Source organism: Drosophila subpulchrella, chromosome X, assembly GCF_014743375.2.
Source record: "Drosophila subpulchrella strain 33 F10 #4 breed RU33 chromosome X, RU_Dsub_v1.1 Primary Assembly, whole genome shotgun sequence".
Lineage (NCBI taxonomy): Eukaryota > Metazoa > Arthropoda > Insecta > Diptera > Drosophilidae > Drosophila > Drosophila subpulchrella.
In genome coordinates, this window is record NC_050613.1 from 1,711,024 (window position 1) to 1,849,871 (window position 138,848).

The 138,848-nt window shown below is 38.9% G+C and overlaps 7 protein-coding genes across 34 annotated transcripts; 4 read left to right on the forward strand and 3 right to left on the reverse strand.

The window, feature by feature from the left end:
- Positions 1–1,463: 1,463 nt before the first annotated feature.
- Positions 1,464–2,086, reverse strand: LOC119556921 (chromatin accessibility complex 16kD protein-like). The gene has a single exon (XM_037869408.1). It carries the CDS (start codon positions 1,983–1,985, stop codon positions 1,596–1,598), a length of 390 nt encoding a protein of 129 aa, XP_037725336.1. The 5' UTR covers positions 1,986–2,086; the 3' UTR covers positions 1,464–1,595.
- A 918-nt stretch (positions 2,087–3,004) lies between these two features.
- On the forward strand, positions 3,005–68,880 carry LOC119556210 (inositol hexakisphosphate and diphosphoinositol-pentakisphosphate kinase). 23 transcript variants are annotated; one of them, XM_037868176.1, is made up of 15 exons: positions 3,005–3,113; positions 3,483–3,621; positions 20,245–20,677; positions 20,828–21,070; positions 22,661–23,159; positions 23,225–23,731; positions 34,635–34,832; positions 38,680–39,700; positions 42,200–42,509; positions 47,884–49,770; positions 51,798–52,181; positions 60,880–60,955; positions 61,030–61,261; positions 66,420–66,987; positions 68,350–68,880. In XM_037868176.1, exons 2-15 carry the CDS (start codon positions 3,499–3,501, stop codon positions 68,682–68,684), a joined length of 6,816 nt encoding a protein of 2,271 aa, XP_037724104.1. In that variant the 5' UTR covers positions 3,005–3,113; positions 3,483–3,498; the 3' UTR covers positions 68,685–68,880. The 23 variants fall into 23 exon arrangements, 22 of the variants coding, with proteins under 22 accessions (XP_037724104.1, XP_037724106.1, XP_037724119.1 ...); XM_037868178.1 differs by having other exon boundaries at positions 3,029–3,621; positions 22,673–23,159; positions 23,225–23,496; positions 23,551–23,731; XM_037868175.1 differs by having other exon boundaries at positions 3,041–3,113; positions 3,328–3,621.
- Positions 68,881–101,824: 32,944 nt separating this feature from the next.
- On the forward strand, positions 101,825–102,589 carry LOC119557507. The gene has a single exon (XM_037870280.1). The coding sequence runs from the start codon at positions 101,896–101,898 to the stop codon at positions 102,538–102,540; it is 645 nt and encodes a 214-aa protein (XP_037726208.1). The 5' UTR covers positions 101,825–101,895; the 3' UTR covers positions 102,541–102,589.
- Positions 102,590–109,023: 6,434 nt separating this feature from the next.
- LOC119557541 lies at positions 109,024–114,176 on the reverse strand. 4 transcript variants are annotated; one of them, XM_037870312.1, is made up of 5 exons: positions 114,039–114,176; positions 113,781–113,964; positions 112,301–113,716; positions 111,387–111,620; positions 109,024–109,300 (listed from the first exon to the last, which is right to left on the reverse strand). In XM_037870312.1, the coding sequence occupies exons 1-5, from the start codon at positions 114,050–114,052 to the stop codon at positions 109,178–109,180; spliced, it is 1,971 nt and encodes a 656-aa protein (XP_037726240.1). In that variant the 5' UTR covers positions 114,053–114,176; the 3' UTR covers positions 109,024–109,177. The 4 variants fall into 4 exon arrangements, with proteins under 4 accessions (XP_037726240.1, XP_037726241.1, XP_037726243.1 ...); XM_037870313.1 differs by having other exon boundaries at positions 113,781–113,961; positions 114,039–114,164; XM_037870315.1 differs by lacking the exon at positions 109,024–109,300 and having other exon boundaries at positions 111,478–111,785.
- A 2,490-nt stretch (positions 114,177–116,666) lies between these two features.
- LOC119556282 lies at positions 116,667–127,585 on the forward strand. 3 transcript variants are annotated; one of them, XM_037868334.1, is made up of 4 exons: positions 116,667–116,822; positions 117,876–118,232; positions 122,121–122,425; positions 125,896–127,585. In XM_037868334.1, the coding sequence occupies exons 2-4, from the start codon at positions 118,150–118,152 to the stop codon at positions 126,621–126,623; spliced, it is 1,116 nt and encodes a 371-aa protein (XP_037724262.1). In that variant the 5' UTR covers positions 116,667–116,822; positions 117,876–118,149; the 3' UTR covers positions 126,624–127,585. The 3 variants fall into 3 exon arrangements, with proteins under 3 accessions (XP_037724262.1, XP_037724263.1, XP_037724264.1); XM_037868335.1 differs by having other exon boundaries at positions 116,723–116,858; XM_037868336.1 differs by lacking the exon at positions 116,667–116,822 and adding an exon at positions 117,374–117,509.
- LOC119556284 (tRNA methyltransferase 10 homolog A) lies at positions 127,383–130,249 on the reverse strand. Its single transcript, XM_037868337.1, has 2 exons — positions 129,454–130,249; positions 127,383–127,827 (listed from the first exon to the last, which is right to left on the reverse strand). Exons 1-2 carry the CDS (start codon positions 130,187–130,189, stop codon positions 127,604–127,606), a joined length of 960 nt encoding a protein of 319 aa, XP_037724265.1. The 5' UTR covers positions 130,190–130,249; the 3' UTR covers positions 127,383–127,603.
- Positions 130,250–131,493: 1,244 nt separating this feature from the next.
- LOC119557743 (uncharacterized protein C18orf19 homolog A) lies at positions 131,494–135,820 on the forward strand. The gene is made up of 3 exons (XM_037870629.1): positions 131,494–132,198; positions 132,253–132,398; positions 135,061–135,820. The coding sequence occupies exons 1-3, from the start codon at positions 131,774–131,776 to the stop codon at positions 135,210–135,212; spliced, it is 723 nt and encodes a 240-aa protein (XP_037726557.1). The 5' UTR covers positions 131,494–131,773; the 3' UTR covers positions 135,213–135,820.
- Positions 135,821–138,848: the final 3,028 nt, after the last annotated feature.

Consider the following 138,848-nt stretch of genomic DNA (forward strand, 5'->3'; position numbering starts at 1 on the left):
TATGAACGTGGATATCTATCTATTAAAGATAGAGAATTGGGATCTCAGATTTAGATTCCGTAGCCTTGTACGCAGCGCAAGTTTGTCACGCGAATATGTCACGCCCACTCTAACGCCCACTCACAGCCCAAGCCTGTGGAGCCCACAATTTTCATGCTAGATACAAATTTTAATTGTTTTGTTTGGTCCCTTTAGCTGAGTAACGGGTATCTGATAGTCGAGGTGTTCGACTATAGCGTTCTTCCTTGTTTTACGTATGTATACATTGGAAAAAAAACCTCTAGTGGTCCTTAGCACTGTAAGAATTCCCCTTATTCCCTTTCCTTGAAATGCAGCTTTACTATCAAGAAACGCAGGCCAAGTGTTCGGGTGCAGCGGCCGTTAAACATTATTTTAAATTTTCAGTTGTAATGCATAACGTCAGTTTCTATGCTATTAGTGCTGGGCAAGCTAAAAAGTATGCGATTGCAGTTACGAGGAAATCATTTTCATATATTTTTAGCAAGGAAACTCACGTTATGCATTACAACTTGCACCAAGTTCTTACGTTTCCCAACACTGAAAATTTAAAATAATGTTTAATGGCCGCTGCACCCGAATACTGAACTTGGGTATATACCTTTAAGAATCTGTAAAAAATCGATTTACCAACGGATTGTCGTGATCAATGGCGCATATTCTCCGTTAAGGTTCAGCCTTCAAGAAAACAACACAAAACTAATTTAGCCATTTATGCCAGCGTTTTTGCATTTTTTTCAACTTTTTCAACTTTGACGAATTTCAGCTTATAAACTAATGAATGGATCTCAATGATGTGTACAAGAAAGTTAAAGGGCATTCTATTACCTGTAAAATGAGTCTTTGATGACCAAATTCGGTTTATCAGCACTCGAGTTAGAAAATAAAAAAGTGCGAAAAACGTTTTTTACATTTAAAAAAAAATTGGTACCATAGAAAAAATTTTAAGTGCCCTTTTATTAATCAGGGAGATGTACCTTACCGGAAAACAAAGGTTTCCTTCAAGGCGTATTTCATCAATTTTTTTTTGTAAACTGGTGTAATTGACAACAAGCAACTTTGAACAAAAAAGGAAGCTAGCCTCGGCAAGGCAAAGTTTCTATTCCCTTGCAGGTCGTTCCCGTGGGAGCATTGTATGTACAGAGGATTCATATTTTTAGAAAACTAAAAACAAATTACAGAAATTTAAAGATAATGTTCCATTTTATTTTGCTACCGTATATGTTTACCTAAAACGAAATATAATGGTATTTGTATTATTTTGACAATTATCTGATAGTTCCTGTCGCAGCTTTATGATAAGTCGTCCGATTTTTTTTAATTTTATTCGAAATTCTGAAATATTGTAAGAATGATATACCCAAGAGTAGAAGTTAATATGTAAAAAAAAACCTAAGTTATATGCTTTTTACAGACACACTCTCTGTAATCATCTCGCGATGTGGTCATTTGAAGGACACCGTATGCTTTATTTATCAGGAGGTATACGCAATCGTTTACTTATCTAGTGGGCTGGCCTTAACTAAGAGATACGGGGCGTTGAAATTAGTCGGAGTCGATGGGTTGTACATGTCCAGTCACTCATCCGACTCTGAGCCGGATTCGGAATCGTCGTCACTGCCGGCGAAGCGATTCAATAGCAGCATCTCCTGGAACTTGTGCACCCGGATCTTCTCCGGCACGATCTTCACCAAAAACTCGAGGTTCTTGCTTTTGTTGACCAGCTGCGATAGGTGCTCATACTCCAGCGTTTCGCTGGATTTTTGCCGGGATGCCTCTACATATAACTTTCCCGCCAAATACCGGACGAAAAGCTCGGTGCACTTGGTCATAAGAAAGAGCACTTCGTTGGTAATCAGCCCTTTGTCCATGGAGCTCTTCATGATGGTCCGCACCCTGCTGAGGGGCAGTACGGTCTCGTCGTTAGGGGCGTGTTCCACGGGCGATTGGATCTTGGGTTCCCCCATTGTATTAATATTCGTTGGTTTGGCTTGGGTTTTGGATCCAACCTATCGCTATCGATAATACCGGCGGCACGGCAAGGCATTGATAACAATCAAGACAAACAAGCGTCAGAGTGCCCGCCGCTTTGGATGCCAACAATACCGACAATAGTCGAAACTGTAACCTTATTTTGTATCCTTCAAGTTACCGTCGTCCAGTTATAGCGTCTTCCCACAGAGATCCATCCACCATGTACCATCCGTTGAACGGATGCCGTTTTGCCGTTCCGAAAATTTCCCACTTAGTTCCCCATCCAAATTTGACGGACTCTTTTATGCGATAGTAAGGCGATGTTTGTTCGGTGCAACTCTGAGCTCTTCTTCTTGACAGTAGAAATTAAAACATTCACCACGAAAACGTAAACAATAAAGACAGGGAACAGTCGAAAATGGAAGGCGCAGAAGCAACAGGCTTGGTTCGATTAGCCAAATCAGCTATTATCGAATGGTAGATAGTGGATGTGCTCTTTGGGGAATCGGAGTTTCACATTTGAAAATGGGAGGGGCAGAAGCAACAGGTTTGGTTTGAGTAGCCACAGGTCTTCAGATCAGCTGTTATCGGATGGTAGATGGTGGATGTGCCCTGTGGGAATCGGAGTTTCACATTTTTCAAAAATCCCGACCGTTTCGAACGGATGGACTCTATGGGAAGGGGATATAACTCTTCTATCCCTGATTTTTTGTCCTTCCAGCATATACTGTTTTTTTCCTGCTTTATGAAAAAAAAAAATGGACTTTTTCCCATTGTACGCCGTTAGAAAAACGTATTTTAACAATTTTTGTTTAAAAAAAAGTGGTAACATATAGAGCAATGAGCAAGATTATATATCGGCAATCCGATTACAGAAAAATTATTCTGTAGGTTGGTGCATCGGCTGTCAGAAGGGCGTCTCCGCTACGTCAGGAAGGTGTATCGGATGTCACGATAATTTACGGGCTTTCGGTGTGACCAATCCAGGAGCACTACCAAAATTCCACAAATTTCCGCTCTTTATGCGGTGGCAAACCTCGATGTCAACAAATCGATGGAAAAGTTTATTTTACGAAACTTTTTCTGCGGGTAGACGCGTGTGCACATCTTGGCTCTAAAACGTAATAGGAATAACAATTGAGGGAAACCTAACTTAATAATAAATACCTTAACCGCAGCAGTAGACCAAACACCCCGACCACCCCCTCACTTCTTCCCACTGCCAGCGTGCTTCCCTCGCTTATTTTCTTTCTCCCGCCTACGATTTCATCGCTCTCTCCCTATTTTCTCACCAAATCATAATTATTATAAAAATAAATATAAATAAATCCAAAGCCAAAATCAGATTTCGTAACTCGTAAAATCGAAAGACACTGAGAATTTTTGTAAAAACTATAAACTTTTTCTTACGTTCGAAAAAAATTGTGTGTGCGTGCATGATAATGTGAAACATTACAAAAACATTGCTCCTCTCTGTTTGGAAAACATAGCCCGCACTGGACAACCATGTCCTATACCGAGTTGGAATCTGGCTATCAGGATATATCCCAGCAGCAACAGCAAAATCCGCAACAAAATAACCCACAGCAGCAGCGCGTTGGTTTCTATTTGGGATTACAGGATGGCAACGTACGTGCTTCACTGTTTTTTACCACTAAAACCCATTATGAATTTTGTAGTTGTACTCATTTACTAGAAGAGTGACATATCTCAAAAATAGTATTTCGAGATAAAGGCGCCTTTCAGCAATGCGAAAAATACGCGCTATATTATTAAAGATCGGATGATAACATTTTAACACATCATTCATAGATTATTACACAATGAACAGTTATGCATCATTAACTAAAAAATCGTGTTTTTCGACCTTATGTCACTCTTCTAGTAAATAAGCTATATGTACATTAGGGCGGGTCGATTTGTATTGGGCCGAAACAGCTGAAATGTCGTATGCGGGGAACGTAATAGTTAAAGGTTTCTGACCAATATTGGCTAACAAAGTAACGGTCAAACGTCTTTTTAGAGGATAAGTTTGTTTGTCAACATTGCTTAGAATCCTTTAAAGATTACGTGCCTTTTAAACGATTTTAGGCACCAAAATCGGCCCACCCTAATGTATGTACATACATGCTTACATACACAAGAACGCTATTGTGTGCTTAAAGCGGAGGTCCCAATAATAGCAATGAACGGGGATGATTAATTTAACGGTCTTGAATGTTCTTTTAAATTTAAAAGTACAACTAAAAAAAATGTCATGACATTTTAGTTTTAAATGTTTTCGACAAACTTAATATTTAAGCAAAAATCGATATGAAATACATAACGAATATACCAAATGAAATATAAAATAAAATTGGTTCCTAAACATTTTAATTAGGAAACAACTCACTTTTAGTTTCATACATATGTAATGAAAGAGTCAGGTTAACTAAACTTCCTATAGTCCGTGTGCTATTATTATGCTGACCCCCACTGTAGAATTTTGCATGCGGGGGCTGATCCTGACATTCTTGCTGGTTTCTTGCAGGTGCAGCTTCGCTTTCTCTTCTACTTTCTCGTCTTCTTTCCCCATTCATCAGCTCGTTCCCTCCAACGGCTGACTTTTCAATGTCAATTCCAAAAGCTTCCGCTCTCCTTAGGACCCTTTCTTTCTGACATGTTTGTTAGTGCGTTTTTCAAATGAACATAATTTGGAGTATATGTGTTCTTTTAGCCAAAAGAAAATAGCTAATGTTATACTCAAAACGAGCAACATTTAAGATAAGATTGCAAAGAGCCAAAAAAAAATTTATTTTTGTAAATTAGTGCTATCTAAGCATAATATATATATATTTTTGATGTTTACGCATATTTACTTGTGCAAAAACATAAACTACAATCTTTGTCCATGATCTGCGCAACATTCTCCTAGGTTCGCTATTTGGGTTCGCAATTTTAACGAGCCGTTTAGCAGCTAGGGTCACAAACTATCCTTACCCCACTGTTCCCTATATAAGTCGGGTCGAGCCATCCGATCCGGCATAGTGACGAACGATTTGTTTTTTGACTGCCACTTATCCAAAAATTAATAATTTTTAAAGGTTTAAAAGCTGAATGTTGCTGACATCTATTAAACACATTCCTGTAAATGTTCGATGGTAAAATTCGAGTGGAATTCAACAAATATAAAAAAAAATAACTCTCCATACCCTATAAAATGTTCGTCACGATACCCTACAACACCCAGAAAAAAAGGACCGAAAATGCCCAAAAATGGCCTAGAATTTAGGTAAAATTGGCCTAAATCTGGAGCTAAGTCCATGTATGGCCTTAAAGTTAGGACTCCATGACCTAAATCTTTATGTGGACAATTTTTGGCCTAGATTTTAGGTAATTGGCTGCCTAAAAATATAAGAAAATCCTGAAGCTTACATTTTAGGCATTTTACGGCCTAAAAATTGGTGCAGTTTTTGGCATTTATTTTGGGCAAGCCCAATGCCTAAATTTTAGGCATCTTACGGCCTAAGAGTTGGGCCAGCATTGACCTAAAACTTTTACCCCACATTTTGACCCCCAGCCTAATTTCTGTGCCAAAGGTGCCCTAAAAATTAAGTAAAATTTGTAAAAATAAATACAGAGTTCTGTTATTGTCTTTTATTCAATTCAAATCATTTATTTTAAAGTTATAACTTATTAAATTGTATTGGCTTAGCACAGCTTTTATCTTTAAGAGTATACATATGAATAGGAGAGTTAATAATATTCTAAAGATTAAATATTTTATATATTACGTAAGCCTAATGCGCAATACGAACCGCATGGCTTTCCTAATACACACATACATGCACACTTATGCATTTACATATGTGAATGCAAAGACAATTACTTGTGTACATAGATATTTGTAAAATTAACTAAAAGCCAAAATATTACTCATTTTTATGATAGTACTTAACGAATTTTAAGAAAATAAAATTTAAATTATGTGCGCAGTTTCATGTATGTATTTTTCTACATTTGTACGAATGTGTTTAAAAAAGAAAGTTCGGGAAAAAACAGTCTTATTACGTTTTAAAGTACTAATTTCATATAATTGCGAAGCCAGTACGTTTGTATATATTATTAACTATTCTTTTTAACTATGTTATTAAAAGTACTTACCAGTATACTCCTTTGTGCAAGCCGAGAAAAGCTGTATAACTTTTTAACTGAATTTTACCATGTACAAAATATTCTGAGAATGAATATTATTCTGCGCGAGATGGCAAACCATCGATTTTAACGCTATAACGATAGCATAAAAGGTTATTATTTGGCTAGGTCCAACATCAATACGTAACAGACATATTTCGTTTAAATGGTTTTTAGCTGTCAAATATTTTTAGGTAAAATGCTATATTTTTAAGGCCCACGATTGCCTAAAATATAAGGCTGTTCGTGACCTAAAATATGTGGCAAAAAGCACACAATTGTAACTTTTTATGCAGTGTATGACCTAAAAATGAACTTTTAGTCCAGTTTAAAATTTTAAGGTCATGCGTGACCTAAAATTTTGTCCATCTTTTTTCTGGGTGAAGGTACTGTTGGAAATATAATGGTGCTAATTTTATAAGGCGCAAAAGAATAAAACACAAAGTACCAACCTGTTGCTAGGGATCTTGTTAATACTTGTATATATTTATCTGACTTGGTTTTCCTGCCAGTGCACTTTGCTCTGGCAGTGCCGAAACACAAGTAAATTGAATAATTTTTTTTCTTTTTGCTCCATCATTTTAGTCAAAATTATCTCAAATAAATTACGCGAATTCTTTATAATATTATTGTAAATACATTGGCCGCGTTCGGCAGAGCAACATGATACCTGATCACTGATGGAATTCATACGATAGTTCTGCTGAACTACTTGCGCTGCGTACAAGGCTACGAAATCTAAATCTGAAATCCCAATTCTCTATCTTTGATAGTTTCTGAGATATCCGCGTTCATATCTACGATTTTTTAAAGTTTGTGGGCGTTAAAGTGGGCGTTAAGTGGGTCAATCGATAGGTATTGATAAGAACAATACATTTCAGATAAAAATTTTATTCTAGCACCAAAACTGTAGGAGCCACAGTTTTTGGCGGTTTGTGGGCATAGCACTCTGCTGAAACAAACTTGCGCTGCGCAGGAATCTTAGGAATCTGCATGCCTAATCCCAGTATTGTAGCTCTCATAGTTTCCCTTATAGTTTCTCAGCGTTCATACGGACAGACGGACATGGCTAGATCGACTCGGCTAGTGATCCTGATCAAAAATATAAATTCTTTATGGGGTCGGAAACGCTTCCTTCTGCTTGTTACATACTTTCCGACGAATATAGTATACCCTTTTACTCTACGAGTAACGGGTATAATATTTCGACGCTAGGTGGCGTGGTGTTCAACCTTGCACTTCCGGTAGCTGAGTAACGGGTATCTGAAAGTCGAGGCCATCGACTATTGCGTTATATCTTTTTTATTAAAAAATTCGTTAATTTTCGGTTTCTGTTGCGTTTCGATTGTTTGCCTGTTTGGTACGTTTAATTATATTTCAATTTCGACTCCCTGGCTGCATTAATTAATTACCCAGCTATGCCAGTTGTTTGTTCAATTTGTTTGTTTTGGTGTTAGCTTAGGGCCCAGTCTGAAATCTCGGGTGGCCCACTTTCGGGTCCAGGTGGATCTCAAGATCCGCAGTCAGGGTTCAACTTTCATACGGAGCGGTAAAGCCCCGCACTTCTCTTACGGCTGCACTTAAATTTTTTTTGGTGAGCCTTATCGGAATTATTACATTTTATATTGTTGCAGTTTAAAAATAAAGACAGATTTTTAGCAAACTATTCGTGTCTGTATTTATCAAATATTGTTGGGGATTTTATAAAAGCTTATCAAAGTTAATATGGGCTACATAATCATAATTCTGTGCAGTTATTGACCAATTAAATTGTTTGTTAAAAAACAAAAGTACACGTAATGACAAAACGCACCGAGAAAATAAAAATCTGCTGCTGTGGTGCGATCAGGTGTGCATACCAAGAAGTTAGATAAGTGAATGGGTTTGATTGGAGCCTTTGTGACAGAGGGGGCAAAATGTCCCAACATGTCGATTGTATTTTTCTGTCCTTGTTGCCATGGTAACTGACTGATGCGCAATTTGTCAGCACCCGCCAAACCGTTCACTTCATTCTATTTTTTCCTTGCGTGCGTTCTTTTGTGATTGGAAACCTGCAGAGGGCAGACATATGTATACATATATGTATGTAGGTGCAATGTACATACATATGTATGAAAGACGAAATCGTTTAAAAGTGTTATTTAAAATACCGAGTCGGTTAAAGATTCAGGTTTAGTGTTTAGTTTAATTATATTATAATTAAATCTTATTCATTATAATTAAAAATCTTGTTCGGTTCTTTTATTTGGTTAGTTTAATACTACTAAATATATATTAACTTAAAATTAAATTATCTGAAGATTACTTTTTTTTTATTAATTCTTTAGTAACATAAATATGTAGTACCTGTAAAATTCGTATTACAATTTGTATTCCTATTATTTTAAAGGATAAAAAATAAAAAGCAAAACCTAAATTTTAGATAGTATTATCAATGTAGAAAAAAAATGGGAAAGAAAGCCTTAAGATTTCGCAGTTCTGATATCAATAACTTTGTTGATTATTATCGCTCATAATATTTACTCGTCTCGGTTATTGTAATACAACCGCCTCGCTGAAAATATCTTCAAAGGCTCGCAAACGATCCGATTTCGATCTATCGAAAAAAACTTTTGCTGACAGAAAATGAGCGTCCAGTAATTCGTTATTCGTAGAGTGAAATGGTATAATGTGTTCAGGAAGAAGTACATATATGTAACAGGTAGAAGGAAGCGTTTTCGAGCTTATAAAGTATATATGTATGTACAATGTACATATATATTCTTGATCAGGATCACTAGGCGAATCGATCTAGCCTAGTTCGTCTGTTCGTGTGAGAGTCGTGATCTCGCTAGCTAGAGAGTTTGGATTACAGTTTAAGATTTCTTACACGCAAAAAAACACGACAATCACCTTTGTTTTTAGAAAATATCCTATGAATTCGCTTCAATGGCGATTTTCCCTGTATTAAAGAAAGTTTTTTTTTTAAATCAATGGCATTTAAAAAAAAAAAGTATTGCAATTTAGAAATTTTTTTCTACTCTCATAAAAAAAAGTCGCATTGAATATTAGAACATCGCCATACTTTTGGTGCCAGAGGCAGCTAGCCTTAACTTTTAGAAAATATATTTCTGAAAACAACAAAATTTTCTAAACATGTAATAAAAAGAAGAAAATACAAATCTAATTGGGAATCGGAGGGATTTTGGTTGTTTATGTATTATGCGACCCTAGCCGGTGATGTAGATGGTTCGTGTTGGATCTCTTATTTGTCAACTTATTTTACTCTCTTTTACTTAAAAAAATAGATTATGATGTAAACACATTTTTAGTTTCAAATTGGAACTGAAATTATAACTAAAATTAATCTACAAATTACAAATTATAAATAGAAAATCCAATTTACTTACTATTTTGAGAAAAGCTTCTGAGTCGCGCGCGGAGTCAAACACCTTGCCTCAAGCCTTGCAGGCAACCGCTCTAAGAGCTACGCCAATTTTTATAACCGTTACTCGTAGAGTAAAAGGGTATACTAGATTCGTCGGAAAGTATGTAACAGGCAGAAGGAAGCCTTTCCGACCCCATAAAGTATATATATTCTTGATCAGGATCACTAGCCGAGTCGATCTAGCCATGTCCGTCTGTCCGTCTGTCTGTCTGTCCGGATGAACGCTGAGATCTTGGAAACTATGAGAGCTAGGCTATTGAGATTTGGCGTGCAGATTCCTGAGCTTCTTACGCACCGCAAGTTTGTTTCAGTAGAGTGCCACGCCCACTCTAACGCCCACAAGCCGCCCAAAACTGCGGCTCCTACAGTTTTGATGCTAGAATAAAAATTTTAACTGAAATGTATTGTTCTCATCAATACCTATCGATTGATAAAAAAAAAGTTTGCCACGCCCACTTTTACGCCTACAAACTTCAAAAAATCGTACATATGAACGTGGATATCTCGGAAACTATCAAGGATAGAGAATTGGGATCTCAGATTTAGATTCCGTAGCCTTGTGCGCAGCGCAAGTTTATTACGCAAATATGCCACGCCCACTCTAACGCCCACAAACCGCCCAAGCCTGTGGCGCCCACAATTTTCATGCTAGATACAAAATTTTAACTGAAATGTATTGGTCTCGTCAATACCTATCGATTGACCCAAAAAAACTTTGCCACGCCCACTGTAAAGCCCATAACGCTTAAATCTGTCTACCGCCGATAGGTGGCGCATTTCAATCTCGCTTTGCTGCTTGCATATCTCCATTTCCCTTTGGTCCCTTTAGCTGAGTATCGGGTATCTGATAGTTGAGGTACTCGACTATAGCGTTCTTCCTTGTTTTTATCTAAATTTTAAAGCTATTTTTAAGGAGTGACGATTATCAAAAAATTCAAAGCGATATTTGTTTGCAGTAAAAAATGTCTGGAACGCAAAACTTTTTTTTTCTGTTTTTTAGAAAAACAATAGTGCAAATATAAAAAAAATTTCTGTTGTCGTCTTTTTTCCTAAAATTAAAGGTTTTGACATTTGACAATCCTTATACAAATCCTTGACAAATCCTTATATTTAAGGGAAAAAGGCCTTTTCTATATCTTAGAATAAAAATTCTAAGAAATGTCGTTCTATGGTGAATTTTTCAGCAGTTTAATAAATCTTTTCCATATTTTAGATTTTTTTCTTCTGAAACATCATTTTTTTTAATACTTAAGAAAACATTTTTTTTGAGTGTAGATGGGTATTGATACACAAAACATAGTCGCATTTACATTTACAATATCCCGTTTTATTTTACAAGTAACAGGTTTACAAATCCAAATATTTGCTATTCGTCACATGCTGTTTTCGAATGTTTGAAAATGTAGTAGAAAGGAAATTTTTTACTTTTAAGCACGGAAATATTGAAATCTAAAACGGTTTTTATGTTCACAGTGCATAACAAGTACGCTACCAAGGTTCCTTTTCGAAAATATAAGTGTTATCTTTGTTAAATGTTTCCAAGGAAGGAATGAATTGGAGGAAGTTGATTTCTTCAAAAGGGACTTTAAGTTTATAGTTAACAAGAATGAAAGCTTACTTCGGCACGCCGAAGTTTCTGTACCTTTGCAGGTTGTTATCGATATGATATGACATTCCCAAGAAAAAAAAAACAAAGTTATAATCTTGTACATTTAAAAAAATTTTTTTTTCAGTATTCCTATGGAATTGTTCGTTCTGGATTTGAAATCAAAACACGCTATTATTTCCCTGAGTTTACAGTAAATACGATGTTATGGGTAAAAGTTTTTTTTGCGGGTTTCTCAAAATCGATCCCAACAACCAATCATTTTAAGTTCATTAATATATAACCTTTAGGTTTCCCCAACGTTTGACATATTAAAAATTTCCAGGAAAGCCTGCGTTTAAATCGAGCATAGGAAACCGCATCTCTATTCCGTTCAAGGCAATTGCCCTTTCCTGTTTATTCAAATGCTCCGGAAACTATGTAACACCAACCTGGTAAGAAATATGCACCAAAAGAATAGATATTTTCGTAAGGAAGGACATTAAAAATTTAAATATTTATTTAAATATAAATTTAAATTATAATCAACACATTGGAAAAAATTTGTAAAGTTATTGTGTCATACTTTTGTGTCGATAATTTTACGTTAGGATTACTATTTTTGATAGTTACATTTCAAATTCAAATTTCCTCAAATGTGTTGTTTTAAAACTCCCAACTGGATCTAGCGTGTCGTACACCTAGACTCCTCTTAGCTAAGTTACGGGTATTTGATAGTCGATGGCATCGACTATAGCGTTTCTCTTGATTGTGTTGTACTTCTAATATTTAAATCGTTTTTATTTTCATTTTTCCCAATATTATTATAAATGATATTAATTTATTGGAAATTATTTATAGAACTTATATCTCACAATTAGTTGTACTTACTTTTTTGCTTTTCTGTCTGAACTGGGAATCGAACCGGGGCATCAGCGGAAAAGTACCCAAATACCTATGTATGTGTACTTCTTCCACATTTATTAATAACAGTGTATGTATAAAATCAGTATGAAATGCTATTCAAATATTTCTTTCCCTTTGTGCGTTGGGACGGCAGCTTGTGTTTTAACTTTAGTTATAGAGTGATAGAGTCATTTTTGTTGTTCGGGCTAGAACCCGATTAATGTTTTGGGCTCCTGCCCACAACGTTTATGTTTGTCAAATTATGTACATTTATTAAACACTTTAAACTGAAAAACACTTTTTTACTACTCTGCAAAAAACCCACTGCCTCTGTAAGCAAGAAGATGAAATATTTTGCTGAAGCTGATCGGGGACAAATAACCTATTTTTAGTAACAAAATTAGATATACAAATATTTGTATGTTGCACCTCATTAGAAGGTTTTCTTCCTTGATCTTTAAGTACAAACATGTTATATATGTATGTATAATCAATGGGAGAGATCATATCGAATGGCGCTTAACATTTATATACATACATATGTATACATAGCAAGTTTTTACTTGGTCAATTAGCACTCAGGCGAATCTTTGGAAGATCTACGCTACGCTTTGGAAGATCTCGCGCCCTTATCAATGGAACTCTTATCGACTTTATCCACCGCTTGTTACCGGTTATTGCTTTTGGTCGCTCTCTTTCTATCGCTCTCTTTCTGTCGCTCTCGATCTCTCTGTAGTCGCTTCTATTAGCATGCCCGATCGACCGGACGTGTACGCTATGTATGTAAGTTGTGCCGTCAACAAACGAACGCGACGATGATAATAAGTCGCCTTCAGCAGGTCGTAACAATTATACAAAGAGAACGCCTTCTCCCATTTGTTTACTCACTCTCGGCCTCTCCATGCACTACAAATAATAACAAATAAGTGTAAATATTAACTTGTTTCTTTTCTATAATTATATTTACATCGGGTTTACTGCTAAAGCAAAAAATAGATGCACATATAACCCAAAATGTTAAAATATTTTATATTATAAAAACTAATAAACAATCCTGAGAAGTGACTTAACTTTTCCTCCGTTTTTCAGCCAAAGTTAATTTTTCGGTCTTTGTTGGGTTTAATCTATGCGCATTAGTTATGTGCGCATTTAATGCATTAAATCCTAGAAACAAACAAAAGTTGGCATAAACACAAATTACCATAAATGTACTTTAAATTCTAAACAGCTGCTTAATGGCAGTGTTTTATATTTTTCACACTAGTGCTGCAAATAATTCTAAAGGTAAGAATTTACCGGGCTTCATGGTGCAACCACAAAATAATTATTGAGGAAACAAAAATGAAATTAATTTAAAAGACCCGATAATCAACGGAAAAATTCGGAGTGAGTTTTTTGGAAGTTGACAGTTTGAGTAAAGGGAAAAGTTGCAGTTCTTTCGGAACAAGTTTGGGAACTTGGAATCCGCGTGTATCTTTCGGAAGTGAAAACTGGAACGGGTCCGAGTATCTTTTCCGACTAAATTCAAACCGAGAGTCCATTTATCACTCTGAAGTTTTTTTAGTTCTTAGTTTTTAGTTTTTATAGTTAATATATTATTAACTTAAATTAATTTAAAGAAGGTCTATTTTATCTTAAATGAAGTTATAATAAAAAACGATTTCAAGGCGAATTTGTTTTTCAAACCCCTACCTTCCTGCACCAACCTCATTCACACTGACATGCTGCAGTAAACAATAAAAAAAATTCAAAATACACCCTTTACAAAATGCTAGATATTTGAAAAAACGTAAGTCTAGTATTCAGATCGGCTAAGAGTTTCACTAGTCGTTAAATCGTATTATTTGTAGTGTGACCGAAGTTTTCAAAGTTCACCCGCAATGCATGTAGCATGTTCTTACTGTCAAGCAGCTGGGTTTGTTGATTAAACGGAAAACACATCAATTGGTGGAACTTAAAAAAGAAGTGTCCGCTAGTGCACACAGAAATTAAAAAAAAATAAATGAAATGTTTAACAACTGTTTTTATTTATGTAAATTAGTAGTTTGTAGTTTAAAAGCGCAAAGGTGTATTTATATAGTTCTCTCTCACTTTCTTTTTGTTTTTCTCCCTGTTTTATCTGTAGTTGCAGCTAGTCATGACTGGGCTCTCAACTGACTTAGTGATTGGGCGCAAAAACCAAATGGCGTACTCTCTGAAAAAGTCCGACGCGATCCGATTCGATCCCCAGCGAACCCAAGCTAACCGTTTTGTTCAGTTCCGTTACTCAGTTTGCCGCGTTACTCGGAACAGCTGACTTCGTCGGATTGCGTTTTCAGTTTTAATTAGAGTTAGGTCATCTGTTTAAAAGCAATTCGACCTACAAACACGTACTGCTTGGCTTATCGGATTCCCCATCAGTGTTGTTAACTATAGTTCACAAAAGCGTAGCTAAATACAGCTATAAACCCAAACCAAATATGGATCAAATGTAGAAAACCATTGACAGCAATAAATAATTGAAATGTTTATTAATAAGTATAAACATGGATGTCACAGAAATCTCTTCAAAGCTATGTTTCAATCTCGGTGCCACAGAAGGCTTCGAAAAATGTTTCCCAAAATAATAGCAAGTTTTACGGCAAAGAAAATTAGACAATCTTATCTGTTCCGGTCATGTCAACGGAGGCAACGTTCCAAGTAAATTTTTCGGTCAAATTTAACACTGAGTCTAACAACATGCATTGTTTAAATTTAACTTTATTAAACTTAGCATTTCATTCTGAAAACTTATTATTATTTCCTAACAATTTAAATTAATGTTAGTTTTTTCTGACAAACAAGAATCTAAAAGCTTAACATAACATTGAAAAATCGACCTTAAAAAATTAAACCTTATCGACGGACAGACGATTAAATTATTTAAGGGGGTATTCTAGTCTAGAGGCTCTAGTTTCGAGCCTTTTTTAACAATTAATTAAAACTAAACAATTGATACTTTTATTGTCGGGTTTTTTATCATTTGTTTATTTAACTTAGAAGAGTACATAAAATAAAATTTAAAAAAAAAAAACTTTTTTTTCATCGATTTATGCGTCCTTGAAGTAGAGGGGGGAAAAAAAGGCAGTGTCCTCGTCGCCATGATTTCTACCCTTGCGGTCAACTTAAAAATAAAAAAAAAAAGATTCTTAATCAGTACGAATGTCGCTATGTCATGAACCATCAAAACTAAAAAAAAATTTTTTTTTCATAAAATGGCGGGCACTTAAAAAAAAGGTCGAATTTTTTACTATTTTTTTAATTTTATCGAATTTTTTAAAAATATTACAAATTTTAAATTCTTATTTTTTGTTGGTTCATGCGATAGAGAGATATTAAAAGAATATTCATGCCAAATTTTAAGTAAATCGACTGATTAGAACTTGAAATATTATGGCTACCGTATCAGAAAAAGTAGTTTGGAGAAAAACGCGTTTAAAGTTTTACGTTAAATTTCAGGCAGTGTAACTGATAGAATAGCACGTATAACTTACATTCTCTTAATCAGCCATAATTTTAAAAATAATTTGAATTTTGAAAAATCCGTTTAGGGAGATATTTTTGAATATCTAAACTATCGAATTATGAAAAAAAAAAATTTTCGATTTTTTCAAATTTCTAGACTAGAATACCCCCTTAATAACACTTAAATATGTCATGTCCGTCAATCCATCTGTTTCTACAGTCTAATCTAACTAGTCTCTTAGTTCTAAAGCTATCGGTATAAAACTTTTTCAACAAGCTTATTTATATTACAGTTAGTATATGTACATTAGGGCGGTCCACATTTGTATGCAAATTTTTAAGGTCCTAATCTCACCCGCCTATACGGTGCGCTTTAAGGTATTTAATACCAAAATAAATTTTTTGAAAAAAATGCGTTTTAGGGTCTGCGAATTGGTTTCAAAGTTTATAACTCATACGCACTGTTGCCCTTGATCAAATATATTATTTTCATATGGGTGGCCTTGACTTGGTTTTATTTCTCAAATTCGTGTCACCTTTCCGAACTACTATGAAAGCTTTAAAAATTGAAAAAGTTTTCTAGTTGCTAAGACCAGAATTTACATGGTCGTACAAGATCGAATTGGATTTAATTTTTGAAAATATTGACACTAAGATATTAAAATCATCGATTTGCATTATAAGTCATTTAAAACATTTCGCAAATAATTTTATTTATTTTTGAAAATAACCGTTTCATAAATGGACCTTCTCTAAACACTTATATACCCAAATGAGGAAGGACAAAGAAAGCAATACTTAATTATATCTTTTTATTTATGATTCAAAAACTGCCATCAGTTACATTGCCATCACTTTCTTCCGACAAAGCAGATGAAGATGCCATGGCATGGTTGATATTAAAGCGTTCATTTAACATGATTCTAAAACGGCTTTCCCTGTTTCGGTGAAGCTCTCCTATTTAATTAACATTTTTTTTTAGGCAAAAAAAATCTTCGTGAAGCCGCGATATGGATTTAATAATATGATGGTGAGGCCGGACTAGAATTCCCCTCTGACTCCAAATGGTAACTAGCATTTGTGTTACATCTTTGGCGCTTTGTAACAGTGTTTTCCGGAAAATCTAGTCACTAGATAATACGGATCTCTTAGATGGTAAATCCGTTGTGTCAAATTCGGATTTTAGATGTCCAACCAAAAACATTTCGGAATTGTCAATTTTTTACTAATATTGACTGAGTTTAGAATGTTGACAAAGTTGGGGGTGGGAAATCGATTTTTTTGAATAAAGTTCTGGCTGGACCACATGTCGTATGAGTAATTGTAAAGCAAACTTTGAGAACGATTCGCAAGGTCTAAACCTCAACCAATTTTTTTTTTACTTTTGATTACATTTTTTACAGACCTTAATCTACCATGTAAAATGGTGAGAACCAGTTTTCATTTTTTGTACCACCCTAATGTACATATAAGGCGGAACGAGTCGGATCAGGCAACTATATCCATTATCATGGAAATAATCGGAAAAATAATGAAAAAATTAAAAAAAAGAATGTTCCTTCGTGTTTTATAAATATCATCTTCTACTCTTGGGAATATTATTTTTCTAATATTCTAGAATTTCGAGGGGGGTTCAGAAAGTGCTTAAAATTTGACAACGTGGTTTATGGACGGCCCCCATAGAAATTTTACTGTAAAACTGCCCTAAAAACAAAAAAAAACGCTCTAAAACGGGGGTCAATGGCGATTGGGTAACAAAATAAGGGCAACATTTTCTAAAAATGGGTATGGGTTACATTTAGGTCGATTTTTCCTAAATCTAGGGGGAATTTTCTTAAATCTAGGGGAAATTTTCTGTTAATAATAGAAACATTTTTCCTATATTTAGTGTGACTTTTCTTCATTTTAGGGCGATCGAAAAATTTTTTTAAGAGTACATACATTATACATTCAAGGTTTCGGTTTATGGGTTGCATATTGTTTTTTTGAGAGTGGATAGAGATTTTCCCATTATAGATTAGAGATCCTAAAGATTATTTGTTGTTAAAAAGTAACTGAGTTGGCAACACAATGGAGTGGACCTGGTTTAAAGACTGGTGGCGTTTAAAAAAGCTACGATCGCGTCATCAGCGGCATAAAAAAAAACTTGAAGCTGCCGCAACAACCACTGGAACTTCTGTAACCGCTGCAGAGGTTTCAACCGGTTCGGAGTGTGTAGAAAGTGCGTGTTCTAAGGATTCGCACTCCACTCGTCGGAGTCCTGGTCGTGATCGCTTGCGCCGAAGTCGTTTGCTGCAGCGCCAGAGACGGAGTCAAAGTGCCGGAGTGGTCAGTCAACCGGGTACGGAAAATCTGCTCAATAGAAGCCAGAATGACGCCGATGGGGAGTATGGACCCTTCAACGTCAGCGATTATAAGGATTACGGCTCGAGTCATGGCAGCGATGAGGATAGCGACGATTTTTGCTTCTGCGATGTCTGTATGAATGTAGGTCACTTTGGTTAGTTCAAAGGTATTCATCTCTGAGTCATGTTGATTGGGTGGCACCTGAAGTGTAAAAGCTGCAAAAACTGTGATAAACCCTTTATTGTAACCCATTATGTAATCTTTTCGTTGCAAACGATTTCTGATATTCGAAATTGAAAATAGTTTTCTCTTTATAACTCATTATAACCGTATAATTGTCATATTTGTTTGTTTCGATAAGCTGATTGCAATTGAGTAAATTTGTGGACAACCGATCAAAACATATTTATTGGATTTCGTTTAAAACCCGTTTCACATACTAAGGCACGTTTTCTTGTCCTTACTTTTATTTGCAAGACGAAGCATGAGTTTCTTGTCTTGGTGCTTGTGCAGTAACGTTAGGCTACCCGAACATTGGGAGGTGCAAAAAGGCTTAATTCACCAAGGGCTTCAGCATCCATTTTTATATCCGTTACTCGTAGAGCAAAAGTGTATATTGTTGTAGGAGAAAAGTACGTCACAGGTAGAAGGAAGCTTTTCCGACCCCGTAAACTGTATATGTATTCTTGGTCAGGATCACTAGCCAAGTCAATCTAGACATGATCCTCTGTCCATCCGCAAGCTGTTTGTCCGCCCGAATGATCGCTTAGATAGATAGACTCGGCTAGTGATCCTGATCACGAATATATATACCTTATAGGGTCGGAAATTATTCCTTTTACCTTTTACGTACAGATCAACGAATGCACTTCCTCCTCTACTCTACGAGTAATAAGTTAAATGACTTCTTATCCCATTTCATTTAAAGTTAAAAAAATTTTAATCTTCATCGAGATTACTATCAAGTTAGTTGTTAACACCATTATTCAATGGCGTACAGCTAGTAATTATACCCGTTACTGGTATTGTAAGAGGGTATATTAGATTCGTTGAAAAGTATGTAACAGGCAGAAAAAAGCGTTTCCTATGAAGATATATATTCTGTCCTTCTGTCCGATCGTCCGTACACTGATATGTCGTAAACTAGAACTAGCTAGAAAATTGGGATTTTGCAGGCAGATTCTTGAGGTTCTTGGCAGCGCAAGCTTACGTCAGCGGGGAACCACGCCGACTCTAACGCCCACAAATACTCATATCGCTAATAACTGTCTACAGTCCATGTTTTTTTAAATATTTTTAAAAGTCTAAATGAGATTGTTTTGATTACACAGGAACACAAAATTGAACTTTGTAAAATTTATACGAACCATTTCGAGTTTTCCAAGATATTTGGGTGCTCCTGAGCAACAGTCCCATATTTTTTTCACCTACAGGTTCCGCCGTATAGCTAAGAAAACTAAAATCTGATTTTTGCTGTCATTTTGAATTATATGGCCCACAAAATAGGACATATTTTAAATATTTTCGCTGAAACACTATCTCAATACATGACGGCAGTGGTTCAAGATGGGGACTATTTTTTGAAATGCCGTCATCTATTAAGAGAGTGTTTCAGCGAAAATATTTAAGATATGTCCAATTATGTGGGCCATATAATTGAAAGTGTCAGCAAATATCTTTTTTTTTTGTATTCTTAGCTATACCGCGAAACCTGTTTGTAATGAACCACAACTTTGTGTGGGACTTTGGCTCAGGAGGATGCAATTGACATGGAAAATTAGAAATGGTTCGTGAAAAATTTTGGCTGTGTACCTGTGCTATTAATACCCATCTACATGAAAAATATTGTTTAAATCAGACCATTCATTTAAAAAGATACAAGCAAATAAAGCCATCTCGGAAACAGCCGATTTGGTGCATGCATATCTGCATCTTCCTCGCACTCCCTTTAGCTGAGTAACAGGTATCTAATAGTCGACAGCCACCGACTATAGCGTTCTTTCTTGTTTTTATATTCAGGTAATAAGCAAATTTTTTGCAAAATCCGATATATACACATAACTTCATATATTGACTATACTGCAAACGGAGCCCAGCTCTGGGAAGATGCCACTTAGTCACAAAACGGAACGCCATCCATCACAGTTTCGTAGTTATCTATTATAACTCGAGAATTTCAATTTTATTTGCTATTCTATGTGATTGCCCTCCTTTTTTTTTTAGTTTTTTTACATTGTAGTTATCTAACGGGGAAAAATTTCAAGGCGAGACCCGTTATGCTATCTGCCTGCTCAATTTTATATTTAATACGGACTTCTTTCTGTTTTCAAAGGGTGACACTGATTTTGGGGATAGCAATGACGGGATGGACTCCGACACGAGTACTTCGTCGAGCAATAGCAAGCAAGTGGTTGTTGGTATCTGCGCGATGGCCAAAAAGACACAGTCAAAGCCGATGAAGGAGATTCTCACGCGACTCGGAGAATTTGAGTTCATTAAACTGGTGACATTCGAGGAAAACGTGATCCTGCGAGAGCCGGTCCAAAATTGGCCCACCTGCGATTGCCTGGTTTCGTTTCACTCGAAGGGCTTTCCGCTGGAGAAGGCCATCGAGTATGCACAGCTAAGGAATCCATTTGTGCTAAATAATCTGCACATGCAGTATGATATTCAGGATAGGAGGAGGGTGTACGCAATTCTAGAAAAGGAGGGCATTGAGATACCGCGCTATGCAGTCCTCGATCGCGATTCTCCGGATCCCAAACGTAAGTATACACAAATGGTGTTCGAAAACATAGTTTTAAAAACAGATTTTAAATCATGAGTCATCATAACTTTTAATCGCCGAAAAGGGGGCGTCCCTGATATATTAATTCGGTCACATTACGTGCTAATTCTGCATATTTACTTAATAGATCATGAGCTGATCGAGTCAGAGGATCACGTAGAGGTTAATGGTATCACCTTTAACAAACCGTTTGTGGAGAAGCCCGTCTCGGCGGAGGACCACAACATATACATATACTACCCGACATCGGCAGGCGGGGGAAGTCAGCGACTTTTTCGGAAAATCGGCAGCCGGAGCAGCGTATATTCCCCGGAGTCTAGAGTGCGCAAGACGGGATCATTCATCTACGAGGACTTTATGCCCACTGATGGTATGCACTTGCTCACTATGCTTCCATGTTTATGCAGCTGTTGGTACTACCCAAAACTAATCCACTTCCCGTCAATTCCTCACATGTAATGGGAAGTGTCTAGATAGTTGTATCTAGATGCTTGCCTGGGTATATTAAATATACCCGTAACTCGTAGAGTAAAAGAATAAACTTGATTTGTCGGAAAGTATGTAACAGGCAGAAGGAAGCGTCTCCGACCCCATAAAGTACATATATTCTTGATCAGCATCACTAGCCGAGTCGATCTAGCCGTCTGTTCGTGTGAAACGCTGTGATCTCGGAAACTATCTCTTACATAGAGAGTTGAGATTTCAGATTTAGATTCCTTACTTTCGTAAGCAGCGCAAGTTTGTTTCGCGAACATGCCACGCCACTGTTATGCCCACAAGCTTCTCAAAACTGTAGCTCCTACAGTTTTAGCGCTAGAAAAATATTGTAAACTGTACATATTTGTATCATTAATACCCATAGATTGATCTAAAAAAAAAGTTTGCCACGCCGACTCTAACGAACACAAACCGCCCAAAACTGTGGCGCCAACAGATTTCATGCTAGAAACAAATTTAAGTGTAAGTGTAAACGCCCGTAACACTTAAATCTGTCTGCCGCCCACAAATATATATTGAAATCGCGAGTAGGTGGCGACTCCATAAAATATATATATTCTTGATCAGGATCACTAAAACTAGTCTAGCAATTATGGCATAGCAATTATTTTCAGTCGTTCTCTAAAAGGGAAAAAAAGAAGGAAGCTAACTATCAGATATCCGTTACTTTGTTTCAAATAAAATACAATTCCAGTCCCACGGCACCTAGCGGTCGGTGGCTGAACTACTGACCTTGCCAAAGTCTGTTTAACTTAGTTAATCAAAACTTTTAAAATAACAATGCCCTTGGTACGAATCTTAGCACTAGGATAGGTATTGATAAATAAAATCAAATTCAACTTTAACTGAATGAAAATCATTAAAAATGTGAGGCCAGACAGACTTAAGCGTTATGGGCGTTTGTTGGCGATAAAATAAACATGCGCTACGCAGGAATATATAAAATATACATGCTCAATCACAATTTTGTAGCTTTTATAGTTTCCGAGGCATCAGCGTTAATACGGACAGACGGACATGGCAACATCGACTCGGCTAGTGATCCTGATCAAAAATATTTATTTTATTTTTATTTATAGGGTCGAAATCGCTTCCTTCTGCCTGTCGCATACTTTCCGACGAATCTAATATACCCTTTTACTCTACGAGTAACGGGTAAAAAAATAGGTGTACCTTTTTCATCGCAACTCTCACGAAACCCTGCTAATTCACTATGCGCCCTGGCTGCCTTATTGTTATGGCTTTGGCTAGGTCGAATCTTATAGACCCACTAAATCTATTCCTTCAACGAAGCATCACTCATAGTGCCTTGTCCTGCGTTTCGCTACGAACGTTTCGCTTATCGCCAAGCTCACATAACTCTAGTTAATAGATTAAAAAAATAATTAAATAGAAAAACACCGAAACATACCAGTGGCCGCCAGTCGAACGCACTGAATCCAGCATCACCTTTACAACTTAGTATACTTTTCAGGCACGGACGTCAAGGTGTACACCGTGGGACCAGATTACGCCCATGCCGAGGCCCGCAAAAGTCCAGCTTTGGATGGCAAAGTAGAACGCGACAGCGAGGGCAAGGAGATTCGATATCCGGTGATTCTCAATCATTCTGAGAAGCTTATCTCACGTAAGGTGTGCCTGGCCTTCAAGCAAACCGTATGCGGATTCGATCTGCTGCGAGCCAATGGAAAGAGCTACGTCTGCGATGTTAATGGCTTTAGCTTTGTGAAGAACTCGAACAAGTACTATGACGACTGTGCCAAGATACTGGGCAACATGATCCTAAGAGAGCTAACGCCTACGCTGCATATCCCCTGGTCGGTGCCCTTTCAGCTTGACGATCCTCCTATTGTGCCCACCACTTTCGGCAAGATGATGGAGCTGCGCTGCGTGGTGGCAGTAATCCGACATGGAGATCGCACTCCCAAACAAAAGATGAAGGTGGAAGTGCGGCATCCCAAGTGAGTAATAGCTTATACATTGGACTCAAAAAGATATATGAAAAAAAACCATATCTTCCAAATAGATTCTTTGAGATCTTCGAGAAGTACGATGGCTATAAGCTTGGTCACGTTAAATTGAAGCGGCCCAAGCAATTGCAGGAAATTCTGGACATTGCCCGTTTTTTGCTAAGTGAGATCCACACAAAGGCCCACGCCGAGATCGAGGAGAAGGAGAGCAAGTTGGAGCAGCTGAAGAACGTTCTGGAGATGTACGGCCACTTTTCGGGCATAAATCGAAAGGTTCAAATGAAGTACCAACCAAAGGGTCGACCACGCGGCTCTAGCTCCGATGACAGTAAGTCTGGTCGGATTCCCCCATATCCAAGTGCCCCGACTAACCAAAGCGAAGCCAATCTAGCAGCGGATCAGCCTGTGGAGCCATCGCTGGTCCTAATCCTCAAGTGGGGCGGAGAACTGACTCCGGCCGGTCGTATACAGGCGGAAGAACTGGGCCGAATCTTTCGTTGCATGTATCCAGGTGGACAGGGAAGATCAGATTACTCGGGAACCCAGGGCCTGGGACTGCTAAGGTGAGTCTACCCTTTCTCCTTAAAGTTATATTTATACCCGTTACTCGTAGAGTAAAAGGGTATACTAAATTCGTCGGAAAGTATGTAACAGGCAGAAGGAAGCGTTTCCGACCCCATAAAGTATATATATTCTTGATCAGGATCACTAGCCGAGTCGATCTAGCCATGTCCGTCTGTCCGTCTGTCTGTCCGGATGAACGCTGAGATCTTGGAAACTATAAGAGCTAGGCTATTGAGATTTGGCGTGCAGATTCCTGAGCTTCTTACGCAGCGCAAGTTTGTTTCAGTAGAGTGCCACGCCCACTCTAACGCCCACAAACCGCCCAAAACTGTGGCTCCTACAGTTTTGATGCTAGAGTAAAAATTTAAACTGAAATGAATCGTTCTCATCAATACCTATCGATTGACCAAAAATGTTGCCACGCCCACTCTAACGCCCATAACGCTTAAATCTGTCTACCGCCGGTAGGTGACGCATTTCAATCTCACTTTGCTGCTTGCATATCTCCATTTCCCTTTGGTCCCTTTAGCTGAGTAACGGGTATCTGATAGTCGAGCTACTCGACTATAGCGTTCTTCATTGTTTTTTCTTTGCTATATCCATGCGTTGTATAGCCATTCAGTTGAGTGATCAACGCTTAAAATAAATATTAGTACAAAAAAAAAACTCGTAGAGTAAAAGGGTAAACTAAATTCGTCGGAAAGTATGTAACAGGTGGAAGGAAGCGTTTCCGACCCTATAAAGTATATGTATTCTTGATCAGGATCACTAGCCGAGTCGATCTAGCCATGTCCGTCTGTCCGTCTGTCTGTCCGGATGAACGCTGAGATCTTGGTTTCAGTCGCCTTGCTGCGTACATAACTCCATGCACTTTGACTATTTTAAACCTTGCCTTCTTTTAAGGGCCATCTCTTTGGATCCTGTAATGGTATTTTAGGGTTGTATATTACGTTTATATATTTTTGTTTTTGCCAAGCGCCACACTACACTGCACTAAAATATTTAACTTTAAAGGTAATAAACTCAGGGATTCCTGCGCAGCGCAAGCCTCCATAACTAAAAAAAAAAACAAGAAAGGAAGTTAGCTTCGGCAAGCTGAAGCTTATATACCCTTGCAGCTATAATTATTAAATTTAAAAACACAAAAAATGATATTCCCAATAGTATAAGATAATATGTCAAAAAACACCGAAGCTATAATTTGTTTCATATTATTTTCCTACCAATTTTCCGATCGTTCCTATGGCAGCTATATGATATAGTCTTCCGATTTTGATAAAATTAAAATCGAAATTCAGAACTAATTATAAAATGTTATTTCCAAGCGTTGGAGGTTATATGTTGAAGAACACCGAAGCTATAATTTGTTTCATATTATTTTTCAGCCAATTTTCCGATCGTTCCTATGGCAGCTATATGATATAGTCGTCCGATTTCGATCAAATTTATTTCAAAATTCAAAACTTATTAAAAAATGTTATTTCCAAGCTTAGGAGGTTATATGCTAAAAACCACCAAAGATATAATTTTTTTAAATTTTTTTTTCCGATTATTCCTATGGGAGCTATAAGATATAGTTGTCCGATCCGGCTGGTTCCGACTTATATACTACCTGCAAAAGATATAAGACTTTTGGAAAAGTTTCAGCCCGATAGCTTAAAAACTGAGAGACTAGTTTGCGTAGAAACGGACGGACAGACGGACAGACGGACAGACGGACATGGCTAGATCGACTCGTCTAGTGATGCTCAAGAATATATATACTTTATGGGGTCGGAAACGTCTCCTTCACTGCGTTCCAAACTTCTGACTGAAATCAATATACCCTCTGCAAGGGTATAAAAACACCGAAGTTATAATTTGTTTCATATTTTTTTCCCACCGATTTTACGATCGTTCCTATGGCAGCTATATGATATAGTCTTCCGTTTTTTATAAAATTTAATTCGAAATTCAAAACTAATTAAAAAATGTTATTTCCAAGCGTAGGAGGTTATATGTTAAGGAACACCGAAGCTATAATTTGTTTCATATTATTTTCCCACCAATTTTACGATCGTCCCTATGGCAGCTATATGATATAGTCGTCCGATTATGATAAAATTGAATTCAAAATTCAGAACTAATTAAAAATTTTATTTCCAATTTTACGATCGTTCCTTTGGCAGCTATATGATATAGTCATCCGATTTTGATAAAATTAAATTCGAAATTCAGAATGAATTAAAAAATGTTATTTCCAAGCGAAGGAGGTTAAATGTTTAGGAACACCGAAGCTATAATTTGTTTCATATTATTTTCCCACCAATTTTACGATCGTTCCTATGGCAGTTATATGATATAGTCGTCCGATTTTGATAAAATTAAATTCGAAATTCAGAACTTATTAAAAAATGTTATTTCCAAGCGTAGGAGGTTATATGTTAAGGAACACCGAAGCTATAATTTGTTTCATATTATATTCCCACCAATTTTACGATCGTTCCTATGGCAGCTATATGATATAGTCGTCCGATTTTGATAAAATTAAATTCGAAACTCAGAACTTATTGAAAACAAGAAAGGAAGTTAGCTTCGGCAAGCCGAAGCTTATATACCCTTGCAGCTATAATTATTAAATTTAAAAACACAAAAAATGATATTCCCAATAGTATAAGATAATATGTCAAAAAACACCGAAGCTATAATTTGTTTCATATTATTTTCCTACCAATTTTCCGATCGTTCCTATGGCAGCTATATGATATAGTCGTCCGATTTTGATAAAATTAAATTCGAAATTCAGAACTAATTAAAAAATGTTATTTCCAAGCGTAGGAGGTTATATGTTAAAAAACACCGAAGCTATAATTTGTTTCATATTATTTTCCTACCAATTTTGCGATCGTTCCTATGGCAGCTATATGACATAGTCGTCCGATTTTGATAAAATTTAATTCGAAATTCAGAACTAATTAAGAAATGTTATTTCCAAGCGTTGGAGGTTATATGTTGAAAAACACCGAAGCTATAATTTTTTTCATATTATTTTTCCACAAATTTTCCGATCGTTCCTATGGCAGCTATATGATATAGTCGTCCGATTTCGATAAAATTTAATTCAAAATTCAAAATTATTTAAAAATTGTTATTTCCAAGCTAAGGAGTTTATATGCTAAAAAACACCAAAGATATAATTTTTTTCATTTTTTTGTCCGATTATTCCTATGGGAGCTATAAGATATAGTTGTCCGATCCGGCTGGTTCCGACTTATATACTACCTGCAAAAGATATAAGACTTTTGGGAAAGTTTCAGCCCGATAGCTTTAAAACTGAGAGACTAGTTTGCGTAGAAACGGACGGACAGACGGACAGACGGACAGACGGACAGACGGACAGACGGACATGGCTAGATCGACTCGTCTAGTCATGCTGATCAAGAATATATATACTTTATGGGGTCGGAAACGTCTCCTTCACAAACTAATTAAAAAATGTTATTTCCAAGGAAAGGAGGTAATAAGTTAAAAAACACCAAAGATATAATTTTTTAACATTTTTTTTCCGATTATTCCTATGGGAGCTATAAGATATAGTTGTCCGATCCGACTGGTTCCGACTTATATACTTCCTGCAAAAGATATAAGACTTTTGGGAAAGTTTCAGCACGATAGCTTTAAAACTGAGAGACTAGTTTGCGTAGAAACGGACGGACAGAGGGACAGACGGAACTGGCTAGATCGACTCGTCTAGTGATGCTGATCAAGAATATATATACCTTATGGGGTCGGAAACGTCTCCTTCACTGCGTTGCAAACTTCTGACTGAAATCATTATACCCTCTGCAAGGGTATAAAAATATGGACTTTATGTGGAGTCCATGTGCAATCTAGGAAACAGAAGTTTTGATACTTGCATACCTCCATCTCCATCGCACCCCCTTTAGCTGAGTAACGGCTATCTGACAGTCGAGGCACTCGCATTGTTCGTACCCAAAGGTACTCAACATGACCACACCCAACAAATCAAGCAGTAGCCAAGTTGGGAACAGTACCAGGCGCTCAGTAGCACTCACTGCAGATGAGAATTGCTGGTCAGCATATTATATGTCTCACTAACTCACCATCTCACCGTCACAACGATACGCTGACCCGCCAATGCAGTCAGCACATTTGCAGTGTCAGCCGAGCCAACTACGCAACTGCTACCATAATCATAATTCCCTGATCTACTTTAGAATATAGCTTCTTTCACTAAGCATTACACTAAGCTTCCGTGTTCTAAGTAGAATATAAGCAGGTATCAAATGAAGAATAAATCAGTTATCAACTCACCTCATAACTCCGCGGTTCTACTTCCTACCTCTAGGAATAGGGCTCGTAATAAACTATCTCAACTAGCAGCTAACCACGTTAGCTCAACCTCATCGCAGTTCCCGCATCGCCTGTGGTCCGGCATTACAGTAACCATCGTTACTATTGCCGCGACGCGATCGTCCTGCCATCAAAGCGTTCCCGTGCCAGCGACAAGTGCTCATTACCCCCTTGTTCCGCGGTGTGACCCAGAAGTGCCTACTTCGGTTAGGCACAAACATTGGTGACCCCGACGTGATCCTTTACCAACAAAGGATCACACTTCAGCAACCCCCTTCCTACCAAAAGCTGAACCTCTGACTGGTGAGAAGACCCGTTAAGTTCACTACATCCACCCTCCCTGGAAACCCTAGCTCATCCAGCTTCACAGGATACGCTTCGTCATCCAGCGTCACAGGATCGTCAGCTTTATCCAGCTTCACAGGATACGCTTCTTCTTCCAGCGTCACAGGAACTCAGCTTAATCCAGCTTCACAGGATACGCTTCTTCTTCCAGCGTCACAGGAACTCAGCTTAATCCAGCTTCACAGGATACGCTTCTTCTTCCAGCGTCACAGGAACTCAGCTTAATCCAGCTTCACAGGATACGCTTCTTTTTCCAGCGTCACAGGAACTTAGCTCATCCAGCTTCATAGGATACGCTTCGTCATCCAGCGTCACAGGATCGTCAGCTTAATCCAGCTTCACAGGATACGCTTCTTCTTCCAGCGTCACAGGAACTCAGCTTAATCCAGCTTCACAGGATACGCTTCTTCTTCCAGCGTCACAGGAACTCAGCTTAATCCAGCTTCACAGGATACGCTTCTTCTTCCAGCGTCACAGGAACTCAGCTTAATCCAGCTTCACAGGATACGCTTCGTCATCCAGCGTCACAGGATCGTTAGCTTTATCCAGCTTCACAGGATACGCTTCTTCTTCCAGCGTCACAGAAACTCAGCTTAATCCAGCTTCACAGGATACTCAGCTTCATTCAGCTTCACAGGATACTCAGCTTCATCCAGCTTCACAGGACACACAGCTTTATCCGGTTTCACAGGATTCTTTGTTTCCAAGACACACAACATGTCTACTTCATTCATAGAGGAAACAAGTCACACAAGAATCGATTTACACAATCGATTACTAGACACCCAAAACGAGCTGCAAGGGAAAATCCAACAGCTCATTAAGAATTATGGCAAGGATTCTGTCGACCGACGCCACCGAGACGGCTATTATTCCGGTAAGCTAACTCAGTTAAACGATCTCTGGCAGCAGTTTTGCGACCTAGATGAAGAAGTCCAACAAGCGGCATTACCCACTGGAAGTGAGTACTCTTCACGACTAGTAGCACTTAAGGAGCTGGTCGAAAAATATCAGAATATCTTTCTGGACAACATGCCGACTGGAAGCGGGCTTCCGAAGGCCCCCAGACGAACTTCGGCCAACATCAAGATCACAACAAGAGATCAAGTCAAAGGAGATTCCCCGACAGTTGCAGAGAAGATGCAACGAATTGGAGTCATCATTAACATTAGCCTCGAACGCCCCAACCGTCACCCCAGCCCTACAAAGGCACTTGGATCTCCATTGGACGTTACTTAGGCAAGCCCACGACGAATTGGACAGCACACCTGGGGCCGCAGCTCTGGCAGTAGCAGAGCTAGCTCAATTCCACACATTATACGAGGAATACGAAATGAACCTGCTTCGAGAAAACGACGCGCCAATGAGCCTAAACTTGGCACTTCCGCCAATTAGCATTCCGGAGTTCGACGGCGAGTATCTAGACTGGCCACGGTTCCATGATCTCTTTGTGGAGTTGGTACATAACAAACCATATTCGGCCAGTCAAAAACTACATATTCTACAGAGCTCGCTTCGTGGTGAAGCGAGGAACGTCTTGACAGACACAGCCTTCTCACAGGGTGGCTATGACGACACCTGGTTGCGATTGAAGGCCAGGTACCAGAACGGAAAGATAATAGTATTCGCCGCTATAGCAAAAAATGGTTGACTATAAGCCTATAGACGGCTCCTCGCGCCAACTAAGGGTCTTACATGACACTATCAAAAACTCAATGAGTACTCTTAAAAACCTCGATTTCAACACGAAATCATGGGATCCACTCCTAGGTTTTATTATCAGAAGAAAACTAGACCAGCAGTCTCTAGCTGCTCTGGAGAATTCAGCGGATGCACCAACGGAAATCCCAACGTTAAGGAGTGTACTAACGTTTATTGAGCGGCGCGCTTGCATGCTGGAGACGATAAGCGCTCAACCTACAGCAACATTCCGCCATCAGTCAGTTCACAACGAAGAGAGCTGTAAGATTTGTCACCTAGGACCACATCATTTTAGAGCATGTAGCCGCTTCCAGGAAATGGACCCCAAAACGCGGCGCCAAGCCATTATTCAAATAGGAGCACGCACAAATTGTTTGTCTACAGATCCCTCCCTGGAAACCCTAGCTCATCCAGCTTCACAGGATACGCTTCGTCATCCAGCGTCACAGGATCGTCAGCTTTATCCAGCTTCACAGGATACGCTTCTTCTTCCAGCGTCACAGGAACTCAGCTTAATCCAGCTTCACAGGATACGCTTCTTCTTCCAGCGTCACAGGAACTCAGCTTAATCCAGCTTCACAGGATACGCTTCTTCTTCCAGCGTCACAGGAACTCAGCTTAATCCAGCTTCACAGGATACGCTTCTTTTTCCAGCGTCACAGGAACTTAGCTCATCCAGCTTCATAGGATACGCTTCGTCATCCAGCGTCACAGGATCGTCAGCTTAATCCAGCTTCACAGGATACGCTTCTTCTTCCAGCGTCACAGGAACTCAGCTTAATCCAGCTTCACAGGATACGCTTCTTCTTCCAGCGTCACAGGAACTCAGCTTAATCCAGCTTCACAGGATACGCTTCTTCTTCCAGCGTCACAGGAACTCAGCTTAATCCAGCTTCACAGGATACGCTTCGTCATCCAGCGTCACAGGATCGTTAGCTTTATCCAGCTTCACAGGATACGCTTCTTCTTCCAGCGTCACAGAAACTCAGCTTAATCCAGCTTCACAGGATACTCAGCTTCATTCAGCTTCACAGGATACTCAGCTTCATCCAGCTTCACAGGACACACAGCTTTATCCGGTTTCACAGGATTCTTTGTTTCCAAGACACACAACATGTCTACTTCATTCATAGAGGAAACAAGTCACACAAGAATCGATTTACACAATCGATTACTAGACACCCAAAACGAGATGCAAGGGAAAATCCAACAGCTCATTAAGAATTATGGCAAGGATTCTGTCGACCGACGCCACCGAGACGGCTATTATTCCGGTAAGCTAACTCAGTTAAACGATCTCTGGCAGCAGTTTTGCGACCTAGATGAAGAAGTCCAACAAGCGGCATTACCCACTGGAAGTGAGTACTCTTCACGACTAGTAGCACTTAAGGAGCTGGTCGAAAAATATCAGAATATCTTTCTGGACAACATGCCGACTGGAAGCGGGCTTCCGAAGGCCCCCAGACGAACTTCGGCCAACATCAAGATCACAACAAGAGATCAAGTCAAAGGAGATTCCCCGACAGTTGCAGAGAAGATGCAACGAATTGGAGTCATCATTAACATTAGCCTCGAACGCCCCAACCGTCACCCCAGCCCTACAAAGGCACTTGGATCTCCATTGGACGTTACTTAGGCAAGCCCACGACGAATTGGACAGCACACCTGGGGCCGCAGCTCTGGCAGTAGCAGAGCTAGCTCAATTCCACACATTATACGAGGAATACGAAATGAACCTGCTTCGAGAAAACGACGCGCCAATGAGCCTAAACTTGGCACTTCCGCCAATTAGCATTCCGGAGTTCGACGGCGAGTATCTAGACTGGCCACGGTTCCATGATCTCTTTGTGGAGTTGGTACATAACAAACCATATTCGGCCAGTCAAAAACTACATATTCTACAGAGCTCGCTTCGTGGTGAAGCGAGGAACGTCTTGACAGACACAGCCTTCTCACAGGGTGGCTATGACGACACCTGGTTGCGATTGAAGGCCAGGTACCAGAACGGAAAGATAATAGTATTCGCCGCTATAGCAAAAATGGTTGACTATAAGCCTATAGACGGCTCCTCGCGCCAACTAAGGGTCTTACATGACACTATCAAAAACTCAATGAGTACTCTTAAAAACCTCGATTTCAACACGAAATCATGGGATCCACTCCTAGGTTTTATTATCAGAAGAAAACTAGACCAGCAGTCTCTAGCTGCTCTGGAGAATTCAGCGGATGCACCAACGGAAATCCCAACGTTAAGGAGTGTACTAACGTTTATTGAGCGGCGCGCTTGCATGCTGGAGACGATAAGCGCTCAACCTACAGCAACATTCCGCCATCAGTCAGTTCACAACGAAGAGAGCTGTAAGATTTGTCACCTAGGACCACATCATTTTAGAGCATGTAGCCGCTTCCAGGAAATGGACCCCAAAACGCGGCGCCAAGCCATTATTCAAATAGGAGCACGCACAAATTGTTTGTCTACAGCTCATAAGATTGAAAACTGTGGATCACCAGGCACTTGTCGAGGCTGCCAGCAACGGCATCATTCACTGTTACACCAAGTACCGACTAGCAATCTAGTGGCCGAAGCAGTAACCACTGCAGGCTACGACCACTTAGGAGGATGTACGCTGCTCGCGGCCGCCAAGGTTTTATTACAAGGGCCAAACGGCCAACTACAAACATGTCGCGCTGTAATAGATGGTGGATCACAGGTGAATCTTATCTCAAGGAGGATGGCAGATCTGCTATCTCTTAAGGAAATGTCACCGATTGGAATATCTGGAATCGGAGGAAAAATATCAACAGTAATCAGATCAGCACTAAAGCTCTCATCAGTTACATCAGGGTTTGAAACACTAATAGAGGTATTTATTATTCCCACAGTCATTGCAGACCAACCGTCAGTACCGATTGATACCGATCTTAATATTCCCGAGGGACTGCCGTTAGCAGATCGTGATTTTCGGCAACCTGGACCCATTGACCTAACTTTAGGGATTGAGGTTTTTTCTCGTGTAATAACCGGTGAACTTCTTGAACTAGGACCTAATAAGCCTTTGGCACAAGGCACAAGGCTTGGTTATGTAATCACAGGTTATCTCAATAAAGAAACCTCATCTGATACAGAAATCAACCCTATTCTGGTAGAAGACAGAGATGATCTTGCAGGACCGAACGCTGCTTATGAGCATGAGCAAACGAAAGATAAAAATCCGATGAATAATAATCAATTTGATATAGAAGAAAGCAAACGGCAAGGTGAGATTTCACTCATTCATTCAACGAACGTAGCATTGATGGATCATAAAATAAAAGAGCCTGAAGATATATGTAGCCAATTAAAAACTAGCGACGCTGACTCGTCCGATCGAGAATCAACCGATACATATAATGGTTCATTGCAGCTGACTGAACTTTACACTGCAAGAGAAAAACCAATTAATATAGAGCCGACTTCTCATCAATTTAAAACCTACAAGAAGTCTGACTTTTGTTCAACATTTCTAAACTTAACCAAGAAATATCTTAGTTTTGTTGCAGAAGGTCCACATATCGTAGACGTGCCAAATGATCAAGTTCTACGAGGGCACAATTTCAGTCCCCACGGTAATGTAAATTTTATCGCAAAGGGGAGTGTTAAGCAGCATCAAGAAGATGTGAAGGACCTGAATCACAAACAGGAACCGCCGCAGTTGAAGGAAAGATCCTCCATGGTCAATGATTTGTTAGGTGCTTTCTATACAATTCGGCCAAGGGATGGGATAGGGTACCCCTCAATGGGGGGGAGAATGTTCGTACCCAAAGGTACTCAACATGACCACACCCAACAAATCAAGCAGTAGCCAAGTTGGGAACAGTACCAGGCGCTCAGTAGCACTCACTGCAAGATGAGAATTGCTGGTCAGCATATTATATGTCTCACTAACTCACCATCTCACCGTCACAACGATACGCTGACCCGCCAATGCAGTCAGCGCATTTGCGGCCAACTACGCAACTGCTACCATAATCATAATTCCCTGATCTACTTTAGAATATAGCTTCTTTCACTAACCATTACACTAAGCTTCCGTGTTCTAAGTAGAATATAAGCAGGTATCACATGAAGAATAAATCAGTTATCAACATACCTCATAACTCCGCGGTTCTACTTCCTACCTCTAGGAATAGGGCTCGTAATACACTATCTCAACTAGCAGCTAACCACGTTAGCTCAACCTCATCGCAGTTCCCGCATCGCCTGTGGTCCGGCATTACAGTAACCATCGTTACCATTGCCGCGACGCGATCGTCCTGCCATCAAAGCGTCCCCGTGCCAGCGACAAGTGCTCATTACCCCCTTGTCCCGCGGTGTGACCCAGAAGTGCCTACTTCGGTTAGGCACAAACACGCATATTAATTTCTCTCTTGTTACTATTTCTAAATCTATTAAAACTCTACTTTATAACTTCAAATAGACTTAAAAAAATTGTAACTTCAACAACCTTAACACAAATATTTCAGATTACACTCAACGTTCCGGCACGACCTTAAAATCTACGCCTCGGATGAGGGACGAGTCCAGATGACGGCTGCCGCTTTTGCCAAGGGTTTGCTGGCTCTGGAGGGCGAACTCACACCCATCCTTGTCCAGATGGTAAAGAGCGCCAATACAAACGGACTGCTGGATAATGATTGTGACTCCAGCAAGTATCAGAACCTGTAAGCATATCTTAAACTATTTTGTATATCACTCAGTAATTACGATAGGCTTGTACATTAGGGTGGGTCGAATTGGGGGTCTTTAAATCGTAGGGAGGGAGGAGAGCAGGGAACCTAATCTACGGACAATTTTAAACAATGGTTTTTATAAAATCTCGATTGACCCTCCTCATTTAAAAAATAAATATTAGTTTTTTGATAGAAAATATCTCAATAGCCTTATATTGGTTACATGTGAATAATGTTATGAACCGTTTAAGCGGAATGCAACATATGGATATAATTCTTATAATTAAAGACTATAAGCCTAAAACCTCCTTATTTACAAAAGAAAAATTTTTGTATTTCGGTATGTTCTAAGGAGAATATCTAGCCGCTCAAAAATAAACAAAACAAGAAAGAAAGTTAGCTTCGGCAAGCCGAAGCTTATATACCCTTGCAGCTATAATTATTAAATTTAAGAACACAAAAATTGATATTTCCAATAGTATAAGATAATATGTCAAAAAACACCGAAGCTATAATTTGTTTCATATTATTTTCGTACCAATTTTCCGATCGTTCCTATGGCAGCTATATGATATAGTCGTCCGATTTTGATAAAATTAAATTCAATATTCAGAACTAATAAAAAAATGTTATTTCCAAGCGTAGGAGGTTATATGTTAAAAAACACCGAAGCTATAATTTGTTTCATTTTATTTTCCTACCAATTTTCCGATCGTTCCTATGGTAGCTATATGATATAGTCGTCCGATTTTGATAAAATTAAATTCGAAATTCAGAACTAATTAAAAAATGTTATTTCCAAGCGTAGGAGGTTATATGTTGAAAAACACCGAAGCTATAATTTGTTTCATATTATTTTTCCACCAATTTTCCGATCGTTCCTATGGCAGCTATATGATATAGTCGTCCGATTTTGATAAAATTTAATTCGAAATTCAGAACTAATTAAAAAATGTTATTTCCAAGCGTAGGAGGTTATATATTAAGGAACACCGAAGCTATAATTTGTTTCATATTATTTTCCCACCAATTTTACGATAGTTCCTATGGCAGCTATATGATATAGTCGTCCGATTTTGATAAAATTAAATTCGAAATTCAGAACTAATTAAAAAATGTTATTTCCAAGCGTAGGAGGTTATATGTTAAGGAACACCGAAGCTATAATTTGTTTCATATTATTTTCCCACCAATTTTACGATCGTTCCTATGGCAGCTATATGATATAGTCTTCCGATTTTGATAAAATTTAATTCGAAATTCAAAACTAATTAAAAAATGTTATTTCCAAGGAAAGGAGGTAATATGTTAAAAAACACCAAAGATATAATTTTTTAACATTTTTTTTCCCGATTATTCCTATGGGAGCTATAAGATATAGTTGTCCGATCCGGCTGGTTCCGACTTACGTACTACCTGCAAAAGATATAAGACTTTTGGGAAAGTTTCAGCCTGATAGCTTTAAAACTGAGAGACTAGTTTGCGTAGAAACGGACGGACAGACGGACATGGCTAGATCGACTCGTCTAATCATGCTGATCAAGAATATATATACTTTATGGGGTCGGAAACGTCTCCTTCACTGCGTTGCAAACTTCTGACTGAAATCAATATACCCTCTGCAAGGGTATACAAATTGTTTTCCTTTGGGAAGAAACAAAAATTTTATACCCATTACTCGTAGAGTGAAAGGGTATACTAGATTCGTCAGAAAGTATGTAACAGGCAGAAGGAAGCGTTTCCGACCCCATAAAGTATATATATTCTTGATCAGGATCACTAGCCGAGTCGATCTAGCCATGTCCGTCTGTCCGTCTGTCTGTCCGGATGAACGCTGAGATCTTGGAAACTATAAGAGCTAGGCTATTGAGATTTGGCATGCAGATTCCTGAGCTTCCTGCGCAGCGCAAGTTTGTTTCAGCTGGGTGCCACGCCCACTTTAACGCCCACAAACCTCCCACAAACTTCAATGTACTTCAATTCCTATCGATTGACGCAAAAAAGTTTGCCACGCCCAATTTAAGGCCCATAACGAGTAGATCTGTCTGCCGCCCACATAACCATATATTGAGATCACGGGTAGGTCGCGCACTACATTTTCGCTTTGCTGCTTGCAAATATGCATCTCCCTTTGGTCCCTTTAGCTGAGTAAGGGGTGTCTGATAGTCGAGGCACTCGACTATAGCGCTTTTTCTTGTTTTTATACCCTTGCAGAGGGTATATTGATTTCAGTCAGAAGTTTGCAACGCAGTGAAGGAGACGTTTCCGACCCCATAAAGTATATATATTCTTGATCAGCATGACTAGACGAGTCGATCTAGCCATGTCCGTCTGTCCGTCTGTCCGTCTGTCCGTCTGTCCGTCCGTTTCTACGCAAACTAGTCTCTCAGTTTTAAAGCTATCGGGCTGAAACTTTCCCAAAAGTCTTATATCTTTTGCAGGTAGTATATAAGTCGGAACCAGCCGGATCGGACAACTATATCTTATAGCTCCCATAGGAATAATCGGACAAAAAAATGAAAAAAATTATATCTTTGGTGTTTTTTAGCATATAAACTCCTTAGCTTGGAAATAACAATTTTTAAATAATTTTGAATTTTTAATTAAATTTTATCGAAATCGGACGACTATATCATATAGCTGCCATAGGAACGATCGGAAAATTTGTGGAAAAATAATATGAAAAAAATTTTAGCTTCGGTGTTTTTCAACATATAACCTCCAACGCTTGGAAATAACATTTTTTAATTAGTTCTGAATTGCGAATTAAATTTTATCAAAATCGGACGACTATGTCATATAGCTGCCATAGGAACGATCGCAAAATTGGTAGGAAGATAATATGAAACAAATTATAGCTTCGGTGTTTTTCAACATATAACCTCCAACGCTTGGAAATAACATTTTTTAATTAGTTCTGAATTGCGAATTAAATTTTATCAAAATCGGACGACTATGTCATATAGCTGCCATAGGAACGATCGCAAAATTGGTAGGAAAATAATATGAAACAAATTATAGCTTCGGTGTTTTTTAACATATAACCTCCTACGCTTGGAAATAACATTTTTTAATTAGTTCTGAGTTTCGAATTTAATTTTATCAAAATCGGACGACTATATCATATAGCTGCCATAGGAACGATCGGAAAATTGGTAGGAAAATAATATGAAACAAATTATAGCTTCGGTGTTTTTTGACATATTATCTTATACTATTGGGAATATCATTTTTTGTGTTTTTAAATTTAATAATTATAGCTGCAAGGGTATATAAGCTTCGGCTTGCCGAAGCTAACTTCCTTTCTTGTTTAAATATAGACTTAAGGGAAATTGGAACTTCGGCCTGCGGGAGTCAGCTTCCGTTCTTGTTAAACCCGATTCAAAGTATGTTACAGATATTATGTATACAATAATGTATATATATTCTTGATCAAGATCACTAGCCGAGTCGAACTAGCCACGTCCGTCTGCCGTCTGTCCGATTGTCGGTCTGTTTGTCCGTCCTTTTGACCGCTGATATCTCGGAAACTATGAAAACTACACAGTTGGGACTTGGCATGCAGATTCCCGAGGTTCTTGCGCAGCGCAAGTTTACTTCAGCAGGGTGACACACCCTAAATCCTGTCTATCGCCCACATTTTTTAATATTTTATAAATGTGTATATGGGATTTTTTTTGATTATCAATATCCATCTACTTGCAAAAAATTGTCCAAAGACCATTCGAAAAAAGTTATAAGCATCTCCCTCGCACTCCTTTTAGCTGAGCACCGGATATTCAATAGTCGAGTCCGTTATTTAATTTTACACCACAAATTCTGATATAATCCGCAACAGGGCAAAAGGACGACTCCACGAGCTAATGCAAAATGATCGGGAGTTTTCAAAGGAGGATCGCGAGCAGATTAATCCTTGTAATAGCAAATCGATCACCCAGGCGCTAGACTTTGTTAAGAATCCAGTGGACTGCTGTCACCACGTACATCTGCTAATACGTGAGCTCTTACACATTATCAGCATCAAGAAGGACGATCCGAAGACCAAGGATGCGATCTTGTACCACGGCGAGACATGGGACCTGATGCGATGTCGCTGGGAGAAGATCGAAAAGGATTTTAGCACTAAGTCGAAACTGTTTGACATTTCCAAGATACCAGATATCTATGATTGCATAAAATACGATCTGCAGCATAATCAGCATACTTTGCAGTATGATCAGGCGGAGGAGTTGTATATCTACGCTAAGAATCTGGCTGATATAGTAATACCCCAGGAGTATGGATTGACGCCGCAGGAGAAATTGGCCATTGGTCAGGGTATTTGCTCTCCATTACTAAGAAAGATCAAGGGAGACTTGCAGCGAAATATCGACGAAGTAGAAGACGAGTTCATGAACCGTTTGAATCCACACTATAGCCATGGTGTGGCAAGTCCTCAGAGGCATGTCCGCACAAGGCTCTATTTCACCAGTGAATCGCATGTCCACTCCCTGCTCACAGTTCTGCGTTACGGGGGATTACTTAATGTGGTCACGGATGAGCAGTGGCGTCGGGCAATGGACTACATTTCAATGGTATCGGAGCTGAACTATATGTCACAAATCGTCATCATGCTCTACGAAGACCCCACCAAAGATCCAACATCCGAGGAACGCTTCCACGTTGAACTGCACTTCAGTCCGGGTGTTAACTGTTGTGTGCAGAAAAATCTGCCGCCAGGTCCGGGCTTTCGGCCGCATTCGCACGGCGACAATGCCTGCAATGTAAGCTTGCAGTCCTCGGATGAGTCCAATCCCGCCAGGATCGAAGAGGAGAACGACTCGAATTCAGGAGAGGAGCGGGAGGGCAAGAAGCGAGGGGTAAGTTTATATACTATTCCTTTGCATTTGTGTCTACTTCCGTTACTCGTAGAATCAAAAGAATATTTTATTTGATCAAAACTATGTAATAGGTGGAGGGAAGCATATCCGAGCATATCTTTAAAGATCTATAAAAGGAATGAAAGAAAATTGAAGAGAGTAGACCCACAGCCAAAACCGTAAGACCTTTAGGCATCCAAAACTCAGTATATCATGGGGGTGCACAATATACACTATGCGGAATTTTTTCACTTTTTGTGACATTAATCAATAACCTTAAAATAAACCAAAATATTAAAGTTTTGTTTTTTGAATTAAGTATATAACATTTAAAAAAATTAAAATTAATATATGGGAATTAAGTATATGTATAACATTTAACAATTTTTTTTCCAATCAAATTAAAAAAAATGTTTTCTAAATTTTTTTTTTAATAAGAACAATCTAAATTAAAAAAAAATGTTATCCCTGATTGACAAGAAAAATTATTTTTATACCCGTTACTCGTAGAGTAAAAGGGTATACTAGATTCGTCGGAAAGTATGTAACAGGCAGAAGGAAGCGTTTCCGACCCCATAAAGTATATATATTCTTGATCAGGATCAATAGCCGAGTCGATCTAGCCATGTCCGTCTGTCCGTCTGTCTGTCCGTCCGGATGAACGCTGAGATCTCGGAAACTATAAGAGCTAGGCTATTGGGGATTGGCATGAAGATTCCTGATTCAGCAGCGTGCCACGCCTACTCTAACGCACACAAACCGCCCAAAACTGTGGCTCCTACAGTTTTGATGCTAGAATAAAAATTTAAAAAAATGTATTGTTCTATTGATTGACCCAAAAAAGTTTGCCACGCCCACTTTAGCGCCCACAAACCGCCCACAAAGTTCAAAAAATCGTAAATATGAACGCGGATATCTCGGAAAATATCAAAGATAGAGAAATGGGATTTCAGATTTAGATTCCGTAGGCTTGAGCGCAGCGCATGTTTGTAACGCGAATATACCACGCCCACTCTAACGCCCACAAACCGCCCAATCCTGTGGCGCCCACAATGCTAGATAAAAAATTTTAACTGAAATGTATTAGTCTCGTCAATACCTATTGATTGATCCAAAAAAACTTTGCCACGCCCACTCTAACGCCCACATCGCTTAAATCTGTCTACCGCCGATAGGTGGCGCACTTCAATCTCGCTTTGCTGCTTGCATATCTCCATTTCCCTTTGGTCCCTTTAGCTGAGTAACGGGTATCTGATAGTCGAGATACTCGACCATAGCGTTCTTCCTTGTTTTTCTTTAAAAACCCTTTTTTTTATTTTAATTCCTTTTAATTTTATGTACTAAATTCAAAAAACAAAACTTTTAAATGTTGCTTTGTTTCTTAAATAATAATAAATGCCACAAAAAGTGATCAAATTTCCTATAGTGCATAGTGTGCACCCAGGCCCCTTATGGTATGCTGATAAATTATGTAATATAATTTTAAAATAATAGTTCTTTAATAAAAAAGATAATTGCACACTGTTTTTTAAAAGATAACATCGAAACTGGCATTTACCAGACAAAAATGCGGGAAATAACTGAGCTTAATGAGAGTTAAATACTCAACAAGATAAAAAAGGTTTAAGAGGTGAAAACAGCTGGAATCACATTGTAACTCTATTTAAAAACTAAAAGTTTTTTAGAGGCTAGAACCTACACATTACCATTTAACCACAGTCTTTTCGGAAATTCTGGATTGTAGGACAGACAGAAACTGCCTTAAAAGTAACGCGCAAATCTGAAGAACCATTACCTCAGTTGGTTGTAAGGCAGTCCTCTTTTATTGTGTCAAAAACTGCCGCATCTGATTGACACCATGGAAGGGATCGGGTTAGGATTTTTGAGGTGAAATTTTAAGAAGCTCGAGCAGTTATACAAAAGGTTGCTGGAATGAAAGATTAAGATCGAGATCATACCGAGAGTTCTCATCGCGACAAATTCAAATAATGCCTGCAATTTAGGGATACATATATTTAACACGCTATGCTTCAATCTTTGTTTAAACCCAGCACCGTCTCTTAAAAACATTTTTCAACTAAAATGCAGGAGAGATCAGCTCGAGCAGCTCCTTCCACTTGACAAACAATCATTAGTTTAAAAGAACTACAAACACCTGAATTACGAATACCTCAGTAAAAGATTTAACACATTTGATTGAAACTCTATATGCCAAATTAATTCAGTTACTCCACAGGTTGATCTTTTTCAGTCAAATATAATACATAGGATTATTTAACAAGAAAGGAAGCTAGCTTCGGTAGAATCTTCCTAAGTTTCTATACCCTTACAGGTCGTTCCCGTGGGAGCATTGTATATACTATACAGAGCTTTCCGATTAGTTCGCGTAAAATCGGACAGACGGAATAACTTAATATATATATATAAACATATATATATAAACTTTATAAGTATCTATATACGAGTATTTTATGTAATGGTTCGTTGCCTCTTTTTCAGACTACCGGCCAAAGGAGCTCCGATCGCAACGCTGATCGCACTTCTCCCGCCTTTGGATTCAACCGTTTAGAACTGAGATCCAAGCAGTTAAAATCGAAGCCCATCCCCATCGGAGCTCATCACACGGTCAGTGGCCATGAGGCAATGGATCTTGCCAAGCGCTTGAACGAGGAACTGGCCTCACAACAGCAGCAGAACCAGCAGCTCCGGCCAATCAGTCCTGATATCCGTGCAGTGAGCCCTGACTGCGAGCCACGTTCCCGGAGCTTCGAGCAGCGACCCACCTCCGGCGTCTGTGCCAAGGAGCCGGGTATGTTTATTTGGGTAGGGATTGACGGTAGATCAAGCAAAGCTTGCCGCCGCCGCCTTCACAGCCGCCTTTTTCTCAGAGACTGGAATTCACCACCACTCTTTTATCCAGCTACAAAAAAATGTGTTTTTCTTTTGTTTATCATATTTCACAACTAACCGATTGGCGAACCCCATTTATAGACTAATACGCACTGATATGGTTTGGTTTCAGTACTAACCCATTATTGCTTGATAAGATTTGGCAGAGAAGGGAATCGGAAAATAGGTTTTAATGATCAAGGCTGACTTCCTAAACAGGAACTACTGACAGCCGTTTTTTTAATGACAAAGCGGACCGAGAATGTGCCGAAGGACACTACTATACACAATTCAGGAAAAAATAATACAAACGATCTGCTTGGCGTTCGTTTTCTTAAAATATTTCTAATAAAAAAATTACAATTTCTATATCCTTGCGTTACAATTTTTGTCAGAAGTTGGGAGCACAGTGAAGGAGATCTTTTCGACCACATAAAGTATATATATTCTTGATCAGCATCTCGTCATGTGCATCTGTCCGTCTGGATACAAACATAAAATGTGCGTTCAACTTAAAAACCGAATAAATAAAAAATTTAACAAAGTTAGTTGTCATTTAACATACCTACCTAATGCCAACCAGTCGTTCAATTACACAGCACAACTTAGTTATTTGTTCAGGGCTATTGGCAGTAAAATATGTTAATATAGACGTGTGTAGGCATATCTGCATATCTTCCTTACGCGTGGTATTTGTGAAAATAATGTTTTAGAAATATAACAAGTTTATTGTTTTTATTTAAGATTATGTTCACTTCTATAAAGGTATCTTCGACGATGTCGTTAAGATTTGCATTTCGTTTTCTATTTAATTTACATGAATGTGTACGATTTTCTATCAGAGCCCAAAAATAACTGTTAACAGTTTTTTCTGAGACTGTGTTGTTACTCACAAAACACAAAAAACCGACACAGACATTAAAACGGTCTTAATAACAAAATAAAGGGACACTTTTTATTTTTCGCTCACTAAACAAATGCTTTTAAATGAGCACACCCCAAAAGTGTGTCAGAAAAAGGTAACTTCACTTTATTTGCTCATGTCTGTACAATTAATCGTTCTGCAGTTTGTTTTTCGATGGCATCGACTATTAGATACCCGTTACTCAACTGATGAGAGTGCGAGAGGGCTGGAGATATGCTTGCTTGTGGCTGGCGCCACCTAGCCTATAACACCAGCTAGCCCATAGCGCCCCTAGCGGCTTGGTGGCGTATTAGTGAAAACAGCTGATTTGCTGTATGTGGCGTGCAATCTAGATTGAAATTGCAATTGTTTTTTGGATATAACTTTTTGATGAATGGTCCGATTTCAAAACTTTTGGCATGTACGTGGGTATTGATAATAGAAACAAACTCTTATTTAAAATGACTCAAATAACTCAAATAAAAATGTGAGCGCTGGACGCTGGGGTTTTAGAATTATAGTCGTTTGTGGGCGTTAGAGTGTGCGGGCACCCTGCGCTGCGCAGGAAGCCCAAGAATCTGCATGCCAAATCCCAACATTATAGCTTATAGTTTTCGAGATCTCAGCGTTCATACGGTCAGACGGACATGGCTAGATCGACCCGGCTAGTAATCCTGATCAAAAATAGATATACTTTATGGTGTTTATGCCACGCCCACTTTAAGGCCTACAAACTTCAAAAAATCGTAAATATGAACGTCGATATCTCGGAAACTATCAAAGATAGAGAATTGGGATCTCAAATTTAGATTCCGTAGCCTTGTACGCAGCGCAAGTTTGTTACGCAAATATGCCACGCTCACAAACCGCCCAAGCCTGTGGCTCCCACAATTTTCATGCTAGATAAAAAATGTTAACTGAAATGTATTGGACTCGTCGGTACCTATCGATTGATCCAAAAAAAAAATTGCCACGCCCACTCTAACGCCCATAACGCTTAAATCTGTCTACCGCCGGTAGGTGGCGCATTTCAATCTCGCTTTGCTGCTTGCATATCTCCATTTCCCTTTGGTCCCTTTAGCTGAATAACGGGTATCTGATAGTCGAGGTACTCGAATATAGCGCTCTTCCTTGTTTTAACTATTATTTTAGCTTTACTCGTAGGGTAAAGAATAGGATTAGGCGCTATGTGGCGTTTAGCGTGCGAAACAGCCGATTTGCTGCATGAATATTTCCATCTCCCTCGCACACCCTTTAGCTGATTAACGGGTATCTAATAGTCGTGCACGTCGACTATAGCGTTATTTCTTGTTTTATTTGTATTTTTAACAGCTTCTTCACAACATGAAATGTTTTGAGTAGCGCTACTAAAGCCCAAATACCTTACGATATTACGAATACCTTGCGTTGGTCGAAGAACCTTCTCGTTCTAGTTCCGATCTACACAGAAATTAGTTCTTGTCAAGCCTTAAAAAGTGCCTAAACGTCGAATATTTTGAACTTTTACCACGATTTTCTTAAAACTGTGAGGGATGGAAAGTTGTTAGTAAAGTTTGTTTAGCGTTTAGTCTTGAACCAAGAAACTGTGCTGATTTTATCGAATTCTGTATTTAGTGTGTGTTACTAATTAATCTTTTTTGTCACTACCAAAAAAGCAGATCTTGATGTTTGGTTTACTAACCGAAAAGTTACAAACACCCGTTTACTCTAGAGTTAGTTAGTTACTCTTATAGAGTATGTTGATATACCAAGCGATTCTCTCTGCCAGGTTATGCAGACTTCGGTTTCTCCGAAGTACCATTTGAATTCATCTCTTTAAATTTTGCATAACTTATTGTCCTCTTTTATGGTTCATATGTATTTTTTGTGGGGTTACTTGCATGCCGTTTCTTTGATTTCTGTGTTTGCGTCACTCGATTTCCCCATCGCACTGCCATATAACACCACTGAAAAGTCCGCAAGACTAACACTAAAGAAAGGGAACCCCTACTCAAAAATTCAAACATCACATCAGTTTTATTTTATATCCCTCCACCCAACATAATTACAAAAATTATTACTCCTTTTTTTTAAATATATATATATAAATAGATATTATATATCCTTTAGCTAGATGTCGCTCTATTTGGAATGGTAAACGAATAATATTCAGTTTAAACTTTCCATAATTTTCACTATTGTTCAAGAAAAAATTTAAAACCATTTTCATCCCTATCTCTTTTGAGCTGTGCCCAACATTTTATGGTTTTCATTTTTTCTATTGTATAACGATCGAAATGACACTTACACCCAAGAAAAATAGCGCATTGCAACACACGTTTTCATTATATATATATATATATATATTTCGATCTACATTTTTTCAAATGAATGAAAAACATTGTTTAGAAAAAAACAAAACTGTAAACATCTGGCCGCGGAATCCCGTGTACTTGGCAATGCTGGTTAAACTGTCTCACTCAAAACAAAACAGAGAAACACACTGCCACTCTCGCCACGCCTCTGCACACCTCCCACACCCTTACAAAATGCGGCTGAACACCAAGAAAGATTTAAATCCATCAATTAATTTTTTTCAAAGGAATCATTCGAATTTTTGCTGGCGTTCAGCTGCCTACGGCCTCACAATGTACAATCCCCCTTCTTTTTTGGCCTCTATTAAAATCTCTCTATATCTGCCTGTTTGTCTGCCTCTATCTGTGCTGTCAATCTATCTTTGTTTTTGTCTCAGTGCATGAAAAATACTGGATCAAATTTGAAGTTCTTTTGTCTGTCTATATATTGCTCGTTGTTGTTGTTTGCAGACCCTTCCCACCCATCCATGACTACTCCCACCCACATATAAATATATAAACAACTACAGAGACAAGGACCTAACCGGACCCGAAAACCCTTTTATTCTTCCAAAGCCTGAATATTGTGATACATACACACCACTAAAAGCTTTTACTAAGAGCCTTTGCCGCTGCAGCTGCCAAGTTTGCCAACTTTAAATTTCTCCGAATGCTCTTGTGGGGTCTGAACGATTGGTAACTAACGGTCTAAACTAGTGGTTAGAAGTGAAATAAACATAAAAAAATTTAAGCGCGATGTAAAAGAAGATGTATGGCACAAGTGCTAAAAGTGGGTAAAATTATATAATCATGAAAAAGATAGGGATTACTTTTCTTTGACAGTGTTAAAGGATTTTTTTTTAGCTATATCCTAAGAAATCAGAAATGAGAAACCTTAAAAAGTTATGCAAAAGTGAAAAATTTCTAGTTATAGTGGAAATTTGTGATCAAAATTTTATGTTTAAATATTATGTATTGAATTATCTTATATTATCTTTCCAATTGCATAATTCAAATTTTGCCTTAAAACACCGCAAAAACGCATAAAAACAACAAAATACAAAATATTCAGCTGCCAATTAATTCTTTGCAAAATGAAAACAATTACTTATATGACTTATAGCCATAACTTGAAAACGACAAGAGCAATTGTACTAATTGTTGGTGATACTCTTGAGTACTCATGACTGCATTCATACTCTTACGGCCTGGAAATTACTATCTGAGGACATTTATAACCACACAAATTAAGGATATTCTTCTGAAACACTTAAATTTCTTTAACGCGATTGGCTCCTTTTATAGACTGACTTTTTGACTTTTTATAATGCATCTAGGTCATGCAAAGCATTGAATTTTCTCAGTAGTCTTCGCCCTGGGGGAGTTTTAAATTCGAATTTTCAACGTTTTGGACGGGAAAATAGACTAAATTTACTGCGTTTTTTCAAATCCTTTTTAAAAAAGAACCATGTTTGCATGTACTTTGTAAGGAAGATGAATCTCACAGTTTCTACTATGTAAAACAACGGTGGAAAGCAGGTTATTTTAATAGCAAAACACGAAACTTTAAAATTCGGTTACAAGACAGCCATGGCTGACCACCACGTTATTTTTTCATTTAAATACTTAAGAAGTCGCGGTCCATTTAGGAGAGTTTTGTCGAAAGATTCGGGGGTAAAGACCGTAAACTAGAGTATTGCCATCATTCAGGTCTTGCAAGAGTACTTTCCATTCGGCTTGCCGATTTAATTTTTCTTACCTTTGATTTCCTTTTGGTTTAAACATTTTTTCCTTCGTTTTCTATCCCGTGTTTTTACGAACCTTTGGTTTTCTACGAACTTTCTGCAATCTTCGACTTTTGGCTATCTCAAATAATGAGATTCCTATTTGTACACACCATTACATACAAAAATGCACCGACACTACAATTCTCGAATATATCATTACGAACTTGCCTGACTTTGAACTGGAAACTTGATCAAACAATCATACCTCACTAATTACCCCTCTTCCTGGTTTCATGTTGATCTCGGACCGAATGTAACTTTGATATTTAGTATCGCCTGATTTTGAAGAGATTTCCCAGGGTCTTACTTCTGAGGAGGATAGCTTCCAAGCTCGTACTTCTGAATTTAAAGATAGCTTCGAAGATCATAATCCTGCATTTAGGGAGATAACCCATGCTCGAGCGGGCGACTCGGATGGAGGAGCCGGTCCCAAAGCTGGAAATCGCAGTGCTTTTCAAATTCGGGTTACGAATAGTTTATCCTTTTTCAAAATTGATTCATCGACGAATGAGCTGCCATTGTCGGACATTGATTTTTCGTTGCACCCGGCTACTCCCCAATGCGGCCCGTTGTCGCACAAACGCCTTCATGTGTTGACCATGCGGCGGATGGAGAGTTGCGACGAGGGCGAAGATCTTGAGCAACTCCGGCACATGCCGCAGATCTCACCAATAGCCACCAATGAGCGACCCTTAAGCTCCTGCAATTGCAGCAGCTCGGCGGTCCAGGCACATTCGCACTCCAAAAGTCTTATGGACTTGGGCCAGGCGAAGGCTGCGTCTTCCCCACCAGAAGCTGGGCAACTTTCGGAGACAGGCGGAGGGCCGGCAACCACGGCGGATGTAAGTAGCAGCAGTTTTGATGACGACTTCCAGTTGTCTAGCTCAGCACCGGCCATCCTGATGAGCTCCTATTTCGGTCAAAAGCCCCTGACGGCTGCTTTGTCGCCAATGGCTCATGCTACTACATCGCCCACAGCCTCCACTTTACGTCTCTGCCAAGATATGGACAAAGCTTCGGCTTCGGCCTCATCATCTGCTCAACGCAAGGCCACCAGTAGCTCCTGTGGTCAGCTTTCAATACCAGCTTCTGCTCCTGTTTTGACAGACAATCCGTTTCGCTTCACCGTTTTATCAGTGGGTACTTCTGCGTCCTCTAGCGGCTGCTTTGTGAGCTGTTTCGAGCCTATCAAAGAGCAGGTTACACCCACAACGGAGGATATACAGACATCGCAGCCTGAGCCTCAAGTAGTCTACAATCTGCCCACACTGCTGATAACAGACACGGCAAGTACCACGAAATCGACGAGCATTAAAAGCTCCAATAAAGTAAAACAAGCAGTTGCTACAACGTTTTTACCAATAGAAAGTGAAATATCTAAAGATATACTTATATCAAAGGATATAGGAATAGAGACAGTAAAAGTTACAACATTTGCACCAACGAGTATAGCAACAGATATTAGAACTGATACAATAACAGACATAAAAATAGATTCAACAACAGTTACAGCCACAGATACAACGAAAGATACACCAACGGTTACACCAACAGATACAATAAGCGATCTTACAAAAGGTATACGAAATTTTACACAAACAGCCACCCCAACATCCCCACGAACATTTACATTATCCACCACCACTACAACAACATTAGCAGCAGCAGCTTTGTTTGATAATACAGCAACAATGTCTTCTAATAAACCATTTACTAACCAATTCCAATCAATCGATCCCACCTCAAACGACGCACCACACCATCATGTACATCAACACCAAAACCTAACAACGATCATCGATCAACAACAACAACAACAAAAATCATGTATCCAAAATACACTGAACGAAAACAACACTACCTCCACAAATACAAACACCACTACCACGACCCTGTCTTGTTGTACCAATACCATCGCCACAGATAGCCAAGTCTCGGTGTCGGTTTCGGCATCGGTGTCATCGGCCAACTCGTCCAGTTCGTCGCGTCGCCAAAGACACAGTATTGCCGGCCAGATGTCCTATATGAAAATGTTGGGTTTCGGTGGTTTTAGCAAAAAGATGGCCACCAGCGCAAATAGCCTTTTCAGCACCGCCGTCATTAGCGGCAGCTCGTCCGCTCCTAATCTTCGCGATATGATACCGGTATCCTCGTCCGGTAAGTACACAACATACAAATATCATAGTATGGTATGAACCCAGAATATTCTTCCTTTCGGATGGAGTAAGTCCGGTCTCTTAGGGCTAGAACATTGTTAGAATGCATAAGTTACCTACCTATAAGTTTTCCTTTATTGGTTGACAACAACCAATCGGATTTCAAAAATGAACAAAGTTTTCTTGAAGAACATTTCTAGGTGTCAGAAAATTAGAGTGTTCAGAAAGTGAATAAAATCGAATTAAAGAAACGTCAATAAATTCAAATGATTTAGAGATATCATTTGCAGAAAAAAACAGAGGGATCGCAATGGTCGAGTGCTCCGACTATTAGATGCCCGTTACTCAGCTAAGGCGAGTGCGAGATGGAAATATGCTAGCAGCAAAGCGACGGTTCCCACGCCACTCAGCCACCCAGCGTCGATTCCTTAATTTGCTTATAACTTTTTAGTGGATGGTCCGATTTGAATAATCCGAAAAAATCCCATTTACACTTTTGCAAAATCCTTTAAAATGTGGGCGCTAGACAAGTTTTAGCGATATGGGCTTTTTTTAACGTTAGAGTGGGCGTGGCACCGCGCTGAAATAAACTCACGCTGCGCATGAATCTCTAGAATATGCATGCCTAATCCCAACAGCTTTCATAGTTTCCGAGATCTCAGCATTCATTCGGACAGGCATACAGACAAACGGTCATAGCTAGTTCGACTCGGTTAGTGATCCCGATCAAGAATATATATAGTTTATAGGGTCGGAATCGCTTCCTTCTACCTGTTACATACATTCCGACGAATCTTATATACCCTTTTAACGAGTATAACAACAACATACATAAACACTTTTGAAAATAGTATATTACAATTTTTCTATGTTGATTTGACATAGTTCTTTTGTGAAGGGAAATTCACCCTTGGAGATCTAATATTAATATCAATTTTAAAATGCCCAATATTATTAAAGTTTTTAATTGAAGAAGTTAATTTATGGGAAAAGTTTTATTTTTAGTACCAATTAAATTTTCTGAAGAATTTACAATCTCTTATTGTATTGCCTAACGTGTCAGAATTCGTTAGAGAAGGCACTAATTGGCTGACTTGAAAAAATACATGGACAATGGTTTAAGATGGGGACCTTTTTTATACCCGTTACTCGTAGAGTAAGAGGGTATACTAGATTCGTCGGAAAGTATGTAACAGACAGAAGGAAGCGTTTCCGACCCCATAAAGTACATATATTCTTGATCAGGATCACTAGCCGAGTCGATCTAGCCATGTCCGTCTGTCCGTATGAACGCTGAGATCTCGGAAACTATAAGAGCTACAATACTGGGATTAGGCATACAGATTCCTGAGATTCCTGCGCAGCGCAAGTTTGAAAAATTCTTTTTGCAGTTACTATTATTTTTGTTTGAAGAACATTTTTGCATCAAAAAATTTAAGTTTTCAAGTCGAGGAAAAATGTTCAAAAAGTAGATTTTCACACAAGTTCGTCCTTTTCAATAAGTACTGAATGGGTTAAGAAATGTATTGTATCATTCAAACGGCATTTAAATTACGTTTCCATTGATGCCAAAGTTAACAAGATGTAAGTTCAAATTATGAGTATATTTAATATTTTGTGAAAATACTTTTGACCACCCCTGTAAATCTTTTATCGAACTTTCCTTAGATGAGTACCGGATATCTAACAGTTGAAAATAGCCTTCTCTCTTATTTATTATTATAAGTACTTCTCCAAAATATCGTTTATATTGTTTATAGCCAAAATGCCCCAAGAAGGATGATGATAGTTCTTGGTAGAGTTGGAGTATACCAGGAACTACCATCATCCTTTTTGGGGCAGTTTCAATATATTATTTTGTAAACAACTGTTATTATTATCACTTTTATATAAATAGTACATTATATATGTCTTTGTAGTATTTTTAAACAAATTTAATAATCAATAAAAAAATATAAATTATATTAAACTGAATATTCAAATCCATGCCAATTTTATATTTTGCCTGATAACAACTACTTCATGCAGGTTTCGGCGATGTGCCACCAATTCGACCGCTTGAGACGCTGCACAACGCCCTGTCGTTGCGCAAGTTGGACAGCTTCCTGCAGGATATGATCCTGGCGCAGATCTTCAAAACGCCAACGGGCTCGCCGCCACGGGACTTCGCCAAGAGTACCTTGCCAGCAGTCTCCTCGATGACGCTGACCGCCTCAAATCAGCCCGGGGTGACAATTAGCAATGAGGTGCAAATAGGTGGACAGGAGAAGACCGTAACGCCGACCTTTGACCGGCGTGGCAGCGAATCGGGCACAACCGATGGTCACTCGCGACTTCTTTCTGAATGTCCGTGCCCGAATCTGGATGACAGTAACTCAGCGCTTCTACAATCACTGGCGGGAAAGAAGCAGCGTAAGTGCAGAAAAAAGTCTGTGGTTGAGTGGCAGTGTTAAACGTGACATATTTATTATATACTGGTATCCCTATTTTTTTGAACCCAATTAAATTAAAAAATTAAATTTGCAGTGCGCACAATATTGGTATAATAAAATTGATGTATTTTTCTTTTAAGCAAGAAAGGAAGCTAACTTCGGCAAGCCGAAGTTGATATACCCTTGCAAATCAAATCAAACGTATATTACAGAAACCCTATACTGGAAAATTGTGTAAAAAATACCTATAGTTCCTAGGACATCTATATGATATAGTCTTCCGATTTTAACATTAAACAAAACTAAAATTCTTAGTCTTAAAATAATGCTTTTCCCAGAGTAGAATGTATGATTAAAAAGAACAAAGCTATAACATTATCATGTTATTTTCTCAGTAATTGTATTCTAAATTCTAAAATTGTAAAAGAGATCTGTACACCAGAGTAGAAGAGAATAAAATCAAAACACAAAGAAGCTAGAATTTTGTTCTTATATTTTTCCAATCATTCCTATGAGAGCTTTAGGATATAGTTCTCGACTGTGGCTCGTACCCGTATCGGAAAAGTTCCATCCCGAAAGCTCTAAAACTGAGAGACTAGATTGCGCAGAAACGCACAGACGGGCATGGCTGGATCGACTCGTCTAAAGATGCCGATCAAGAATATATGTACGTTATTTGGTCGGAAACGTCTCCTTTACTGCGTTGCAAACTTCTGAGTAAAATAGTAATACTCTCTGCAAGGGTATAAAGATGATCTTTTATTATAAGTTTGCCTGCTGACTTTTTTTTGTTTTATTGAAAAACATTTTAAATAAAGAACAAAAATCAATGGACGCTAACTAAATACAACATTTTCAAATTCCCTAAAATACAAATTAAAAAAATAATATTTCTAAAAACCGCCCCCATTCAGGGATATTGTAAATCTTATATTATTTTAATTTATCTTATATATTTATTATTTATTTTTCATTTTTATTTTTCAGAGAATCCAACAGACCCAAGCATTTAAATCAAATGCAGTAAAGTTTTATTTTAACCCCTTTAAAAAATTCATGTTTATTCCTTTGTATAGATATGCATGTATAATTCTACACTGAATTCCTTTAGCTCGTAAGTCTTATGTTCAAAATTGGAATAAAAATGCCAGGAAGAGCAAAACTATGTATCGATGTCATGTCTGGCGGTATTATATACTTTTATGAATTTACTTTTACATATTTTCTTAAAATTCTTGCTATTAATTGTGTATTTTCGTTCTCTGTCTTTCCGAATGTTCTTCCAAAATATTATTTTATTATTTTCTTTCTTTACCTAGTTTATTTGTAAGAAAGATTGTCCTTATTATACCCGTTTCTCGTAGAGTAAAGGGCATTTAGAAAGTATGTAACAGGTTGAAAAGGAATTCCGACCCTATAAAGTATATACATATTGGCACTTCCACGGGTCGCGAACGTACGTTCGTACGCACAATAAAAAAAAGAAAAAAAAGCAATAGCATTTTGTTAGCTCTTTGCTTAGTGTAAATGATGGGGTTTATTGAGCTATCATTTTCATAATATTGGCAAAAACATGCGGCCGTGAACGTACGCAAAATGGAAGTGGACTTGGGCTTAATCTAATGCAAAAATCTGCGAACTGGGACGGAATATTCTAAAGCAATAACTTTACTTTTAAAATGGATTCATGTAGCTTTCTATCGAGTCTGTCCCCAAGGAAATATCTCAATTTGTCGCGAACGTACGATTTTTCCATGCTGTTTTATTAACAGTTATTTGGAAATTTTTTCGTCCTCTTCGGATTTTTATATTCTTATTAGATTGCAATTGATTTATTTATTTATTTTATTTTAACAAATTAAAGCTAGTATATAATACTGAAATTAATATTTAAAAAGAAAGAAGGGGCGCTGGAAGCTAAAGTTCTTCGGCCCAATTGCAATTGATATATGCTATGGTTCCACTGTATTATGAAAATATGTACATTTATATATGAAAATTCGCAAAAAAGACGATGATTATGAAGATTTTTTGTTTAGGCCCTGGTTGACCATTTGGCGGATATGCCCATATATTCTTGATCAGGATCATTAGCCGAGTCGATGTCTTTGTCCGTTTCCGTCTTCTGCTTGTTTGACAACCTTTTTTTCTTTTTTGCTATTTATTTATTGAATCTTCTCCCTTTGGATAACAATAAGTGTATCAAATCTTATAGTAATAACCTAACTAACAGTCATATGACTGGTGTTAAGTTAAGGGGCCCTGAAAATTATTGCAGGGTTGGAAGAATGTTGCGTTGTAGCCGGGATCCGCTGGAAACCCGAGTCAAGCTTCTTGAGAGACTATTTGGGTGCAATAGAGTTTTTAATTGTAGGTCGCTTTTTGTTTGTCTCTTTCATTTTTTACAGCAAGAATGCCGAGGTCCCTGTGGATGTTTTGGTTGTGAATATACCATGGTGCCCCAGTGATAGTTCCCAAGATTTTCGATTGTGCGCGCTGTATAATGTCTATGTTGCTGCTACTCGCGGTACCCCATAGCTGGAAGCCATATGTACAGTTGGGCTTGATAGTGGAGTTGTAGAGCAGGACCTTGTAGTCCAGGCGCAGGGGTGATTCAGGGGTGATCCCAGAGGATTCTGCTGAATTTTAGTTTTAGATGTAGTTTCTTGCATTCGATGTGTCTTCTCCAGGTTAGTCGTCTGTCGAGGTGGACGCCGAGATACGAGCTTCGATAATGAAGTCGTCAGATGTTGTTGTGTTGCACCTTACTGCGAAGACTCTGTTGTAGAGATACTTCTCAAGTAGCTTGTGAGTGTAATCAGGCAAGTGTGTTTTGATTTTGTGCATGAGGCCATCGAGCCATTCTCGACCGAAGATACATCGAGGAATATTGCGCTGCAGTATTCCCGATGCTCAAAGGCTGTGCGTATTTCTGATGTGGTCTTTTGTCTTTTGTGTCTGGTATTTTTCGGGCTTTGGTATCATTATAATAGATTTTTCGAGACTTATGATCCTATTGGAGCAGAGTTTGGAAGTTCAATTATCATATTTGGGGTTATTAGGTCACCGCCCGGGGCCTTTTTCGGTTTCAGTTCCCCGATGACTTTCGCGATCTCTTTTGGCTGAAACAATGTTGGTAGGGAAATAGTTTCGGATTCGATTTGTGGTAGGACAAATGAGCTAGTGCCAGGGTTCGGCTGCAAGACTCCTCGGAGATGTGAAGCAAAAGTGTCGGCTCTATCTTCGTCGCTGCGCACCCAGCTACCTGATGAAGATATTCATCGGAGTGACTGTTTCGGAGAGCTCAGATTTGGGTAAGCCACCCAGAGGATGTTTTGCACTGGTTGGCAAAAGTTTTTCAATGTACCGTAGTTGTGCATTTTCTGCGTCTTGCTTCAGGGCTCGGTTTAGTTAGCGATTGGCTTCCTTAGGACGTGGTTTTGATGATGGCGATCTGTTGGTTTGCCAAGCACGTCGCAGACTCCTCTTTTCTAGGACAAACCGTTCAATTTGCAGATTAGTTTTGAAGTGGTTGGTTTGCACGTCCCTTCCTTGTGGTGTTGAGATAGTAGCTGCTGCCACGAGTACATCTGCAAGTGCATCGGTATAGCAGTCGATGTTCGCTTCGATGTTGAGCTGCGGGGTTAGTTGTTATACTTGTTATATTTTAAACAGTTGTTTCTGTGCAACGTCAGCCTGTGGGGGTGATCTTTAGTTTCTGGGCTTCGAAAAAGAGTTATTAGCACTGGCAAATGGTCTGATTAGAGGTCCGAAGGCGCTATGGCGCTTATATTGCGTGGAATGTTTTTTGTCACCGCAAAATCTATTAGGTATGGGGCTTTTCTGGGGTCTGCTGGCCAGTATGTGGGGCTGCCAGGGGAAACATTGTCTAATTTGTTGCTCGGTTTTATGATTGCTGATTATCTGTCCGTATGAACGGAATCTCGGAAACCATAAAAGCTAGAAAATTGGAATAAGCATAATGGTTTTAGGGGCTCTTAAGCAGCGCAAGTGTATTTTAGCAGGAAGCCATGCCTACTCTAACGCCCACAAACCGCCCAAATCTGTGGGGAACACATTTTCAAAGAGTTACATTTAAAGTAAATACTCTACTCTACTACTCTGTTCTTGCTAGACACTGGGTTAAAATCAATCGTGAATCGTCAATGAAGTCGAAGTAAAGTAGATAAAATAAAGAATGATATTAATTATACCCGTTACTCGTAAAGTTAAGGGTATACTAGATTCGTCGGAAAGTATGTAACAGGCAGAAGGAAGCGTTTCCTCTGCAAGCATTTTCTATCGCGGAAGGCACTATTAAGTGACTTCTAAAAGATGAAAACGATCGTGCGCGATATCGCATTCGGAGCGCGGAAGTGACTCCCTTCGGGAAGAAATGTGCCACTTCGGCGACACTTCTCGAAGTCACTTCTGCGTTACTTCTGGAAGTGTCGCCGAAGTCACTTCTAGAAGTGTCGCCGAAGTGGCACATTTCTTCCCGAAGGGAGTCACTCCCGCGATCCGAATGCGATATCGCCGAAGTAACTTCTGGAAGTGTCGCCGTAGTCACTTATGGAAGTCACTCAAAAGTGACTTTACATATGCTTGTAGAAGATACCTAGAAGAGTCTTTCCCAATTGGAAAATCTTGAATAAAAACATATTTTTTTTTACTTTTTCATATTTTGCATTTATTTTTTGTATACGTGCTTTGTGCGCTTGTATACACGGTCCCTGGCATGTAGGACATTTTGCTTAACAATGTTATTTAGGTCCAGCTCCGTCGACATAAGAAATTTATTAATAACCATTTCTAAAAGAAACAGAAACAAAAATTGTTTTTTGTTCAGTCAAAGTTTAAATAAAGTAAAATACATTACCTTTTACAATGAAATATGTTGAGAAACGTTGGATGCTGGGTTTCTCCGCAGTTACACGCCAAGTAGTGTCCACAGCTAGCTTGTCCGTAAAAAGGTTTCAATAATCGTACAGTTCACGATAAGCACGTAATTTCGCACGATTTGTTGGGGGGACATTTAAATATGTTAAGCAATTAAAAACATTTAGAAAAAAACTAAGCTATATTTTTAAAACGCACAAATTTGATACAAAACCGCACTGTCCACAGACAAATCACGCAACGAAATGACGCTCGGGCGAAAAATAACGGCGTGGGTCAAAAGGAAGACCCAAAAAATTTTCTGAAAAAAAGGGGTAACGGAAAATTACCGCGACCTCTTTTTATCTCGTGCTTTTTTTCCACTAATTTTGCTTTTGTAAAATGTGTACTATCGTCTTCCTATCGTCCAGAAGTGTCTCAGAAGTTACTTCTTCGCGATCCCTACCCTTTTTGTTTTTGTAAAATGTGTACTATCGCCTTTCTATCGTCCATAAGTGACTTGGAAGTTACTTCTACGCGATATATGTATATTTTGTTTTTGTAAAATGTGTTCTATCGCGTTTCTATCGCGCAGAAGTTACTAAGAAGTGACTTCTGGACGACAGGCGATAGAAATATCGCCCTTTTGCTTGCAGGGTCCCCTGCAAGCATTTTCTATCGCGGAAGGCACTATTAAGTGACTTCTAGAAGATGAAAACGATCGTCCGCGATATCGCATTCGGATCGCGGAAGTGACTCCCGTCGGGAAGAAATGTGCCACTTCGGCGACACTTCTCGAAGTCACTTCTGCGTTACTTCTGGAAGTGTCGCCGAAGTCACTTCTAGAAGTGTCGCCGAAGTGGCACATTTCTTCCCGACGGGAGTCACTTCCGCGATCCGAATGCGATATCGCCGAAGTAACTTCTGGAAGTGTCGCCGAAGTCACTCCTAGAAGTGTCGCCGAAGTGGCACATTTCTTCCCGACGGGAGTCACTTCCGCGATCCGAATGCGATATCGCCGAAGTAACTTCTGGAAGTGTCGCCGTAGTCACTTATGGAAGTCACTCAAAAGTGACTTTACATATGCTTGTAGAAGATACCTAGAAGAGTCTTTCCCAATTGGAAAATCTTGAATACAAACATATTTTTTTTTATTTTTAATATTTTTCATTTATTTTTTGTTAACGTGCTTTGTCCACTTGTATACACGGTCCCTGGCATGTAGGAAATTTTGCTGAACAATGTTATTTAGGTCCAGCTCCGTCGACATAAGAAATTTATTAATAACCATTTCTAAAAGAGACAGAAACAAAAATTGTTTTTTGTACAGTCAAAGCAAAAATAAAGTAGAATACATTACCTTTTACAATGAAATATGTTGAGAATCGTTGGATGCTGGGTTTCTCCGCAGTTACACACCAAGTAATGTCCACAGCTAGCTTGTCCGTAAAAAGGTTTGAATAATCGTACAGCTCACGATAAGCACGTAATTTCGCACGCTTTGTTGGGGGTACATTTAAATATGTTAAGCAATTAAACACATTTAGAAAAAAACAAAGCTATATTTATAAAACGCACAAATTTGATACAAAACCGCACTGTCCACAGACAAATCACGCAACGAAATGACGCTCGGGCGAAAAATAACGGCGTGGGTCAAAAGGAAGACCCAAAAAATTTTCAGAAATAAAGGGGTAACGGAAAATTACCGCGACCTCTTTTTATCGCGTGTTTTACTCACTACTATCGTCTTTCTCGTCTTTCTATCGCGCAGAAGTGTCTCAGAAGTTACTTCTTCGCGATCCCGACCCTTTTTGTTTTTGTAAAATGTGTACTATCGTCTTTCTATCGTCCAGAAGTGACTCAGAAGTTACTTCTTCGCGATACATGCATATTTTGTTTTTGTAAAATCTGTACTATCGCCTTTCTATCGCGCAGAAGTGTCTCAGAAGTTACTTCTTAGCGATCCCGACCCTTTTTGTTTTTGTAAAATGTGTACTATCGCCTTTCTATCGTCCAGAAGTGACTTGGAAGTTACTTCTTTGCGATACATGTATATTTTGTTTTTGTAAAATGTATTCTATCGTGTTCCTATCGCGCAGAAGTTACTAAAAAGTGACTTCTGGACGACAGGCGATAGAAATATCGCCCTTTTGCTTGCAGGGTCCGACCCCATAAAGCAGTGGTCGGCACACACATACCATCACAAGTTTGCCTTGCATTAGTGTGAGTGTAAAAAACACGAAGTTGGCGCGCAGCGCGCTGAAGCTTGACGTTTCTCTGTTTTGCACTGAAATTCTCTGCCGCAGCAGCAAAAAGCGCGGCGAAGCTGAGAAAAAAAACACCCGAAGACCCATGCCGAAGTCATACGAACATCTACGTTATACGTGAGCGAGCAGAGGAGGGCAGAAAACTTCCCTATGCTCACTAGATAGGCCGCTGCCGACTAGAGGTGCAGAAAACATCGCTTTTCCGATGTTTTAACAGGCAAACATCGATGTAACATCGAAAAGCATCGATGTTTCTGCACCTCTACTGCCGACCCCTGCCTAAAGTATATTTATTCTTGATCAGGATCACAAGCCGAGTCGATCTAGCCATGTCCGTCTGTCTGTCCGTCCGGATGAACGCTGAGATCTCGGAAACTATAAGAGCTAGGCTATTGAGATTTGGCGTGCAGATTCCTGAGCTTCTTACGCAGCGCAAGTTTGTTTCAGCAGCGTGCCACGCCCACTTTAACGCCCACAAACCTGAAAATATCAAAATTAGAGAATTGGCATTTCAGATTTAGATTTCGGCCGCCCAGACCTGTGGCGCCCACAATTTTCATGCTAGATAAAAAGTTTTAACTGAATTATTTTGGTTTCGTCCATACCTAACGATTGATCCAAAAAAGAATTTGCCACTCCCACTCTAACGCCCATAACTTTTAAATCTGTCTACCACCGGTAGGTAGCGCATTGGAGTCCATTTCCCTTTGGTTCCTTTAGCTGAGTAACGGGTATCTGATAGTCGAGGTACTCGACTATAGCGTTCTTCCTTGTTTTTCATTGAATTCAAAAGAAATTAATTGTGATGTAACGTTACATTTTCAATAAGTATTAAATATTGATTATAATGCTTATAGGCACTTATAACTCTGTCTACTGTCCGTCGGCATTATTGCATTAGTCCTTTTTGCATCCATCCGTAAAAGATATGTCCGAAGACACGAAAGATATAATTTATTTTCTTTTAGTTTTAGGACCATTACGAAATTTCACTAGCGCCACTAGGTTTCACGTTATTTGGCGCGTTTGTTGTTAAATGAGTAACGGTTATCTGATAGTCGAGGCCACCGACTATAGCGATTTCTCTTGTTTATTGTAAGTCTTCGTATTTATATGATAAGACTTGGTTTTTTTCCTGTAGTTAGATATAATAATATAATATTAATAATAAAAAAAATTGTTGAAATGGCTTTTGTGGTTTGTGTCAGAATCATGAACATGCACTGAATTTTGCTCGCCAATGTACTCGTAAATATTTATATATACATATATCTTATAGGGCCGGAACTGTCTTCTTCACTGCGTTGCTAGGAAATTAAATCGCTGGGTTTCCCAAGCTAACTTCCGTTCTCGTAACCCCTAGTTTGCTGTTTAATAAATTATTTCCTGTTTTGTCTGCATATCAATTTTAGTATTATAGTCGCGGTTGCTCCCATAATTTTTAAATTTACTTTACTCCTGTCAATATATAATTATTTAACTAACATCTTAAACCCCTTGGTCACAAAACACATACCCCTAAATAACAAGTTTGGCCGCAAGATAGTCCGCAGGCAGCTGAGGACGGAGAGGAGGCATCCCTTCCTGAATTGGAAACGAAGCCAAGGTAACATAATAAGTTTATACTATCGTTATTTATTAAACTAACTATTTATGTAAATTTACATTATATTTGGCCAGCTTGGACCTTACAATGGAGATCATGGAACAGTGGGCGTCAGTACCTCCCTCCTTTGAGCCCATGAACAGGGACAATCTGGAACCTGACGAAGGAGCAGTGGGCGGTGAAGTCTTTTTAAGCGTTTGCGAGGAGCACGGCAGCGGCAGCACATGCCTCACCCCAGTTAGCTTCGGCATGGATCTAGACCTGAGCATGGTGGCCAACAAGGGCTCCATGACGCTGTCAATGGATGTGAGTGTAGATTTTTTTGTGTTCTTAGCCTATACATTTAAAAACCATTTTATGTGATAAGATGACTAATTTGATGATTTCACCTATGAGTCAAATTCTCCAATTGTGCCACCTTATTCTCGAAAATCACAATTTTGCTTAAAACAAAGATAGCCTCTAGGATCTACGAGGGTTGCTAACTATATATTTCTGGCCTAATAATGAAAATCCGAATATTAATCACCAAATTTATCATCTTCAAAGGTATTCTCCAGCAAAATTTATGCACTTTTGTCGAAGCACTTGAGATTGAGACACCTCCAAAACATGTTTTTAAACACTTCAACAGCATCTTCTGGCTACGAAAATCGTTGACCACGCCTTTTCCTCTTGATGTGCGGAATATTAAGGTACATTGGGTGCCAAGTCAAGGCTGTACCCATCAATTCGACGTTTTGGCCGGTCAAAAATGCGCTTGTTTGAGCTGATGTGTGAGAGCTCGCATTGTCATGGTGCACAATGATCCGTCTTCTTTTGTTCGTTTTTCGAATTTCTCCGTAGACTTCAGGCAAACAAATTGTGGTATACCACTTGAATTGAATTGAACTGAGCGTCGTTGCCCAACCGGAACAGTCGCCCCATAACCAGATTTAACAAAGAAACAGGCTACCATTTGCTTCGAAGTCGGTCGATTGCTGTTTTTTTCGGGCTCATGAGCATAGATCCAGGATTCGTCATCCGTGACGATCTTATAAACATCTTTTAAAACACTGCGATTTTATTTTTTGACAATTTCTATGCGCCAATCCAAATGAGCCTTTTTTGAGCGATTGTCAAATTGTGTGGGATACAACGAGAACAAACCTTTTTTACAAAGATTTAAGTTCAACGATGCACTCTTGTCTTGATACTCCACGTCGAAAGTTGTAAAAAAATTGATTGCACGAAAATATTCTCGTGTGAATTCCATTTTTCTGCCGAGGCAAGTTTTTGATTAATCGTTAATCGATATCAAACGTGGTCACACATAAAAAGTTGTTATATCGATAAAAGTCCGTACTTTTTTTTGGGAAAAAGCCGATTGGTCCCAATATGGCTAGAAGAGACCTACGCCAGAAACTTATGTAGCAGCCCTCGTATAATTGAAAATGGTAAAACTGAAGGGGATACGCTCACAGCCCAAACTGTAAGAATTAGAGCATCCTTGCCTACGCCCAGAAAAATAAATGACCTAAAATGCCCAAAAATAGCCTAGAATTTAGGTAAAATTGGCGTAAACCTGGAGCTAAGTCCAAGTATGGCCTACAATTCAGGACTCCATTAGCTAATATTTTTGGTCACTAATTGCCTTAAATGTAAGCAATTTTGGCCTAGATTTTTGGTAACTGGGTGCCTAAAAATAGTATATATAAAACAAAGATAATTTCTTTGAACTTACAAGAGCAGTTTGCTACGATATAAAAGCATATGGACTTGGGCTCATGGGGATAAGTAGTGCGTCCCTGTTTTTTTTGTTCTCGGGGTTAGAAGTTCGAGTCCTGCCCAAAACACTTTTTATTTTATTTTTCTTTTCTAATAAGTAAATCTGATATATTTTTCAATACAATAATTATAGATAAAATTGGTAAGAAAATATTTAATTTTACCTAAAAAATTTGACTTACCCTAGCGTGTACCCGAACCGGGGTCCTCTCACATCAGAGGTAGACGCCTTACCCATTGAGCCATCGCACCATGTTAGTCATAAGTAACGCATCGGACTCTCGCGCGGTCAAAATAGGTTTTTTTTAGAAAGATACATTATTATTAGGAAGATAAATCAAAATAAAAAAAATTATATTAATATAATGAGTAAACATTAAACATTCTTTTTTCTAAATACCCAATTTTTAGCCATATATGGCCTTATTCCCAAAATGAGCCCCTCTATATGGCCTTTTATGAGTCTAACGCACTTCCGATTGATATGCAATTGGACTAATTCTCAAGTAAATCAATTCTTAAGCATAGGTTAGTCAATTATTTTGTAAATTTTAGTACGTAAGATAAGTTGTTGAATTATACAAGTAGCCAGTAAAGGAATTCCGTTGGCGAAATAAATAAATAAATAAATAAAATGTTCGAATTTGTAATAATAAAACTTAGTTCATGTTTCTTAAATTAGGATCTTAAATAATTGATTAAATAAATATGAGCAATACAATTATTATTTGGTTAGGTCCAACATCAATATACAACAGACATATTAAGCTTAAAAGGATTTTGCTGTCAAATATTTATAGATAAATAAAATAATTTTAAGGCCCGATGACCTAAAATATTGGGCCATTCGTGACAAAAAGCCCAAAAAAATATAAATTTTTAGGCAGTGCATAACCTAAAAATGAACTTTAAGTCGCATTTAAATTTTTTAGGTCATGCATAAGTTAAAACTTGTTTAATTATTTTTCTGGGTCCAGGTGCGCATAAAGATCCTTAAAGTTTTCCCTAATTTTTATATCATAGCAGTTTATTTTAAGAAAAAATTAGTTTATTAAAAAAAAAATAATAGCCCAAAAAAAAATGTAAAGCCCATTATAACTTGGGGGCCAAATTTAAAATGTACTTTTTAACTTTAAAAACTTAAACCACTGCTTCAATTAATATGCTTTTTTATGGAAAGTAGATAAAATTATAATTTTCATATTTCTAGCATTTTTTAAAGAATTTTGTAAAATTATGTGCGATATTGCGTCGCATTTTGATGCAGGAGCAAGACCCAAGAGAGTGAGAGCGAACAAAACAGGAATCGGTATTGACCTCGGTTTTCGCCGAAGTGATGTTACAAGGGGTAGGAATACGAGAGAAAGAGCGGATAGTTTAAGATCAAATTATAAAACTAATATAAAGAATAAGAGAGACCGCAATAGTCGAGTACCCCGACTAACAAATACCCTTTACTCCGCTAAAGCGAGCTCAAGGCAGATGGAGATATGCAAGCAGCAAAGCGACTTTTTCCCGGATTGCAGGGCGCCAACTAGCGGCGATTACAATGTTTGGTCATAACTTATTACGAATGGTCCGATTTGAACAATTTGTAGATCGTTCGATAGGTATTGATAAACAAATCAAAATCACTCTTTCACTTTTAAACCGAGTTTAGAGATATGGGAGTTAGACTGGGCGTGAGTCAATCGGGTTGTATTGACGAAACCAATACATTTCTGTTAAAAGCTTTATTCTGGCATAAAAACTGTGGGCGCCACAGGTTTAGGGGCTTGTGGGCGTCTAAGTGGTTGTGGTAATTATACCCGTTACCCGTAGAGTAAAAGGTATATTAATTCGTCGAAAAGAATGTTACGGGTAGATGAAAGCGTTTCTGACCCTATTTAGTATATCAAACAAAAACACCTCTTAACGAGGTAGAAAGTAGTGGCGAACGCGCCTTTAAAAAAAATTTCTGATATAAACAATTGTGACGAAAAATGATATTACATTCGATAAAATAAATAAACTATATTAAATTTATGATTTCGGCCCGCAACATTAAATATTTATTTACGCACACGTAAATTTTCTGTTGTAGCGTGCCGAATACATAAATTAGACTCGTTGCGATCGGACCATAATTGCAGATTTTCAATTCTGCGGCTATATATAGTAGTTGTCTTCGCACGCACTCTTGCGCGCTTCGCCACTACGTGTACTGCCGTCCACAGTGATATATTCTTGATCAGGGTCACTAGCCGAGTCGATCTATCCATGTCATTCTGTCTGTCCGTCCATGTGAACGCTGAGATTTCGGAAACTAGAAAGATGGGACTTGTCATGTAGATTCTTGAGCTTCTTGTGCAGCGCACGTTTGTTTAAGCAGGGAGCCACGCCCACTCGAACGCCCATAATCGCCCATAACGCTAGAACCTGTCTAGCGCGCACATGAGATTTTGTTCTTATTATCATTACCCATCTACATGGCAAAAATTGTTCAAATCGGCCCATTCATTAAAAAGTTATAGCCGAATTATAATCAATACTTTGCAATTCAATCGAGATTGCACAAAACATGCCGCAATTCAGCTGTTTTCATAGGCTACATTAGAAAATAGGTGGCGCTATAGGCTAGGTGTGTTAGTGAAATAAGCAGAGTTCCTTTAAACATACTTTCATCCCCCTCGCACTCCCTTAAGCTGAGTAACGGGTATCTATATATACTGTTATAACAGTCGAAGCCATCGACCATAGCGTGTTCTCTTGTTATACCCGTTACTCGTAGAGTAAAAAGGTATATTAGGATCGTCGGAAAGTATGTAACAGGCAGAAGGAAGCGTTTCCGATCCCATAAAGTGAGATTACGGAAACTATGAGAGCTAGGATATTGAGGTTCGGCATGCAGATTCCTGAGTTTCTTGCGTAGCGCAAGTTTGCATCAGCAGGGTGCCACGCCCACTCTAACGCCCACAAACCGCCCAAAACTGTGGCTCCTACAGTGACTGAAATGCATTGGTCTCGTCAATACCTATCGATTGACACAAAAAAAGTTTGCCACGCCCACTCTAACGCCCATAACGCTTAAATCAGTCTACCGCCCACATAACCATATATTGAGATCGCGGGTAGAAAGTGCTTTTTAATCTCGCTTTGCTGCTTGCATATCTCCATTTCCCTTTGGTCCCTTTACTGAGTAACGGGTATCTGATAGTCGAGGTACTCGACTATAGCGTTCTTCCTTGTTTTAATATACAAACTTTATTTGTTTGAAATTGCCTTCATAATGTTTAAATTAACCAAATAGGCTCGGGGAAAATGAGCAAAACGAAACGGGGTGACGGGATACCGGTAAAAGGCGAACGGATAGGTTAAAAAAAGGTGCTAAAATACAAAAAAGAAAAATAATTTGTTGCATACATACAAAAATATACAGGGGTTCTACAGAGATCCGGCGCTGAGTCGCTAAATTGGCGTTCTGCGATTTCTGTGGCACCAACAATCGTCTTTCGTTTCGCGGAATTAAAAACAAAATGTATTCATGGTTATGTTTTTATTTCGACCATTTTAAATCATTTTATGGAGGCCAAATAATATACAGTGTCTTAGTCGCGGTGGAGAAAGCAATTTTGAATAAGTGCAAAGAGTTTTATAATCTTGTTTGTTAATTATTAGTTTCTTAAAGACATTCTAATAATATCTCTCTGCCTTCCAGGGATACGAAGATGATGAAGATCCAACTTTGTCAGCGGCCACAACACCTTCTCTGCCGGCAGACTGTGAGCCGCAGCTAGAGAGCTGCTATTGCTGTCCCACACACGCAGAGGGTCCTCCGGAAGTTTCCAGCGATGATCCGCGATTTGGGTTTGCTTTGCCCGTTCGCATTACCCAGGCCTCGCCGGAGCATATACGCCGTGCCCATGATACCGTCTCGCCAAAGATCCAGAAGCAGGTCAGCATGTTTGAGGGCCATGTCCCTCAAGCAGCGGGGCAGGAGAAGTCCGAGGCAATCGGCTCGGTTGGGGGCGGAGCAATTCTACACGCCTCCATTAACCTGCCGACTGCAGGACCGCATCATCTGCGCCAGGATGCACGGCTACGAAAGTTTGAGAACCTCACGCAGTCCACCTCGAACTCCAACTTTCCCTTTGAGAGCAACACGCTCAAGCGGGTGCCCATGCAAGCCACCGATGACTATGAGAACGTGAGCCACACCCAGAGCTGTACAGACCTGAAAAGTGAAAGCGGCACAGTCCTCAGTGGATCACCGCAGCATCAGAGAGGTGTCTATAAAAAATGAGTAACATTTATATTTTTAAATACCCTTGCAGCAAGTGTTTAATTTTTGGTTAGAAATCAGTTTAAAACATTTCCAACAGTCTAAAAATATGTACAAGCTTATCGATTTTGAAAACGGTAGTGATCGGACTTTTATATTCATTAGCTCTCATAGGAACGATCGGAAAGAAATTAAGCGGTTTTTGAATGCGGGTTCGTAGTTTTGATGTCTACACTGATCAGGGAAAAAAGTGCTTTCTGACCTATAGCTATCATTGACCATCCGTTCAACGGATGGTAGAAAGTGAATGGATCTCTGTGGGATGACGCTATAAATGGCGTTCTGAAAAATTTTGCACTCCTGATGATACATAAAACGGAGCGTTGTGTTAATTCCACCGAAAGTGGACTGCAAAATTCAAAGCAGAAGGCTGAAAAACGTAATTATGCTCACACATGGGGGATAATTGTTTTTGCTTTAACGACTTTTAAACACACCTTTCGGCCAAAGCACTAAACTTACAACTTTATTAGAATTTAATTTTCGATTTTGTATTTTAAATCACGTTTTGACCAATTTCGGCGCTTTGAATGACTGCACTCTTCCAGTTTCCAATCACAAACGAACGCACGCACAAAGGAAACGAACGAAACCAACGATTCAGTGTGGTAGCCATGTTAACAAGGAAAGAAATGATACGAAAACCATAAAGTATCGTATAATTATCGCAAATGGGCTCGAAAGTGATTACAAATTTCGCGGATTTCTATCATTTCTAAGTCCGTTTACGATCACTTTGCGATAGTTTCGCTTTACTATCGTACATTGGTCTACTGGGTAGGGTCGGGAATGCTTACTTCTACCTGTTACATACTTCCCGCGAATACAATATACACTTTTACTCTTCAAGTATCGGGTACACAAATTTAAGTTGACGGTAACGCCGTAAACTACCAGCCCACCGATTTTCTAATTTTCGGGCAATTTCCGATTGCATTCATTGCATGGTCGATTTTGCCCTGTGATCTGAAAAATTCGCCATTACTTACACAAAAAATTGCCATTGGAAATTGATGTTTTCCGAAGATAATTTTGCGCTGGACACGATAATTGAATTAAATTAAAGCGATAGAGGTCCGACAATTTGTTTTTAACTTATCCAAATTTTCTAAATTTAAATAAAAAAAATCAAACTTATTATTTTTATGACACTAGAAATAGAAATTGAATAAACATAATCTTACATTAATTAAAACAAAGACCAAGAAATCGAACTTCAGTTATATAACCCTTAAGCTTGTAGTGAAAATATGATAATATCTCGAAAAAGTTTAACTTATGCACAAATGTATTTTATTTTATACAGGGGCTGGAGGTGAAGTCCTGACCGAGCGGAAACCACCTCGAGCTTACTACGGCCGTATGATCAATGCGTGTTGCTCCACCTCGGCCTCGCCGTCCCCCTCGCCATCCCCCTCGCCGGGAGCCCTGATTGTCAAGGAGCGATTCATCGAACCGCCAAAGAGGGGCGTCGTTCGCGGATATCATGGCAAAACACAGTCCATGGACGCAGACTTCCTGTTCAACGAGTTTCTGCTGCTGCCGGGAATGGCACCCGCTAAGCTGTCGTTTGATAGCTCTGATATCGATCAAGCCAGCTATGAAGAGGCGCCTAGCACCTCTAAAAAGAGGCACTCATAAATTGCAGCCCACTACAAATCCTTAAAGCACTTGTATTCCTAATCCACGCAAATGTAACTCACAGAAGATATCGCTTTTTCGGGAGCTATCAAATGGATATACTAGCTATCGAACTCATTAATCTTAAACAAACTGTTTGTTGTTCTTGAGCCAAGAAAATTTAAAAATAAAGGTTATACATATTTTTTGTCCATAAGAAGATGGGTTTTATTGTATGGTATTTTGTATTGACAATTGTTATTAACAGTAAGATTTCAATTAACTCTACGAGTAACGTGTTTAAAAATTCTCTTAAATTTTTTAAAGTTTTGCGTTATCTTAAAATGCAACTGAATTACAATTCATTTTTCTTGATAATAAAAATTGTATCCTTAGCTTACGAAAACTTGAAAATAACGTGGAGTGTGTCTGCATTGTACAGCAACTATTCCACAATAAGTTTACCCTAGACAACAATCATTTGAACTGAACGGAATGCAAGAATAGATGAAAGCGATGAAGTAATGAAGGCGAACGAGTTAAAGAAGGAAGACGTTGGCCAGAAGACAAAAAAACGCGTGAAATTCTATTTTGCTAAAGATCATTCCAATATCTTTTATTAACCCAAAACTTATCAATAAATAGGCATAAATACGTAATCAATATACTTAAAAATCTCACATTTGGGAGTTCGCCGGAATTAGTGAAAGAAATGAAAAGGAAACTCAAAGACGCGTGCGAAGGAAGCTATTAAAAAACGAAGAACATAATAAAAAATATTTGTAGAAATTTAAAACAGTGATTCGACTCCTTAAAATAAATTTTCCCAACATCATGTGCAGTTTAAATATCCTCATAAGTAAGAATTTGCGAAATAGCAAGAATTAGAACATTCTAGCCTTGCACAAATACGTGTTTGAGAGTGAGGGACATAGAGGCAACCGCCAAAGTCTCCAATTTTTCCGGTTTCGATTTCGACGGAAGCTCAGAAAATTACCTAGCGAAGGAAAGATACATATTTGCTGGAAAGTATTAACGAACGTAATCTGGCTTCAATTTGCAATACAATAACATATGTACAACGAGACTACGTTGGACCTCGCATATTTCGCAATTCCCCAGTCGGAAATGACTGCATTCCAGAACCCGTTCTTTCATTATAAAAAAATGGTCACCAAGACCGTGTGCCGAAAGTGATGAACCGTCCAATACTACTTTCACAGGTGTAGGACAAAAAAGAGGGTATCTGTTGCATGCGCCTAGATGCATATATTTGGAATGCGCCTGTATGCACCTATATACACCAAATAAATAGATTCTGTAAGCATTCATTTACAATGCCCCTGTGAGGTGTACCCTGGAATGCACCTATACGCTTTAAAAAAGGAAATATCTTTTAGCTTTCCCAAAGAATACATAAAGCAGGATTTCAATTTCATACATTTTCTTTTATTTTTCTAGTTTTGAGCACATATTGTTTCAATCGGAATCGCTCTCCTGTGGTACGGCTCCTGGTTCTGGGTGTGGTTATACCCGTTACTCGTAGAGTAAAAGGGTATACTAGATTCGTCGGAAAGTATGTAACAGGCAGAAGGAAGCGTTTCCGACCCCATAAAGTATATATATTCTTAATCAGGATCACTAGCCGAGTCGATCTAGCCATGTCCGTCTGTCCGTCTGTCCGTATGAACGCTGAGATCTCGGAAACTATGAGAGCTAGGCTATTGAGATTTGGCGCGCAGAGCTTCTATCGCAGCGCAAGTTTGTTTCAGTAGACTGCCACGCCTGCCACTCTAACGCCCACAAACCGCCCAAAACTGTGGCTCCTACAGTTTTGATGCTAGAGTAAAAATTTAAACTGAAAGGAATTGTTCTCATCAATACCTATCGATTGACATAAAAAAAGTTTGCCACGCCCACTTTAACGCCCACAAACTACGAAAAATCGTAAGTATGAACGCGAATATCTCGGAAAATATCAAAGATAGAGAATTCGGATTTCAGATTTAGATTCCTTAGGTTTGAGCGCAGCGTAAGTTTGTTACGCGAATATGCCACGCCCACAAACCGCCCAAACCTGTGGCGCCCACAATTTTCATGCTAGATAAAAAATTTTAACTGAAATATATTGGTCTCATCAATACCTATCGATTGATTTAAAAAAAAAATGTCACGCCCACTCTAACGCCCATAACACTTAAATCTGCCTGCCGCCGGTAGGTGGCGCATTTCAATCTCTCTTTGCTGCTTGCATATCTCCATTTCCCTTTGGTCCCTTTAGCTGAGTAACGGGTATCTGATAGTCGAGGTACTCGACTATAGCGTTCTTCTTGGAGCAACAAGGTATGTACGCGGCTTAAGGCGTCGACATGTTTCATCTTTGTGCCTGGACGATGCTCTGTTATGTACTCAAAGTCTTGTAAAGACATGGCCCAACGAGATACTTTCACTGGGACATCATTCTTCCGCATGGTCATGAAACACAAAATGATCTCTTTTATGTTATATTATTATCCTATGTTACAATTAAGTTTATTTTATTAAAAACAAATAGTTTAAGAACCAATGAGAACAAATATTAGGTTTGAAACAATGAATAAATCTTTATTTTGTTACCTTTAAGTCAGAGTTGATGTGTGTATTGGACCTTGAGGAAGTGGGAGCCGGATTGGGAACGGGGTTGATCCGCTGATGCTGCAGGAATTCGCCCAGTATCCTGGCAGTGGCTGGCCATGGCTTCTCCAACTGTTCTTCTATAGTACAACGGAACCAAATTATTTTGGCCAGATCTTACTTTCTTTGCGAGGACACGCCCGGCAGGATGTCCATGAAGAGAGCGAAGGCCCACTCGGCATGTTCCTTCCCACTGGGATTTTCTAGTGGATCTTCTCCAGCACTTCACCTATTCTGCGGATTTGCCCTGTCGTGGTATTGCTTCCTGTCGGTCAAGTCCCACAATAATGGGCAACAGCTTGGACTAGGCGTCCTTTTTCATCTGCACTGACCTCCTTTAGCCATTTATGGTGTTTTTCTACCATTTTTAATTTTTAAATCCCCCACCGCTTCTGCACGAACACCGCCAAAGATTAAATTTCTTATTCTTTGGGCCGCGGCTAACGGCGTTCTTCGAAAATTCACTCGCGAAATCTGGTATTTTTTCTGGTATTTCCTTAGCTCATCTGAGTACCGCGCTGAAAAACAGACCCGACGAAAAGCTTCAGCCGCCTGTTTGCCTCTCGCTCACTCCTATGGTTAGCTCGCGGTTTTCGTCGATGTGAGTACTAGGCTTAAGGCTAGAAGTGACCTAAGCCACATATTTAAATAGCAGCCCTCGTATAATGTGTATTAATTTTGATGTTGTCTTATTTGTATACCAGTTACTCGAAAAGTATGTAACAGGTAGATGAAAGCGTTTTCGACCTTACAAGGTAAATATAAGTTAACCCGACTACGGTCATCGATCTTGGGCCAGCACCGGATGCACGCGTAAGCGGGAATCCAGCCGGCGAAATCCGATCCGGCCCATGCAAGCGCTGAGTGATCACGGTCACGAGGCGCAGCGTCAACAAAGTTCGGACAGCAACGGAGTTGCGGGCCGCCAGCAGCGGCTGCCCAAAAGTGCGGCATCAGCATCTTAGCCGGACGATGGAGTGGCGAGCTGCAGTCTCTTTTCAAATTGTACTTTTAGTTTCTAAACAGAGCTCAAGCTGCCCAAACGGGTTACCAATAAATCAAATCAAATATAATGAAATAACCTTTGTTATAATTGGCGCTCAACCGTGGAAAGTTCCGCGACTCCGAATTAAAAAAAAACGAATTCGTGGAGAAAAATCCGTTTAAAGTCGTTTAAAAGAAATAAACGCAATCGTTTTGAAGATAAATAATTCAATAATTTTTGTTGATGTGCAAGAATATTTTTTCTGTGCAAAATATAGAAAATTGTTCGTGGAGAATAAACCGTTTAAAGTTGTTTAATAGAAATAATAAACGCGATCGTCTTGAAGAAAATTAGCTGAATAATTTTTTTATATGCAGAAATGATTTTTTTATATGTGCAAAATATAGAAAATATTGCAAAGAAGTAAAAACAACAACAAATAAATTTCCAGCTAAAGTGGAAAAATTAAAGTGCAAAACAATTCTTCCGGAAGTGTTTTTTCAAGTGCAAAACATTGGAATTGTTTAAACGCAACGAAATAAAAAGTTTTAAAGAAAAATCAACAAATAAGAAGGAGAAAAGTGAAAACAATAAGACTAGTTTACAAAATAATATTCTTGGAGAGCTCCAAAGCAATTGATGCGGAACCAAATCCTTTAAAGCAGAAATTTTTTTTTTTCGAGTGAAATAAAATATAAACTGCAAATACATCGAAATTTCAAAACAAACTACTGGAGGATAAAGAAGCAGCGAATATTCAACAACTGAATTCAACGTTTCGCCCCCGCAGGAGAACAATACAGTTTTTTTTATTATTTAAAAAAATATATTGTGTTTCCACTGGACAAAATGTAAGTAAGGCGATTGTTTATTATCTCTTTAGTGAATCAAACAAAAAAAAAAAAAAAACAAGAAAGATTTTTCCAGTTCAGGGATTATTCTAAGTAAAATTAAATGAACTATAGAGGCGAAAAAAATACAGACAGTAGTGACGAAGAACTTTTAGAAAGTTATAGGAACCTCAGAATTGAGAAATTACAAACTAACGAAACCGCAGGGTATATTGGGAACAGTATCAGTATGTCGAATAGCGATATTTCCGAAATCGTACGCGCCGCAGTTCAGGCAGCGTTGACTACACAGGCCCAGGCTCTTGAACAAAAATTCCAAGAGTTAGAGGGTAAAATAGGTTCTATTTCTTTAACAAATACGGAAGTCAAGGCCTATGAGGCCATAAGCATCGACAATAATATAAAGTGCGAAGAGCCTTTAGATATTGTCAAATCCATTCCCGAATTCGACGGGAAACAGGAGAATTATGTCTCTTGGAGACAAGCGGCAAACGCTGCATACACTGTTTTTAAGCCTTTTAATGGCAGTTCCAGGCACTACCAAGCGGTTGCAATTATAAGGAACAAGGTAAGGGGCAATGCAGATGCCGTGCTAGCCTCATTTAACACAGTTTTGAATTTCGACGCCATTGTAGCGCGTCTTGACTTCACATATGCCGACAAAACGCCGGTACGCGTAATTCAGCAGGAATTAGATACCATGAGACAAGGCGAACTTTCTCTTAATAGGTATTATGACGAAATAGAAAAGAAGCTAACGCTTCTTACAAACAAAACACTGATGTCACACGAGCCTTCCGCGGCTGCCGTGTTGAACCACAAGTTTAGGAGCGACGCTCTCCACACCTTTGTCTCCGGGTTAAGAAAGCCCTTGAGACTTGCAGTATTCCCAGCCCAACCTAAAGATATGCCTTCCGCATTAGCACTCGCACAAGAAGCGGAAGCGGCTAATGACAGGTGCGCCTACGCCGCAAGCTTGGCTAAATTCGCTAGCGACAAAGAAAAGCCCCAAAAAACTGGCAGTCAACACAGCCAGAAAACGGGCAACGGACAGAAAAATCCGCACTACGTTAAGTCTGGGCAAGACCAGGCTTATAAGTACAGGGATCCCGGTAGTTCTAAACAAAGACCGTTTGGTCAAAAGAATCAATACCAAATGCCCGAGGCCATGGAAGTAGACCCTACTTCCCGGTCAAAGTTGCAAGCGAACAACAAAAAGGTTTATGAGGATGTCTCAATGAGAACTCAGAAACTAAACCTTACCGAGCAAAGCGAAGATATTGAATATGAGAATTATGCAAGAACGGAAGCCTCAGCTATTGACGATGAGACTTCAGACCTGGAATACTGTAATTTTTTAGGGGTAAGTCCCTGCTTCCGTACATAACTCGTACGATAGCAGGGCGTACTTTAAGGTTCTTAATAGATACCGGCGCCTCAAAAAATTATATTCAGCCCCTAACGGAGTTAAAATATATAATGCCGGTTGAGAAGACCTTTACAGTAAACTCCATTCATGGTGGAACATTCGTAAGACAAAAATGCTTTATTCATCTTTTTAATAAAAAAACCACCTTCTTTATCTTAAATTGCCTAAAGGAATTTGATGGTATTGTGGGTCTGGACTTCCTAAAGGAGGTAAATGCTAAAATAAATTTAGTAAAAAATATTATAGAATACGAAAGCGGTATAGAGGCCCTTCAATTCGCTGAATTTAAAGATGTAAATTTTGTAAAAATTGATGATAAAGACGTACCAATGGTCATTAAAAATTCTTTTCAGAAAATGATCAAATTTAGATCAAACGCATTTGCGGACCCGAACGAGTCCCTGCCTTATAATATAAACACGGTTGCTACAATCCCAACGGATGAAGAACCCATTTATTCAAAAATGTACCCCTACCCTCAAGGTGTATCGGATTTCGTCAACAAGGAAGTTAAACAACTTCTTGCTGATGGCATTATTCGACCGTCAAAATTACCCTACAATAATCCCATCTGGGTTGTAGATAAAAAAGGTGTTGACAAGGATGGCCACAAAAAAAAGAGGCTGGTTATTGACTTTAGGAAACTAAATAAAAAAACCGAGGATGATAAGTACCCGATTCCTAACATATCGATAATACTGTCAAATTTAGGAAAGGCCCAATACTTCACAACGTTGGACTTAAAATCGGGATTCCACCAGATAGAGCTGGCGGAAAAAGATAGAAAGAAAACAGCTTTTTCAGTAAACAATGGAAAGTATGAGTTCTGCAGACTGCCTTTTGGGCTAAAAAACGCCCCTAGTATCTTTTAGAGAGCTATTGATGACGTTCTAAGGGACGTCATAGGGAAAATTTGTTACGTTTACATAGATGACGTGATCATTTTTTCCGAAACAAAGGAGGACCACATAAAACATGTTGATGATATCCTATGTCGTTTATGCACCGCAGGTATGCGCTTGTCCCAGGAAAAATCCAAATTTTTTAAAGAAAGCGTGGAATATCTTGGATTTGTAGTATCGCGAGGGGGGATCAAAACTTCCCCGGAAAAAGTACAAGCCATAAAGAACTTTTTGCCCCCAAAAACGTTATTTAATCTTAGATCCTTTTTAGGGCTAGCTAGTTATTACAGATGTTTTATAAAAGGGTTTGCTACCATCGCTCGTCCGCTCACAAATATTCTAAAGGGCGACAATGGTAAAGTAGGTGCAAATCAGTCCAGAGAAATTGAGATAAATTTAAATCAAGCCCAAAAAGAGGCCTTTGAACGACTGAAAAATATTTTAGCATCGGAGGAAGTAACCCTCATGTATCCCGATTTTAGTAAACCCTTTGACCTAACTACAGATGCCTCACAGCACGGCATAGGAGCCGTATTATCCCAAGGTAAACGGCCTATTACAATGATTTCGCGCGCAATTCGCAATGACGAAGAGCACCTGGCGGCAAATGTAAAGGAACTCTTAGCCATAGTATGGGCACTAAAGAGTTTGAGAAACTATTTATATGGGGTAAAAAATTTGACGATCTACACAGATCACAAGCCCCTGACATCAGCTGTATCACCAAAAAACACAAACGACAAAATAATACGTTGGAAGGCGTTTGTCGACGAGCACAATGCCACCGTCGTTTATACCCCTGGCAAACAGAATCAAGTGGCGGATGCTCTTTCCCGTCAAAATGTAAACGCGCTTGAAGATAGTGGTGACTCTGACGCCGCCACTATTCACAGTGAAGAGTCCCTGACTTATACAATTGAAACAACGGACAGACCGATAAATTGCTTCGCAAACCAAATTGTGATTGAAGAATCGCTGCATCCAGCAACCAAAAACTATGTTCTGTTCCAAAATAAAATGAGACATATTATCCAGTTCAGGGACAAGGACTCTCTACTACATCTTCTAAGAGATGTTGTGAAGCCAGAAGTCGTCAACGCAATACATTGCGAACTCCCCGTTCTTGCATTTATTCAACACGCTTTGATTCAGGAATTCCCCTCGACAGTCTTTAGATTTTCAAAATCTCTTGTAATTGATGTAACCGATAAATCAGAGCAACTCGAAATAGCTGTAACTGAACACAACAGAGCGCATCGCGCTGCTCAAGAAAACGTTAAACAAATACTTTTGGACTACTTCTTTCCCAAAATGACAAGAATTGTTACCGAAGTAGTAACGAATTGCAGAGTATGCTCGAAAGGGAAATACAATCGCCATCCCGAAAAACAGACTATTGCTAAAACACCCGTACCAACCTACGTAGGAGAAATTTTACATGTCGACATTTTTTCTACAGACGGAAAATATTTTTTAACCGCTGTGGATAAGTTCTCTAAGTTTGCCTCCGTTCAACCCATAGGCTCGCGAGCAATTATAGACATTAAAACACCTTTACTCCAACTTGTCAATCTGTTTCCAAAAATAAAGACCTTATACTGCGACAACGAACGCTCTCTTAATTCAGAGACTATAAAATCAATCTTAACAGGAAACTTTGGAATTAGTATTGCAAATTCCCCCCCCTTGCATAGCACGTCAAACGGAACGGTAGAACGTTTTCATAGTACGTTAGCCGAGATAGCTCGTTGCCTTAAAATAGACAGAAAACTTGACGATACCATCGACATTGTGCTATTAGCAACCATAGAATATAACAAAACAATTCATTCCGTAACAGGTAAAAAACCTGTCGAAATTATTCATTCAACCCCCAACGAACTTGAAATAGAAATCAGAGAAAAAATACAGAAAGCTCAGGATAAGACCCTAGACCACGTAAACAAAGACAGGGTTTACAAAAAATTTCAAGCAGGGGATAGAGTTTGGTTAAAAACAAATAAACGGCTAGGAAACAAATTATCACCACTTTGTTCCGAGGAAACCGTTGAGGCGGACCTGGGGACAACGGTTTTAATAAAAGGGAGAGTGGTCCATAAGGACAACCTAAGATAAACTAGTATTAACCATTTTCCTTTTGTTCCTTTTAGGCAAAACCACGTCGCCATATTCCTCCTGACAATACTGACCACGAACGCGACATTCCGACTTAGTGACTATTCACACGCTGATTACATACCGGTGACCGACGGGGAGGTAACTATCTGGGACGAGTACGGATACCTTGGACACACAGCTAATATAACATTTTACGAGACTTATGCGGACGAAACATCATCATTAACGACGAAGTTCCCAAGAAAACATATGGAACTAGTAGTACTCTCCGACGTCGAAAAAATTCGTACACTAGTAGACACAATTAAAATACACCATAGACAGGGTCGTAGTATTAACATGTTAGGATCCGCATTAAAGGTAATAGCAGGGACTCCAGACTTTGAAGACTGGGAACAAATAAAATTCAGACAATTGCAGTTAATACAGGCTGAAAATAATCAGATAGACATCAATAGCAAGATTCAAACCCAATTTAATCTTCTGTCCCAGCAAGTAAATTCCATTAGCAAGTCAGATAAGATAGACTCCGACCACCTGTACGAGACAGTTCTTGCAAAAAATAGAGCAGTAATAACTGAATTGGAAAACTTAATAACATCCATAACTCTAGCTAAAGTAAATCTGTTAAGTCCGGTTATTTTAGATAACATTGATGTGAAAGAGATAACGAATGAACACCTTACAAATGTCAGTGTGGCTGATGTGCTGGCGGTGTCTAAAGTAAAAATATTTCAAAATAATAACCTTTTGTATTTTCTAGTTAAGTTCCCAAAACCGAAAGTAGTTTGCAAAAAATTAATGATTTATCCCGTTCAGCACAATAACGTAATATTAGATTTAGATCAACACAACACTATAGCCGACTGCGGGGAGCGAATTTTGGCCGTCTCTAACTGCGACATAGCCGTGGGAACAACCTTCTGCAAAACTTTGGAGAGTTCAACATGCGCTCAACAGCTGATGACCGGCGCTCTCGCTCACTGCGACACAAAATCCAGCCATCTCCAGACCGTGGTTATGGTGGACGAAGGCATGCTAATCATCAACGACGCTGCTGCAAACATAACAAGCGGCAGTACTCATCAAAACATTGCCGGCACGTTCCTTGTAACCTTCGACGACCAAATAAGCTTGAATGGTACCCCATACATCAATCATCATGGGGTTCTAAGGAAAGCACCAGCAGTGCCAGCCATGGCTAGAATCAACATTACTGAGCACCACCAACTCCTCAGTCTACCGTTTCTGCACGAGTTAAGTCAGCGCAATCTGCAGCGAATCGGCGATCTTGGAGGCCAAATTACATATGGCTCCGTCTTCAGCTGTGGGGCTACCACTGCCCTACTATTAGGATGCTTTGCCCTGTTCCTCCTTATCCGTCGCCGAAATGACAAGAAGAACCGAAGCAAGCTGCTGGCTGACATACTTGGAAAGACCGAGGGCGGCCTTAACTTAAAACTGGGAGGAGTTAACCCGACTACGGTCATCGATCTTGGGCCAGCACCGGATGCACGCGTAAGCGGGAATCCAGCCGGCGAAATCCGATCCGGCCCATGCAAGCGCTGAGTGATCACGGTCACGAGGCGCAGCGTCAACAAAGTTCGGACAGCAACGGAGTTGCGGGCCGCCAGCAGCGGCTGCCCAAAAGTGCGGCATCAGCATCTTAGCCGGACGATGGAGTGGCGAGCTGCAGTCTCTTTTCAAATTGTACTTTTAGTTTCTAAACAGAGCTCAAGCTGCCCAAACGGGTTACCAATAAATCAAATCAAATATAATGAAATAACCTTTGTTATAATTTATATTCTTCATCAGGATCACTGGCCGAGTTGAATTAGCCATGTCCGCTTGTGTGTCTGTCCATATGAACGTTGATATCTCGTAATCAATAAAAGCTAGAAAGTTGGGATTTGGCATGCAGATTCTTGAACTTTTGGGATAGCAGGTTGCCACGCCAACTCGAACACCCACAAACGACCGTACGGCCACGCTAAAACCTGTCTATCGCCCCTGTCTATTGAAGATTTTTTAAAAGTGTAAGTGCAATTTTGTTTTGATTATCAATATCTATCTTCTTGCCAAAAATTTTCCAAATCCCAATCCAAGTTATAAACATATATATATATATATATATATATAAAGAAATCTGCGCTACTTGGCTGTTGTGGGGTGTGCAACATTGTGAGAAATCGCTTTGCTGCTTGCATATCTCCATTTCCCTGGCACTCCCCTGAGGTGAGCAGCGGGTTTCTGATGGTCCCAGTGCCGATTATGGATGATGTTCTCGAGAAACTTCAGGCAGCAAAACAGTTTGTTGTCTTAGATCCTGTAGAAGAGGAGAGCCGAAAATTCGTAGCCTTTATTACAATAGACGATCCATTCGAGTTTAATAAAGCGCCGTTTGGATTCACGAATTCTCCTGCAACGTTTATACGGTTATCATATTATTATGATATTATCATTTACAGAATGACTTCAGATGAATGCTTTAAAAAATAACTAAAAATAGTCTTGGAGGTAGCAGCTCGATTTTCTTTGATAATGAAGTGAAAATAGTGCCGCATATCATTGAAACCGGAAGTGTTTAGCCTGGCCCTAAAAAAATCTCAGTGCTAAAGTACTATGCAGTTCCGGCAAACGTCAAAGCAGAACAGTCGTCCCTTGTCAGAATGGGTTTTTCGCAAATTTATCAAGGGATATGCACATGTAGCCCGACCGCTAACAATCCTCTTAAAAAAGGACACTTAGTTTAAGTTTGCGGTCGAGGAGCTGAATGCATTTAATCAGTCAAAGAACTGCCATTGCCGAGAACCAGTCCTACACACCCAACAAAAAATCGTCATCAATATGCCATTATTTGGGTGTCAATGTGATACTATTGAGTGTCAAAAAATCTTTGATTCGAAGCACATCAAATTGACTCTAATATAGGATCACTATGCCACTTGAAAAAAGTTTTCTACAAAAAGCTTTTTTGTCACAAAAAAAAATTTTGCCGCTTGATAAAAAAATATAGGCGTGGCTCAGACTGCTAGCGCGTTGCTTTTGATGCACGGGCCTGAGGGTTAGTGGTTCGAGTCCCGCTCATGACAAACTTTATTTTCTTTTTTATTTGAAATCTGGAAACGTTTTAAATAAAACTTTTTTATTACAATTGATAGAGAAATGTTAGATATATTATCAGTCGACGTTTTGACTCCGAGGAGATTAGACGTACTTTTGTCATCGCAGGGCAAGTGATCGCAATACCCAAGCTCTTTTTCAAAAAACAAAATCAAAACAAAATCCAAAAAAAACCAAAAACAATTTCTGCACAGAAACCGTTGCATCAACATCAGACCACGGAGGGCCGCAGCCAGCCCGAAGCAGCTGCAATGCTTCGACCGCCGGACTTAAACTACCGCACACAGTGCAACGAGATACCTTTTTATGAACTAAAATTTATTGTTATAACTAGATCCGATGAAAACAATTTTGAAAAGTGTCACCGTTTGTTATAAAGAAAGTGATAGATTTCATCTGTGGAAGCGAAGTAATATCTTGCCAAAAAACTCGAGCTGGAACACTGCTAATTAAAACGAAGGGATTATACCAAGCACAGAGATTATTAAATCTAAAACAAACACAGCAGTCTTAACTCCACCCAAGGAATAGTTTATTCAAACGACTTGCGAGGCATCCAGGAAGCCGAAATTCTACGAGAGCTCTCATCCAAAAAAGTTACAAGAGTAGAAAAAATCCTGAAGTTTATTGATAACAAGCCAACTGAAACCGGCCTTATTAAATTCACCTTCGCAACAACAAGCCTACCACCTACTTTGAAAATTGGCTACGAAAGTGTTAAGGTGCGACCCTACATCCCCTTGCCCCTTAAATGCCGCAACTGTCACAGACTGGGACACATAACAAAAGCATGCAAACCCAGTCGTAAATAACAGCATTCCACCATGCGTTCTTTCATTATGAAATGGCATCAAAAAGGTGTTCCGGAAGTGATGAGTCTGTCCATTCTTTTTACACGGGTGCGGGACAAAAAAGAATGCACCCGTTGCATGCTTCTGGAAGCATATATCTGGAATGCACCTGGAAGTAACAAACTAAACACATTCTGGGTGTACTCTTTTTTAATGCACCTGGAAGCAACATACTAAACACCTTCTGGGTGTATTCTTTTTTAATGCACCTGGAAGCAACATACTAAACACATTCTGGGTGTATTCTTTTTTAGTGCACCTGAAAGCAACATACTAAACACATTCTGGGTGTATTCTTTTTTAATGCACCTGGAAGCAACATACTAAACACCTTCTGGGTGTATTCTTTTTTAATGCACCTGGAAGCAACATACTAAACACATTCTGGGTGTATTCTTTTTTAGTGCACCTGGAAGCAACATACTAAACTCCTTCTGGGAGTACTCTTTTTTAATGCACCTGTAACATGTACCCAGGAATGCACCTAGAAGCGTTCAAAAATCAAATATCTGGAAGTTTTCCCCAGGAATACATAAAACTGGATTTCAATTTCATATTTATTTTTTATTTCAATATTCAACAAGAAAGGAAGTTAGCTTCGGCAAGCCGAAGCTTATATACCCTTGCAGCTATAATTATTAAATTTAAAAACACAAAAAATGATATTCCCAATAGTATAAGATAATATGTCAAAAAACACCGAAGCTATAATTTGTTTCATATTATTTTCCTACCAATTTTCCGATCGTTCCTATGGCAGCTATATGATATAGTCGTCCGATTTTGATAAAATTAAATTCGAAACTCAGAACTAATTAAAAAATGTTATTTCCAAGCGTAGGAGGTTATATGTTAAAAAACACCGAAGCTATAATTTGTTTCATATTATTTTCCTACCAATTTTCCGATCGTTCCTATGGAAGCTATATGACATAGTCGTCCGATTTTGCTAAAATTTAATTCACAATTCAGAACTAATTAAAAAATGTTATTTCCAAGCGTTGGAGGTTATATGTTGAAAAACACCGAAGCTATAATTTTTTTCATATTATTTTTCCACAAATTTTCCGATCGTTCCTATGGCAGCTATATGATATAGTCGTCCGATTTCGATAAAATTTAATTCAAAATTCAAAATTATTTAAAAATTGTTATTTCCAAGCTTAGGAGTTTATATGCTAAAAAACACCAAAGATATAATTTTTTTTCATTTTTTTGTCCGATTATTCCTATGGGAGCTATAAGATATAGTTGTCCGATCCGGCTGGTTCCGACTTATATACTACCTGCAAAAGATATAAGACTTTTGGGAAAGTTTCAGCCCGATAGCTTTAAAACTGAGAGACTAGTTTGCGTAGAAACGGACGGACAGACGGACAGACGGACAGACGGACAGACGGACATGGCTAGATCGACTCGTCTAGTCATGCTGATCAAGAATATATATACTTTATGGGGTCGGAAACGTCTCCTTCACTGCGTTGCAAACTTCTGACTGAAATCAATATACCCTCTGCAAGGGTATAAAAACGCAACTTATTTTTGATCGGAGTCTCTCCCCTTCTGTACGGGGCTTTGCTGCTTCCTTCTTGTTTATGTACTTTTATCATTTACGCAGTTCAGTCCTTGGTGTGCCTATTCATTTTTTGCGATTCTGAAAGATATAAAGAAATTACAAAGATTACAAGATATTACAAATATACAATATATTTATTATGTCACATTAACACTGTTGTTTGTACGATTTACATTCAAATAATTATTATTTTATTAATTTAATTTGTTTTTAGTTTGAATGTTAAATGTACATGTACTCTGTTATGTTCATATTGAACTGTGTTGTGCTCATATTGAACTAAATTATCTACACTTTGCTTACCTGTGAAAATATTGATGTAAAATTGGTGGCCGAAAGCAACAAACTTTTTCAAAACACGTGGCACGAACTTCACTTTTCAGAACTAAAAATGCAACTGACGAGAAATGCAAGAGACAAGAAAAACCGCTCGCTTCCTTGCATGTTCCCTTTTGTCTTTATTATTTGTTTGTCAAGAGAACGGAACCGAAAAAAGACGATTGTAAAAAAATGGGCATCGGCAACCTTCGGGTTTCATTTATGTTGCTGATCATGCGTTTCGCTTTGCGTAAAAAAATGTGTCCTAAAACTATTTTTTTCGGAACGCGTTCCCGAAGAAATTTAATCTTTGGCGGTGTTCTTGCAAAAGCGGTGTGGAAACTAAAAATTAAAAATTTAAGAAAACCCCCAAAAACGCATGCAGGAGGTCAGTGCAGATGAAAAAGGACACCTACTCTAAGCTGTTGCCCATTATTGTGGGACTGGAAAAGCAGGAGGAGATCCACTAGAGAGTCCCAGTGGGAGGCGCATGCCGAGTTTGACTTTGATCCCTACATGGACATCCTGTCGGACGCGTCCTCGCAAAAAAGTAAGTTCTGGCCAACCGAATTTGGTTACGTTGTACTAATAGAAGTCTTCTAACAGAACCACCAGTAATACGATCTCCATTTAGGAACCACAGGACTCCATAACCACCAGCTACTTGGCAGCTAAAGCGGAGATAGAGAACGCGCTGCTTCGCCATCTTTCCCGCGCCATCTGCAGTCCAGCTCCGAGTCCCAATAGGCATATTGGACCTTTAGGAAGTATGAGCCGGATTGTGAACGGGGTGGAAGTCGCCCAGCATCCTGGCAATGGCTGGTAATGGCTTCTCCAGGTGTGCCTTAGCGGGCGGCCTTTTTTCCTCCTCCATCTCCGCTTTAGCTGCCAAATAGCTGGTGAAGGTGGAGTCCTGTGGTTCCCCAATGGAAAGCTCGTCGAAGATCGGTCTGGGGGTTGTGCTAAAAAGATTAGTAAAACGTAACCAAATTTTGGCCAGAACTTACTTTCTATGCGAGGACACGCCTGGCAGGATGTCCATGTAGGGAGCTAAATCCCACTCGGCATGTTCCTTCCCATTGGGATTCTCTGGTGGATCTCATCCAACACATCAACTGTTCTGCGGATTTGAACTGTTGTGGTATTGCTTCCTGTCGGTGAGGTCCCACAATAATGGGAAACAGCTTGGATTAGGCGTCCTTTCTCATTTACAGTGACCTCCTGCATTTTTTTCGGGTTTTCCTTTCATTTTTAGTTTATAGTTCCCATACCGCATTTGCACGAACACCGCCAAAGATTAAATTTCTAATTCTTTGGGACGCGGCTAACGGCGTTCATCGAAATTTACTCTGGTGTTTCGCTGAAGCAGCAGTTGCTCGCTGAAGCCCAAACCTCCTCTGTGCGAATATACTTTTAACTTTTTTATTATTTAATTTAAAAAAATTTAAATAATGTACATCAGATTTCATCAAATAGGCTAATAAACTAGCGTATTTATCCCCCACCCTAAAATCCTTCTTTTTCTTAGTTTACAATTTCACTGGTTCAATTTTTCACTACGTAATAATGGTATTTTTATATAATGCATTTTTTCGCGATCTGGTAGCCCGATAATGTTGCCCAAAACAATCGAAGTATTCGATACTCAACAACATTATTCATCGGCTATCGATTGAAATTTAGACCACCAAAGCCATTTCGTTCGACCATCCATTGAGACATCATCACTCGAGCTCCCAAATCTGTAGCGGGGCTAGTTAATTAAAACCAGATCTGCAACCGTTCATAAATAATGCACCATTTTTAATCAGCTGTATTTCTATATTTTTATTTTTATAATATTTCGTTATGCTCTAGCATTCTTTTTATTATATTTCTAAAGTATATCTTCAAAAATCTTGCAGAAAAATTATATTTTTGCATTATATTGTGCACTGCGCCTTATAATTTTTTTTGTTGCACAAAGGCTATCTGATTTAAAGCATCTCACCGTCAATACCCGTTACTCGTAGAATAAAAGGGTATACTAGATTCGTCGGAAAGTATGTAACAGGCAAAAGGAAGCGTTTCCGACCCCATAAAGTATATATATTCTTGATCAGGATCACTAGCCGAGTCGATCTAGCCATGTCCGCCTGTCCGTCTGTCCGTCTGTCTGTCCGTCCGGATGAACGCTGAGATCTAGGAAACTATGAGAGCTAGGCTATTGAGATTTGGCGTGCAGAGCTTCTTACGCAGCGCAAGTTTGTCTCAGTAGAGTGCCACGCCCACTCTAACGCCCACAAACCGCCCAAAATTGTGGCTCCTACAGTTTTGATGCTAGAATAAAAATTTTAACTGAAATGTGTTGTTCTTATCTATACCTATCGATTGACCTAAAAAAAAGTTTGCCACGCCCACTTTAACGCCCACAAACCGCCCATGAACTTCAAAAAATTGTAAGTATGAACGTGGATATCTCGGAAACTATCAAAGATAGAGAATCGGGATCTCAGATTTAGATTCTGTAGCTTTGTACGCAGCGCAATTTTGTCACGCGAATATGCCACGCCCACTATAACGCCCACAAACCGCCCAAGCCTGTGGCGCCCACAATTGTTATGCTAGATGAAAAATTTTAACTGAAATGTATTGATCTCGTCAATACCTATCGATTGATCCAAAAACAAATTTGCCACGCCCACTCAGAACGCTTAAATCTGTCTACCGCCGGTAGGTGGCGTATTTAAATCTCGCTTTGCTGCTTGCATATCTCCATTTCCCTTTGGTCCCTTAAGCTGAGTAACGGGTATCTGATAGTCGAGGTACTCGACTATAGCGTTCTTCCTTGTTTTTATTTATAATTATATATACCTACCACTCATAACACCAAAGAAATTTATTTCGAAGCAACAACTAGTGCTGCCGATCTTGGCAAGTGAAACAGTTGAGCGCTTGTGCCATCCCGGAATTGATGGTTGCTTCCAAAGCAATTGGAGTAAAACCGTTTTCCTTGGATATGTCTGCTTGTATGCGCTCTTCTGTGCGCAATGGGGCTAGCTTATTTCCTAACCTCTTGTTTTTTACGTAAACTTTCTTCCCTACCTCAAAAATGTATTTTGTCCGTGGCTTTTTCAATTTACTGTTTAATGGTCAGATTTTGCTAATTAGTTGCGTGAGCCGCATCTATTGGCTTTAGGTCTGTGACCGAATGGACTGTCCTGTTATACTCTATCGTGGCTCTATTATGAGTTCGATAGTGTCGTCAATATGTTTTTCGATTCTTAATGGCATTTTTAAAGGTGTTGGAGCCGTAGAATAATAAGAATAAGAATAAGAATACAGATAAGAAATAATGTAAACAAGCCAGATGTAATGCAAGCTTGGCTTAGAGTGCGGTCCAGCTTTCCATATAGCTGAGCGGCGAACTCTTATACTGATAAGCTTTTCGTAACTTCGTGACCCTTTGTAAAATTTGGCACTGCTCGTGTGAGTCAGTCGCTCATTATCGCTGAGAATAATTAAACACTGGATTTTTAATTGCTGCGTATTCTTCTTTCGCCGGTGAAAAATCCCCAGCCAGGTCGCTGATTTGTAGCCGCCTTTTTTTAGTAACTTTTCCGGGAAAACTTTCGGAATTCGCTGAGAGCAAAAATTAAGATAGGTGGACCATTCCTCTACTATCGTCCATCACCATAAAAATCGAAAAGTTCTTCTGGTGGATTACTTGAAGATATAATGCAGTGTGCTGAAGTAGCAGTGTGGTGTGTGCTGGGTGTGGATTTTTATTAAAAGATCAAACGCAGGAACATCCAACTGAGGATGTCCACGACGTCTTTGACATAAAGAAATTGCATTTCAAAGCTGATATTGATTAAAGAAACAAGTCCAGCATGTCAAATTCATGTTATGTGGTTATCAATCAGGAATGAATCCACAAATAAAAAAAAATATAATTTCAAAAGGCATGGCGGCAGCAGGAATAATGTTTGCATCAGACTTGATCAAAGATCAATAAGCTTTACACAGTAAGGAGGAAGGAATTCGTCAAGTTGCGGAAAGTTTACACAAATAGTAACCAAACCTTCTACCATCAAATTTCATTCTAAAAGATCTATTTTCCTGTTGGCAAGCTGGGTTTCAACCCTTGAAATTCAAATTTTAAAAGAAGCAATTTTTTAACGAAAACGAAAACACAAAATATCGATAACGTTAAGTAATTTATACCCGTCACTCGTAGAATAAAAGGGTATAAATAAAGTATATATATTCTTGATCAGGATCACTACACAGAAAAAAAACGAGCCAGGATCAATTTGATATGCGCATGGTAAATTTGTGTTTTTTAGACACATATCATTTTTACCATTAAATAACGTCGAATTGATACCAAAAATTGTCAAGTTGTCGATTTCTCTCTTTTCGGAAATTCTTTGACATCGAAAAAGAGAGTGGAAGCGAAAAGGATATTCAAAACTCAAATTGGCCTACTTCGATCATGTTGTCTCGCTTGCACTTACATACGTTTTAGTGGATTTTTTGACACTTGAGTTTTATTGTAAAGCCGGTCAGACGTAAATGGTCAGTGTTTTTTTCTTAGCGCAGAACAAGGAAAAGGTGAGTAAACTTAGTGGAAAAAACTAAAATCGTGTGCGGTTTTCTGGCTGCCCTACGACAACGAAAGCACGTGCAACTATGTATGTACATACATACGTATGTACGTAAGCGTGTGTATGTGTGCTAGCGTGACCCAGTCGTAAATGACAGCATTCCAGCATGCGTTCTTTCATTATGAAATGGTATCAAAAAGGTGTTCCGGAAGTGATGAGTCTGTCCATTCTTTTTACACGGGTTCGGGACAAAAAAGAATGCACCCGTTGCATGCTTCTGGAAGCATATATCTGGAATGCACCTGGAAGTAACAAACTAAACACATTCTGGGTGTACTCTTTTTTAATGCACCTGGAAGCAACATACTAAACACCTTCTGGGTGTATTCTTTTTTAATGCACCTGGAAGCAACATACTAAACACATTCTGGGTGTATTCTATTTTAATGCACCTGGAAGCAACATACTAAACACATTCTGGGTGTATTCTTTTTTAATGCACCTGGAAGCAACATACTAAACACATTCTGGGTGTATTCTTTTTTAATGCACCTGGAAGCAACATACTAAACACATTCTGGGTGTACTCTTTTTTAATGCACCTGTAACATGTACCCAGGAATGCACCTAGAAGCGTTCAAAAATCAAATATCTGGAAGTTTTCCCCAGGAATACATACATAAGACTGGATTTCAATTTCATATTTTTATTTATTTATTTTTATTCAGAGTCAGAATCGTACGGTTCGGCTCCTGGCTCCGGGTGGGCCTTCTTTAATGCGCTTTTCCCCTTATATATTTTATTTTTTTGGCGCATATATTTTTATTATTTTTTATATATTCCAATAAGGAATATCCTTCCCGTTTTTGTGATTCTGCAAAGATAAAAACACATTTAAAATTATTAGCTTTGGTTAATGTTTATAATATAATATATTATTTCTAATATTGGCTACTGTTTATTACAAAGTAAACGTCACCAAGTTTTTAATCATAAAAATGGACGTACCTTGTAGGACTGAATTTAAGTTGTGGAAATTGGCGAGTCCATATTTATGTTTGGACCCACTGTAGTTTAGTTGTAAAATCACATCCGGGCTTAAAATTTGGTCCAAGTTTTTAATTAAGTTGTTACCCAAAATGGATTTAAGGAGCGGTACCTGAAATAAAAATATAACATAATATAATATAATAACGACAGTCAAGATTTAAACTAGACGCAGCTGACTGGTAATTTTTTTCGGTCCTTACGGAAAAATACCACATTCTAAGAACAAGTAGCAACGAAGTAAATCAAGAAACAGCAAAAATAATTAAAATTATAAGACAAAGTGCGAACATCTCTATTCCACAATCAAACCCCAGCTTTAACAGAAAGAAAACAGTACCTTGGTGGAGTAAAAATCTTGAAGAACTCAAAACCAACAAAAACAGAGCTTGGAATCAGCTAAAGCGCTGTATTACCACTGAGAATATAATACACTTCAAGAAAACCAAGGCCCTTTTTAGACGACATTTAAAAGAATCAAAAAAGATAGCACTACAAACTTTTACATCGGAAATTAGCCCAAACTCTACGACTGCTAGAATGTGGTCAAACATTAATGCTTTCTGTGGCAGGAAGCTAAAACATGACATCCACTGCATTTCCTCTCCAAATGATTCATCCCGAAACATAACTGGCAAATCGAAAATCGCTCAAACCTTTGCAAACTACTGGTCGGAACAAGCAGCCGACAAGAATTTTAGCACAATTTTTCAACAGAAAAAATCTCAAATAGAATCGTCAACTACTCTCTTAGCGCCGTGCGCAGAAACATTGATGACAGACGATAACATCAATTTTATAGAGTTCTCCAGTGCGTCAAATTCCCTCAAAGGTAAAACTCCTGGCCGCGATAGAATATCATACCCAATGTTAAAGAACCTGTCATACCCTGTAACTCAAAGACTCATAAACCTATTCAACAATATCCTTAACAGCCACAGACCTCAACAATTTAAAAACAGCACAGTCATACCCATCCACAAACCGAATTCCGTAAAGACAGCAGTAAGTTCATACCGCCCCATATCCTTAAACCCATGCATGGCAAAGGTCATAGATAAAATCGTTGCGAACAGGCTGTGGTGGTTTGCTACCAATTGCAAGCTCCTCGATAGCCGTCAACTTGGCTTTCGAAAAGGTATGTCAATATCTGAGTGTCTAGCACTGCTAGATCATCAGACTAACGCTGCCCTATCGACAAGAAGACATTTGTCAATAATACTTGTAAGCTTGGACTTCGAAAAAGCATACGACAAAATTGGAATCCATACGATAGTAGATGAACTGATCAGAAAGCGAATAGGTTCTAGAATTCTAAGATATGTCATTAACTTTCTCAGCAACAGAAGAATAAACATAAAAACAAGAAAGGAAGTTAGCTTCGGCAAGCCGAAGCTTATATACCCTTGCAGCTATAATTATTAAATTTAAAAACACAAAAAATGATATTCCCAATAGTATAAGATAATATGTCAAAAAACACCGAAGCTATAATTTGTTTCATATTATTTTCCTACCAATTTTCCGATCGTTCCTATGGCAGCTATATGATATAGTCGTCCGATTTTGATAAAATTAAATTCGAAACTCAGAACTAATTAAAAAATGTTATTTCCAAGCGTAGGAGGTTATATGTTAAAAAACACCGAAGCTATAATTTGTTTCATATTATTTTCCTACCAATTTTCCGATCGTTCCTATGGAAGCTATATGACATAGTCGTCCGATTTTGCTAAAATTTAATTCAAAATTCAGAACTAATTAAAAAATGTTATTTCCAAGCGTTGGAGGTTATATGTTGAAAAACACCGAAGCTATAATTTTTTTCATATTATTTTTCCACAAATTTTCCGATCGTTCCTATGGCAGCTATATGATATAGTCGTCCGATTTCGATAAAATTTAATTCAAAATTCAAAATTATTTAAAAATTGTTATTTCCAAGCTTAGGAGTTTATATGCTAAAAAACACCAAAGATATAATTTTTTTCATTTTTTTGTCCGATTATTCCTATGGGAGCTATAAGATATAGTTGTCCGATCCGGCTGGTTCCGACTTATATACTACCTGCAAAAGATATAAGACTTTTGGGAAAGTTTCAGCCCGATAGCTTTAAAACTGAGAGACTAGTTTGCGTAGAAACGGACGGACAGACGGACAGACGGACAGACGGACAGACGGACAGACGGACATGGCTAGATCGACTCGTCTAGTCATGCTGATCAAGAATATATATACTTTATGGGGTCGGAAACGTCTCCTTCACTGCGTTGCAAACTTCTGACTGAAATCAATATACCCTCTGCAAGGGTATAATAAGAAACGTATATTCAGAAAGCAAACCTTTTCACAATGGCATACCACAAGGATCACCCCTATCAGTGATACTCTTCCTTATCGCGTACAATAAATTGTGCCGCACGATTGCTATCCACAAGGAGTTCAACTTCTTTTCCTTCGCCGACGACTTCACTATAGTAAGACAGGTCAGGAAGAGAACCATGAACGCAAACATAAATGCACTTTTCACTGACATCCTAAATTTGTGTAGTTATTCTGGCGCGAAGCTTTCCATCTCCAAATGCAAGCACTTACACATATGTAGAAAAACCAATTGCAATTTCAAAATCAACTCGACCGCTTACCCTCTAAGCTCAAGCGACCACATAAAGGTTCTTGGTTTAACCATAACCAAGAGATACAGATGGAAGGAACACATTGACCACTGACAGTCCAAATCTCCAAGCGTCTCAACATTATAAAATGGTTGGCAAGCCAGAAATACAACTGCGATACAAGGACTCTTATAAGCCTTACAAATGCCCTAATAATGACCAAAATTTACTACTGCCTCCCATTCTACGGAAATTGCCCTGCATCGCACTTAAAAAAACTTAAAGCCAATTACCATTCAGCCTTAAGGCTGGCGTTTGGAGCATTTCGCACCACCCCCATCAACGATCTCCTTTTCGAAGCCCAATTGATGCCAATAGAGCTAAGGTTTGAAATGAGCATAGCAAAGATGTGCAAGGCATTACTGTTCTCAGCAAACACCCCAATCCAAACCATCCTACAAAAAATAAAGAAGTCTAAACGAAGACCCAGACTCCAATCAGTCTTACGTAAAGCATTCCAATTTTCCAAAGATAATGGCACATTTACGCCACCTATAAAACCATACAAACAAAAGACACCACCATGGTTTTTCTCTAAAGACACGGTTAACCTTTCTCTGCACCATACAACAAAGGCAATCACTCCGCCAACAGTATACCAACAAAAATTTATATCTCTCAAGGAAAACTCTCATAACTACGGATTTATCTATACGGACGGTTCCAAATCAGCCCAAGGAGTATCCTATAGCGTCACGACAGAAACAACTGTAATTAAAACAAGGAAGAACGCTATAGTCGAGTACCTCGACTATCAGATACCCGTTACTCAGCTAAAGGGACCAAAGGAAAATGGAGATATGCAAGCAGCAAATGCGCCACCTACCGGCGGTAGACAGATTTAAGCGTTGTGGGCGTTAGAGTGGGCGTGGCAAAATTTTTTTTAAATAAATCGATAGGTATTGACTAGACCAATACATTTCAGTTAAAATTTTGTATCTAGCATGAAAATTATGGGCGCCACAGATTTGGGCGGTTTGTGGGCGTTAGAGTGGGCGTGGCATATTCGCGTGACAAACTTGCGCTGCGCTCAAGCCTAGGGAATCTAAATCTGCAATCCCGTTTCTCTATCTTTGATATTTTCTGAGATATCCGCTTTCATATTTACGATTTTTTGAAGTTTGTGGGCGTTAAAGTGGGCGTGGCAAACTTTTGTTTAGGTCAATCGGTAGGTATTGATGAGAACAATACATTTCAGTTAAAATTTTTGTTCTAGCATCAAAACTGTAGGAGCCACAGTTTTGGGCGGTTTGTGGGCGTTAGAGTGGGCGTGGCACTCTTCTGAAACAAACTTGCGCTGCGCAGGAATCTCAGGAATCTGCATGCCTAATCCCAGTATTGTAGCTCTTATAGTTTCCGAGATCTCAGCGTTCATACGGACAGACGGACAGACGGACAGACGGACGGACGGACAGACGGACAGACGGACAGACGGACAGACGGACATGGCTAGATCGACTCGGCTAGTGATCCTGATCAAGAATATATATACATACTTTCCGACGAATCTAGTATACCCTTTTACTCTACGAGTAACGGGTATAACAACCGTTCTTCCGACACTCAGCTCAATTTATACAGCAGAGGTGGCAGCCATCTATGCTGCATGTAAATATGCTGACAAACAAAAGAAAAAAGTGGTTATCTGCTCTGACTCCCTATCTGCGGTAACTTCAGTTACCAACACCAATAACCAATGTTTCTATACGTATTCGAGACATCCTCAACCGCCACCAACCAAAGATTATATTACTGTGGATTCCAGGCCATAACAATATTACTGGTAACGACACAGCAGACCTACACCCAAAAAAAAATGATCATAGAAACTAAACTATTCGTACATTAAAACTAAACTATTGAGTGTCAAAAATATCTTGATAAGATGTGTATTAACCTTATGACACCGAAAGTATTAAACTGAAACTTTCGAAGTTATCAAAGTTAAACTAACGAGTATACAATCTATACTCACTCAGTGTACTGAAATTTTTGCTGATAGTTTACTTTTTATACTATTTAGTATAAAAGCTATCCTATGTAGTCTCCGTTTTATACTATTTCGTATACATATTATACTAATCTAGAGAGCCGTAGTATACTTTTTGAGCTATTTATCGAAATCGTTAGTATACATTTTATACTATTTCGTATACATTTTATACTATTTCGTATAAGACTTATACGATTTCCCCGTTGCCTGTAGTATAAAATGTATATTATTTTGTTTTTCGTGGTATCCCAATAATCCCAAACCCAATAAAATCACGTTGTATGTTGTTTTTCTTTTATTACTATTTCATATATTATTTTGTTATTATTTCATAAATATTTATACAGTTTTATTTAAAATGATTTTAATCTTACATAGCTAACAGCATTTTTTTTATGATATTTTACAGGGGGACCTTGGAAACTACTTATGTTATTAATTTTTAAAGAATTTTCTTTTCCACCAACTGTATAGGCTTGATAGTGCTCACTAAACTTCAAATGATAATTTTAAACTAGTTTCAGCACTTTAAGGGATTCCATTTTGAGAGCCACTCGGAATATCGTCCAAATCTTCATTACTGTCAAAATATTCAATGTTGTGGTCCCCTGAATTACCCTGAGATCTGTACTCCTCGGTCCCTGTGTTGGTCAAGTTGTGGACAGATTTTATATTTATATAAATCAATTTCCCTTAAATTGTGGTGATGCTTAAAGTGTAAGCATAAATTATTGAGGTCAGAAAATTAAAAAAATGTACTTACCATCGCCAACAACATTGCCGAACTCTTGCTCCGGTGGTCTTCATCAGCATTTAGCGATCAGACCCGAAGCGGCGACATTAAAGTAGGACATGCTGATCGTCTTCAACAATCCCACTGCCGCACTCTGGACAACCGTTCTCCGTGTCGTGCCCGAAGCGCTTAAGGAAGCTTCGGAAGCAACCATGTCCACTCAGCGCCTGCGTGAGGTAGAAATCTACCTGGCCGTGCTTCCTATTTACCCTTGCGTCCAGCGTCCAGCGTCCCTTGCTGGAGTTGTCCCAGGCTGCCTGCCAGTTGTCGACGCTCTGCATCCTGGCACTCCTCTTCACCTCGGTCTTGGTTCTGTGGCTCCCGCACCAGTTCACATAGGGGAACTTGGCCTGCAATGACGAGCGCTGCGTCGTCCGAGATCGTCCGGATGGCAATAATAATTAACGCGTCAAGCAACGCCAACTCCGGTAGCATTTTCTGTGTTCGTATACTCGCTTTTGTCCTGGTTTCACACCAAAATATATGTTCGAATAATCGCTATTGTCCTAGTTTCACACCATGAAAAACTATTTAATGTTCAGTATACTATTTATACTACTGAGTCTCACTCATATAATAATTAGTATAAGCTTAATACTACAAAGTATACAGTTGAAACTAATAAGTGTTGAGTTAATACTTACATTTTTATACTAACTTTAGTATACTTTTAACACAACGCTTATTAAGTGTATACTTTTGGTTTTTTTTTTGGGTGTAGCAGCAAAAGAAGCTCACAAACTCCCACAGGTTATGGAATGCAACTATAACTTCACAGACACACAGTTATTCATTAAAAATACTTTCAAAAAACAAATGGAATCGATCTGGCAAAACGCATATGACCACTACAAATATTTCAACAAAAAAAACTATCAATTAAAGATTACACCATCTCATCCGAAGACAACATCAACCGCAGGGATCTCACAAAATTCTTTAGACTACGTTTTGGACACACAAGATACACCCATGAGCATGTTCTCAATAAACAACCCCCACCCCAGTGCGAGCACTGCGGTACGCGAAACAACGTGCGGCACTTTTTCCTAGAGTGTCCAGTCCATGAAACTTCAAGAAGCAACACCCTCTCCATAAAGTCACCTATCCCCAAAATCCACCAATATCACCAGTGCCAATGATTTCATCAAGGCCATACGCTTATATAACAATATATAAATTTTGTTAATAACTATATATAAATACACTTTTTCAGAAAATATGTGAGTAACACCCTCCTAGCTTAAGGCCCAGTAACTATAGCTAAATTAAGTGGTTGGTGGCAATTTGCAATTGTCCCAAAACCAGAATATAAATAAATAAATAAATAAATAGATATATTATTCTTAAAAATCGTACAGCATCGGCGCGCACTTGAACCGGGGACCTTTCGCACCATAGACAGACACCTCACCCATTGGTCTATCGCACAACGTTTCCCGCGGATGCTTAGTTCAAATCCCATGATAACCGATAATTGAAACTCGAACAATCAAAAAAAGCTTTTATCGGTATCGGAGTATCCACGGTTGTTGTCAAAATGACACTATTTAGGGTCAAATATGATTTTTCATACAATGTAGTATACTTTTGATACTTATTTAGGATCAAATTGATCCCAATAATTTGATCCTAGGTGTAGTGTCATTTTCACCCACACTTATCGAATTGACACTCGAAGATTTTTTTTTGGGTGTACGAATCTATTCATAAAATGCTCCCAAGGAACTGCACACACACCCAAAAAAAAAATCGCCCTTAAATCAAGAAATTCGCCCTTAAATCGAGAAAATGATTTTGAGCCAACGGCGACTCGCCTTTATTTTAAGTAAATAATTTTCTTGAATTTATGGTTTGCCATTTCTGGAAATAATGACAAATTTTTCTTAAATGTATGGTAAATAACCCTAAAATTAAGGAACATTTTCTCAAAATAAGAAAAAAATTATTTATAATGTAAGATTACCTTTTTTTACATTTGAGGAATTTGGTTGGTCTTGTATACCAATTTTGTACTTTAAATAGATAAAACCGTTTCTAATTTTAATGACAATTATTACATGGGAATATATTTTATATTTACCTGTATTTATGTAAGATTTATTTTATATAAATACTTTTTATAAACATATAAATAACAAATGGAAAAATCCTTACCTCAGACAACCCCGGCATGAACTCGAACCCGCAACTGCTCACACCATAGCCAGACGTCTTAACCATTCGGCCACGCGTGCTTCTTGTCATACAATGACTAAAGAGGGCTATGGTGCTTTTGGTCCAGCCTTACGGATACCAATAACGTTTATTCTAATCTAAACTCTTTTAACAACCGTTTAAACAATTTAGTAAATAGAAAAATGAAACTAATTAGAATAAAAATTAAATAAATTTAAAAAAAAGAAAAATAAATAAACAAAGGGTACACTTGCCGTGGCGTGGGCTCGAACCAGGTACTTTTGTACGATTGTTTATTGACCGGACGTCTTTACCAGCTAGACCACCATCAAAATGTATAAAAAAAGTCACTTTTCCCTTAAAATATGGGTATTTTTTTTTACTAAATTTAAGTAAGAATTTACCATTATTTCAAGAAAAAAGATCGAGAAAAATTCGCCATTAGTTAAAGAAAAAATTTCGATTCTTCCTCTTCTTCTTTACAAAAAAAAAAAAATATGGCGAAATTCCGTAAATTTTAGAAACTTTTTCTATAATCAAGAAAATATTTCTTAATTTAAGAAAATATTTCTTAATTCAATGGCGTTTTAAAATCACGGGCGATTTTCTAATATTTATGGTGATTTTTTTTTTGAGTGCAGATGCATCAAAAGATGGTTGGCAACATTGTTACAGCGGCTTGGAGAAAACATTCACCCAATATTATTCTGGTGTAAGACAACTTCAGAAAGAGGTTTCGGACGACATAGTTACGTTTTGGAGAGCATACCTAGAGATCGAGAAGTTAGGCATTACCTACTGGGTAAAAATTTTGTTTTGGTCACCGATTGCGCAGCGTTTACTCAAACCATTCGGAAAAAGGACTTGCCTCGCGAAGTGGCACAGTGGATTTTGTCACTGCAAGATTATAAATTCACAGCGGAACATCGTAGCGCTGATCGGATAAAAAATGTTGACTGAGTTGATATCCAAATATTTTATAAAGGTAACGGAAATTGCCGCTCGCTTAAAGAAAGCACAACGTTATCAACGCAGTTCTATGTATCTTGGAAAAAGGTCCTTACCACGTGGGCGGCCTTGATCTTCTTGTTGTACCCAAGGCAATGGAACATGAAATAATAACAGAAGCCCATGCTGGCGGGAATTTTGCAAAAACCAAGACAATTTTTGCATCGGTCGATGGATTCTACAGGAGCCGATGAAGAATGGTCCAAAGTTATTGGATTTCCCTCTCGGATTGTGACTGATAGATAAGCGGCGTTTATCTCAAGCGCATTCGGGGAATTTGTAAAAGGAAATGGTATTCAACACGTGTGGACAATAACCGGAATGCCCTGAGGACAATATTTTTTGGGGAAAATTGTTGCTTTTAATTTAAAAAATGACCTCAAAAAGTATGTACTAATATTAGTTTACCTGTAAAGCAATCAAAGGTAAGTAAGTGCCTCAAGGCACTCTTAAGGCTTTAAGTAAATTTTTTCATATTTTTTTTGATTTTGATACTCAAAGGAACAATTTGTATTTGCCGTACAGCTTGAGAGCAGGTAACATTTTGTCCACATATATTGTGTTTGGGATTTCTTACAGTGCTTGCACCATCTTTTGCCACTGCCTCGACTCATCCAAACAGTATATCCGATATTGGATGCATTGATTTTTCACCAACTGTGAGCGATGGCTTTAAAGAGCTCGACGTGGATAGAGATGGCGTTGTCCAACCTGGTTGTGCAGTTCGCTGGGATGATGGTGAATTTCCGAACATACTCACGGAATGGGCGGCCGCGTTTATGCTTGCTTTGATATGCTACTAAATCAGCAGCAATTGATCTCCGAAACTCCGGAAGCTCCAACAATATGTCTGTGCTCTTGTTTTCCTTATTAATGCGCCTGTATAAAACATACACTTCAATATCAACCAAATGGTAAAAAATTCGTGTCATGGCATCTTGTGTTTTTGCTCGAATATGATAACATGATAAGTACATCCATGAGGTCAACACCGCCCATGTGGGCAGACAGTTATTCTGTCTGTTATAAGTAAACTTTCCGCTGATTTAACAACAAAATCGTATAGGTTCGTTGTCAAAGTACAGAAAGCGTTCAACTCGCACGTGCAGTCTTCTACACAAAAAACCCGTTTGAACTTAAGTTTGGTACTAAAAAAGGGAAGGTCACTGACAAGATAGCTATGGTCCTGGAACAGAAGTTGATAGAAGACTTAGACAAGGAGAGACAGGAATGGCGTCAAGAAGCTCGAATGCAGACACAACAAGAAAGAAAGCTAACTCCAGCACGCCGATAAGTCTATAGCCTTGATTTTAAATTCTAAAATATTAAAAGAATGATATTCCCAAGAGTAAAAGTTCATATATCAAAAAACACACAAGTTATCATTTCTTTACATTTTTTAAAAAATAGTTTTTGGATCATTCCTATGGGAGCTATAGAATATAGTGGTCCGATCCGGATCGTTCTGACCAATATACTACCTGCAATAAAAACAAGACTTTTGGAAAGGTTTCATCCCGATAGCATTAAAACTGTGAGATTAGTTTGCGTAGAAACGGATTGACAGACGGACAGACGGACATGGCCAGATCGACTCGTCTAGTGATCCTGATCAAGAATATATAACTTTATGGGGTCGGAAACGTCTCCTTCACCCTCTGCGAGGGTATACAAATTTAAAAGGCATTGGCACCGATAATGCCAACGTGATGACAGGTGTATCGTGTACAAAGATCTATACCAGTCTTAAAACGACGATAAGGCTTGTGTTGGAAACATTCGACTTGTTAGATTGTGTTCGTTGTATTTGTTTTTGCTCTTACGTTCTATCTCTGCGTTTTTAATGTTTTAAAAAATGTTGATACTTGATGTGTATACGCATTAATACAAATTTTATTATTAAAACTAACTGGTTAAGAACCAAGTAAAAGAGCTGAAACTCCATTTTGGCCTAGCAGCGAGCAAGGATTTTCCGAAAAAGAAATTAGAGACTGCTGATCTAAATTTTTAGTTGAGCTTACTAAGCAACTCAAGCAGAGGGAACTAGCCTTCATTTGACACCGTATAATTAAACCAAATATATTATTTTTCATTTAAGGCTTCCAGAAAACTATATGATATTGAAGCAGATTGATATTTTTTCTGTGAACAATGTGTTGCATCACAACAAAAAAGACAATTTTCCAATTTTGTAAATTGGCAAATCAGGGACAGCACTACAACATTTTGGACAGAAGTCAATTCCTACATATATGGATTTTGGAGGCAGCAACTCATTTGCAGAGCTGGCTCGGGTTGCCATTATATATTATCGTTGCCTTGGTCCAACGCCGAAGTGGAGTGCATATTTAGCCAAGTCAACCTTGTGCAATCCAAACTGCGAAATAGACGACTACAGTATACTTAATGTAAGGTAATTGGCTTAATTGTTTTCTACTTAAAATTAAAATACAAATTATGCATTTACAGATATGGCTTGCGCAGACTTGACAAATGTTGCCATACATATAAGCTTCCTAATAAATTCCTAGAAATGATAGGAACAGGATGAGGAGAGTAAGGACAGTATTGATGAAACTCTCCAAGTATTGTGAACATCAGAGCAGCTGCTGTTCAAATTCTATACAAATGTTTCAATAGAACTGATTTCGTGCGCTCACCCTTTCAGAAAAATAAATTGAATCTAATAAATTGAAATTTTTTAAATTTTGAAGCTTTTTTGCATCGTTCTTCCCGTCAAAATCAGATTTTTTTCTCAACAAACCTTGGCAACACTGCTTGCACGGTACCACACTGGAAAGGGCATTTATTAAACTAATTTAGAAATTAATAACGGCAAAATTGAACCCACAGATTTCGAGAAAATCAAGTGGCTTCAAAGCTGTCGTCTTCTTGCTCTGTCACACCGGCCAGCCTTACTTCCCGTGCAAGACGACAGCTTTGAAACCACTTGATTTTCTCGAAACCTGTGCGTTTGATTTGGCTGTAATTAACTCAGAAATTAGCTAAAATTATGCCCCTTCGAATGCGACACCGTGCAAGTTGGCACAACCTATGTGAAAGTTGTAAAAAGTTATAGAAAGTTAGCGTCGGATGATTGTTATGTCTAAGCTATTTACATTGTGGTTCATGTCTTAGTATCCAATGGTTCAGTGTCTGGATTAAACGGCCTTTTATGTTACTTTCACAGAACGCTCCTTAGATTATCCCCTATCCCCATATACCGTGCATGTTGGCACAACCTCTAGGAGTGGAGCCGTAGGTAATTTCATTTTTGCCCCCCATTGTAATTGCAGTCGATTTCTCTAATCGTGCCGACAAGGTGTTTGTTTCAGCAGGGTGCCACGCTAACTCTAACGCCCACTAACGACTATAACACTAAAACCCGTCTAGCGCCCACATTTCTTATTATTTTGTACAAATTTATATGAGTTTGGTTTTATTATCAATACCTATCTACATGCTATTATTAAATTATTAAAATCGGACTAAAAGTTATATCCAAATAATGATCCATATTTTGCAGTTCAAACGCAATCGCATGTAGCAAATATGCCGTTTTTACTAATAAGCGCTAGGGGCGCTATATGCTAGTTGGCGCTGTAGGCCAAGTGGCACTGTAGAAGAAGAAGATAGGTGGCGCTAAAGGCTAGGTGTGTTAGTGAAAGAAGCAGAGTTGTTTTAAGCATATATTCATTCCTCTCGCACTCCCTTAAGCTGAGTAACGGGTATCTAATAGTCGAGGCCATCGACTTTAGCGTTTTCTCTTGTTTTAAGTGTACAGATTTGAATTTCATTATTGTACAATTTCAACTTTGCTTTAAGAAAAAATAAAAAATTTTCACATATGGATAAAGTTTTAGTGTGTATTTATCAGTTTGTCACTTTACCCTAAAACTATTTAAAGTAATAATTCTTTGGTTTACGCAAAGAGCTGTGGTACTTAACTCAGCTAGAAGTTTAGGTGGCAGCCCTATTCCTAAGATCTGATGAGCTAGTAGGCTATTCGTTTTCCTGTGACAGCTGAATAATTACAATCGGAACTTTTCGAACAAGTCAAGCGCATTTCTGTGAAAAGTAAAAAAGTTTTAACAATCTCGGCATATTCTGAAAGCCACAGCAATGGCCCCAAGGAAACGCATTTCGAAGAGTGTAGTACCGGTAGCGCAGACGGTGGAGAGCCCGTCCCGTCGTTCAGTTGGCACCCAAACTAATGTCCTGGCAATGGGTCCGTCGAACCGCAAGGTCAAGCCGCTGGCTTTGCAGATACCGCCGTCCCAACATTTGGCCACGCACCTGATGCCGGCGGTCAATCCGCAGGCAGTACCGTTGGCCGCTTCCATTATGATATGTAAACAACCGGCGGCTTGTCCACCGTTTGTCCCCGATTTGAATGAGAAGGCCTGCCAGGCGGTGGACGACGGTACTCTGGATCATCCCGGTACGGGGATCGTCCCGAATAACGGCGAGCGACAGATGAATTATCTGAAGTCCCTGATGACCAGTCGAGACCGAAAGGACAATCACTGGGATCGCAATCGTCTGGAAACTCTGATGGCCATAATCAACAACAATCCACCGCCGCGTTGGCACCTGGCGTCCCAAATGTGGCTGGAGGTCGACCAACTGGAGGAGCGTATAGAGGCCTACAATCAGAGGAAGCTGCTCAATGCCAAGAAACGTAAGATGGACAAGGAGCTGGACAATGGGCAATACGAGGGGCAGGACGGACGGCAGGGCGAGCAGCAGGACGAAGAGGTTATTTAGCCTCCAGCGAAAACTTAGGAAATCGAGCCATATGTTTGATGTCTAATTGTTTCTATTACATCAGCAAAATAATATATCACACATTCAGTAAATGTAAAATGAGCTTATTTACGGACTCTCTTGTATAGTCTATCCTGTTGGCTTATGAAGTCATATATGGTCGTTACTTAGCTAATGGGAGCGCACGGGAAATGGAGAATAAAAGCAACAAGCGACTTTTTCCGAGATTTCAGGGCGCCACCTAGCGGTGACTCGTTTCGTCGCGCCCTGGCTTGAACAGCTCTTAGGTAAATGGGTGTTGATAAACAAAACTTAATTCCATTATCACATTTACAACATCTTTAAAACGGTGGGGAACAGACGGAGCGCTAATCGTTAATAGCGTTTGTGGGTGTGGCAATCTTTTTCTAGGTCAATTGATAGGTATTGACCAAACCAATAATACTTTTTTCGACCAAATCCTGATACATGTATATACTTGTTTATCGAATAGTTTACGTAAAAAAATCCGGCAAATCAAAAATGTGACCCAAAAAAAGGTGCTCGGCTTGTAAATCAACCACCCATATATATGTACCTCCGGCTTCACTTTCCATTGTAATTGGATTACAACAATTAATTCAAGCGCCTTGCGCAATAAAAAACAAATGTTTATTATAACAGCTGATTAGTAAAACAACTAGGAATTTATATTTTAAGTGCGCATAAAAACCAGGGCTGGCGATATACGAAAGTACGGCAAATTTATTCAGAGTTTTCATTTAAATATCAAAACTTAAAAAAAAAGTATTGTAGCTTTAATACTTTCCGAGATCACAGCGTTCATACGGACAGACGGTCAGACGAAGAAGGATAGATCGACTCGGCTTGTGATCCTGATCAAGAATATATATACTTTATGTCGGAAACGCTTCCTTCTACCTGTTACATACTTTTCAACGATCAGGATCACTAGCTGAGTCGATCAAGCAATGTCCGTCTGACCGTCTGTCCGTCTGTACGTCTGTCCGTATGAACGCTGAGATCTCGGAAACTATAAGAGGTACAATACTGGGATTAGGCATGTAGATTCCTGAGATTCCTGCGCAGCTCAAGTTTGTTTCAGCAGAGTGCCACACCCACTCTAACGCCCACAAACCGCCCAAAACTGTGGCTCCTACAGTTTTGATGCTAGAATAAAAATTAACTGAAATGTGTTGTTCTCATCAATAACTATCGATTGACCGAAAAAAAAATTTGCCACGCCCACTTTAACACCCACAAACCCCCCACAAACTTTAAAAAATCGTAAGTTTGAACGCGGATATCTCGGAAACTATCAAAGGTAGAGAATTGGGATCTTAGATTTAGATTTCGTAGCCTTGTACGCAGCGCATGTTTGTTACGCGAATATGACACGCCCACTCTAACGCCCACAAACCGCCCAAGCCTGTGGTGCCCACAATTTTCATGCTAGATACAAAATTGTAACTGAAATGTATTGGTCTCGTCAATACCTATCGATTGATCCAAAAAAAGTTTGCAATATAACCATTTATTGAAATCACGGGTAGGTGGCGCATTTCAATCTCGCTTTGCTGCTTGCATATCTCCATTTCCCTTTGGTCCCTTTAGCTGAGTAACGGGTATCAAATAGTCGAGGCACTCGACTATAGCGTTCTGCCTTGTTTTTTTGATAAGGGCATCGTCCGCTTGTATACACGGTCCCTGGCACGTAGGAAATTCTGCTGAACAGTGTTATTTAAGTCCAGCTCCGTAGACATAAGAAATTTACTAATTACTATTTCTAAAAGAAACAAAAATTGTTTTTTTTTTAGTCAAAATAAGAATAAACTAGAAGGCATCACCTTTTACAATGAAATATGTGGGGAATCGTTGGGTTTCTCCGCAGTTACACGCCAAGTAATGTCCACAGTTTTTGTAAAATGAATTCTTTTTGTTTTTGTAATATGTGTACTATCGTCTTTTTACCGTCCAGAAGTGACTTCTACGCGATGTACGTATATTTTGTTTTCCACACCCAGAAAAAAGATGGACAAAATTTTAGGTCACGCATGAAGCAGAAGTCAACCTGAACACCACAACAGAAAAGATTTAACTATTTTAGAAATACTTTCTATCGATATTGTTAAACAAGTTGGGTTGGACTACATGCATGTTGTTTGCCTTGGAGTAGTAAGGACTCTCCTTAAGTCTTGGGTAAAGAAAAAAGGAGAACAGTATTCCTTAACGTCATGGAAAATTGGTGAGCTTTCAAGCGAACTAAAAAACTTAAAAAATCTTGCCCGTATGAATTTTCTCGTAAGTCTAGGCCTTTGGACGAGCTTGATCGCTTCAAAGCCACGGAACTTAGACAATTTTTGTTGTATTACGGGCCGTTTGTTTTAAAACCAATTCTATCCGAAAAGAGGTACGAACACTTTTTAAATTTATCCCTACCAATACGTATATTGTTACATAACAATTGTTCTTTGGCAGATACTAAAATGGCCCAAAATCTCTTAATAGATTTTGTAATAGAAGTATCTTCGTTATATGACCCTTGCTCCATGACATGTAATTTTCATTATTTGCTCCATATTCACGAAGATTCGATAGAAACAATAAGCGCTTTCCGTTTTGAAAATTACCTGCAAACTATAAAAAACAGGTTAAAAAATCAAACAATGCTGCTGCGCAAATTTACAACAGACATGTTGAAAAGAGTTATGCCCTCAAAAGGAAGCATACAAGTATTGATATAATATTTGGAAGGAACTGTAAAGTTTTTTAAAAACTGAAAACTTTTACTTCTCTATTGACAAAATAACAATATCTGTTATGCCAATGAAAATGTTGGGCTTATTAACAAAATTAAAAAGATAGAAAATGTTCCGTTTTTTGAAGGGAAAATTATTATAAACTTACAACCACTTTTCAACCAACCTTACAATTCATCAAATTTTGAAATTTGTAAAGTAGATGAGATTGTAACTGATAAAAGAATTAGCTTTAACCTTAGCAATACAAAGAACAAAGCTATAATATTAAAAAACACACAAAACACTTTCGCTATTTTTCCATTCGTATAGAAAATAAAAACATGGATTTTAACACCGGTGTAGGTAAGTATTAATTGTATCATTAAATGTTTATTTATATTCTAAAACCAACTATTTCATAAAATAATTCATAATTCATAAAATTCATGCTCTCTAAAAACTATACGGACTAAATTTTTTTTTTTGCACATTTATAAAATTTGTGGCAAATAGTTTATTGAGTGTATACATATTACACAATAAAACCTTTTGTTTTCTAGGAAATTCTTATCCGTCTCAGTTCGACGCAATTTCGCCCCATAGTAGGTGTATGTTTAAAAAAATATTTGTCCAGTCTTAATAACTATTGAACAAATTTCAGATTACCTCTTTGAAAGAATATTGAGTGAGTCGACACAGGGAAGGCCAAATTTTAAAGCAATTGGAGGAAAGTAGGCGCAGGGAAGAAGGAACTCAAAAGCTGCTGAAAACGCTTACGGAGGAGGTCTTTATGCTCCGTGGCGAAGTAAGGCAACTTAAGTCCTTACCGGTTCCGGAGCCTGTGGCCAATAATCTTCAAATGCTGCCCTTCAAAACCCTGCCCGATTTTCAAGATTTCGACGAAAAACTTTTTAATGATGATGCAATGCGGAGAGATCTGGTAATTTACTTATATTGTATGTCGTTTACGGTTACCTGATAAATAATTTTTTGCCTTTTTCTAGAAATCAAAACTAACAAGAAAGGAAGTTAGCTTCGGCAAGCCGAGGCTTATATACCCTTGCAGCTATAATTATTAAATTTAAAAACACAAAAAATGATATTCCCAATAGTATAAGATAATATGTCAAAAAACACCGAAGCTATAATTTGTTTCATATTATTTTCCTACCAATTTTCCGATCGTTCCTATGGCAGCTATGTTATATAGTCGTCCGATTTTGATAAAATTAAATTCGAAATTCAGAACTAATTAAAAAATGTTATTTCCAAGCGAAGGAGGTTATATGTTAAAAAACACCGAAGCTATAATTTGTTTCATATTATCTTCCTACCAATTTTCCGATCGTTCCTATGGCAGCTATATGATATAGTCGTCCGATTTTGATAAAATTAAATTCGAAACTCAGAACTAATTAGAAAATATTATTTCCAAGCGTTGGAGGTTATATGTTGAAAAACACCGAAGCTATAATTTGTTTCCTATTATTTTTCCACCAATTTTCCGATCGTTCCTATGCCAGCTATATGATATAGTCGTCCGATTTCTATAAAATTTAATTCAAAATTCAAAACTTTTTAAAAAATGTTATTTCCAAGCTTAGGAGGTTATATGCTAAAAAACATCAAAGATATAATTTTTTTAAATTTTTATTTTCGATTATTCCTATGGGAGCTATAAGATATAGTTGTCCGATCCGGCTGGTTCCGACTTATATACTACCTGCAAGAGATATAAGACTTTTGGGAAAGTTTCAGCCCGATAGCTTAAAAACTGCGAGACTAGTTTGCGTAGAAACGGACGGACAGACGGACAGGCGGACAGACGGACAGACGGACATGGCTAGATCGACTCGTCTAGTCATGCTGATCAAGAATATATATACTTTATGGGGTCGGAAACGTCTCCTTCACTGCGGTGCAAACTTCTGACTGAAATCAATATACCCTCTGCAAGGGTATAAAAATGGTTGGAGGAAACGATGTTCCCACTTTTACAAGGCTGGCTATCAAATCAGTTATTTCGGACAATCTAGCTGTGGACATAACGTGGCGGGGAACTCCGGAGAAACCCAGCATCCAAATATTCTCAACATATGTTATTATTAAAGGTAACGCGCCAAAGTTTTTTTTTTTATTTTGGCTGAATAAAAACCCATTTTTGATTCTGTTCTCTTTAGAAGTGGCTTAGTAAATTTCCAACGTCAACGAAGCTGCACATAAACAAAGTTATCCAGCAGCATTTCCTACATGCCAGAGACCGTATCTACAAGCGGCAAAAGCCCTTGTAAGAAAAATAAAGGCAAAATAAGATAAATAAGTCAAATGAACATTTTTTATTTTTAGATTTTCCAATTGGGAAAATCTTCTAGGTATCATCTACAAGCGTCTGTTAAGTCACTTCTGAGTTACTTCCAGAAGTGACTCCGAGTCCGACGGGAGTCACTTCCGCGATCCGAATGCGATATCGCCAAAGTAACTTCTGGAAGTGTCGCCGAAGTCACTCCTAGAAGTGTCGCCGAAGTGGCACATTTCTTCCCGACGGGAGTCACTTCTGCGATCCGAATGCGATATCGCCGAAGTAACTTCTGGAAGTGTCGCCGTAGTCACTTATGGAAGTCACTCAAAAGTGACTTTACATATGCTTGTAGAAGATACCTAGAAGAGTCTTTCCCAATTGCAAAATCTTGAATTAAAACACATTTTTTTTACTTTTAATATTTTGCATTTATTTTTTGTATAAGTGCTTTGTCCGCTTGTATACACGGTTCCTGGCATGTAGGAAATTTTGCTGAACAATCTTATTTAGCTCCGTCGACATAAGAAATTTATTAATAACCATTTCTAAAAGAAACAAAAATTTATATTTTGTTCAGTTAAAGTAAAAATAAAGTAAAGGTAATATACTTTTACAATGAAATATGTTGAGAATCGTTGGATGCTGGGTTTCTCCGTAGTTACACGCCAAGTAATGTCCTCAGCTAGCTTGTCCGTAAAAAGGTTTAAATATTCGTACACCTCACGATAAGCACGTAATTTCGCACGCTTTGTTGGGGGGACATTTAAATATGTTAAGCAATTAAAAACATTTAGAAAAAAACAAAGCAAATTTGATACAAAACCGCACTGTTCACTTACAAATCGCGCAACGAAATGACGCTCGGGCGAAAAATAATGGCGTGGGTCAAAACGAAGACCCAAAAAATTTTCAGAAAAAAAGGGGTAACGGAAAATTACCGCGACCTCTTTTTATCGCGTGTTTTTTTCCCACTAATGTGTACTATCGTCTTTCTATCGCGCAGAAGTGTCTCAGAAGTTACTTCTTCGCGATCCCGACCCTTTTTGTTTTTGTAAAATGTGTACTATCGACAGGCGATAGAAATATCGCCCTTTTGCTTGCAAGGTATACGTCTATATTAACATAATTAAATGCCCAAAGGCCTGCACCAAAAACACTGTCGAGCAGTGTAATAGAATAATAATTTTAGCTTCGTCGATTATATTCTCATAAACATTAATGTTATTTAAAGATTACACAATTTCGAATAGATTTTTTTTATCACGTTGTTTTTATCAATTTTTCTTTTAAAAAATTTAACTCTAATTTAGAAAATACCTACCCAAGCTGCAAAACATACCCCTTTAAGCAAAAGAAGTAAAATAAATATGATGTTGGAAAAACCGGCTGAATGGCCGGATGAAACCATTCTTGTCTTTTCATAGTTCATTTACAAATATTTTCTTACTCGTTATATCTCATTAAACTTGATTTTTAATGAAATAAAATTTAATGTGTGGAGATAATATAAAAATAAAATAGGTGCTTATTAAAGGCAGGAATGTTTAGTTTGAGATTTTCTCCTTCTTGCCTTCTAATCTACGACATTTGAATCGGATCAGCTGTGTTTTAGGAGGAGTTTAGTCTTGATCCGCTTTCGATCCCGAGCGATGATTTCCAAACGTTCCTTTGTGTTGGTCTGGATGAAGATCAGGTGAAGCGTACGGCTGGCCGAGCAGAGCTGTTTGAAAAAACCGAAGAAAATAATGAAATAAGAATAAATGACAAAATTTGTGGGCACGTCGCGTGCTAAACTTTTTTAGGTTAGGCGATAGTTACTGACAATATAATTTAATTTTCAATTATACATTTAAGGGCACCAAAGACCTTCGCGATTTGTGGGCGTAAGACCGTGCTGAAATAAACATTCGCTGAGCAGAAAACCATACATTCATAATTAAATTAACAGTCACAACGTACTCTTCCTGAGATCAGTCGTGTTTTCGATCAGCTTAGCAAACGCAAAGCAAAACAGACAACCAAACTAAACAACAACAATCTTACTCCCCAGCAAGACAAACAATGCAGAATAACCGGCAAGTTCTCCTATCTTCACCGCAAACCATTAATTTCATATCTCCTACCCACAATAGGAGTGCAAACACTCACACACCGACTCCGGTTAGGACACACCAAAATCACAAATGCTCACTACATCGCACTATGGAAATTTGACCACTTTTTGTGGCATTAATTAATAACTTAAAAACGAAGCAACATTTAAAAATTTTGTTTTTTAAATTAAGTATATACAATTTAAGGGAAGTAAAATAAAAAAGGTGGGCGTGGTCCCGCCTTTTCTTTAAGAAAAATATTTTTTTCTGTTTAATCAAAAAAAAATGTGTTGCCCAATTTTTTTTTCTAAGAGTAAATGGAATTTAAAAAAAAATATTGGCGTTTTCTATTTCTCATTTTTTGAGTGAAATTGTAATTTTTTTGAACTGTTTGTAGGAAGGATTTCAAACATTTTAAGGTGATTCAAAACATTGGGGAGGCGAAGCTTTTGCAGTATAGGAGTTAAATTTGTTTGTTAAAAAGTGCTTTCCTTCTGTGAGTATATTTTTAAATTTTATAAAAAAAATAGTCATCATTGTAATTTTGTAAAAGTAATTCAAATTCAAAACTTGTTAAAATATGCTATTTTCAAGCGTAGGAGGTTGTATGTTAAAAAACACCAAAGATATAATTTTTTTTCCGATTATTCCTATGGATATAGGGGTACGATCCCGCTGGTTCCGACTTATATACTACCTGCAAAAGAAAGAAGACTTATGAAAAAGTTTCAGCCCGATAGCTTTAAAACTGAGAGACTAGTTTGCGTAGAAACGGACGGACAGACGGTCAGACGGACAGACGGACATGGCCAGATCGACTCTTCTAGTGATGCTGATCAAGAATATATATACTTTATGGGGTCGAAAACGTCTCCTTCACCGCGTTGCAAACTTCTGACTGAAATCATAATACCCTCTGCAAGGGTATAAAAATGGCTCTAAATAAGAAACTAAGAAATTCGAATCTGAAACGATAACTTTCTATCTCTGTTAGTTTTCAAGATCACAGCATTCACAGACCGGACATGTCTCAGTCCACTCAGTTGATCAAAAATATATGAGTATATACTTTACTCTCCGAGTAACGGGTATAAACACTTAATAATTTATATTTTAGTGTTAAAAAGGAATTTATTATCAATTGTTATTGATCTGTTTTTGAATAAAGAAAAAGGCCACTTAGGATCGACATACGCAAAAAAGGAAAATACCACATATGGATCCTCTTTGGTTGGCCTATCCATTTTCATAAAAAATTTGTATATTATTTTTTATATCAAAAAAAATAATGATTGTTACTGATTTTTTGCTGCGCCGATTTTTACTTCTTTTGTCGCAAAAAGGTATACAGCGAACGCAAATGTATTTCCTCTGGTAAACAAAATCCTTATATTGGCCTTCTGCTTCCTTGCAGATGGTTGATTTTTTTTATCAAAAATAATGATTAATTTGTGAATTTTAAAATTATACTTAAAAATTATGGTCCGTGGTTTAAAGCTTATTTTAGCATTAAATGAGAAACAAGCGTCCAAAAGAAAAAATTCAATTAAAATATACTTCTGGATTATCAACCTCGAAGAATGTTAATATTTTAATGGTAAATTAAAAGTTGTATCTCTTTATAGTTAAATTTTTTAATGGCTTTATGAATTAACATAATATTCGTCTGTGGCAATAGAGTTTTGAACATTTAGTTTAAGACCCTCAACCCACCTGTTGAAGCAGTCGCGCCTTAAGGCGCAGATTAGCGGGCTCCTCTGCATCTAGGTCATTTCCGCAGGTTTCCAGATGTAGATTTAGCACGAAGATCAAGGTGTCTCTGATGGTCTGGACTATACGCTGCACTTGCTCGGTGGCAAAGAGCCGGCGTATCAAGAATCCTCGCACTGCGGCATTTATACGCGTGGCTGCCCATTGTCGCTCCTCCTGCTCCAGATTGGCATGTTTCTGGCGGGGATCAAATACGAAATTAAACAGGGAAAGAAGGCACTTGCTGAATGGGTTAGTAAGTTGGTTAGATACGGGTGCTGGAGGTTTGGTCCCTCGATTTCCTCGCAGTCTTTGTTAAGGCGCTTGGTAAACTAGCCACCCGATTTGCTATAGCTTCTTGCGCTGCTTGAGTTGTGGGAGTGAAAATAAGAGAATAGAATACAGAATATGAATATAAAAATTATCGTGTGCATGCAAAAACAACCAGTAAAATAAGGACCTGGGGACCTGATTCTGATCAGGAATTTATGAATATACTTTATGGGGTCGGAAACGCTTCCTTCTACCTGTTACATACTTTCCGACGAATCTACGAGTAACGGGTATAAAAGTATTTACATTTTTTACCAGGAGAGCGCAAGCTTATTACAGCAGGATGCAATATTCAAATTCTTTTTTGGATTTTTAAAAATTGTTTTTGTTTCCAGTGACGATTCATAAACTCTGCTCATACTTGTCATTATTTATTTTAATATAAATAATTGCATGCACCCGATAATACAGCCAAGTTTTTCACTTTACGAAAATAAGAGTTCGACTGTTTAATTCATACATAAGTTCGATATTACTTTGCTTGTTTTCGCATTAAAAGAATATCTTTTTACCTTTGGCATCAAGTACTAGTTTGGATAACTTACATTTCTCAGTTGCTTGGGCGATGAACTGCTTCTTACTGGTGCGTTGCCCCTTTTCGGTGGGGTGGAGCTAGCGTTTCCTGGTGAACTCTTTGGTCGTCCCTGCAGTACCTTCGCTGGTGATTTGATCACTTCACGACCTGCAGTAATGTTCGATTTCCTGGAACTACTGCTCACGGTTTGCGATCGTCTCCTGGCAACTGGCCCACTTCGCCTACTGTTGGTTAAACTGCTGTTCCTGAGTGGTAACGATCGCGGTGTGCTGGGAGCAGTTGTCTCCCCTAGCAGCTGCGGTTCCGATTCGTAGCCCAGAGATACTTTCGGACTAAACAACCTCTTTCGAGCGAAAGAAGAAGCCGCCATTCGGCAGCTGTCCTCCATAGTGAGAAAGTCATCCAGATTTTGGAAGCAGCGTGGCGTGGCATTCGAAAAGGACATTGAAGGCGTGGATAAGCCACATTGCAGGTCTCCCGTACTGGTGCTCTGCGACACTAGTTCATCAGGATTTTCGGTGCTCGAGGTAACATCAATTTCAGCACACAGTTCCTCAATGAGCTGTCGCTGCTGTTGATCAAACTGCGTCTGCATGCGACGACGCTCCTCCTCCTGGTAAAGGACCAACTGATTCATTCGCTCCCGATGGCTACGCAGATAGTTGCGCACTCCTGCTTTCCGGCTAGCTTCCAAAGGACCATGTTCGCCCAACGCCCTTTCTATTATACGTTCCACCTCGCGATCTCTTCTGGAGCAGCTGCTGCCGGTGGTTGTAGAGTTTGTGGCGATGGCGGTGTTGTTGCTGTTGCATCTGGAATTGCGATTCACCCGCTTGGCCTGGGACTCTATGGTCTGCCTTTGGAAGTTTACCAAACTCTGGCTAGGCTTGACCGCTTGGGCCTCCCGCTGCATATGCTCTACGAGAACCTGAGAAGGCTCCTCCAGCGTAAAGCTTCGTGAGCGCTGATAACTAGCTGGCTCTGGCTGCGAAGTCCCTAGCTCCGTCTTTTTTAACTCCTGCTGTGTCTGCTCCTTACATTCAGCTATCAGTGGGCTGGTACTGGAGCGCAGGATCCTTTTGTCCTGATCTTTGGGTAGAAGTTTACCCAGTCCCGACTGTTCAAACTGCAGGATACGATCGGTAATTCGATTGTGCCGCCTGGGGGACAAGTTATCCACTGGCTCCACCGGGGGATGGGGCGTGGGAGGATCAACCTGTATGGTAGGGAGCTTAATGTCTGGGACAGGGGTCTGAGGACGTGCCTGGCCTCGAGTGCTGTCGTAGATGAAAGTCTCCGTCTGGGACAAGCTCCTCAGACTGGCCATGTCGGATCCCGCCGAGTGTCTGGCCAGGCGGTAGCGTTCCTCTAACTTCAAAGCTTTCTGGCGGGCCAGCTGCACCTCGCGTCTCTTGGCACTAGTGATCTGGAACATAGTGAGTGGGTTACGCCTGAGTAGGTGCCACTCCCTGGCCAAGTTTTCGACTCACCAGTGGTGGCAATATGGCTTGGCCATCCAGCCGAAACCGGAAAGAGGCGGGGTCCACGCAACTAGAGGCACTGCCCTCGGAAGGGGCGCTCCAGATTGATATGGCGGTGTTGGTCGTGGGAGTGGTATCCTCATTTTGGGTCCGGCTCAACTCCACGGCCGCCAGTAGCTGCTCCATGGCCCTACTGAAATATACAAATCTATTACTTTAGGCAGAAACAGCAATATAATCACCCAAGAAACGCGTAAACACACTTACCAAGTGGCATCCATCGGTGTTATCTATTGGGAATTTTGTTGGGAAAGTCGAAATGTGTTCTCAAAAGACAGCTATGCTACTAATTTGTTTTTTTTTAAATGTTCGTTCAATGCCTATGTTTTGGTTCGGTTGTTTCTATTAGAGATGATAACTAACGATAACACTGCAAGAACCATCGACTTCCCGCCAAAAAGCAAGAAACCTTTGGAGGGGTAATTCAAATAATGGCCACGCTCAGAAGAACAACATGATAACTAATTTACTGATGGATCAGTTATCAGTGATCAAATTTGTTCTGCTGAACACTTATAATACATAATGACATTGAAAATGAAAAATATTTTGCCTGAAAAACTTTACTATCCAATTAAAATGTTTTTTAAATAGCGTACATTTTGACAATCACTTTATAAACAAAAGTTTTTAAAATAAAATTACGATAGTAATCAAAATACCGGCTACCACCACAGCTGCAGCATTGCGCATAGCAATCGTGGTCATATAATAGTCAAAAGGGCCTGAACAGTTGTAAGAACTTTAGCTATCTACCTGGTATTTTAATAATAGTTCCGTTAGTTTGTATCGATATTTTACTCATACATACAAGCCAGCAGCAATGTTTCGTGTATCAAAAAAAGGTAGCGCACTATTTGTACTCTCCTTTTTTACTTATCATGATGCAATGTGCGTTCAGCAGAACTATCGTTTGAATCCCATCAGTGATCATGTATCATTTTGTTCTGCCGAACGCGGCCATTAAAGTTTATTTATCGTTGGGTTAGAAATGCTAAAAATTGGAAACACTTCGTGTCTAAAACAGACAATCAGTTTCAAACCTAAATTTAAAACAAGAAATTCTTGAAACCCCAATATAAGTTATTAATAACCGTCTCTTATACCGTGAGTTAAAAAAAAACGGTTGTCCTTAAAGCCCACATCGACGAAAATAGCGGACTAATCAAAGGAGTGAGCGAGAGGTAGGAAGGCTGCTAACGACGGGTCTGTTTTTCAGCGCGGTACTTATATGAGCTAAGGAAATACCAGAAAAGTGCCAGATTTCGTGAGTGAATTCCGAAAAGGTCCGTTAGCCGCGGCGCAATGAATAAGAAATTTAAACTTTCGGTGTGTTCGCGCAGAAACGGCGTGGAAACAAAAAATTTAAAATGAAAGCAAAACCCCAAAAACGCCTGCTGGAGCTGTGTATAAGAAAAGGGACGCCTAATCCTTAGTTCCGCCAGATGCTGGAGGAAGTCGCCCAGCATCCTGGCGATGGCTGGTAATGGCTCCTCCAGCTGTCCCCATTGTCAGGATGGTGGGCGACTTTCTCCAGCAATTGAATAGAAATCTCATCCTTGATCAGTTTGCTAATAGCAATAAAATAATCATTTGCCGTTGAAAACATTCCACAAGTTAGTGTTCAAATTGTATGTAGTTAGGCGTTGTTTTGCTATTGTTTTTAGGAGCAACTGAATTTGCATGTCCTTTCCCTTTTGCAAATGCCGATCAGTTGTTCGCTTCACTGATTCTCTATGTGATCAGGAATCCGCTTAAGATTGCAAGAGCGGTCTTAAGTGGCTGTGTAAAGTGGGTGTAACGGCGTTCATCGGAGTTCACCTAATAAATCTGGTATTTTTTCTGGTATATCCTTAGCTCATCTGAGTACCACGGGAACAACTGACCCGACGATAAGCGTTAGCCACCTATTTGCATCTCGCTCTCTCCTAATGCTAGCTCGCGGACTTCGTCGATGTGAGTACTAATTTTACAATTTTTATACCAAATTCCAAGAGTAATAAATATTTTTTGAAACTATTAAAATTAATAAATCATTAGACAGCCGCTTAAAATCGCTATGTAATTTTACGGGGATTCTTGTTCACATAGAGAATCGCTGAAGTGAACAGCTGATAGGAAGCCCTAGTATCTGCACGCTCAATCGGAACTGTCTAGCTCTCATAGTTTAGGATATCTTACCGTCCATGCGGACAGACGGCTGGTCATCCGAATCATGATTATATATACTTAATAGCGCCGGACTATACATTATACCCTTTTATTCTACGAGTAACGGTTGCGTTTGTCAAAAAGTAAGGTGCATTTGGTTCTAAAATAAAAATATTTAGTTACTCTTAAAAATCAACATCATCCTCCCGATAAAATAGAAGTATGCCAACGTTTCTCCAATCCTCGAAACATGTCAAATAGTCTCTTTCAGCTATATCCATCAGCACCTTCTTCGGTTTTTATCATCTCAAAATGCGATTCCCGGAGTGTTCTCTTGAGTTTTGAGAATAGCGTGAAGTCACGCAGAGCCATATCAGGCGAATACGGTCGTTGCGGAACGATATGCGTCGATTTTTTGGCGAAATGGTCACGAAAAACGAGTGATTAAATATTGTATTCTTTGCGCGACGGCTATCAAACGTTTATTTAAATTTATTTTAGAAGCCTTAGGAAGTACGTTAAGGTAAAATATAAATGAAATACCATAAATATAGCGTTTTCAACATCAAGCTAATCAGTCATATGACCATAATTTTTTGTTGGTATTTTCTAGCTAGATAGTCTTCATTGGATTTGGGGTATTCTTTTTAAATTTTCCTCGAATACTATTGTGAACATCGAAATCAATGACTATCGACGTTTTCCCAGCTCTTAACGGAATCTGATGTATTTTTTTTTATCATTGCGTTGTGGCGCGATCGAATTTGTTTGGAAGTCGGGAAATCAGCTTAACAGTGTTAAAAGTTTTTTGGTTTTGGACACCGCCAGCTTTAACGAAAAGTATGCACAATTTGTGGCTTTTTGATGTGTATACATGTTAGTCGATTTTTGTTTGCATTTATTTATTGTGTGTGTTATTTGTTATCTAGGTAGTTAAAATACGGGTTGTAAAACGTTTTCGATAATAGAAAACGTGCCCTAACTTAAAATTAAATGTATATTTGGGTTACTTTGCTCTACATTTTCTTTTTTCAAAATTGCGTTGTAAGTGTAAAGAGTGCGTGCGAGCGTGTGTGTGCAAAGACGAGTGTAATGTCTGCAAAAATAGATTTGATCAGGTTTTCCTTTTTTTAGTGCAATACAAAGTCATTATTACCCCTTACCCTCTTCTTCACCCTACGGTGCAAGTGTAGCAAATTAAAAACAAAAAGCGCCAAGTTTCGCACATATGTATATCTGTGTATGTATATATGTGCACATACGCTGTTTGTGTGACTGTGATATTGTTTTTGTTTGTACATATATCGTTCTGCGACGCAATAGAAAAAGACATCGAAGGCCAAACAACTTCGCTTGCTATACGTTATTCTATAGCGTTGGATGTTGTTGCTGTTGGGCGTTAGTTTTGTGCTCCGTTTTGTTTTTATTACAACTATCAAGCTCTTCCACGCGCTTCGCTCTCTTTCCTCCTTCCAACGCGTGCCTCTTTCTCCCACGCTTGAGTGCCATCTCTTTCGCACGCAGCCGGTAAGCAAAGCAGTAAACAAAAACGATACACTAACGACAATAAAAACAAATGAACGAAAAAAATAGGAGTATTATCAAACCAGTAGCGAAGATGGGATTTACAAGTATGAACATACATACATATGTATGTATAATGTATAGTGGATATTCACTCGTTTAAAAAGTCGCAATAACATGACCACATTTTCCAGCTGCACAACGCAGTTTGGTACGATTTAATTTTTTTTACTTCGCAAAAACAAGAGTGCTTGTGTGAATAAGACAGGCCCTCAAAAATTGAAAAGTTATGGCAAAAATATTTTGGCGTGTAGCCGAAAAATGTCTCATGCCAAAGTAATAAATATTATTTTATTTTCTCCCCAACAGCCGCAAGTTTTATCAAAGGCCAAACAAAGGAAACAAGTAAAGGACGGAAGGATAGAAGCAGAAAGAGAGAAGTACGTTCTCCGCCCATGCGCACGGCTGATACAGAACCTGACCTAACGGTAAACCCATTGTCTCGGAAATCGAAAGTAAAACAGAGTCTGCTGGAATAGCGTAGCGAAATAAAACAGCCCGCTTACTGCGGGAGCCGAATTCCGAAGTTGAAAGCCAAGAAGGCAATAAGAAGCAGAATAAATTAAAGCGAAGCAAATCGAATATGTTCCAAGCCCTGCCCCGTCCGTCAAGGACCACGCTCCACTGTGGAGCCACAGCCATCGTCACAGTCATCCTTATGGCCTGGTATGTCCTATATTTAACCATAAGGAGCCCTAACCATTCCTTGTTTTACATTTGTATTGTAATCGTTAGTAGAAGAAAGTGTTTCCGACCCTATAAAGTATTCAAATATGTACATATGTGTGTATGTTCTTTATCAGCATCACTAGCAGAGTCGATCTAGCCATATCCGCCTGTCTGTCTGGCTGTCTGTCCGTATGAACGCTGAGATCTAGAAAATATCTTAGGCCTAGAAGATTGGGATTAAGCATAAAGATTCTACGCATTACTGCACAACGAAAACGCCTAAAACGTTGAACCCTGGCACCCACATTTTAAACAAGGAAGAACGCTATAGTCGAGTACCTCGACTATCAAATACCCGTTACTCAGCTTAAGGGACCAAAGGCAAATGGAGATATGTAAGCAGCAAAGCGAGATTGAAATGCGCCACCTACCCGCGATCTCAATATATGGTTATTGGGCGGTGGACTGATTTAAGCGTTATGGGCCTTAGAGTGGGCGTGGCAAACTTTTTTTTGGATCAATCGATAGGTATTGACTAGACTAATACATTTCAGCTAAAGTTTATTATCTAGCATGAAAATTGTGGGCGCCACAGGCTTAGGCGGTTTGTGGGCGTTAGAGTGGGCGTGGCATATTCGCGTAACAAACTTGCGCTGCGTACAAGGATACGGAATCTAAATCTGAAACCCCAATTCTTTATCTTTGATAGTTACCGAGATATCCGCTTTCATATTTGAAGTTTGTGGGCGTGGCACCCTGCTGAAACAAACTTGCGCTGCGTAAGAAGGTCGGGAATCTGCATGCCAAATCCCAATAACCTAGCTCTTATAGTTTCAGAGATCACATCGTTCATCCGGACGGACAGACGGACATGGCTAGATCGACTCTGCTAGCGATCCTAATCAAGAAAATGTATATTCTTTATGGGGTAGGAAGTGCTTCCTTCTGCCTGTTACATACTTTCCGACGAATCTAGTATACCCTTCTACTCTACGAGTAAAGGGTATAAAAATGTAAATGTGTAAATGGGATCGGTTTCATTTATAAATAACCATCATGCTGTACACATCTTAATGCTAACAGTTTATCAAACCAGGCAAATTGTTAAAAATTTACGCAAATCGACGGCCCAAGTCGACTCTGGTAGTCGAACAGATACTCTTTACTTAGCAAAGGGAAGTGCGAGGGAGTTGGAGATAAGCAAGCACCAAAACGAGTGTTCCCAATATTGCACACCACGCAAATTCGCTACATAGCATCGATTCCTTTGTTGCTTATAACTTTTTAATGGATGTTCCGATTTAACAATTTTTTGGCTACTTAAATTAAAAACAAAATTCCATTTTACACAACCTTAAAAAATGTGAGCGCTAGACAGGCTTGAGCGTTATGGGCATTAAAATGGGCCTGCTAAATAAACTTACACTGTCTCAGAACCTCAAGAATCTGCATGCCAAGTCCCAACTTTTTAGTTTTTATAGTTTCCGAGATCTCTGCGCTCTACGAACGGAAATATTGACATGACTAGATCGACTCGGCTAGTGATCCTGTTCTTGTTTTTCTTTGTATACCGCAAAGAAGAAATGAATATCTTGCAATTAATAGACGAAGAACTCTACTATAACGTTCCTCCTAGTTATACCATTGCAGAGGGTATTATGATTCTAAGCAACAGTTTGCAACGCAGTGAAGAAGAATTTTCCGACCCTATAGGTATATACATTCCGCCTGTCCTTTTTAACGCAAACTAGTCTCTTAGTTTCGAAGCTATCGGGCTAAAACGTTCCCAAGAGTATTTTTTCTATGGCAGATACTAAAGAAGTCGGAACGAGCAGGATCGTACAACTATATCATAAAGCTCCCAAAAAAAATGTTAAAAATGGCCGTATTTTCGATCAGAAAAAGTATACGTACAAATGCATATATCATAAGAAAAGGATCCTGCCCTCAAGGACATCCCACAAACGCTTTATGGCATTGATATCTGCACTTTTGGTGTCAAATTTACCTGTTTTTACTCATAATAGAGCAACCAACGCTATGTTGAAGACTTTTGAAAAAGTTTTATCCCGATAGCCTTAAAACTGAAAAAAAGTGTGTGTAAAAACCAGCAGACGGGAGGACAGACGGAAAGATGGACAGTCATGGCTAGATCGACTTTTAAATTGATGCCGCTCAAGAATATATAACTGTGGACTGTGCATCAGGAGAGTATGTGCTGAAAATGAAAAATTTCGAATATTTGCTGTCAGAGAAAATTATTTTTGGAAGAGATTCCTGCGACACCGCTGATAAACTATGGCATGCTTTCGTGTTTCTCTTAACAATTCTGCCTTGTTTAATATCCCTTATACAATAGTTTTAGAAGTAAGCTCGAGGTGAAAATAATGCATTGATCATAATTTGTTTTATGCAAACACCTTTGCTTCGACTCACGTCGTTCCTGCTTTTTACATAAATACTCATTCGTACATAAAATGTCACCGCCCATGCACACCGACCACACCCTTCTCCACCCATTTAAAGCGTTCTGAGGAAACTAACCAAAAAGGAATGTATTGATATAAACACGCAGCTTTGCCGCTGGCTTATACATATGTGCACATATACAGCATATATGTACAATGTACATTGTACATGTTTTGAATATTGTCATAAAAAAAAGGGTAATTTTTGAGAAATTCCATTTTAAAGACAAGGAAGAACGCTTAAGCCGAGTCCCTAGGTCAACCGATAGGTATTGACGAGACCACCGGCGTGGGCGCCACAGTTTTGGGTTGTTTGCGGACGTCAGAGTGGGCGTGGCATGTTTGCTTAACAAACTTTCGCTGCGTACGAAGATAAGGAATCTAAAGCTGAAGTCTCAACTCTCTAGTTCTTATAGTTTCCTAGATCAGAAGGACATGGCTAGATCGACTCGGCTAGTGATCCTGATCCAGATCAAGAATATGTATATACTTTATGGGGTTGAAAACGCATCCTTCTACATACTTTCCCCAAATACAATATACTCTTGTACTCTACGAGTAACGGGTATAATATAGAAAGTTAGTTTCGGCTTACAGAAGAGTAAATATCCTTGTAGCTAAATTAAATGATTAGTTTCTAAGCAGCTTAAGTAATCAAAAAAACATTGTGTAATTAACATTGATCAACAATGGAGAACGCTATAGTGGAGTGCCTCGACTATACTAGAAGTACTAGTATACCAGAAGGTATAATTATTTTGAAGTTGGTTAGCTGAGTAACGGGTATTTAATAGTCGAGGCTTTTTCTCTTGTTATTAATTTGAAAATAAATGTTTTATCGTTACGGTTCCTGCTTTTAGGAAGAGAAATAGGTGTTTGAAATATGAAATATAGATGCGCTGGCTACTTTGCTATACTATTTTTGTTTCGCGTTTGGGGGGCAACGTAACCCGATTGAATGGCCTCCAACATATATACATATATGTAAATTTGAAGGACTCCTAATTATAAGTTGAATAATAAAATTAACAAAAAAAAACTATTTTCTATAATCAGAACAGAAATCATTTCAAAATATTATAATATCACAAGGCAGACCTAATATTTTGAGACGCACTGTAAAAACATTTTGGCGTTTAATAGAAATTAAAAGTCCAAAAATACACTCGTTCGTTCAACCAGGTTTGACCAGCTTTGTTGTTTGGGGAGAAGATTTAGGTATGCTTCCTGCTAGAACATGTTTTACCACTATGCGGTTATTAACTATTGCCCTAAACAACATAATAGACATCATCGAGACTCGAGGTGTTCTCACGCAGTAATCATCGAGCATTTGTCCCCTGCAGTTCGGCTGCATTTTATCTACAGCTATAAATAAATCCTCTAAAAATATAACTCCGCAACGTGATTATTCCAGGGTCCGACCGCTGGGCGTGCTATTCCTGGGACTATTGGCCTATTGGATCTACTGGACACGCTGTAGCTTTCGGATTGTACCCACGGACGAGTTGCGCGGCAAGGTTAACGGCTGGCTGCAGAAGATTAACGACTGGCGCCTTAGCAGTCCCAGCATGTTCTGCTTGGCCAGCACCAGCTGCTTGGGCACCCTCGCGGTGATCGGCCACCTTATCTCCGGCTCCACGCTGGTTCTGACCATCCTAGTCGTCTCTGCCCTTGTCTCCACCAAGTACAACTTCAAGCTGCTGAAGATCGAACACAAGGGTGAGTGGCAAGTGAATCTACAGGGGGGATATTGTGATTTATATAGAAGATAAGGAGATGTCCCCCATATTTCAAACGTTACCACAAAAGCGGTCAGTATAACAATAATATTGTAAGCAAGAAAGGAAGTGAACTATCATGCAATATAGTAATATAGTATTTATCAAAGATATATATAAAGTAAGTCATCGTATTTCTATAACGGTGCACATGACATAACAATGTTGACCAAAAGTGTTCCAAGTGGCATAAAAAACTGATATAAAGTCATATCGAATCCGAAAAAAAAACATTGCGGATGTGTAAAGTATAATGTCTAATAATAATAACTGTGTAATACAAAATATTTCCAAATATATGGTAATATGGGCGGCGGACAGGTTTAAGCGTTATGGGCGTGGCAAAGATAAAAGATTGGCATTGACGAGACAAATTTTAGTTAAAATTTATAATCTAGTTTTTTGTTTTGGGCGTTAGTGTGGGCTTGGTAAACTTTTTTTTAGGTCAATCAATAGGCATTGACGAAACCAATATATTTCAGTTAAATGGTTTTCTAGCACTAAAACTGTAGGAGCTGCAGTTTTGGCGGCATGTGCGCGTTAGAGTGGGCGTGGAATATTCGTATCAAACTTTCGGTGCGTGCCTAGCTAAGGAACATACGGACAGACGGACATGGCTAGATCGACTCGACTAGTGATCCTGATCAAGAATATATTTACTTTATAGTCCGTCTGTCCGTATGAACACTGAGATCTCGGAAACTATAAGAGATACAGTGTTGGGACGTGGCATGCAGATTCTTGGACTTTCTGCGCAGCGCAAGTTTGTATTAGCAGGGTGCCCACTCTAACGCCCACAAGCGACTTTAGCTTAAAAACCAGCACCCACATTTTTTAATATTTTGTAAAAAACAAGCTAGGGCCAAGCCGCTAGGGCCGCTATAAGCTAATTGGCGCTGTAGGCCAACTGGCGCTATAGAAGAAGAAGATAGGTGGCGCTATAGGCTAGGTGTGCTCGCGAAAAAAGCAGAGTTGCTCTAAGCATATATCTCCATCCCTCTCGCACTCCCTTAAGCTGAATAACGGGTATCTAACAGTCGAGGCCATCGACCAAGCGTTTTCTCTTGTTATAAACAGGGTTTGCATTTACTACTCCGTAGCAGCGAGATTCTTAAAAGAATTGCTATGCTATTGCTACCGCTCTCACTTTGACGAGAGCCGGAGCAGAACAACGAAAAAGGATGTGCTCTGCTATATGGCGAGCTATAGCTATAGCAATAGCAGCAAATGATATTCTGTGCTCTGCGTAGCCGTAGCCAAAAATTGAGAGTGAGATGAGAGCAGAGCGAATTATATTTTTGACGTGCTGCGGCTCTCGCGTATTTTGGTTTTTCTGTATTTGTTTTGGGTATACATTTGTTGACATAATAAAATGACTTGAAATAAGTAATAATAGTTTATTTTAAAAAAATCATAATCAACAACTTTATATTAAATCAAAATTAAATAAATATGCTATTTAGTCATTGAGTTTTCAGTAATTAAGTAAATATAAATTAAATTATTAGTTATCGACTTCAAAATATTTTAAAATGTTAAACGTTTTATTTGTCGGTGACATGTTTGCACAATATATCAAAACTCACAAGTGTAAAAACTGTTTGCATAAAACGCATTCTTAGAAGCGGCGAGAATAAAGTAACAGTTAATAAAAAGCAGAAAAGACAAAACAGAAAAAAACGCTGTTTGCAGCCACATGGATGGGCCCACTAAGATGGTCACCTAGTGGTGCTATTTTTGTTGCCGCATAATTTTGCTACTTTTTTGCTAAATGCATCGAAGTTTTAAAAACCATCCGCATTGTGGGCGTAACCACTTTTTTTCAGTTAAAAGATATTTAACCCTACTTACCCTCACAAACAGAATAAAAATATTGCAAAAAACGACCATTTGTAGCACAAAGAAGAATTGCCTACACATTGGTGATATTTTTGTTGCCGCAACTGTATGTAGGCCCCCTCTGAAATTTTAAGTACAAATTTGGCTGCTCTAGCTTTTATGGTTTTGGGCTGTGGGCGTATCCCCTTAACTATCCCTCTTTCAAAATATAGATCTTAATGATTTTTTTATAGGAAATTGCAATTGTTTTCTTTTTCAAAAGCTATCTATTTGCCAAAAACTGTGCAAACCAGACTATTTTGTGAGTACATTTATAAGTACATTCTTAATTACTTCTGAAAGATACAGTCACGAACTTAAGTGATGGCACACTTAGTATCTTGAACCTTAAGTGCGCTTTTCTGCCTTTATAAACGTGTTATAAAATTCAACAAAATTATTTTGGATAAAGAGAATATTTAACAATCAAATTAATTTTGTTTCATTGAATTATCTCTTGAAACTACATTTTTAAAATAAAAAACCAAAAATTAAGCAGATTTAGCTGCACAAAAGGGTTCGTACACTTGTTCTTTTTTTTTTTTTTTTGCCAAATCCGCTTTGCCTCTATATCTTAAGTGGTATAACGGGCCGCAAACTATTTATTTTAGCCTCGAAAAAAGTACTTTTCGTTCACAGTAACTAAAATCAAACAAGAACACCTCTTAACAAGGTAAAAAAGGTGAGTCAACGTAAAAATGTTTTGAGATCATCTTTTGTGACAAATCAAGAGAGAACGTTAAAGTCTATGCCATAGATCAATTATACGTTACTTACCTAAGAAGACATGTAAGCAGCAAAACGACTGTAACCAAGATTGCACACTTAATTTGGTTATAACTTTTTAATAAATGGTCTAATTTAAACAATCGACATATAGACGGGCATTTATAATCAAAAGAAAATCCCATTTACCATTTCCCCAAAACTTCAAAAATGTAGGCGCTTGGCAGGTTTTAGCGTTATGGGCGTTTTATATACCTAATTGGGGCGGAAACGCCTCCTTCTACCTGTTACATACTTTCCGAAGAATCTAGGTTACCCTTTTACTCTACGGGTAAAGGGTATAGAAATAGTGGTTTCAAATTTTTTGGTACAAGTGTACTGGTTGCAATGATCATTGTCCCCAAAAAAAACAGTACTTTTCAGTTGTGTTTGGCGAGGGGTTCGTAAAACGACATTCAAGGCCATAAGTTTATTCGGCAATATTGCTTAGAATCCTTTTAAGATTAGGTTATCCCCATACGATTTGTAGGCTCCCAAATTGACCGGCCCTAACATACATATATACTTTATAGAGTCGGAAACGGTTGCTTCTACCTGTTACACACTTGCCTATTTTACCTTCTGAATCTACGAGTAAAGGGTATAATAATATATTTTCAAAAGTGCAAGATAAAAAAACGCTCATAATGAACACGGTCCCGAACAAAGAGCCTGTCACATGCTCATGTGGGTGGCTCACCGAAGCCATCACCGCGAAACCTAACCTAACCTAGTTCCTGAAAATAATACAAAATTCCTTTATTTCAGACTTCCAATGGACAGAGAAGCTGAACTACAACAACTTGGAGGCCGAGGCGGAGGACGAATTTCTGCCTGACGTGAACGAGTCGAATCTTTTTGTGCTGGAGCTAGCAAGCGATGTGGCCACCATTAGTTCACCCACCGATGCGAATGACGAGGAGGATGACGAGCGCAGCGACGACATACCTTCGGAGCTGCTGATTCCGGACGTGATACCCGAGATCGATGAGCACTCCACCGACGAAGATGATGATCTGGCTCTTCTGGCGGCCAAAAGGCAAGAGAAACAGCAGCAGCAACCGCATATAGCCGGTGAGAGCGAGGATATGAACTTCAGAAAGGGCCATTTCAAGCGCGACTCGTCGCTGTCCACCACGTCCTCCTCGTCCGAGGAGAGCCTGTCCAAGGGGCTGCAGTTCCCCGACCACACCTCCGTGGATGCAAGTGGGAACACTCAGTTGCGGCAAATAACCGCTGGACCCGATCCCGCTGGCGAGCTTATGGCCCTGGCCGTAAAAACCCAGGCACAGGCGCTTTTGGCAAACAGCGGGAAGCTCCTTCCCAGTCTTGTCTCTGGCCTGGTACAGTGGGGTTCAGGTGGTGCTGCCTCAGCTAATTCCGACGGTGATGCGACCGATGCAAGTCGAAATCGCGAGCAACAGCGCATTGTCACCGCCTTAGATTCTTCTGACGAGAGCGACTTTGAGATACTCGAAACGGATGACTTCAAGTAAGGATTGGATCGAATCGAAGATTGGTCCGATTTGTCGTATTATAAAGCTATTATCTTAATATACATGTGCATACACACACAGAACACAACTTATCGACAGAAAAAACAAGTTTAAAAAATCAGACGTAGCAGACGGTTTGATCGGTTATATTTTCCCTGGTGGAGATCAGTTATACATACATTTTGCTATACTCTAGTGCTATATATAGATGTATACTAAATTAAATGTCCAAAACTACTGTAAAATTAAGCCAAAAATAAAAAAAAATAATTTTTTTGATGGCTTTGTACATGTTTATTTATATAACCCTAGGCTTATTCCTATTTTATTTTTTAGTCCTTTTGTGCTTGTCTACTTACCACAAACAGAAAAAACAACGACCGACAGCATGCAAAATGTAAATATATCACAGATACACTCATCTATCAGGAGTGCCACAGCAATCGCAAAGCGCTGAATGGGGTTGAGTTTCTTAAGTGCATCAATACAAATTTTACACGACTTAGCGCTATAGTGATTTCTATGGCACCCATGTATATGTATGGGTTATATTGATTGCTGTGAGGGAGAGATTCTTAATCTAAATCCAAATCAAAAACTGAAGGCAGCAAATTAAAAACCAAAAAATGACAAAATAAGAAATCAAACGAAAATATTAAGAAATATGGTCCAGTGCTATCTTTAAACACCCACTCGACATTAAACGTGCACAAAACATAAAAAACAAATTAAAAAATAATGAAAAAATTATGACATCGATTTACTAGCGATTTTTGCCCTGGCTATTTTATTGTACGTTGAAGAACATAACTGAAACATAAAAACCAGTAACAAACTTTTATTTGTATTTTTGTTATTATTTGCACTATGTATTTTAAGTTATAGTTTAATTTGCTAAACAAAACTAAATGTGATTTTGTAAAAACAAAAGAAACTGAAATAAAAATCAAAAAGACCTCGAATTGCGAACTCGATTGTTGTCAACTGTCTAAAGAGTCAAATTTTGTTTCTGGTTCGATGGCGACTGTGAATGTATCATCTTCCATTTTTTCCTCCGCTGGGTCCAGCTTTTGTTCCTGCTCCACCTCCTGCACTTCCTTGCCGTTAGTGGTTTTCGCTTTGGCTCCCTTGCGCATGGGAATCGTGTCTAGAATGGCAGAGGTCCAATCCTGGCCAGCTGCTACCTTAATCAGCAACTCAAAGACTGCAATAAATATAGTATATTAAACGTTACAATTATTTTTGGACTTTACAAATTATTCAAATTTATCGTTAAAATGCAATATGGTCCATAAAAAAAGTCCCGACTATCAAAAATTCTTGTAATTAGTTTTTTATGGAACACCCCTTCTTAACACGAAAAGAAAACTTTATTTTGATTGATGACTACTACTATGACTAGTATCTGACAACTATATAGTCATAGTATCTGACAACTATATCTATATCAGTTTGTTGTCTATATCACGCTAAATCTGCCTGTCTGGTGCCCACATTTTTAAATAATTTGTATTGGATTGATAGTCCCTCTACATACCAAAAGTTTGACATGTTCTTATAAAACTTACCAAAATAACATTGAGGAATAAAAAAACTTAACGGAAACTACGCGTTACTACCTTAAACTAAATTTTTTATTTACTGCTCTTCTAAAGAACTAAGATTTTCTTAGTTCGTAAACTTCAATTGTTGGGTTCGTTTTAATAAAATGGGCATATTGGGTAATCCACCAAGCGTATAAATCTACTATAAAAACCGACAATGGATTCCAAAGGAATGATCCAAACAGTAAATCAATTTTACTTAGCGCACTTACTTGAAGTTAAAGTCAAAGTTGTTAAACTTTAAAATTAAGAAAAAAACAAGAAAATGTAGAATTTTTTAGGATTGTTTATGAAAACATGATTAACATCAATGAAGGTACGTCAGCTACATATCTAATATATTCGCCTAATTATTTTTAAATTTGTTCCGAAATATAATAAAATTAATATTCCCAAGAGTAGAATGTCAAAAACACTAAAGTAATTGTTCGTACCCAAAGGTACTCAACATGACCACACCCAACAAATCAAGCAGTAGCCAAATTGGGAACAGTACCAGGCGCTCAGTAGCACTCACGGCAGATGAGAATTGCTGGTCACCATATTATATCATATGTCTCACTAACTCACCATCTCACCGTCACAACGATACGCTGACCCGCCAATGCAGTCAGCACATTTGCGGTGTCAGCCGAGCCAACTACGCAACTGCTACCGTAATCATAATTCCCTGACCTACTTTAGAATATAGCTTCGTTCACTAACCATTACACTAAGCCTCCGTGTTCTTAATAGAATATAAGCAGGTATCAAATGAAGAATAAATCAGTTATCAACACACCTCATAACTCCGCGGTTCTACTTCCTACCTCTAGGAATAGGGCTCGTAATACACTATCTCAACTAGCAGCTAACCACGTTAGCTCACCCTCAGCGCAGTTCAGCATCGCCTGTGGTCCGGCATTGCAGTAACCATCGTTACCATTGCCGCGACGCGATCGTCCTGCAGGTGTCTACTTCGGTTAGGCACAAACAGTAATAATTAAAAAAAAATGTTTTTTTCATTATTTCTTAAGGAATTTCTAAAATATAGCACTTAATGACCCTAATCGGCATGTTTCGCCTTATATACTACCGAGAACAGAAAGAAGACTATTGGGAAAGTTTCATCCCGGCAGATTTAAAACCAACAGATACCGTCTAGTGATGCTGATCAGGAATATATGCACTCTATAGGGTCAAAAAGGTCTCATTCACTTCTTTGCAAAAGAACCCTACCCACTCACCGTGGTAGGTACTGAGTACGGCCCTTGTCTTCATGTCCACGTGCTCACTGAGCGGCAGGCGGGCAGTGGCCAGGCCCGCCTCCGTCGCCCTCGAATGGCACAGACCCTTGAAGTGATTGTGGTCCACCAGTCCGCCAATGACGTACGTGCAGTTGGGCTGCAGCTTGTCCAGCACTTGTTCGGACTCGCAGGTGAGATAAACTAGTTGGCTGGTGTCGAAGACATCGGTGTGTATGCGATCGAAGTGGTATTCCACGTGCCAGTTCTCCCAGCCATCATTTTTCTTGAACGAATTGTGGATGTGTCCGTTGCGACGTATGCCCGTGAAGTGCAACTTGCCTGGCTGCGCACTGCGCCGATTGATAGTATAAATCCGGAGGCACTGCTTGACGCACTTGGAGATGTCCCGCTCCTGCATCAGATCATCGTAGTCCAGATCGATGGCAACGCAGAGTCCGGGCTGTCCTCCGTCAGATGCCTGGCGCTTTTTGAGCTCCTTGCGAGAAGGACCCGTCCGGACGGGCAGACCCTGCTCCTTGGCCTCACGACGCTTCTGCTTTTTCTTCTCACGCTCACGTTCTCGTCGCAGCTTTCGAAGGTCCGCAAACTCTGCCAGCTTGCGCTGCTTTTTCAGCTGGTTTTTGCTCTGTGGCTTACCAGGCGTGGTTCCCGGGCAATTGTCCAGGCTCAGTACCGCTGGTGGGGCCTCCTCGAGTTCCTGTACCGCCGTATCCATGGACTTAACAATTAAATTTGAATGAGAAAATCTTATATTTCATTTCAAACAGCTGACTTGATTTGACAGTGCTTGTAGCGTGCTAACAGCACCGTGTTGTGCATTAACAGCACTGTATTATACCCTTTGCACACAGCCGCCTAAAATTGCAACAGCGAAAGCGGTGTCCTAATTTGTTAACACGGGCCGTCGCTGTTGCGAAATCATAACCAAACCATGGATAAGGAACAATAACAACAATCATTAAATGCTCAACAGGTGCTTCCTTTGGTGGATGCTGCAATCTGCTGTTCTATGTTATTGTCATTCTTAATCTAAAGAAAATAATGGACTTTAATAATCCCTTACTGTAAAATCGAATCGCAGAAAAGCAATTCCACATCGTTATTAACTATGAAAATATCAGCTATGCAGGTGCATCATTGCGTGAGAGAGTTTTACCTACATAAACAGAGAACTATACATGTGGCTAAGAGAAGACACTTTTTTTACACCATCACATTGGAGATGCTAATATAAATTGTCCATTATTCGTGTGGGTCTTTCCTCGTTGTATAGAACAACTGCCAGTTTATTTGCTTATCAAAAAGCCATAGTATAACCGAGCTATAAATTCACATCTTATCCTAGTCGTATCCAGCTTATAATAAATAAGATAATTAGAGAAGCAATGGTGGGTTGGTTGTCAAAATAATGGTACAAGAACAAAATAAATAAAAGTAAAAATCATTAAATAAGTCAATAACAAAACTGCAATTTGGGTTTTAAATTTCTCACATCGACTAAGAGAGCGAGAGGCAATTAGGCGGCTAAGGTCTTTCGTCGGGGCCTTTTCCATGCTCTGTTCATAAAGGGAACCGAACCAGGTAGGAAGGCCACACCACAAAGAATTAGGTTGTTCGACTAGTGAAGCTGTTTTTATTTTATCTAAGTACCAGTCTTGAGCTCGTAAAAAATACTGAATACAAATTTTGAAATGCTGCCTATGAAGTCCCACTTGCCGCTGAAATGGAATTGTAACGAATTTCCCCGTCTCTTTTTAGCACGTGTTTTTTTATGAAAGGAAAGGTCGCTGAAGTTGAATTTGATCTTTGAAGCACAAGCTATGCTATATTGGAGAAATCGTGTTAATGACTAACTCGATGGAGTGTGTCAATACTTTAAATATCACAAATTATAACAAACAAATATATATATATTAATATATATATTTTTAAGTAAAGCCGCGGTATTAAATTCTACTCCGCTTCATCTATCTACACTCGCCAGCCCTGTTACTTAACAGTCAGTGCTTATTCGATAAAGCATCCGATAGCCCGATAACGTCAGCAGGCCAGGTGAAATTGCATTGAAATATATGAAATCCAGCTAGTCTTACATATTTAAGAAATAAAAGCCAGGCTGCTGTATTGAGGGGGCCCTGCGTAAGTAAGTGCGTCCAAAAGCATCGACCGGAAAAACAAGCGAATCGGAATCGACCGGTATATCCGGATCCGCACCCGCACCGGCTGCCAGCACTAGACTTACGCATAACGCCGCTTAAGTTCAGTATTCTGTAAGGAATAGGTCGGTCTCCCGTTAACCATGGCAACGGTGGCCCTGCTCTCACGGCAGCGCCTATTCGCCTGCTCCTTGCGGCTATGCGGTGGCGCCCACTCCAGGTGCCTGACGGCGATGGCCAGAACCACGAGTCCGCCCAGCGATTCGTGGCCGCTGAGGAATTGCCGAAACCAGATTCTGCCCACCGCCACCATCCGCTTCAACCACAAGTCTGCCAACCCGACGGCGACGGCTGCTTCACCTCCCGCAGTCAACAGTTCCTCCGCAGGCGACAAGGATGCGAAGGCGACCAATAGCACTTCGTCCAGTGATCTTTTCGGCGAGGCGGCCAACATGGGTCTGTTCGCCAAGTTCAAGCACATGTACAAACAGTACTGGTACGTGCTTATCCCGGTGCATGTCCTCACGTCAGTGGGCTGGTTCGGAGGCTTTTACTACCTGTCTAAGAGGTGGGCATCAACTGTCTTTCACTAAAATTCCATTAAAATTACCTTATTTTGCAGTGGCGTTGATGTGCCCGCTCTGCTGCAGTACGTACACCTGAGTGAGAACATAATTGAGAAGGTACAGGGCTCGGATATGGGCCACTATGCCATCGCCTATCTCTGCTACAAAGTGGCCACGCCCCTGCGCTACGCCCTCACTTTGGGTAAGGTCCCTTTGGTTTACTTCACGGTCAGTTGCTTCTATTATGTAAAATATGATATTTAGTAACATTTTTTTAAAAATAATTTTGCCTTTTCAAAAAAAGAAACAAATTTCAAAATAATTTCACAAATTGAAATCCACCACGCAGAATAATTCTTCAAAAGTTTTTACGATCTGCAATAAATACTTGCATTATTAGCAGGATTATAAATGTACATATGTACATCTCCATATTACAAAGTTACTCTTGTACAACAAGAAAAGGTAGATATCGCGGTAGATTTATATATAAAATAACAATTTTATTTCAATTCTGTTTCTTGCGATTTAAGGTAATTTTAACTTTTAATACCCGTTACTCATAGAGTAAAATGATCATTATCACTAGCCGAGTCGATCTAGCCATGCCTGTCTGTCTGTGTAAACGCTGTGGTCTCGGAAACTATAAGAGCTATAGAGTTGGGATTTCAGAATTAGATCGCTTAGCTTCTCATTCACCCCAAGTATGTTATCCGAATGTGCCTTGCTTATTCTAAAATCTATAATCGCCTACAAAGCAAATGTCTGTCTAGCTGCCAGAGAGTATTCCTTATTGTGGAAACCCCACTCTAAACTTGATACTAAGGAGTGGAGGGCAGTATATGTTGATCTCCGCTTGCGGTACGCATGTTGTGCATTGGATATCAGGTTAGGGTTAGTTGTTATCCTGATGTGGGTGCCTATTAGTCTTTCCAGTGTCTTTGACAATGAGGAGGAGAGACTTATTGGACGGAAGTCCTTTGGGGGTGGGTTAGGATGGTTTGTCAGTCTTAGGTATGAATATAACCTTAATGTCCAACCACCTGAAGGGTTAAGTGCTGGACAGCTGTGGTAGTAGTTGTAGTTGGGCTGGGAAGATGCCGTCAGGACCAGGGGATTTGAAATTTGTAGGATAGCGGGTGTCTAGCAGAAGTACCAGAGTTTCCTGGCTGTTTTCCGTCCAGGTTTCAGCCTTGGTTTTAAGGTAGCCAATGGTTGTTGGATTTTTCTCAGTTGGGATGCTTCCGCGGCAGACTCTATGCTACTGCAGAAGCTGGCCCACTCTTTTCTCTTCGATATTCTAATTATACCCGTTACTCGTAGAGTAAAAGGGTATATTAGATTCGTCGGAAAGTATGTAACAGGCAGAAGGAAGCGTTTCCGACCCCATAAAGTATATATATTCTTGATCAGGATCACTAGCCGAGTCGAGTTAGCCATGTCCGTCTGTCCGTCTGTCCGTATGAACGCTGAGATCTCGGAAACTATAAGAGCTACAATACTGAGATTAGGCATGCAGATTCCTGAGATTCCTGCGCAGCGCAAGTTTGTTTCAGAAGAGTGCCACGCCCACTCTAACGCCCACAAACCGCCCAAAACTGTGGCTCCTACAGTTTTGATGCTAGAACAAAAATTTTAACTGAAATGTATTGTTCTCATCAATACCTACCGATTGACCTAAAAAAAATTTTCCACGCCCACTTTAACGCCCACAAACCGCCCACAAACTTCAAAAAATCGTAAGTATGAACGCGGATATCTCGGAAAATATCAAAGATAGAGAAACAGGATTTCAGATTTAGATTCCGTAGGCTTGAGCGCAGCGTAAGTTTGTTACGCGAATATGCCACGCCCACTCTAACGCCCACAAACCGCCCAAATCTGTGGCGCCCACAATTTTTATGCTAGATAAAAAATTTTAACTGAAATGTATTGGTCTCGTCAATACCTATCGATTGATTTAAAAAAACTTTGCCACGCCCACTCCAACGCCCACAATGCTTAAATCTGTCTACCGCCGGTAGGTGGCGCATTTGCTGCTTGCATATCTCCACTTTCCTTTGGTCCCTTTAGCTGAGTAACGGGTATCTGATAGTCGAGGTACTCGACTATAGCGTTCTTCCTTGTTTCTTATTTGTATTGCCTTAGCTTCGCGTGGTATTTGTTCCAGAAAGTTTTGCTGTTGTTGTCCTTAGCTTTATAGAAATGAGTTCTGCTCTCGCTTTTAAGGTTGCTTCTCCGCAGATGTCAGTAAAAGTATTGACTTGGTTTTTTATAGTACTCCCAGTTAGTTCTTAGATTTTTTATGTCCTCGGCGGGAGTGCAGTTATGAGATATTGTAAATTCTTTATTCTTTATATACTGCCACTTTCCAGGATTCGAGTTGGTTGGTAATTTCTAGAACTTTTCTCCTATTTCTAGTAATGAAAATTGGGTTATTAATTTTGTTGCACATAAAAAAATTTGATTAAAGGAAGTAATCGTAAAGTAAAGAAGCATGCTACGCCCCGGTCGCGTTGTGTCCTGTGTGCACCGCTGCTTCAGGTTTTCACGTAGCCTGCGCGGTTTGTCTCCTCGTGCTCCATCTCATCGTCGCTCGGGGGTTCGTAGGACGCACAAGCAGCCAGGTTGTCAGCCGCTAGCTTGTCCGTGTTGTAGATGCAGAGTTGCACCTTGTCGAACCCATAGTTAAGCCGGTTCTGTTGCGCTGCCAGGGTTTGCAGGCCTGCCTGGTTAAGGAGGATAATCACGATCCTGGTAACGCGTTCAGTCTTCTCCACCTTAAGCACTTTCTCAAAACAACTTCTCCCAAAATGTTATTTAACTTGCAGAGACAAATAAGTAATATTTTAATTCTTTTGCAGGCTGCACCACAGTGTCCATTAAGTACCTGGTGCAACATGGCTACATCAAGCCCATGCCCACCAAAAGCGAACTGATCAAGATGTACGAGAACAAAAAGGCCACGCGGGCCAGTGCCAAGGCGGACAAGGCCGAGAAGGACGAGAGCAAATGATCCTTGGCCACGGGCGAGGACGCTACCACTTCGGCGGAGTCGTCGCCGTTGCCACAGTCGCAAGATCCCAAACCATCGCCACCGCTGCTGCCATTGTCAATACTCCAAAGGATCGGCGATCAGCAGCGACCGACCGACAGCAAGCGGCGTGCAGTTAACCTGTTGTCTTTTTTGTTAAACTGTCGTCGCTCTTGCTGGCACTGGTGCTTAAGAAACCTAACTCTTGTCCGGAATCACAGGCGATCACAAAAGCAGCACCCTTCGCACTGAGTTACAGATGCAGACACGCCCACATCCACACCCACAATCCCACGAATTCCGATTAAGAGACACCCTTGGAGGTGTATAAATAATTTACCTAGTTTCTGTTAGTTACAAAACCGCTGGACTTCACCATACAAAATTTAAACATACCCAAAATAATCCTCAGGACTTAAGGTGCGAAGTAGTTATTTAAAGATATATTTTTTAAACTTGAGAAAATTGTCGCAAAACAATAATTTAAATTTTATTATATTTAAATACAAATAAATTGAAGCAGACACCCCAATTCAAGGGCGTAACTTGAATCGCCCAAATGGGGTTGCGAATTGTTGACGTATTTATAATCAATTTAGCGTTGTTATTTAGTTCCCATACCTAAATAGAACCCATAAAATATATAAATTCTTGATCAGTGTGAAAAACAGAGTCGATCTGGCCATGTCCATCCGTCCGTTTCTAGTTTCATAGATTTTAAGCAATCGGAATGAAACTTTCCCCAAGTCTGACCACTGTATTTAAAATCTCTCAAAAAAACCAAAAATTAATAAGAAAATAGTTTAAAAACATTATTGCATCCTTGTTTTTTTATCATATTCTCTTCGGTTTTTAATTTTTTTAATCAAACGTTTTTAAGCCGGATTTACATATTGCTGCCATAGAAGCAATTGAAAAATTAAAAGAAAACGTTTGGACTAAAATTACAACTCCGTTGTTTCGGTCATATTCTCTTTTACCCTGGATTAACGTTTTTTTTTCTTTTCTGTAACATAACTTTATGATGATAACTTTATTATTTTTATGATAAGGAGTATAGCTGCAAGAGTATGCAAACGTCGGCTTTCCAAAGAGTTTTTTGTAAATAAGAGATTGTTTTTATACCCTTTTAGTCAGAAGTTTGCAACGCAGTGAAGAATACCTTTCCGACACCTTAAAGTATATATGTAAATTCTTGATCAGCATCACTAGACGAGTCGATCAAGCCATGTCCGTCCGTCCGTTTCTACGCAAACTTGTCTCTCAGTTTTAAAGCTATCAGATGCAGGTCGGAACAAGCCGGATTTGAAAAATATATCCTATAAATGATATAGGAATGATTAAAAAATAATTATTTAAAAATTTCAGATAATTATAGATTTGGTGTTATTTGACATATTTACGTCTTTGGGGCCGTCCATATACCACATGGACAGTTTTGGGGGGTTCGTCAAAAGTCCACGATTTTCCACGAGGGGGGAGAGGGGGTCGAGGTAAATGTGCACGTGGACATAGTAATAATTTAATTTTAACCTTTATGTTATTTATTCCACTTTTAAATTTAAATTTAAAAAAATGTTCAATAAAAAAGTCCACGTGGACAAAAATAGGGGGGTGGGGGCGGGTTAGTTAAAAATCCACGATTGTCCACGAGGGGGGGTCAAAAAGTGCTTAAAATTTGTCCACGTGGTATATGGACGGCTCCTTTTGGGAAAATCTTTTTAGTAATGTTTCACAGTTTCGAAAAATAATCCGGATGACAATATAATCATAATAATAATAATAATAATCATAATATTTTTATACCCTTGCAGAGGGTATATTGATTTCAGTCAGAAGTTTGCAACGCAGTGAAGGAGACGTTTCCGACCCCATAAAGTATATATATTCTTGATCAGCATGACTAGACGAGTCGATCTAGCCATGTCCGTCTGTCCGTCCGTTTCTACGCAAACTAGTCTCTCAGTTTTTAAGCTATCGGGCTGAAACTTTTCCAAAAGTCTTATATCTTTTGCAGGTAGTATATAAGTCGGAACCAGCCGGATCGGACAACTATATCTTATAGCTCCCATAGGAATAATAGGAAAAAAAAATATTTTTTAATTATATCTTTGCTGTTTTTTAGCATATAACCTCTTAAACTTGGAAATAACATTTTTTAATAAGTTTTGAATTTCGAATTAAATTGTATCGAAATCGGACGACTATATCATATAGCTGCCATAGGAACGAGCGGTAAATTGGTGGGAAAATAATATGAAACAAATTATAGCTTCGGTGTTCCTTAACATATAACCTCCTACGCTTGAATAACATTTTTTAATTAGTTCTGAATTTTGAATTTAATTTTATCAAAATCGGACGACTATATCATATAGCTGCCATAGGAACGATCGGAAAATTGGTGGGAAAATAATATGAAACAAATTATAGCTTCGGTGTTTTTTGACATATTATCTTATACTATTGGGAATATCATTTTTTGTATTTTTAAATTTAATAATTATAGCTGCAAGGGTATACAAACTTTGACTTGCCGAAGTTAACTTCCTTTCTTGTTAATTATAGCTTTCTTATTTTTTATCAAATTCTACTCCGGATTATAGCATTATTTTAATATTTAAGAATTATGAATTTAATTTAAAACATGGAAAAACGATATATTCGAGTACCTCGACTATCAGATACCCGTTACTCAGCTAAAGCGACCAAAGGGAAATGGAGATATGTAAGCAGCAAAGCGAGATTAAATGAGCCACCTACCGGCGGCAGACAGAATTAAGCGTTATGGGCGTTAGAGTGGGCGCGGAACATTTTTTTTGGATCAATCGATAGGTATTGACGAGACCAATACATTTCAGTTAAAATTTCTTATCTAGCACTAAAATTGTGGGCGCCACAGGTTTGGGAGGATTGTGGGCGTGGCATATTCGCGTAACAAACTTGCGCTGTGTACAAGGCTACGGAATCTAAATTTGAGTTCCCAATTCTCTATCGTTGATAGTTTCCGAGATATCAACGTTCATACTTACGATTTTTTGCAGTTTGTGGGCGTTTAAGTGGGCGTTAAAGTGGGCGTGGCAAACTTTTTTTTGGGTCAGTCAATAGGTATTCATGAGAACAATACATTTCGGTTTAAATTTTTATTCTAGCATCAAAACTTTAGGAGCCACCGTTTTGGGCGGTTTGTGGGCGTTAGAGTGGAAACGCCTGTTACATACTTTCCGACGAATCTAGTATACCCTTTTACTTTTTAGAATGGAAACGCCTGTTACATACTTTCCGACGAATCTAGTATACCCTTTTACTCTACGGGTAACAGGTATAAAAAACGGACTACTATGTATTATAGCTGCCATAGGAAGGATCGGAAAATTAATGTCATATTTCGTTTTTAAACGAAAAACCAGTATTTCTCTCTTCCAAATGTGGACGGTCAAACGTGGTTTGCGTTCCGCCCAAACCATTTATTAGGTTTATATTACGTCCATATCAATCAAACAAATTTAAGGCTACTGAGATATTTTTTTATCAAATATGTTTTATTTTTCTTTTGTGAATGCTCTCCGCATTTAACGTGATTGCTTAGAATTGTCCATAGATTACGTTCCCCTCTAC

What these genes read in the sequence shown, in the direction of transcription:
- LOC119556921 (XM_037869408.1), bottom strand. Translation starts at nt 1,985, where the DNA reads ATGGGGGAACCCAAGATCCAATCGCCCGTGGAACACGCCCCTAACGAC.
- LOC119556210 (XM_037868170.1), top strand. Translation starts at nt 17,637, where the DNA reads ATGGAGTGGACCTGGTTTAAAGACTGGTGGCGTTTAAAAAAGCTACGA. An exon ending in GTGGAAGTGCGGCATCCCAA is followed by an intron (nt 23,160 to 23,224) that starts GTGAGTAATAGC and finishes TCTTCCAAATAG; the next exon opens with ATTCTTTGAGATCTTCGAGA. An exon ending in ATCACCGCAGCATCAGAGAG is followed by an intron (nt 66,988 to 68,349) that starts GTGTCTATAAAA and finishes TATTTTATACAG; the next exon opens with GGGCTGGAGGTGAAGTCCTG.
- LOC119557507 (XM_037870280.1), top strand. Translation starts at nt 101,896, where the DNA reads ATGGCCCCAAGGAAACGCATTTCGAAGAGTGTAGTACCGGTAGCGCAG.
- LOC119557541 (XM_037870312.1), bottom strand. An exon ending in CGCCCAAGCAACTGAGAAAT is followed by an intron (nt 111,621 to 112,300) that starts GTAAGTTATCCA and finishes GATCCCCGCCAG; the next exon opens with AAACATGCCAATCTGGAGCA. An exon ending in AGGCGCGACTGCTTCAACAG is followed by an intron (nt 109,301 to 111,386) that starts GTGGGTTGAGGG and finishes TTTTTCAAACAG; the next exon opens with CTCTGCTCGGCCAGCCGTAC.
- LOC119556282 (XM_037868334.1), top strand. Translation starts at nt 118,150, where the DNA reads ATGTTCCAAGCCCTGCCCCGTCCGTCAAGGACCACGCTCCACTGTGGA. An exon ending in ACAGTCATCCTTATGGCCTG is followed by an intron (nt 118,233 to 122,120) that starts GTATGTCCTATA and finishes TGATTATTCCAG; the next exon opens with GGTCCGACCGCTGGGCGTGC. An exon ending in GCTGAAGATCGAACACAAGG is followed by an intron (nt 122,426 to 125,895) that starts GTGAGTGGCAAG and finishes CCTTTATTTCAG; the next exon opens with ACTTCCAATGGACAGAGAAG.
- LOC119556284 (XM_037868337.1), bottom strand. Translation starts at nt 130,189, where the DNA reads ATGGATACGGCGGTACAGGAACTCGAGGAGGCCCCACCAGCGGTACTG. An exon ending in CGTACTCAGTACCTACCACG is followed by an intron (nt 127,828 to 129,453) that starts GTGAGTGGGTAG and finishes TATTTATTGCAG; the next exon opens with TCTTTGAGTTGCTGATTAAG.
- LOC119557743 (XM_037870629.1), top strand. Translation starts at nt 131,774, where the DNA reads ATGGCAACGGTGGCCCTGCTCTCACGGCAGCGCCTATTCGCCTGCTCC. An exon ending in TTTTACTACCTGTCTAAGAG is followed by an intron (nt 132,199 to 132,252) that starts GTGGGCATCAAC and finishes CTTATTTTGCAG; the next exon opens with TGGCGTTGATGTGCCCGCTC. An exon ending in GCGCTACGCCCTCACTTTGG is followed by an intron (nt 132,399 to 135,060) that starts GTAAGGTCCCTT and finishes ATTCTTTTGCAG; the next exon opens with GCTGCACCACAGTGTCCATT.